The 125209-nt window shown below is 39.4% G+C and overlaps 4 protein-coding genes across 7 annotated transcripts in view; 3 read left to right on the top strand and 1 right to left on the bottom strand.

Moving 5' to 3' along the window:
* The window catches only part of LOC306773276 (tyrosine-protein phosphatase non-receptor type 12-like), a 45379-nt gene extending 14781 nt beyond the window's left edge, over nucleotides 1-30598 (top strand). Inside the window, exons 2-18 of the mRNA XM_079263047.1 lie at nucleotides 2740-2848; nucleotides 7303-7379; nucleotides 7499-7594; nucleotides 9084-9122; nucleotides 9568-9639; nucleotides 9795-9854; nucleotides 10811-10953; nucleotides 11591-11657; nucleotides 11767-11844; nucleotides 14215-14313; nucleotides 15887-15972; nucleotides 19802-19991; nucleotides 21125-22091; nucleotides 25325-25396; nucleotides 26193-26246; nucleotides 26931-27015; nucleotides 27754-30598. Coding sequence (XP_079119173.1) covers nucleotides 2740-2848; nucleotides 7303-7379; nucleotides 7499-7594; nucleotides 9084-9122; nucleotides 9568-9639; nucleotides 9795-9854; nucleotides 10811-10953; nucleotides 11591-11657; nucleotides 11767-11844; nucleotides 14215-14313; nucleotides 15887-15972; nucleotides 19802-19991; nucleotides 21125-22091; nucleotides 25325-25396; nucleotides 26193-26246; nucleotides 26931-27015; nucleotides 27754-27763 — 2304 coding nt within the window. The 3' untranslated portion in view covers nucleotides 27764-30598. The remainder of the gene's footprint in view (nucleotides 1-2739; nucleotides 2849-7302; nucleotides 7380-7498; nucleotides 7595-9083; nucleotides 9123-9567; nucleotides 9640-9794; nucleotides 9855-10810; nucleotides 10954-11590; nucleotides 11658-11766; nucleotides 11845-14214; nucleotides 14314-15886; nucleotides 15973-19801; nucleotides 19992-21124; nucleotides 22092-25324; nucleotides 25397-26192; nucleotides 26247-26930; nucleotides 27016-27753) is intronic.
* Nucleotides 30599-33138: 2540 nt separating this feature from the next.
* On the top strand, nucleotides 33139-70479 carry LOC306773274 (uncharacterized protein). Its single transcript, XM_079263045.1, has 9 exons — nucleotides 33139-33785; nucleotides 38741-38878; nucleotides 44759-45303; nucleotides 45411-45569; nucleotides 55981-56118; nucleotides 59955-60097; nucleotides 64296-64466; nucleotides 64659-64767; nucleotides 66299-70479. Exons 1-9 carry the CDS (start codon nucleotides 33170-33172, stop codon nucleotides 68207-68209), a joined length of 3930 nt encoding a protein of 1309 aa, XP_079119171.1. The 5' UTR covers nucleotides 33139-33169; the 3' UTR covers nucleotides 68210-70479.
* A 2723-nt stretch (nucleotides 70480-73202) lies between these two features.
* On the bottom strand, nucleotides 73203-74310 carry LOC306773588 (transmembrane protein 60-like). Of its 2 annotated transcripts, none has more exons than XM_079263447.1 (3): nucleotides 74194-74310; nucleotides 73793-73883; nucleotides 73203-73569 (listed from the first exon to the last, which is right to left on the bottom strand). In XM_079263447.1, exons 2-3 carry the CDS (start codon nucleotides 73874-73876, stop codon nucleotides 73252-73254), a joined length of 402 nt encoding a protein of 133 aa, XP_079119573.1. In that variant the 5' UTR covers nucleotides 73877-73883; nucleotides 74194-74310; the 3' UTR covers nucleotides 73203-73251. The 2 variants fall into 2 exon arrangements, with proteins under 2 accessions (XP_079119573.1, XP_079119572.1); XM_079263446.1 differs by having other exon boundaries at nucleotides 73793-73915; nucleotides 74194-74269.
* Nucleotides 74311-75871: 1561 nt separating this feature from the next.
* On the top strand, nucleotides 75872-121418 carry LOC306773127 (protein PHTF2). 3 transcript variants are annotated; one of them, XM_079262861.1, is made up of 21 exons: nucleotides 75872-76017; nucleotides 94253-94331; nucleotides 105377-105433; nucleotides 105715-105726; nucleotides 108752-108821; nucleotides 109145-109303; nucleotides 111144-111309; nucleotides 113427-113588; nucleotides 114563-114791; nucleotides 114913-115059; nucleotides 115152-115308; nucleotides 115389-115459; nucleotides 115556-115684; nucleotides 115760-115845; nucleotides 115926-116118; nucleotides 116230-116361; nucleotides 116463-116549; nucleotides 118561-118716; nucleotides 118796-118891; nucleotides 118974-119099; nucleotides 119307-121418. In XM_079262861.1, the coding sequence occupies exons 2-21, from the start codon at nucleotides 94287-94289 to the stop codon at nucleotides 119325-119327; spliced, it is 2301 nt and encodes a 766-aa protein (XP_079118987.1). In that variant the 5' UTR covers nucleotides 75872-76017; nucleotides 94253-94286; the 3' UTR covers nucleotides 119328-121418. The 3 variants fall into 3 exon arrangements, with proteins under 3 accessions (XP_079118987.1, XP_079118988.1, XP_079118989.1); XM_079262862.1 differs by lacking the exon at nucleotides 105715-105726; XM_079262863.1 differs by lacking the exon at nucleotides 113427-113588.
* Nucleotides 121419-125209: the final 3791 nt, after the last annotated feature.

Below are 125209 nucleotides of genomic sequence, written 5' to 3'. Positions count from 1 at the left end.
CAGCTGGGTCTCCGCCCACGGTCTCTGTGTGTACCACTCTTTCTAACTCTTTTCTCTCTCTTGCTTCCTCTCCCTCAGTTACTGAAAGTCTCTTGTTGTGGTTTATGAAGATTATCTTTTTAGAACACCTCTGTGCTACTTGTGTAAACTGTGTGTGTGTGTGTGTGTGTGTGTGTGTGTGTGTGTGTGTGTGTGTGTGTGTGTGTGTGTAGGAGTGTATTGTGAGCACCACTCTGACACAACATCTGACACCTCAAATATTATCAAACTTTCAAGCAGAAATAAAGTTGAATGTTGGGGATTTTAAAAGGTTTTCTTCAGCTGTGCACGAGATTTATTTCTCAACAATAATAATGATTCATAAAAGGCACAGATGAAGAATTTTTGCACACTTATCTTTTGTTAAATCTGGAGTAGTTTTTACGAAGCATGATTTAGGATCAGTTGAGGATCCATTTACTGAAATAGAAAAATCAGATGGTATCTCAAGCATGCGAGCCTGTGTGCATCTACAATGGCTCGGACATAAGCTAAAGAGGGAAACATGAACATAAAAAAAAGAGTCTTTGGCAAGTCAGGATATCAGAATGTGCAGTGCATGTCCGTGTTACATGAACAGGAGGGAAACTCGTAGTCAGGGCCAAAGAGAAGAGGTGGGGCCATTTTTCACACGAGGCTCCAGAAGCCCGAACGCCCACGCTGACTTTCTCAGACTGAGAGTAAAAGAGGGGAGGAGTGACAGAGGCAGAAAGAGTGCAATGATGCCTTCTGCCCTCACCGTCTCAGAAAGACAAATTACTGACAATCAGAAAAAGACCTGCCATGTGAATGCTGTCAGAGTTTAGAAGCAGGAATTTTTATTGTCTTTGCAGTCACAGGTTTGTAGAGGTTTTACCACAGTGAAGTTGGGATAGAAAAGTCAGCGAGTGAAGTTCTGTTGCACGGTCACAACACGCTTGCTGGAGAAATGGTGGCGATTTAGCATCACATGAGCAGAGAGGTGTGCAAGAAGCAGGTTTCAAAAACTGTTTGGGTTAGCTAACAAGACAAAACTTTAATAATAATAAAAAGGTCAGTTCTGGTAGATGAGTGAGGAGTAAAGAGCTTAAACTTTAACAGTAAACTCAGAAGTCGAATAATGACGCAGCTTTCTTAATTTGTTTAATATTTGTTTTTGTGTTTGATGTTTTTATTCTGTTAAATTTTAATTTTGTTTTTAAATCTTCTATTTTTCCTGTGTGTTAGCTTCCACTGATAAAGTTGATGGGGGTTGGGACGGCACATCATTTTCTGTATACACGTGTTGCTGTGTGATGATGTGTAACCACGAGTTGTATGTTGTGTGTATATACGGATTTGATGGGCTATATTGGGTTTTTTTTTGTTTTTTTAAAAATCTTTTTTGCTTTTTATGTAAAGCAGTTTGTACTACATCCTTATTGTATGAATGGTGTTTAATAAATAAAGATTGATTAAAGGATTAAATAGGCCCTCATGGTTGCCTACCAAATGAGACCAAATGTCTCTTTTTTTTTTTTTTACCAGAGTGGTTCCAGTTCTACTTCAGGAGGGGGTTCGCAAGACTTCTAAAGCTTAATTATTTTTACTATCCTGCATATGTTTTGAATTTCTGCTGGTCAAGAAGACAACTTCTACTTCACAAAACAACAAAATGTTACAGTGTTTGCTTCATTTTCCTTCCAAAAGATGTCTTTACGTTACCCGTGTAGTTTATTTACAATTTTAAACAGCAGTTGGTCGTTTTGTAAATGCTCTGCAACACCAACCTGTTTGTCTGAACAATAAAATGTATTCATGAATGGCAGATGTAGTTAAATCATCCTGCAATGTTAAAAATGTAGCTGCTGACTGAAGCATTGTGAGGCCTGAACATAAAACTACCACTTTGGGTTTAAACATGCTTTTTTAGCAAGTTGGGTTAACCTCTGGCACTGGTTGAAACCAATTAAGCTAGCATCCTAGTGTTAAGGATTATGCTTTCATAGGTCACCTGCTTTTTGGTGCAAAAATTCTGAAGTTATTTGTATAAGAACAGCTGAAAATGCTGTTTATGGGCAGCTGCATTACTTAAAAATATATTTATGTTTGGTTAAACGTGTGTGGCATACACAAGGAGAAGTTTAATTCTTGTTGTACCTGAGAGTCCTCTGTGCTCAAGGACAGCTAGCTAAGCTCTGGTCTGCTGTCAGATGAGAGGCTGTGTAATTGTAAATTCCCATTTACTGGATGTGTCTTCATCAGTGTCAGCCACTATTAGCTTTGGCTGCTCTAAACTGCATACAGTGTCACACAAAGGAGAAACATGAGTGTGTGTGTGTGTGTGTGTGTGTGTGTGAGAGAAACAGCAGTGCTGTGGTATTAATAGTGATGTCAGCATTGCAGCAGGGAGTCTAAAATTTGTTAGTAGATTTTTACCACACTAATATGACACATTAATCTCAATGTATTTAAATGGAAAAGAACATCTGTAATCCATTCATACCTCTGAAATTCTCGTGAGTTCATTGCTTTACTCTGTTAGTCATACTGATCATGTCATCTCAGTCAGACTCGTTTACCTTGTTCTTACCTGTCTTATTCTCAGAGTACACCAATGATCCATGATTTTGATCATGCGTTTCCTGTTTGTTGACTCAAGTCGCACTTGATATTAAACCAAATATAATCTCTATAAAAATATTAACTGGTATTTCTTTCTTCTTCTTTTTTTCCCCACAGCGGTTACGGCGATTATCAACTAAATACAGGACGGAGAAGATCTACCCCACCAATGTTGGAGAGAGGGAGGAGAATGTCAAGAAGAACAGATATAAAGATATACTGCCATGTAAGTTAAGGTTCATCCACAAACAGAAACACGCATTACAGAGATAAATGAACCTTTTTACAACATTAGCTTTGCATTTATAAAGATTAGTCTACTTGTGTGGGACACTTGCAAATGGTGATAGATGTATGCCTGTTACGCTTCTGTAACAAGGAAAGTAAGGAGAATGGCATGTAGATGATTAGGGATGCACCGATACCAGTATTGGTATCGGCTCAATACCAAGCGTGTGTACCCATACTTGGTATCAATAAAAGTATTCCGATACCATAACTGATACCCGATACGACACTAGTCAAACTAGCACAGATGTGTTTGATGACATGCTTCAGACGTGTTTTAGAAATTGATGCCTTGAATGTTAAAATGTGACATTTTTTGTAACACTAAAAGCTTGGTCTTTATTTCAAAACCACACATTTATAGTTGTATTTAGGTAAAATATGCCAAATCAAAATAAAACTTGTTGAAATAGATCTGTAATGTTATTATATTTGTATTGGTGCTGTACAGCCTAATGAAATCTTACACAGTTATAACTGCAGTAATAACCATAGTTACAATAATGTTCTCATAAACAGATTTGATATCGGCAAATATCTGTATCAGCAGATATTCAAACTTGCAAAACCACTCGCAAAAAGTGGATCTGGGCATCCCTATAGATAATAAGTCCAGCCCATTTTGGCGGCTTTTTTTTTTTTTTAAAGTTATGGCTGCAGATATATCGTTATAATGATGTGATAAAGAAACTACAGATACAGATATGATACACATTCATGTGAAAAATAAACTATCTTTCAGGTTTTATAAGGAGAAAAAAAATACAATTCCTGTCTCATTGTGTCCTTAAAGACAGAGCTGAAATGCAAATTCATTATAATCCGACACTCACATTGTTATAGAATAAATATTGCCCTCTTTTCTTCACAGTAGTGCTTATGCTTGACTTCAGCAGTTATTTGTTTATGCACATCCTTATAAGGTCCCACTGGAGCATTTTAACTGGGTTAAGGTCTAGGTTTTAACTGGATTATCACACTTTCTTATCATTTCCAGCCATTCTGTTGGATAATATATGATATGTTTAGAGCTGTCATATTCTTACACGACCCAGTGTTGGCCAAGCTTTAGCTGTCAGACAGTTCAATCTAAAATACTGCTATACGAAGGAAGTCTTTTCTACCACATGACTACAAAGCGCTCAGGTTCTGTAGCTGCATAACAAACCTGAAGCACCCTCCACCACTCTGCTTGAGGTGTTTGTACAAATGTTTGGTTTTCTCTAACTTTAAGTCTTGTCCATAAGACTTTAATCAGATGCAGTCTTTCAAACCAAAGCCTGTTGTGTCCTCTGAAGAAAGAATAGGCGTCTCTCTAAAACTTATCTAAATAAGTCCTGCTTATTCTTTTTTCTTATTGTGCTGTCTTAAACCTTAACATTTAAAATGCTAAATGAAGCCTGTTGGAGTTAAAATGCTAAACCCTTCGTGTGACCTTTGTGGGACACCCACTCATTAGAAGACTGGCAACTGTCTTGAATGTTTCCCACTTGTGAATATTCTTACTGTACTACCACTGAATCCTTGTTAAGAAAAAGCAGTTGTGATGCTACTCAAAGCACCTGCTAACGTGTACTGCTAACATCTGACTGAGTATAATGTGAAAGAATTAAAGGGCCATTCAGTCCCAACCAAGTATTACACTTACAGTGTGTTCAGACCAACGCTCGACGCTGGTCACTAAACTGCCACTTTTGTGTCCGACGCCCAAAACGCTCCTGATGCTTCCGACGCGTTTGCCGCTTATCTGGTGCGAGTGGCAAACGTGGCGGAAAAGAGAGGAGGGAAAGGCGGAGCTTTTCTTCAGGTCAGTCTGAATGATGGTGGATTCAGTAGAGAGATGGGATGGTTTTATGTAATAAATAAAGCTAGAGGACGTTGTCGTCGGGCAGTGATAGTCACTGTTAATGCAACAAGAGCCGCACTCAGCAGAGAGACCCCCCCCCCCGCGTTCCGCGGAAGTCACTTTGTCTATACAGACGCTGACAGATGAAACTCGCAGGCAGAAATGAGACACTGAATTTTTTTTTTTTTTTTTTTGCTTCAACACTCTGCAAGTCACTTTCAGCCGTATGGGGTTGACATCCACTGCTCTATTAAAAGTAGGCTAAGCATCGTAGATAGTAATGCTAATCATAAACTTTGGTCCACCACACCCTGCAGGATACGGAGCAATGTCATAGTTACACGCCCGTTGACAAAAGTAATTACTGGAATGGTCTTTTTTTAGCACATAGGCACAGATGACAAACCTGCTACTGGTGGCAATGGAAAGCAATTTAGTTTCTTTGTTTAAGTGGGGGTTGCTGTGTCTTATTATCATTATTTTATTATTATTATTATTATTATTATTATTATTATCATCGTTGTTGTTATTGTTAATATTGTTTTGATTATCTCCTCCAAAGTAGAGGTCATGTATTCAGCTGTGCCTGTCTCTCTGTTACCAATACCTCAAAAAATTGTGGGTGGATTTCAATGAAATTTTCAGAAAATCTCAGAATAGGAATAAGGAAGAATTGATTAGATTTCCTGTATTCAGGGATTTTTAAAAGGATTTTTGTACTAAGAGAAGACTGGAATAATTTTGCTATTAGACCTTATTAGGCCCACAATCATTAGTCAAATTAATAATAAAAGTGCAAAGGCTCTCTGTGCTCTCTGAGTGCTTCAAGTAATTTTATTTTATTTTCATTTAATTTCATTTTATGCTGAAGAAATAATGGCATGATGTAATATGACATGTTTGTCGTCTGAGTTCGTATGTATCTCATTTGAACCTCTAGTGCCGAGAGGGTTTCTTTATGCCCTTACTTAATCCTTTTACCAGCGGGGCTTCACTCCGGCCGTGTTTATGTATGTTTTTTTTAAAAATTTTTTATATAAAAATCTTCTACAATTTGTTAGATGTTTTCATATTTCAATACTACTGCTGATGATCCATTAGTAGTATTAAAATATGATATTAATGATATGCTATGGTATTAATAAAGGTATCGCTCCTTTTCTGATAATATAACAACATTATAATAACTGTATCTGTTTATGATCCACCAGGGCAGTGAGCGACCTTTCTTCTGGGACTTTAAAAGAAACAAACAAAAAACAAAAAAAGAAAAACATTTTTGCAAAAGACTGTGTCATCATTTGTGAAACGGACAGCCCCGATGCTAAAGAGGTTAAAATGTTATGATTAAAAGAAACTGCACCACTATTTCCATGTCGCTGTCCACTTGTCAATACATACTTTATATCCATAGTTGACCAGTTTGAATATTAAATAGCTTACCTTTGTGATGTTTTTAACTGAAAATTAGGTTTAAAAGGATTTGAATATCAATATAATCTGCTTTTATTTACATTTTACACAACATCCCAACTTCATTTGAATTTAAATTTTACATTAAAAAGAAATGTTTTCAGCTTTAGCGGCTGATATCTGCTACTTAATCTTTTTTATATGTGTGTTAAATGCATTTTCTGTCAATTTAATTAACATCTTTTCAAACTTATACTCAAATCCTTGACAAATTGTTCATGTATAGATTGAGAGCAGATGCCGCCAAGCAGTTTTTTACTGCTTCAATCTGCAGCAGTCACCTCACAGTGCTGCCATTATCAGTAGATGATTTGTGTGCAGTTTTGATCCAAAGCATTGCCTCGCAGCGTTAATCTCTGCAACCTTGGTTCCTGCATCATCTTGCAGCTTTAATTTTTTTATGCATTCATCTGCTCAGCTTTAAACGTCACTGCCGGGTCAGACAAATCCACGTTTAATCTAAGGTGATATCAGCACCGTCAAATGTTGTTTTACTGACACTGAAAGGAGGTCGACAATAAATGCAGAGGAGAGAGTAAAGGGAAGAAAGTATAAGCTAAAAAGGATCCAGAAAGGATTTATTAGAAAAATACACTTTGAAGTGCCTGATATGTTTTCAGAAGTATTTATATTTTAATTGAATTGGAATTGTATGTAACAGCTCATGTAATGGTGTCTCAAACACACGCTGAGTTGTCCCTCTACTTATCGACCTTAGTGAGAGCTTATATGAGCCAACATCTGTCCTACTTTTTTATTATATACTTTTATCCTCTTTTACTCCTCTTTCCTTCCATTCATTAAAGCTTTTAGTGAATGAGCTGATAACAAGGCAAAGGAAGAACTGGTTCATCCGTAACAGATGCATACAGAAACACACATACGGTACTCAGAAAGGACGATAAAACACACATATTTTGGGTTTTCATCCGCATTCAGTTTGCTTGTTAACTCTTTGTAAACTTGTCATCATGATTTTGTTTTTGTGTTCTTTGCTTTCTGGCTTTGTCTTGCTAAACAAAAGTATTTTTATTTAGTTAAATAGGATTTTTTCCTCTATTTTTCCTCACCAGTTGACCACACTAGAGTGAAAGTGACATTGAAAACAGCCAATCAGGACACAGATTACATCAATGCAAACTTCATCAAGGTAAACATTGTTTTTAAAGCATGCGTCGGATTTTTGCATTACAAACTCTCACAAAATGAAATTAAGTATGATTACTTTGGTATTTGCTCATTTTTCTTGGTGTTTACCGTTCTTTTCAGGGTATGGATGGCCCAAAGGCCTACATTGCAACTCAGGGTCCACTGCCAAACACTGTTGTTGATTTCTGGAGGATGAACTGGGAGTACAACATAGCTGTGAGTATGATTGGCAGGATAGCAGGAGTTTTCCAAATATGAAGCAACTATCTGTTGAGATTCAGGGTCATTCTGACATTAACTGCAATCTTATTACAAATTTAATGGACATCCTTTTTTCTGTGTTCTTCAGGGAAAATTTTATACTGTTTGTCATTGGTGGACCATTAGTGGCCACTCAGAAAAATTAGCAGCAAGGCTAAAGAGCTGATGAAAAACATAAGCCAAGCAGAGTTATAACCTAAACATAGATTAAAATAGTTATTTATTTTTGTAAGTTGCCATAGTGAGGTTGCATAGGAGTTAGCACTATGACCTTACAAGCCAGAAGATCGCTGGTTTGAGCCTGAGCTGTGGGCAGGTTTGAACAGTGGCCTTTTCTGTGCAGAGTTTGCATGTTCTCCCCGTGTATGCTTGGGCTCTCTACAGGTACTCCAGCTTCCTCCCACATAACCAAACCCAAAGACATGCATGTTAGCTTAATTGATCTAAATTCTCCCTATAAATGATTGAGTTTGAATGGTTGTGTGTCCTTCTTGGATTGAATGGTGACCTGTACGGAGTGCACCTTGCAACCCTGACTTGGACTCAGCAATATGGAAACTGAATGAATGGATTTGTGAGTTTTAATGAGGTGCTAGCTGATTCTGTAGACCACAGGTGTCAAACTCCAGTCCTCGAGGGCCGGTATCCTGCAGGTTTTTGTTGTCTCCAACCTTCAACACACCTGATCAAAATTCACCAATAAGTTGACAAGAAGCTGCTGGATCCATTTGATTTGAATCAGCTGTGTTGGTGGAGAGAAACAATAAAAACCTGCAGGATACCGGCCCTCGAAGGACTGGAGTTTGACACCCCTGCTGTAGACCATCTGTAGTGACTTTATCTTTCAGGGTTTTTTTTGTTTTTTTTTAAACTATCCACAAAAGTTGGTGTTTTTGAGACTTGCCTTTCTGGAAGCCATTGAATATATGTTTTTACGTGCATGCTAGTGAAATGACTGAATAAAAAAACTATTTATCCCAGAGCATAACTGCATTTGCCCAATAGAGATTTTGTAATTTCACATCCTGCTAAAACTCCAAAGAGATTTGAAAACTAACATGCGGAGAAAGTCAGCTGCAACAAAATATTGTAAAAATCAGAACAAAGTAATCAAATTCCTCATTTGTCAATCACTCAGTGATACATGAAGAAACGAATTAACCTCATCTGCATTATAATTAAATGACTATTTAAATAATTTACAGGTGATAAAAATGTCTGTGTGGGGTTTTTAAAAAAATTAGAGCAAAAAAGTAGTATTCACGCGAGACCCAGATGAGATCAACCAGGAGGCTGTAATCAGGTTGATTTTTTCACAGAGTTACATTTTACATTTTAACTACGTAAAAACAAAGACAAGGATTTTATACACTTGAGGAAATTCAGGGTTCAGCTTTTGGCGTGCAGCTTTAATTACAATTCTTCCTGTTTTGTGTCTCTGCAGGTTATTGTAATGGCTTGTCGAGAATTCGAGATGGGAAGGGTAAGAACCTTGTTTGTGTCGGTCCATGCAGGGTGTATTTATTATCTCAACCAAGGCTTCGATACACTTTATGTTCCACCTATTAGACTTTCTAAAATGAACATTTTCAAGGATTCTCTGTTGAGGACAATTTATCCTTGATGAAGACATTTGTGGGGTTTTGTCCCTTTCAATGTGTCTTTCTGGCGACTCCAGCAGCTGCTACGAAAGCCTTGACTGTTTCCATTGATTCACACTTGAATACATACAAACTGCGAACAATGGTTTGCACAGCTTGTGTCTACACATACAAATGTGTTTTCTCCAAGTGTGTATTTTGTCAGTCTTCAGTCATCACTAATCAATTGTTTACTTCAAGCCAGAAAGTATGTGTGTTCAGGAAGCTGTGGCATCTGTTTGGTGTTGTGTTTTCAGCCAAAACTAACTTTTCTTCCTCCCTATGTAGAAAAAGTGCGAGCGGTATTTCCCACCACTCGGGGAGGAACCTCTGACTTTTGGCCCCTTCAGAATCTCCTGTGTAAGTCATTAAATGCGGAACGTTACAGCTGTGGGTAAGGGGCATCTGGCAAATAGAGGGGCTGGTTTTTCAAACTCTTGGATTTCTCAAATTCTTTTCTGATGACCGTTTCAGTCATGTATTGTGTAAATATGCCCTTTGTCTTTGTTTTCCAGGAATCAGAGCAGCGCAGAACAGACTACTTTATCAGGACGTTGGTGGTCCAGCATGAAAATGTAAGTTCTAACTCGGTTCTACCCTCTGAAACAATATAAATCTTTTGTCTGCTTGTTTACTCCAACGATTTCTGTTTAACATACATTGTGAGGAGCAATGGTAAGTGTATTCAGTATCCAAATGATTACACAACTGTCCAAAACCATGAACACCATTGGCTTTTTCTATTTATTTGCATTTTTTTCTCATAGAAAAAAATCTTTGATTTAAAACAAACTTATTCGGCTTTTTGGGGGGTTTGAGAGGAAAAAAATCCAATAAGGTCATAAGATGCAGCTGACTTGTAATGAATAACATCACAAAATATTAAAGTGTTGCACATGAAGTAAACTATATTCAAACAGCAAAAAAAATATCTGCCTGGCAGGTCAGCTCTGCTCAATGGTTTTCATGGCATTTGTCATGTTTGTGACCACACACTACCAGTCAAAGGTTTGGACACACTTTCCCATTGAGTTTAATGGGAAAGTGTGTCCCAACTTTTGACTAGTGCTGTATCTGAACACACAATGTAATATTACTCTTTGTCAAGCCTCCATTAAGTACAGAGAAACACTAAAAAACAAGCAACATTTGATTTTAACTATTAATTTTCATTACAGTAAACACATATCTTGGTTCTGGGTATGCTATTATTATGTTATGAACAATACCCGCTATTAACCAGCATGATGATAACCTCTCGAATGCTGATGGAGAAATTGTGACAACAGTTTTGTTACTTTAGCATCAGCTAACGTGCTAACATGCTAATGGACTAGGTGTAATGTAAAGCGCTTACTTTAAGGATTGTCGACGTAGCATGAAACTGAGAGAATGAAGGCCTTGTCCGTTTTTATCACCATCATATGGTTTGGTTTTTAGATTATCTGACAAAAATAATTTATTAAATGTCAGCTTTAGCGCTTGGTCAGGTGATTTGTTTGTAATCTTTAGCATTGACGTTGTCCTACAGGAAACTCGGAGGATAACTCAGTTCCATTATATGAACTGGCCGGATCATGACGTGCCCTCATCATTCGACTCCATACTGGATATGATCGGGCTAATGAGAGAATACCAAGAGAACGATGACGTCCCTATATGTGTGCATTGCAGGTAGATATAAATTAAACTATATGTACTTTGAAACACCAGCAGTAAAATAAATTTACACACTTTATTTCTCAAACTTGAAGTGAAATGACTGATTCTTATATTTTAATCGGATAAAGGCAGGAGATTGTCGTAAACAGTTAAATTATCCCCAAAAACAAAGAAACACACCAGTTTTGAACGTTATAGACTGGATTTCTCTGCTTCAGACGCTCGCCGCGCACGCTCCCATCTCCATGTGTGTATAATAAGCTGTAATGAGCAGCCCGGGGACATTTCCGGGTTCCTCTGTTACACAGCAGGACTCAAAGCCGCGTCTCTGCGTCTGTGAGGATGCTTTGTGTGGGTTGATGGAAAGAAACTGCGCTTTTTCGAGTCGCAGAGAACTCTGTGGCAGCGTGAGATCAGGTTTATGATTTTATCCATCAGGCTCGATCAGCGTCTGCAGCTCTTGTCTGCTTCCTGTCTGGAGGAGGAGGTTTTGCATTGTGTTTCTTGAGGTCTATTTTTGGGGCCTCGCAAAAATGAGAAATCCAGAGTTGTTAATTGTGGATTTGCGTTTATGAAGATATTGTATAAGTTCAAGTGTATGTGTCACATGTGCTGACTTTAATCAATTTGTATGACTTTATTTGTGCAGTGCGGGCTGTGGGAGGACGGGTGCCATCTGTGCTATTGACTACACGTGGAACCTCCTCAAAGCTGGGGTACAGACCACTCGCAAACCTGCACAAGCACACGCTTTTCAGCTGTTTGTTTACCATGAAGTAGGCCAGTGATTGTTGATCTTTATATTGTGGTTTGCCCCTTTTTAAGAAAATTCCAGAAGATTTTAATGTTTTCCGGTTGATCCAGGAGATGAGGACGCAGCGACACTCTGCCGTGCAAACAAAGGTTTGTTCTTATAGTTTACATTCATCTTTGCTTTGTTTTTACATCAAAATCTATAAAACGGTTATATAAAAAATAATTATTGTGAAGCAAAAATTTAAAAAAAAATAAAAATAAATCAACATTTAGTTGAATTTTAAGAACAGTTAAAGCAGCTAGTGGACGGTTACGTCTCTGTTTTATAATGTAAAAGAACAAGAGAGCTTGTTTGATTTGGTTTAACAAGCGAAAACATTTTTTACAGTAGTAAAGATTTAAAATATTGTGCGTTTATGTTGCGAGACTGCTTTATCTGACTTATTTATTTGTTTTCCTAACCGCTTGGTCCAGTTATGGGTTGCGGGGAGCTGGAGCCAATCCCAGCAGTCACTGGGCGAGAGGCAGGGTTTATATGATTTAATACAAATGAAATAAATCTTTCTTATAAATGATCTAAAATAATGCAAAATAAAAGTCCCATTTAAGAATTAATATGTCTTTCATCCACACTCAGAAAATAAAGCGCCAAATTGAACCTTTAGGGGCAGAAAGGATTGTCCCTCTGGGTGCTCTGATCTTTATGACGTACAAACTGATCTATTGTGAGAACAACGGCGGTACTGATGGAGCCACCTCAGAAACAGTCCTTTATGTTCTTTATTTTCTGAGGGCCAACCATGTAGGATTTCAGTGGATCTCATTTCATTAACTTCTGTTATTTACCAGCAAACAACAGCTTCACAACAAAGCAGCTGCTCTGTTTTTTTCTTTTCCTGCCAGGAAAATAGCTGCTCTTCATTTTTTCTAAAACTGCTCTTGCAAATGATTTTTAAAAAAAAAAGAAACAATGCTGCAAGCTTTATTTGCATCAAATGTGTTAAAAATGATTCCAAAGTCTATGAAGTAGAAGCTAATCGTTACCAGAGAATAAATAATCCAGAAGGGAATTGAAGTAAATGTACTTCAGCAACAGGATCAGGCGGCTCTCCATGCAGGCTGGGATCTTATGAGTTATGCAGACGCCCAACATGTTGCGAATCAGGCTTTCATCTTGTTTATATTCTTGCCCACACAAATACAAACATAAAAAAAAAAAATCTAATTTTATTCAAAAACAGGCAGGAAATTAATCTGTAATTAATCAATATTTTTATAAGTTTTAGTAATTTGCTGTTGTTTAAGATTTTAACATTATTGTCAGTGATTCTGATGTCGGTCCCAGCAGCATTTTCTCCCCTGTGCGGCATGTCAGATGCAGCTTGTGTTACTTGTTTGACAGCTGTTCCATTTTTATTTTTATTCTTTTAAACAGGTTGAGGCTGTTTTGCCACAATTTTGACGTGTGTGTGCTTACTGCGGAGTTTTCCAGTTTTGCTTTTTTTATTTTTAACCTTTTTCCTTGTAGCTACACCTGCAGAGCGTTAACATACAGACTTAACACACTAAGAACAGACTGAGGACACATTCCCAGTGCAACCATTCGGGTTTTACAAATGAGCAATAATTTGTCTTTTTTTTTTTTTTTTTTTTTTCCGTAGTGGCACAGATGTGCCTAAAATTTCATGCTAGGTGTAGGACTTTTATCTCCCTGAATGTTTGTAACTATATCCTCTCTTCACTCTATCTTTACCCAAAGTCTCTGAAGAATGACTTAGCGATAAAACAAAATGGTTAAAAGCGGAGTTTCCGCATGAGTTTAAGAGTTTTTGAAGGTGCCTGAAGCAAATGAACAGGAAAAAAAAACAGATGTGAGGTTTGACCGCTTAAGCCTCCCTCCTCCACTGACAGGGCTTGTGTCTCCTCCTAGATGTTCAACAGAGGATACGATACAACCAGAAACACCAAAGATTTTCTTCAAAACAAATATAAATAAATTAATAAATTCTGCATTACACTTCTCTAATAAAAATGAAAAAGCTGCCTCCGTATCTGGGGAAGCATCAGGCTGAGGATATACTGGAGGAGGGTTGCCGGGAAACCAGAGCCTCCATCAAACTCCCGCCGTGTGTTTGAGCTGCACCTGGAGGATGTCCTGAAGAAGATCATGGGAAAAAAACCAAACAAGGCTCCATTTTAAAGCTTAGTCTTGGACCTGTCCTGACACTTTTTCTGAAAATGCAGTGCTACCTTCAAGCTCTCCAAAATAACAGAATTTATCCCAAAACAAAGCAGTTTCCATCAATAAGCTCCTTTATCATTGTGACACATGTATGTCTGACAGTGAAGGCATTTTCTTCGGTATTGATCTGCTGAAACTCATCTTTTCTTCTTCCCCACGTCAGTCATCTCCGCTCCTTTTCTCTTGCAATCCTCCTGTCTGACTTTGTGCAACACTTTTTCCTCAACCTCTCCTGCCTAATGACATCTGCACCTTCATTTTTTTTCCCTCTGTAGGAGCAGTACGAGTTAGTTCATAAAGCCATCGCTCAGCTCTTTGAGAAACAGCTGCTGCTGCTGGAGAGTCCCGCCAACACGCAGATACATGATGGCATGGTATGACACACTCGCATTATGCATTCTGTCTGCTGTTGAGGAAGGTCGGATGTTGCTGAGTAACACACATGATGAGGGAGGGGAAAAAAACACAAAAAGTTAGTCACAGGGGGATAGAGGGTAGGAGAAAAAGAGGTGTTGACTCAGAGGGCAAGCTGCAGTCATTACACCTAAAGGAAAGAGCAATAAGAAAGCCTTTACTCTGCTACTGGACTTATTCAAATCTGCTTCCACTGTCCTCCTTTACCCTCCAAACACACATACAAACACATGAAATACATAGAAACTGATCCTCCTGGCCTTGCATTGGAAGTCCAACTTGTTTGCTCCTCTACAAACATTGAAATAATGCCATAAAATACTATATAATATACCTGAAAAATCACCATCTTACTTTGTTAACATGTAAATACGTGTAATACAGAGTTGCAGTACAGAAATGAGAGAGAGAGAGAGAAGACGATCAGATGTGGGATACAGTAAAGATGAGAGAGTTCACTGGCAGCATTCCAGCTGACTTCCTGCTTCGGAAGCTCGGATGACCTCACCCCACTCCCATGATGCACTTTAACTCTGAGAATAGACACACATCCGAATGGGAAAGGAAGACACAGAAGACTTTTTTTTTTTTTTTTTTTTGGCTTTTTTCTCTTCAGTCGAGGCGTTTCCACGCCGTGGGGAGGAAGTGGGACAGAAACTGGCAAAGCTGCACAAAAGTTTGTGTCATTAAAGATTTGTTCATTATTTGCTGCTGATTATGACCCTGTTATCTTACAAAGTTGCAAGTCCAGAAAAAACAGGACACTCGGCTAATTATTACCTCTGAACTGTACTAAGTTCACACACACACACACACACACACTGACTTATGTCCAAGCAGCCATTGCAAGTCAGTACAACACCCACACAGGTGCTCTCAGTGGCAGTATGAACAATAAGCTTACACATACATACACCCCATGCTGGGTTTTGTGTCGCCTGTAGCGCCAACCCTCCCCACCATTCCTGCACACATTCCTACCAACCAGATTCCCACAACATACAGTACATGGACCTGCAAGCGCAGCCCCAGAAACCTGCTTTAACTTTAGTTTTTTTTTAATATAATGTACCCTGGATGTTCTAAACTAAGTGTCTTTGCAGGCTGAACTGTAGCTTTGGCCAGATTTGTCTTTCTGTGATGAGTTTGTGGCGACTGAAGTTGTCTTGTCGTCTTCTCATTATCAGGGGAGATAAAGTCAAATAAATGAGTCACAGGGGAAGAGAGGAGCAGAAGGAGCAGTACTTGGAAGGAGGAGGGCGTCTTTCAGAGACGATTTTGGTCTTGTTGTGAAGCAATCTTGTAGCAACCTTGGGAAACCGATGCTCCAGAAACATGTCTTGCTGAGGAAGAGGAGTTAGATGAACAGAGCTTGAAGTATGAATCTAAAATGTATCCAGTTGAGGACAACACTAAAGTATCTTGTTGTTGAGAAAAGTTTTCGCTGCTGCCTGACAGAAAGTTACACAATGTTTTTGGTCAGTTGCAGAAAAATATGAGGAGAAAATGAATTTTTTTTATCCGTCTTCATAGGACGAAAGCAGTCCTGACAAAGCGAGCCACCAGTCAGACGAAGAGAGATGGGGCGCACCGCCTCCAAAGCCTCCCCGCGTACGCAGGTAAGACACAACATGTCTGGACAATCTTGTTTTTTGTTTTGTTTTGTTTAATTTGCAGCTTATCCGCTGATATTGTTCAAGCCAGTTCTTGTCCACTCTTTGAAACACTCAACTGCAAAAGAGATTGAGCCGAAGAACAAAACGAGGTGCGCTTGATCCTCCATGAAGATGAGTTAACAGGTTCACACGGGGGTAAAGGGTGGCTGTGAGGTGGCCTGTCGCTGAAGACAGCGGGTGTTGAATTTTGTTGGAGAAACACCAAAAAAGATAAAGGAAAAAAAAAAAAAAAGCTCACAACAGTTGGCATTGAGCACACTATGAAAACATCCAAAGCAAATCAAACAAAAGCAGCAGGAGCTCTTTGCGCCGGAGCTTCTGGCTCTTTAACAGCCAGACGTTTACTTCTGTTTGGATCCGAACAGCTGCCTGAGTAGGAGCTTTTATTTATAGATAATTTGCAATGCTTTGCAATACTCTGCAACACTACACAGTGTTGCACACACACCATAACCCAAGGCTACTCAAAGTAGAACTGTTTTCATCTTTTCCTCTTTGAGGACAAATAATCTTTCATGCACATACAGGCATATTATTTTATACACACTGTGTGTGTGTGTGTGTGTGTGTGTGTGTGTGTGTGTGTTTGTGTAAATAAGTGCAGATGTCCTCTGTTTTTAAACAAATGTTCTTTTCTATTGTATTCTTTCTTCTCTCTGCTGTTTTCCCTGTTTTAACTTTAGCTGTGCAGGATGTGCCCAACGGGCAGCAGTGTTGTTCTCCACATACAGAAAGAAAATCCTCCCCTTTCCAATGCAGTTGAGTTGACGGATGCCTCACAGTTGCTTCAATGCTGATGCTTTATGTCACAGGGGTAATCTTGTTGCCAGGAGACACTGTTTCAGTCTGTTGCTGGCAGCGTTTTTAAGAAATATTTTGTTATAATCATCTGTAATATAATGAAAACCTCATTCAAACATTAAAGAAAAGGTTGTAAGATCAAACAACTTTATTAATTACTGCATGAGTTTATTATATATGTATGGCTTTTAGAAGAAGGTGCAACCATTAACACTCTTGTATCTGTACATTAACAAGCTGTTTCAGCTTACAGACACGGATGCAGTTTTTAAGCTTAAATTAATATATTTATAAATTAAATAAACAGATAATGTCAATGTTTTATGTAAATTTTATAATCTGCTTGAGATTCCTGCATTTAAGATGGACACAAGGTCCCTCCTGGTTTCCTTAGTTACACCAGCTGGTTTGATGGGAAACTTTTAAACGGAGTCCTAATTTTAGGATGTTGCTTCAATTGATCTGTTTACCGAAAAGCCTCTTTTCCTGTTCTTAGTAAAAAATACTGATTTAAACTCTGATATGCTGCCAAGACGGCAAACTCCCCTTGGAAGTAGAACCTGGACTGTGTGTGTCTCTCAAACGCCTTTTTCCTCCTCTGAAGTGTCTCTGTTCGTGTCTTCCCTCTGTGTCTACAAGAAATAATGTGAAGGCCCAGTTTCAGCCTGAAAGTATTCTGTTGATGGTGAGAGCTATTTTTTAGCATTCAGCTGACCACACTCTCATTGGGTCACTTTAGAGGACCAAGAGAGAGAGAGAGAGAGAGAGTGAGAGTGTGTGTGTGTGTGTGTGTGTGTGTGTGTGTGTGTGTGTGTGTGTGTGTGTGTGTGTGTGTGTGTGTGTGTGTGTGTGTGTGTGTGTGTGTGTGTGTGTGTGTTTGCAGAGAGAGATGGAGGGAGATATGAGAGGAAGTCCAGAGAGACTGGATACTGAGTCATGGCTTCATCACACCCACAGACACATACTCCATCACCAAACTAAAGTACTTTCAGAAAATGTATTTTTAGTCTGTTTATAAGAATTTTCTTGTGTTGTTTTGTGCTCGGTGCTCCGTACGGGCGGCTGCCTGTGTCATCTACCGAGCTCCTAAAGACTGAATCACATGGCCACTCAAGCAGTGAGGCGACTCTGTGTGGTTTCCACTGTTTTCTCAGCTGTCTGTGTGTCTGTCCTGAGCTCTACCTGTAACCAGAAAGTGTGGATTAAATCTTCCCTGATGGTGGATCTCCGCTTTTCAGAAAACATGCAGGTCCAGCTATCAGCGATGGTTAAAAATGCAGCATCTACACATGCTGAGTTCATGTGTGGGTGGGTCAATGTTCAAACTTTCTAAAAGTGGGCAGAATGTTTTAGTTTAACCAGTTAAAGTGTTGCACATGTCGGTGCTTGTGGTTTCTTGGGCCGTGACTTATTAGTGTTTGCTCAGCCTCCCTTTAGGAATCATTAAAATAACATTTTTCCTCATCTAACCGGGCATGATGAATCTCTGTGGCACCTCAATATCCGAATCCCCGTGGAAGCACATTTATATTAATTGCTACCAAATATATCTTTTGCTTGCTCAGGGAAGAATGAAGATTTAAACTGGGAAACGCTTGTTGGTGATTAATGTCTTCATTAAAGAAAACAAAGGGATGTTTAGCCTGGAGGTTTGAAGTTGCCAATAAGGGACTTCTGGGAGGCAGCAGGACGCTCTGCAGCTGCATCCAAGCCTAATATACACAAGTGGTTTTTTTTGTTGTTGTTGTTGTTTTTTTAAACTGTGATCTTTGACCTCCACCTTTACTGAGAGAAGTTATTAACCAAGTGTTGCTGTATTCAACACTTTGAGGAAACTCCTTACACTGTTCAGTACTTTTATTTTCAGCATTCTTGGCTTTGCCACATTTAATTGAAATGGTTTAACAAACAGTAAGTTACACTGTCTTGTCATGGGAAGGAGGGTCCGGTGAGCTCTGCAACAGAAATGGGGCTTAACGACGAAGTCTTTCAGTTTGACTGCAACTCCAGAGCGGAAGAAAATGAAAAAAATCCCCTGTGCTTGTAGCTTGCAGGCTCACCGAGTCAGACTTTGTCTGCTTTTGATCCATACAGCATCATGTGCAGTCACTCCTGTGTTCACTCTCTTCAGTCATGTGCTTTTGAATTAGCACACCACCACATCCTTTCACTGTTTGCTGCGTCTCTGCATGCATGCAGCATGTATGTATGGTGTATGGGAGCGGGCTGTTTCTCTAAAATACTGTCAGGAAAACACACTTTTTTGTACTATATTAACATATTTTAATCCAGTTAGCTTAATCTTTTATGCTGATTTGTGTCAGTAACTTGCTGCATTAAAAGAAAAACAACTTGTATTTGGTAATAATAATGTTTTAGACTCTGCTTAGATCAAAAAGAATCAGTTAAAGAAACTAAAACCCTGTTTTACTGATTCTGGGACTTTTCTCAGTTATGTCAACCTTATGCCAACAAAATATGGGCTCGAGCTGTCTGACAGCAGAAAGCCAAAATCTGGGAACATGTAATTTGTCTCCGCAGGGCGACTGGGAGAGCTGCTGGTTGGAGCGTTTTAAAATTCTGCCATCTAGTGGTGAAGAAACTATTCATGAACTTGCTTCTGGTTTTATTTATGTATGAAATAGAATTTAAAAAAGGTTCGTTTCATCATCTTTGTTTCATAATTCCCCCGTTAAAAGAGAATAGTTTAAACACAGAAGTCTTCATTTCTTTAGGGTGACTGACCCACATGATGAAATTCTGCTCTTTTCATCCACCTTTAAAAATTTGATCACATTTTTCGAGCTAATTTATCTGTAAAACATGAATATGTTTCCATCTGAAGCACGTGATTTCTGTTCACACTAAACCTTACAGCAAAGGAAGGGTTGTACAGTCATTTATCTGCAAAATCTCAGTTTTATTTTTTCTTTTTATCTGAGTCTGCTTTTCTGTCTCTTTTCCCATCTAGTTCCCAGGTAGAAGGTGATGTTAAAGAGGAGATTCTCCAGCCCCCTGAGGCTCATCCAGTTCCCCCCATTCTCACCCCATCTCCTCCTTCAGCCTTCCCTACGGTCACCAACGTACGGCAGGAGAATGACCGCTACCATCCTAAACCTGTCATACATGTCCTGTCAACAACACAGCAAAACGTCACACAAGTGAGTTTTATTCATTTTATTTAAGTTTATAATACTGAAAAGATGTTTAGTCAATGAACAATACTCATAAAAGGCTGGACTCTCTCATTCAGAAGTTAACGTGATCATGAGTTATGTACCTGATTTTATTGTGTAACTCTATACTTAGAGGTAGATCAATACAGAAAACTATCAGTTAAACTTGACTTTTTCATTACTTTTTATCAAAACAGAATGTAGCAAAATAAATAAATAAATGAATGATTAAATCCTTCCATGATTAAAGAAAACAGATAAATAAATACATTTTTTTTTAAAAACTATATCCTTTAACCTCATCCGCTCAGCCACACATGCACAAAGGAATAAAACAACTTTGTTCTGAGACTCAATAAAAAGCAGGAAATGGGGAAATGCTATCACAAATAGATCTCATAAATCTCATAAATGTGCAATAAGGAAACACCAGAGGCAGGAAAACAAAATAGCAGAAATGAGGTAATAATAAAAGGCGCCACATGTGAAGCGCTGCTGATCTCTCTAATAAGCACGCTTTTTTTTTTTTTTTTACCATTTCAGGGCAGTTAACGGTCTTCGGTTCTCCTGGATGGCTGCGCTTTGTTTTCACAGTTGTCTCATTTAGAAATGTTTTGGTATTTAATCTAATCCTGGCTGTAGCTAATGGTGATGTTGAAAATAAACAGAAATAGGGAAACCCATATCTCAGGATCTGCAGATATGTATTTATTTGGAAAATATAAAACCCTCATTTGAATTGGAAAGTAGTAGCTAGAAAAGGTTTTGCATTTTTTCCTCAAAAAAGGCCAAAATGTGACGAACATTTAAATAACTGCTTGCCATCCATCTGGCACCAGTCACAGTTGATTCTAACAATTTATTTGAGCTCCAGCAAATAGATTGTTGGATGCATCTTTCTAAAAATATGACACATTTTAGTTTAAAAATAAGTTTGATTTTCAGTAGAATTGCTGCACATAAGGTTTGTGTGTGTAATCATGATCTGGGAGTGTGTTTTCATTCGGGTGAATACCTCAAAACTGACAACATCACAGATTTCAGTCTGTGAATGTTGTCCTTCTGTGAAAGGCTCCAGATAATGACTTGTCTTATTTTTTTTGCTGTATTCATTTCAGAACAAAGATGTGGACCAGCAGCAGAACCAGTCAGAACCCAGTGCAATCAAAGAGACAAGCCCCTCGGAGCTAAAAGATCAAGATCAGCCAAGCCGCAATCAGCAGACTCAAGTCTCAAACTTGGATCTGAATGACAACTACAACAACAAATTGTCCTCCACGTCGTCAAAGTCAGAATCAGGCCAGAGCCAGACCCCCTCGTCGCCCCTTTCCCCGGCTGTCGATTGTCCTGGTGCCCCTCGGATCGAGAGGAAGCTCAGCATTGAGATTAAAAAGGTGCCGCTGCAGGAAGGACCCCGTAGCTTTGACACCTCCTCCTCTGTGGGAGTAGCCGGCGGACAAGGCGCCAGTTTGAGTAACAGCAGTTGCACGTTGCAGAGAGGCCACGCCTTCAAAGCACGTCCCGGTCAATCCCTGCTGACGTCTAGCTCCTCGCTGTCGGAGGACTCGGGCACAGAGGGAGGAGCAGGCGGATGTGGGGAGAGTCACGCCGATGGGGGTGTCCTCACCAGACCAAACCACCTTCCTGTGAAGAGCGGAGAGAAGGGAGAGACGCAGGACGACGACAGAGCCGACACGAAGGCTGGCCACGCAGCGTGGACGCAGTCCTGCGGCAGCCCCGAAAAACTATTCCCCAAGACTTCCTCCTCCTCTTCCTCCTCAGACAGAGTAGCCCCATCTTCATCCTCCTCTTCCCACCTGTCCTCTTCCTCCTCTTCGTCCTCCTCCTCCTCAACTCCTGTTAGGACTGCCCTGAGTTTCACAAACCCCCTCCATTCCGATAACTCGGACGAGGAGGGAAATGGAGAGATGCCTGGAGGAAAGGAGCGTTATTGTATAAATGTATCCACGGCAACAGCCATGGTAACCACGTCCTCGCATCATGAAGCCCAGCAGCCAGTCAGAAAGGTGCTGCCCATGTCTATTGCAGGCCAGACCACTCCGTCACCCTCTCCAATCACAGCAAGTATGTCAATCATCTGCTTATAGTTGATTTCATTCCTTTTATCAACTAATTGTTTTTTTTTATAGAATCAACTGTGAAAAAACTCAAGTAACCATAAAAGTTCAGCAGAGCTTGTTAGTCATTTACACGCTAACTGAGTCTGGCAATCTGTCTTTATTATCAATACACACAGATGCTCAAAGCAACCATATGATAGGATCTTCTTTTTTTTTTTACTCAAGTAAAGCTTCAGACAGACCAAATGCCGATGACAAATTGTGTTATTGTGATTATATTATTATTTTATTTTTATGTCCAGGATGTCTGATTAAATTTAAGTAAACTAAAGATAAACTCACAGCATACAATAATTAAGCAGACTCAGAGTTTGGGAAAAACAAGAGAAAAGGAACAGTGACAGGAAAGCAGTGAGATAATTACAAGAGTATCTCATAAAGCACAACTGACTAATTGGTTTCGCAAGGAATGCTGCAAATGTTAGCATGTGTGTGTGTGTGTGTGTGTGTGTGTGTGTGTGTGTGTGTGTGTGTGTGTGTGTGTGTGTGGATTTATGAATGAAAGGATCCTGTATTTGTTTCTGCACAGCAGTGTGTGAGCTGCATGTGCATGTTGGATGGTGAAGGATCGGCACTGCATGATACTGATAAGTGCTTGTGCATATTGGGTTGAACAAAGGAGTGTCTTCCTGCTTCTGGCTTGGTTTGGCCTTCTTGTCATGAACTACAAGGTGTGATTTTAGTCCTCTGGGGTGTGATGATAAAGGTTTTTTTTTAACTTCCTTTCTTAATTTCAAATCACAAGATTGAGAAAAACCCAACCCAACTTTGGCAATAGCCAATGTGAAGACGTTTTAGCTGGACTTTGCTTTAAAATCTGCAGGAATGCATGATCTGAGTGGTTTTTTGTAACATGCTTACTTCAATGGTGTGAATTAGTTGGAGTTACGCTGCGATAATCTGTTGGAAGCATATAAACCGACAGTGCATACGCGCTGCTTCTCATTTAAAACAACAATCCCAAGCTGCTGCAATCTTTTAACAAATGTTAAAAATGTAGCATTTTGGTCGGCTTTGCTTTTCAGCGCACTCACTTCTTTTGGCTGCAGCAGCTTCGTTTATGAAAGGCTAACAGCTGCTGTTTGATTGGTCGCAACAATCTGGCGCCTGCTTGTCGATGATTTGCACTGAACAAATTGCCACTTGTGGTTGGCTGTGAGAAAACTGGTGGTGGCTGCTTGTTTTGCTGGTTGCGTTACCAATGAACCACTGAAAATTGATTTAATTACTTGTGTTTCAGAAGTCAGGTGAGGAAAGCAGATGACGCTCAATAGTTATGACCAGAATCACTGAAGAAAGTTGTAATGTTGTAGTTAGAATCGAATAAACATATATTAACATATAAAACCCAACAAGGAATAAAGATAACACATCATTTTAAAGTATTAATAGCAACTTAATATTGTGCACTAATTATTTCAATACAGAAAAATTTGTTACTACACTTTAAACAGACGTAGGATATTTTTGTTGCTTTTCATTGATATTTGCCATAATGTAAAGAAACAATCACCATCTGTTTAACCCACTGTTTTCCTTAAAAAGTCTCATTATTGGCCAGCTAACTGAAGCCAGCACTGAAACTCATGCTCTATTATCCTAAACTGATCATGCTGCTTTACCTGGGCTTTTTCCAATGCAGCCAGAAAATCAAATCACTTCAAACGACAGATAAATAATCTGTAAATCTTAAGTAGATGTAGTGTTAAAAATGAGAGTTTAAAGAGGAGGTAATCATTCAGGTGAAAGGAGGAGCTAAATAACTATCTGATAGGCAACAACAAAAACAGGACATTATGCAAGATAAACTGATTGTTACAATTGGATCCATCTCATCTTGTGAATTTAAGAGGTTCTTTAAAATATTAAAGTCATTAATATAATATTTTGCCTCAGGCGTTGCATTCAAAACAGGAACATGGAGTTTTAGTTGGACAACAGATTCAGTGTTGATTCATAATAAAACCCAGTAATTAGGAGGGGATGCACCGAATGCAATAATTGTAATCATTTTAAATATTCAATTCAGCTATTCAGGCCGATGAGAGCCCACACTACAGCTCTAATAGAAATGTGGTGAGCCCACTTTTGCAGTGAAATAAAAACCTGGGAGCTAATCAAAATGTATCCTGATCTCTAAATCTGTAGCAATTAAAGATCTCGAGTTTATTGGTTGCACTTTACACTGACTGTGGTTACATGAACACTCAAGTTAAGCTATAGTTTTATCTCCAGTTGGACATTTAACTGAGCCACTGTTCTTCCAGTGTACATGTACATTAGAGTAATGGTTATTCACCAGTACATGAAGCCATAACGCTGTGGACTGCGTAAGGAAAACGTTTTAGACATTTTTTCGCATCTAACTTTTTCTCTGGGAGATGATCAAACTTGTAGATATAACTAAATTCACTACAAAGACCTTTTTAAGTTACTATACCAATGATCCCCTGGATTTTTAAAAAATAAGAACTTGAATAATGTTTATGTCTGATAATACTGTTGGTTATAAAGTCATGTCCTGTTGCTTCATGCGTCACGTTTAGACAAAAGAATAAGGTATAAAATATGCAAATGAGAACATTTTACAGGATTTCATTGAAATGTTCATATATGTTTACGCTGAACTATCTTTGAGAGAAAACAAAAAAAAAAGCAGGAATATGATTTTTTGGAATTTGCGTCCCACGCCATGGTGTGAATCATGCTAATAAGATCATACAAACAAACATCTTCGAGGTTTTGGTTAAAACGTTAGGGAACCACTGATTTCCAGAACATTATCACACAGCAGCGCAGATGCTCATAATGATATCACGATGCAGCAGATGTTATTGTTCTCGGTGTGGACAGCCCTATAGTGTACATTTCTTAAGTCTGTGAGATGGAAGACAGAAAAATGATTTACATATTTATTTTTTCCCAATACTTTTGTTCTAAAAAAAAAACATTGTTTATATATGTACATATTATTTATCTAAAATTTTTTGAGAAAGTAATAAAGACTCTTTAGTCTGTAGAAAAATTGCAGAAAAATCTCATTGGCTACATCCTGACTTCAAGGCATCTTAGATAAAAGCTAGTTTTTAAGTCATGAAACATACTTTCACCTCTTTTCTTTCTTCATGGCTAGTCGTTAACCCTGCTTCTTATTTGACCTCTGACCTCTTAACCCAGACTGCTGGGACAGCGATGACTCCCCTCCCCCCCTCCCTGAGAGAACCCCTGAGTCCTTCATACTGGCCACAGGTGCGTTTGCATTGGTCAACATGCTTTAGGTGTGGTCTCGATGGTCTCCCTGTGGGTCCATGTTATGGCTCATCCTCTACAGATGTGGAGGGGTCTGTGATTGTGACCTTAAAGGAAAAGATTTGTTTGGGAAATAGAGATTGAGATGATGTATGTTTATGTACAGTTGATTGGCTTTGACATAAGAGCAATATTTGATAACTTTATAGCATATTTGAAACTAATCAGATGTGGTTTATTCATATCGGTGGTCTCTGTTTCTATTTTATCTCCTTCAGTCTCTTTAAAACAGGTGGACAGGCAAACGCCTGAGGTTGTAGGTCGCAGGATGAACTCTTCGTAAACTCCACCATCCTGCTGTGTTTCCATTGTTCATTTGTTTTGTACATGTCACTCTCTAAACCAGCCGAGAGCACTTGAAGTGAGATGAATAAATAGGAGAAGCTGCTTTTGTCAGAGGCTTTGTCAGTTGTACAACACTAGAGGTCAGTATTGTCTGTTTCAGCCGTCTTGTGCAGCTTCTGTGCAGATCACCTGTGAAATCAGGTGCATTTGGTTGTAGTTTATTCGGCTTTTGGGGTAGTTAAGAAATGGCTTTATGTATTTTAGCAAAAAGCTACTGTTTCTTCCTTTGTGTTTGGTTGGTTTAAGGCCTTTAGGTTTAAGGAATAATGGAGTGTGATTTGGAAGGAAACATGAAAAGTGAATAAGTGTGAATTTGTGATTATTGTGCGTGCATCTCAGCATTTTATCTTTTACTGCTCTTTGTGTTAATTCAGTTCTTGCTCTCTCTCAGATCCTCTGGAAGTGAGAATGTCAGCCTCAGCTGAATGGAGCAGTTTACAGAAAGGTATAAACACACACTTTAATTTATGTTTAATGAGTTGTTTTCAGTGTGCTTGCCTTGATTTAGACAGAAGCACACATCTCAGTTTATCTTTTGTCAGTGGGGCAGTAAAAAGACCCTCAGTTCTTTGTGAATTAGTAGGCAGACAATAAAGACGGATGGCTTTAGTCAGAAAGGCAGCTGTAAGACTGAGACAGTAACTGAGACAAAGAAAAGGGAGAAAGGGAAAAGATAAAACATGTCCACAGAGGCGTGTGATAAAAAGGAGTGCTGTGTAGTGAGGATTTAGTAATGATTTTTACTGCCAATTTATTGCTCCAGTAGTTTTGTTGTGGGTATGACAGCTTAATCAAAAGGGAATAAATGTTTGAGTTTTATTCTGTCGTATTTCTTACTCACCATGAATATAATTCTTATAACTCCACGGAGGATTTGAAAAGCAAAGAGGCTTCGTTGAAATTCCCACTGAAAGCCAGACATTATATGTCAGGATCTGTGAACATCTGAGTGGAAGCCACTGTGGAAAATATTATTTTGTTGGTTAAATATTTATAATGTTCGTACATAGCAGAATGATTGATGTGAGGAAAGAGAACAATTATAATCTGAGTAAAACTAATGTAGTTTAAAGTGTTTTGTACTGTAGCCATTCACTTGTTTTCCATTAATCTGTGTTTATGTGTTCAGATGAGTCAGACTGTGTAAAAACATCTCCAGCTGACCCTTCATCTGCTAGCAGCACAGCAACAGACAACCAAGCAGACTTGGGTGGGTAAGTCTACCACCTTCCTACTTCCAGGCACCCTGACATCTGATGGAGCACCATGTTTACTGCAATGTTTTTGTTTATTTTGGTTCAGACTTTTTTTGGCTGGATTTCCAGTCATGAGACTTAAAGGAGCAAGATCATTTGCACAAGTCTTTTTTTTTTTTTTTTTTCTCTCTCTGCAGAAAACATTGCTGACAAACATTGCTTGTATTGAAGTCATCACTTTTTGATGCATGAGACTGTTTTTGCTGATTGGAAAGCAAGCTTTGGGCTGAAAGCGCAGGACATAATTTTTAGCTTAACCCCCCAACAAAATTGAGAAGACATATTCTCGTATTATTTTGGTAAAGTAATAATTAAATTAAATTAAATTAAATTAAATTAAATTAAATTAAATTAAATTAAATTAAATTAAATTAAATTAAATTATGTTCTTATATTTTTTCTCTTCCATTATTATTTTTATTATTATTGTTGTTGTTGTTTTTATTGCTATTATTAATATTATTATAATTATTATTATTATTAATAATAATAATAATAATAATAATAATATTCATATTATTTCCTACTTGCATTTCAGGGACCACCGTTGTTTAGTTATGTCTGCACAGCATTTGAATGACAATTTAATTTAATTTAATTTAATTTAATTTAATTTAAAATTATGTGAATATTTATAATGCAGTTTAGTGCTTTTTAATGTACAACAAATCCAGCTAAGAGCTTCTCTTCTTTCAGGGTTCGGTAACCGTTGCAGTCAGCCCCATGGCCCTCGACACCCCCCCTCAGACTGGACATGATGGATCTTTCTTTCTGCCCGTCCACAAACCTCCTCCTTTCCCAGGAGATGGACTCCACAAATCTCACCTGGCTGGTCCCAAAAAAAAAACCCAAGTTGCTCGACGCCACGCCACGTTTTTACATAGAAGCTGCTTCTATGTTGCTGTGTGCCGACATCCTCTTCCTCGGTTGTTCCGTTAAAATGCAACTGTTCATAGGGGTGAGGGACTTGTCCATTACACAAAGCTTTTTGCTGATTTTAAACAGTTTGACTTTTGTAGACCTGACCTGGGGCTGACCTGGGATCAGGCTTTTCCCGTCGATGCTTAAAAGATACATCTTTTTTTTTTTTTCGCTTGATAGTAGACTCCGAAAGGACCCTGTTTTTCTCTTTGACACTTTGTGAAAAATAGTCCCTTTTTACACTAAATAAAGAGGGATCTATGAATGACTTTTACACTTTGTTTCAAGCCAAATGAGAAGAAGGAAGTAATTACAGTGGGAGGCGGATTCCTGAGGACTGACAAAACTCCCAGAGGTTGTTTACTGTCTCCCACTGAATGAACAACAATCTTCAAAGCAACTTCAGATAATCTGTTACCCATGATGCAACCTCATCAGATCATTCAGATGGATATGTTGAGGTTGCCAGGGTGCTCTCTGTGTTTCTTTATATTTCTGTCTCTCTTAGCCCCTCTAACTGTGTGTTGGTGCTACATTACAAAAGATCAGCACTGAAACAGAAGCACTAGAGCTGACTGTTACCAACATTCACCTGTTCTCACCTCTGCTGTGGCCCCCCTGTGGGATTATTACTCATTATGTTGGCTAGCTGTAGTATTTTGTTTCTCTGCTATTTCTCAGAGTAATATGCTGACATAGTTTGGTCATTGCAGTGTTCAGAAAATATTGACTTGTTTGCTGTTATGTGGCGTAGCAAGAAGCTAGTTAGTTGAAGCTAAGCTAATTAGCTGCTAGTAGCTTTGAAATCACCATGCAGACATGAATGGATGGAAGCAGTATTTTCTCTTGGTATACAGCGTTTATCTGATCATTCTGTCATGGACAGTCGTGGCATGGTGTTTAAATGTGTAGCTGAATGGTAACATAGAAGGCTGGTGAACCAAAGTGTGATGTTCCCTCTCAAAGCTTAGTTTTCAGAATGTCTGAAAATGTAAAACAAAGCAGCATTAAAATCAGAAAAGACGACATTTGGATTTTACAAATGGGTCCAGTCATGCTCCATATTTCTACTACCTGTTTAGCACATTAGTAATGGCCAAACTGATCAGCTGTATGACTCTGGCTCACACTACTGGGACCATGAGCAGCCCTCAGTCCACCTCTCACAGAACATAACCACTGATTCTTTCTTTGGTCCGCTTCTTCATGTGTCATGTGTCTAACTTCTTGCTTATGTTTGCTGTTTATTTCGATCCCCTCCTACCACCACGATTCTTCTCTCAACAAAACCTCTAGTGTTTCGGAGTATGAATGTTACACCTGAAACACTTGAAATCTGCAACTTGACCAATAGAGATAGAAACTCCAGCGCCTGCTTGATAAATCATTTTGGTTTTTCGTTGAATAGCTTGTTGTTGTTTACCTGCTTCTGTGTGCGTGAGGCAATAATCCAATAAGACAACAGCAGCGAGGGACCCAGGACTACTGTTTTCCCTTTATTTTTAATATTTCCTTCATTACTTATCATAACGACATGGTATATGCTTTTTTTTTTTTTAAAAAGAAAAAGACGTGTACAGGGCAGTTTAGGTATATAATATTACAAACTTCTTTTTTTGTATCTTAAATATTCCTATTAACAGAAGATGTAAGAAAGTCGGTGCATGATGATCATGATTCCTCCCTTATATGCTATGTTTTCCTTCAAAGTGTAAATTATTCTGCTACCATTTTGTTTTTGCTTCTGGCAAATATTTCAGGGTTGTTTTTATTGTGTTTGAACTATATGCTTAACAGATTGATAAAATATTGTTTTAATTGGCTGGCAGAAGACAAGCCTCGACTACCAGCTGGCCACTCTCTGATGACTACAGTGGGCTCTGAATAAGATTGTAATAATAATATTAATGAGGATAATAATAATGGTCTTTTTTTCCTTTTTCTTTTTTTTTTTTTTTTTTGTAAATTGTATTTTAAAAGTTATTTTTGTACACGGTTGTTTGTTGCATCACCGATCCACAGCCCTTCCTCCCCCGCCCAGACCTTGACATATCTTCCCACACGCTCTCTTAACCTTTTCATTGTTTGAGATCTCTCATTTTTCACTTTTTTCATGTCGCTTTGCTCTTTCAACGAAAAACATGCAGCAGAAATGGTCTTTACGAGGAGAAACTTTTATTTTTCACCTCCCCCTGCTTTACATGGTCCATCTTCCTCAACTCACACTATTCTTCCTTTTAATTTCTTTGAAAAGGTGCCGTTTTTAGCGCACCTTTGTGCTAACCGATGACTAACTTGTTGGCACTTTTTTTTAACTTCATTCTTTCTCATTTCTTTTGTTTTACCCTCCGTTCACACACACAAACACACACAATCACTCCAGGCAAGCCTCAATCTCAGAGGAGCCCACTTGTGCCTTTAACAGAGCCCTGCCCTCCTCTCCTCACCTTTCCACTGTCCCTCAGTCATCATTAGCATCATGAGCGACGTGATCTGCTGCTGCTCTTCACCTCCTGTGGGTCTCTAACTCGGCTGTGCCCTCTTCCCCATCTGAACGTTACACACAAACACACAAAATGTTTGTATGTTGCAGAAATCAATCAGTAAAGATGAACATAAAGTGAAAATGAGGCTGTTTTATTTGCATTTATTTGTGTGTGTGTGTGTGTGTGTGTGTGTGTGTGTGTGTGTGCGCGCGCATTAATAAGAACAAGACATTAAATGATTACACAGCACTCATAAATGAACTTTTGAACTTTTAGTCAGCTTGAGTTTCATAAATTTGTCTGTGTGTGTGCGTGCGCAGAGGGGTGCCACAACAGGAAGCGTTCTCCTTTGTGTGAACAATCTGCCATTTGTGACCACACACTAATGCAACAATCACAGCAGGTGGCATAAACAGACACACACTAGTCCACTCTCTTGTACACAAACCTTGTGAGTCACACACACACGGAGAAGCCCAGCAGGAGGACGATTGTACTGTTAATTAATTACTGCTGCTCACATGTAGTCATCGCTCAATTCAGATTAATTACACCAGCTTGAAGACAACTCCAGTTGTCACATAACTTTTTATACCGAGCCTCTCTCAAAATTTAGAATAATAATAATAATGCATTTTATTTAAAAGTGCCTTTCCAGTCACTCAAGGACACTGTACAATAAAAACAGCCATTAAAACAATAAAATAACAAAAACAACTGTGGAACTGTGGTGTGTTTTGAGGATGGATTTGAACAGCTGTAAACGGTCAGTGTTACGGATGTCTTCAGTGTTACTGAAGTCTAGAAGACTTCTGTGACTAGGAGACCTGCTTTGTATGAGCTCTGATTAAATCATAAAAGCTGGATAAAATGTGTAATCATAAAAAATACTTGCAGTAAACTTGAAATACTAAACACTACTTGGACTTGTTTAAAGGGCATATCTAGGGTATGCATTTAGAGCTTAATGCATCAACTGCCTGACTTAACCATTTATCTACATGCATGACACAAAAATAGCCTGGAAAGCTTGCAGTGTTCAGTTATTGCACATCTCTACAAATCTAGATTAAACTGTGTACTGTAATAAAGCAGGAGCGACAGTAAAAAATAAAAATAAAAATAAAAAACCCTCACTGCTCCATCTGTTACTTCATTTATTTTACCCGCTCATAGTAAGTCTTTTAGTAGCAGTCTATCCCTTTCTCTATCTTTTGAGTATTGTAATAGAAAGCTAGGTTGCTGTCTAAACTGGGTCACTCAGTTTTCCCAATGAGCACTTAACATGTTATGTAATGGCTTATAAATATAGCTAGTTAGCACTGTGCGTGCATTAGCAGACTGCACTGCCATCAGAAGACCGTTAACTGTGTCAGCTCTGTTTCAAAGATTGTTGGATCAGATGTAAAACATAGTAGATGCTGGATGTGCTCATGCACACACTTATCTATTTTCCACTTCTGTTTTGCATTGTGCAATAATCTAGTCAGTGTTTATGAACAGTTGTAGATTTACAGTCTGCACCTCTGGCTGCTTGTAATCATGTTTACTATTCATGGTTTCTTGTCACACACTGACAGAACTCATGCTAAGAGCTTTGCCAGGCTGAAAAAAATGTTTTCATCCCAGTAAATCAAAGTGTACACAAAGCCGGAAGACGCGTGGCACTGTGTAATAATGAATGAGAGTGATGAGCTCATCCTGTTGTAAAGATTAGATTAAAGATGACAATTTTATCGCTTCAGTCTCAAAGCAGCCCGCCATTAGAGACACATATGTCTCCCTGCATATCAGTCAGTCACTTGTGGCCAGTGCACCATCTCTGCTAAAAGGTTTAGTTGCTTCTGTTGACCAAAGATCCTGGATAAAAGCTGTAAACAAAAAGAAAAAAAAATAGCTGCCTGTAAAATAAGCTGAAATTGACTAAAATAGTAATAAATAAAAAATTTATGAAAATCAATACATTATTTTCTAATTCTGGTTCAACAGAAATATTTTTTTAAAGCAAACAAATAAGATTTATTATTACATATTACAACACTCATAAACTAATATTTTGTTGAGCAATCCTTTAATGTTTCTGCTACAGTCAGATATTTTCTGTTCCTCTCAGTCAGACTTCTGCACCTGTTGACAGGTATTTTGTCCCACTGTTCAACAGAAAAGTGCTCTAATTTGTCCAGGACCAATTTGTTTGTTTGTATTTTTTTTTCTTTCTTCAACTCAATTAAATGAAAAAAACAGTGTCTTATATTACTAAATTATAATTTTGCTAATTTTTACTTATTGTTCCTTTTTTAAGTCTTCAGTTTTTTGAGTGACTGTTGTAAATTCAGCCTTTTCTTTCATGAAAGGGTATGAATACATATGAGCACGGCTGTATAATATAGTATTATGAGTCACTATTAATTGCTATTATGCCCTTTATTTAAATTATTACCAATTTCTAGTCTAGTTTTAAAACTAACTAGAATAAAATACCAGAATAAAATAAAATAAATAAATAAAATGACTTTCTTTTTATCCCGTGGTCCCACCTCTCGTCGGCCTGTCAGTCAGGACTTGACCACGCCTCTGACTGCCTACTTGTCAATCAAAACGCGGTCCCGCCCCTACACTGTCTGTTTGCGCGTCGCTGAAGAAAAAAAAATTACAGCAGCAGCGGTGGCCGCTGGGGAAGAGAGTAAATAGAGAGAAGCCTCAAGATGGCTGACTCGCAGGGCTCTGTTCACCTCTCTGGAGCTGCTGCTGCTACTGTTACTGCCATAGCCTCCGTTAAAAGCAAGCCAACCGAGGCGAAAGGAGCCCCTGACAACCGCCTCCAGCCTTCCAGAGATTTCAACCCGCCGCCGCCCAAGAAGGTCCGTGTTGACGAGAAGAGCGTAAAACCCAAGAAACTCAGCAGGGACGGAGGTGTGAGCAGCAGCAATGGTAGCGGGAAAGAGAAACTCCAACAGCCCACGAAGCAGCAGAGTTACGGCAGCAGCACGGGTGTGTGGAGCCTCAGTCCAGTCAAGACTAGCAGCAACCTTCCTGTGCCTGCTACCGGTGCATCACAGCCACCGATAAGCACACATAAAGTCTTCAAACAGAGCGATTTCTTCCTCCACAAGGAGCCTTCTTCTTCGAAACCCAAGTGCAAAAATAAACAGATGGAAAAGGAAAGAGAGAAGGGGAAAGGAGGCGTGGAAGAGAAAAAGAAACAAAAACTGTCGATGACCTCGGGACCCGGGAGTAACATTAGTAACAACGATGTCAGTAGGTTAAACAACATTTCTGCATTAAGGAGAGAAAATGGACAGGTCACGTTGCCACCCAAAGGTAGGTCATCATTGTGTTTCGCTAGTTTAATTCTCAAACTTTTGCTTGCGTTTAGTAAGCAGGGTAGAGTTTCTGACCTTTTATAGTGACTTGGCTCATGGTGGATTCAGTCGCTCGGAATACGAACATGTGACCCGCGGAGGATCTGCTTTCTAATTTGGGCAGTCCCGTTTAAAAATCCTCTCCTTAACGTAGCTGTAATATCAAGTAAAATACACAGACGTCATTGTAATCTATATCGGTTCGCCCGGGGAAATGTTTACATCGTGTTTAGTGATTGTAAAACAGGGTATAATCGATGAGTCTGTGCGCTATGGCTGCCTGTTCACCCGCTTACCCTCGAGCTCCACCAGAGCAGCGTTCCAGTCGCGCGACCTGGCAGTTGTATTGTAAGCAGCTGCTCTCGTGCTGCGGCGGAATCGTTACGTAATTACGACGTATTGAACGGCTATAACCCGTTTATTCAAACACTGACGTGTAAAGCAATATAGTCGAGATAAAATAATTAACTATAAGCAGACACTGACTTTAATTGCTTTTTTTTTTTTTTTTTTTTTTTAAATAACCGATGGGATATTTTGTCAATCATGTTATGACATCGATTAGAATTATTTAATTTCAGCTCTGACGGTATTAACGCTGTTGTCATAACAACATGACAGGCGCCCGCCATTATATGTTAGCGTTGTTTTGGTGGAGCACCACGCCCCCCTCTGTTACCCCGGGCTAAAGGAGATACCAACACACACCATCGTTGCTTGTTTACACAGTTATACGTGTAGAAGATGTACATTTCATTCTTCCACTACACTATTAAGTCCTGAAATACCACCGTGCCTCGTATTTTAGTTAATACGCTGTGGCTCTATTGAGATTCATGTATTAAAATGTGATCAAATGGAAAAATACGAGTTCCTTCTATGTTATTTTAATTAATTTAATCACCTTCTTACCAGACCAGTCTCCCAAAATGCTAAAAAGGCTTGCCTTATCTGTTTGGCAGCATATGTAGCTTACATGGTGTTTAATGTGACAGCGTTTAGAGGCTTGCAGGAGGACTGGCTGGGCACAAGCCAGTGTGTGAGCACATGATGTCACCCTTTTCCAGTTAGGTAGTTTAAAAGGTCATGGCCTGCTCTGAACATCCACTGCAGTCAAGTGGGCAACCAGGATGGGATTTCGTTGGCAAGTTGCCATGATACAGGCTTGTAAACAGACTGTATTGAAAGTCACTTTAATTTAGTTTTGGTATAGAGGTGGCAGGATTACAGGGATTTCAGAGCAGATGGGTGTTGATAGTTACAAACCAGTACAGTTTGCTTTAAAAGTAATTCATATGCTAAATGAAATATAGCTTTTTCAGCATTTACAAAAAGTGGATTTATGGATATGCATATTTTATAACTATTATTGCTGTACTCCACTACATGCAAACCTTTGAACCTGTCATAACATTCTTTGTGTAAAGAACAAAAATTATAATTGCTTTAGTAAGACAATCAATGGGCAGCAGTTGTTCTATAGAGTTTAAGACCCTGTTTAAAAGGCGAGGAAGTGTCAGCACTTCTCTGAAGGCAAACCGTACTCTCTGACCTTCTTGAAAGGAAAGAATTTTCCTACATGCATCCAAAGAGTATCAGATAATCACAGTCATATTATTAATGGCAGTGTTGCTGGCTGCATTGAGGCAGGAGGTAAGTGCCAGGGAGGGAGCAATGACTGCTGGTTACATTTTCATATTGAAATCGGAGACATTTGTCAAATAAGTTTCGAAGAATAAGTTAAATATTAAAAAGATCAAACCAAAATATTAAAAAAATGATAAAAAAAAGAAGTTATTAATTCACCTTTGCTGCCCGTTGTATACATGCTATGGAACACAGGTTTCCATTTAAGTTTTATCTACACAACCCTTGTCAATAAGTTTTAAGAAAAAGTCTAGTAGCAAAATGTATCCCAAGATTCCTCATGTTCACACTTGGCAAAGCTTTGAATAAGTTGTGAATTCATTTTAATTTAATTTAAAATAGCAGCAATACTCATAAGCATCTAAACAGCTTTTTTGTTTCCAAGCTTTGTGCAATATCAAACATTAAAGTTGTTGCACCCAACATTTTTCTTTAAAAGGTCAAAACAGCAGCGGTTTTGTTGTTGTCTTCGTTCTTCTTCTCTTACACCCAGTGTTAACGGTGCTTTCATTGGCCATGTAATTAGTGTATTTGTGTAAATGTAAATGAGTCAAGCTTACAGAACCTCGGGTTACGTCAGGATCTTCAGTGTAAATTAAGCTTTACTGCCTTGGGTGTATATAAATATCATATTACAAGACAAGATGCCTCTCTCTGCACATGCAGTATCAGTTCAGTAGCATCACAAAGGCCGTATGAAACGTTTTGGTTGGTGAAGCATGGTTTTTCCACGCCTGCAGGGGTGCACTGACCATCTGGGGTAACAGGATTTCCTTGCGAGCCGAGTGTACTGGTGGGCCCAGAATGAGTCCAGCATTGAAAAGGAACTGAACATATTTGCTGCCTTTTGGTCAACCCTGCGTTGGATGCCTCAGCTTCACACTTGGTTTTGTCTTTCCTTTACTTTTAGCTTAAGTTTTTAAACACGATCCATGTGCTGAAATGCTGCTGGCAATTCTTTAGTCCTGTTACAGTATGTTTCACATTTAACTGTTTTCACCCGGTTTAACTTAAAACATGCTCATGGCCCAGGATGAATTCTACTTTAACTATTTCCGCCCAGCTTTCTTCTGCATATGTGTTTACTGCAGATATTATATGCTTGTTATTGTCCAGCATATTCCCATATGAAGCTGCCACTCATAATGTTGCCTTCATATTTCCGGCCTGTGAAGCCTTGAGATTCTTGTACAAGAAGCTGAGTTTGCACAATTATTTTAATGAATGCATAGAAGAAAGACATAAAAAAAAACATGTCAGGATTAAAATGATTTTATTACAACAGTTTACTATGGTTCTTTCAGAAATTATTCTCTGTCAAGGTTATTCTGCTGAGTATCACAGCATGTTAGTGCACATACCAGTATGCTTTCTGGCAAGAAGCAAGGAACACCCTCTAAAGGCTGCCAGGGTCATATTGCTGACACACTTTTAAACCTGACTGCCAAATTAACAAGTAAAACTGACCATATAAAGGAAATTTCAATACCAGAAAGTGATCAGAAGGGGCTGCTTATCATCGGGAAAATACAGTAAAAAAACAAATACTGAATTGATTTTCTTTATTTTAGATTCTGCTCCCTGAGCCTGAAAAGGGAGATGAGCGGTGGTGTAATTGAAGTTAAAACCAGCCTGCCTCTGGTTTCTCTCCTGTCAGTTTCCAAAATGATGAAAACCCCCTGCTGTGTTCCCCTGGCAAGCTGCAAAAGGGAATAAATCTGATTCCCATTCCGTTCTGATCTTTTATACCCCCTTTATTTTTTCCTGCACTCTGAGATGTTAACTTAATATTGTTACTCACTAATTGGAACTTTTAACCCTTTTACCTCATTGCACAACCCAGTTTTAGTTCTTAAGAAGCTCAGTAATCATCTATATTTTAAGTGAAAGACCACTTTCTCAAGCTCTACTGAAATTATATATATTTTCCAGTGCATTTAAGGCCAGGTCAGCCACCTGTTTTAATGTCGCCCATTGGCTACAAATTTAAGGTTTATGAACGATCCCGTTCTGGCATGCTCTAATATGTTATTATAAATCTGGCAGGACATCTGAGCCTGTCTTTGTAGCAGCGTGCTGTGGAGCTAATGTGATGTTTTGTAACGCGCTGTTATTCCACTCGGCAGCTTACACTATCTGGTCATTTTACAGCATTTTTTTTTTAGCATAGGTCTTATAATATTTTAACATTCAAAGCATTCCTCATATTAACCACGTGACGCAAGAGTCATTGCTAGCTGCATGTTAAGTAGAAAAGGGAAACTATTTGCTAAAGTTCAAAATTTCAAATTATTTATTTAAATATAATCATTGCAAGTTTATTGGAGCACTTCTAATTCTCTTGCTGCTCCTTTAAGGCTTTTCTACTTTCAAAGGCATTTCTCCTTTGATCCTGCAAACAGCGAGTCCAACCACGCTGTGTTAGCTCTCTCCACACCCTGCATCCACAGGAGAGTGAACAGTCTGAAAACACAGCTTCCTTTTGCAGACGGTTGTGACAGAGTTCAAAGAAAAAAAAAGTTCTTTTAGAAAAGAGAAGGAAAGAAGGAATCAGCAAAAAAAAAAAAAGTCCTGTTGAAGAAATAAAGATTTTTTTTCCTCTATTGGAGGGGAGAAAAAAATAGACTCAAAGGATACAAGTAATAAAAGATTTGATTAAAAGGGAAGTTTTTTTCTGAAAGGGGTGTTCAGTAGGAGGCTTGGCGTCTTTCTCAGTGCACAAACTGCGTCCTTTACAAAGCTCTCCCAACAACTGGAGAGACGTGTGATGGTTTGAGTTATTTATAGTTTAAACTGATTCATGGTGATTTGCCTTGAGTGTTGCATAAGAGTGCACTCTAGTTTCTGAACCTGTAAAACTTAAAGACTCGAATGAGTTTGTCTGATGGAAATGAAAGAGGAAATGATACAAGTTGAAAAGCAAAGGAGGAATTTGGACTTCTAAGCGGAGACCTTGTTTAAGATGGCGAAGGCAGAGCATGGAAGAGGGGAAAATTAGGTGGAAAAAGCAGGAGTGTATTTCCTTGTGGGATGTTGGGAGTGAAACTGTGAAGTGGCTGTTGCTGGATTTTGAAGCTTTGCAGAGACCCCCCACCCTGCAGCAACAGGAAAATGAAAATCCAAACATTTAACACATGAATGAACAAGATTAAAATGAAGTGCGTTCGTTCATTTACATGTCTGTTTTTTATGTGTTAGAGGAATAAAACTGCAGCTCTCATATATGTTTAATATCAAGGTCTGACTCCTACATTCCAACTTCTGCAGAGCACTCCATCAACGACAAGGCAAAGGAGAGAGAGAAGAAAAAGGTTAAAGAAAGAGAGACGGAAAAGGAGAAGAAGAAGCACAAAGTGATGAATGAGATCAAGAGGGAGAACGGAGAAGTCAAGCAGCCGATTAAAGGTTGGTGGAAACACTCATGCATGCCAGGTGACTTGTGGGGGATGAAACAAATTATGTCTGGTATTGGTTAAATGTATGTCCAGTTTAGAGGTTCAGCATGAGGTGGGCACATCTCAGAATATTGATCATGTATTTATTTATCTATTTATTTCTTAAAGTGACTGACATTTTCATTATAATTTGATTGGAATATTGGATGCTTTAGCTTTTACTATAATTCATATCTCAACCATTTTCTGTAGAACTTATCAGTAAAGGTAGAAGAACAATTGCATATGGATACACATGATGATTTTTCTAGAAATAAGCTCATTGTGTTGGACTTCATAATGTGTTGTCAGTAGAGACACTATTCAGGTCTATTGTTAAGGTAATTAAACATTTCCAAAGCCTGCAGCAGTTTATCATGATAATGTAATGTTTTTAGCATTCACAAAACTGCTAATTCTGGACAATAAAAGGCCACATATTGAACACTAACTATCCCAAAAGGGGGAAATGTTAGCTTGATCTTTGATGCTTGATTGCATTTTCATAACATGGAGATGTGTTGTTTTTCTGTCTTCATAGTTTTGCATCTTAACTTTTTGTGTGTCCAGTTCAGATATTGACTCTCATGATGGTAGTTATAACAGAGATTAGGGCTGTGACGATATGCTTTTGTCCCGATTTGATTCCAATTTTTTAGGTGCCGATTCGATGTAAATTGCGAATCTCACAATTCTTCGATAAAAAAAATGTATAAAACTTTTTTTGCTTGCCATTTTTTGTTGATTTCAGTTAGAAAAAACAACGTTGTAGACAGACCATCATTCTGTTGCAATAATGCCCAAGAAGACAAGTAAAAAGATCAATAAAAACAACAAAAATACAAAAATTTTATATTGGATTATTTTTATTTATTTGAAAAATATTTATCTTTTTATTTGTTGTTTTGTTTTGTTTTTTTTAACTTTTTTAAAATTGTGAAGCAAAAAAATCCCGATATCAGATTTTTTGATTAGATTTCCCTGCCCCTAACAGAGAGACAAACCTTTGTAACCTCCTCTCAAAAGTTGTCAGTGTTTTCCCATCCCGATCCTTTTTCACGCTCCGTCTTATTATTTTTCTTTCTCTGCAATCTTCTCTCACTTATTTCTCCTTTTGTATCTTTGCCTATTATGTATTTTTCATTTTGCCAGTTGTTTAAATTAAGCACATGAAGAGTTATCATTATTTAATTCATATAAAAGTATTAGGAAACTTTTAATTTACCTCATTTGCAAAATGCCTGTTCAGAATGGATTAATCTCAGGGCACTTTACGTATAAAGGAAGCAAGTTTGTCCTAAATAAAAGCCACTTCAGTCTAATTGGAATCTAATTCACATGTTGTTGTTTTTTAATGGTAACAAAGTGGCAAAAAGCCAATAAATTTATCATGTAAAACACAACAAACTGGCCTCACAGATTAAAGCAACAGATTGTTGTTTTGTTTTTGTTTTTTTAATATCCCAGAATTGTTTCACTTCATACTGTGAAGGACTGATTGAGAAATGTTAATGGCATGTACAAACAGAAATGAAAAACAACTAAATTGCAGTTCTGTTGTTTGTTTTTTTTTTTTTTTGATATGTTACTTCCTATAATTATTTATGTGCATGTTCCTGTTTTCCTGCAGCGCTGGGTCTTGGAACCTGGGTAGTAGTAATATTCTTTACTATGAAACATTTTCACTTGACTGTGCTTTTTGGGGGGCTGCACGGTGGCGCAGTGGTTAGCACTGTGGCCTCACAGCAAGAAGGTCACTGGTTCGATCCTTGGCTGGTTTGGTCAGTGGCCTTTCTGTGTGGAGTTTGCATGTTCTCCCCGTGTATGCGTGGGTTCTCTCTGGGTACTCCAGCTTCCTCCCACCATCCAAAGACATGCATGTTAGGTTAATTGGTCACTCTGAATTGCCCCTAGGAGTGAGTGTGAGCTCCAGCTTCCCCACAACCCTGAATTGGAATAAGCGGTTCAGAAAATGAATGAATGAATGTGCTTGACAAATTGTGCAGAGTGTAATTATATAGATGAATAAAAAGTTAGGTCATCCCTGGAGCAATTAGTCAAGCTGTTTTGTGGTAACAAATACATTTGCAGCTCTCATTGCTATTGATTGACAATAATGAATGATTCCAGTACACATAAAGCCCACCTCCATCTGTGTGAGCAATGTCAGTTTTTTTTTAAATTTTATTTTTTAAAGCCATTTTTAGACATGTGCACACGCACCACTTGTATATTTAGATGGATGCCAATTTTATTCCCGTTGATTTGATTTGTGCCAAAGCTCTTGTCAGACTGGCAGTCGTCCATGCTGGAATGTCATGACCACATCGTGACACTTCAAGGACTTAGTGGTACTTTAGCCACATACCATGACCAGTAGCTGCAGATGAAAATTACAGAGAGATTATCTGTGATATGTCACTCTCCCTGCTCTCTGTTGGAAAGGACGTTCACCCTCATAATGTTGATTCATCCTCTCATAAGATTTGAAGAGTTAGGAGAACTGCGGTCTTACGAGAGACTGCGAGGAAGAGTGAGTGTGTGTAAATCCTGCAGTTGTCCTGCGATAGTCTGGTGTTTAATCATGTGTGTTTATGATAATAGAGACACTGAAATTTACTGTGAGATTTTCAGTCAGCTGAGAAGGAAACAAGATGCGTTTTTTCTGTAATGGTGAGTTAGGCATTTAATCAGAGACTATTAAATCTGTAAATGTTAGGAGTGACAGTGAGAAATGTGGAGGGAAAGTTGGGAATTTAATCAGTGGAGGAGTGTTGCGTTTACAGATGAAAATGACTACAGAAGGAGAGAGAGGTGGAAGCACACAGTGGCGATATGTATTGGAAATCAATAAGCAGCAAACGGCCGTTCCAACTATAAGGCTGCTTTACTACCTCTAAGATTGTCCGTGTGTTGATTTGACTGGGAAGTGATCTGACCTTAAACTGATCGTGATCGCTCAGGCAAGTGCCGTTCGCATTACACAGGTTCACCATCTGGGATGCTTCTGCAGGTTGAATTAACTGATGAATCCAAAGTGGCTGTTGCTAAATCTCATTTAATCAAACTCAAATTAGATTCAGATTGAGCCACGTGTGAGTATTTGTTGTGGATTATGGCAGAAGAATGTTTGTTGACAGTGATAAAATATGAAAACAGTAATATGATCCACAGAGCCTGACTGGTGCAGATTTTACTGGCTTATTCCAATAACTCTGTTTGAGGAAATCTAATACCAGCGTATTGGATATTTGTTTAATTCAAAATGTAAATATATTTGTGCTGAGTTGCATGTTTTACAGCAGGAAAATAAACAGTTTAGTGGTTTGTGATGGAAAAACTCTTTCAATGGGTCAATTATACAATAAAAGACTAGCTGAGATCCAGAAATTTTATAGGAATATCCCCCCCTTTTTTGTACATTTAATGAACGATTTTATCCTGCTTCTAACTACGGCTTTAACAACATCAAATTTTAGCTAGTTATTTGTCAAACACATCATTTTGATTAATAATTTCATTCCTGTTCTGTGTCCATTTTGTGCCATTATTGTATAGACCTGCTAATAGTGTAATTATAGATAATAGAACGATGTATTTCTGTTTTTACACTTTCTAATCAAAGTAACTCGTGCCACATATAACTCGTCTTGAGCAGAAGATGAGGGAGAAACGGCTGCCATGTTGTTAAAATACACTAACCACCAGTCATTCAGACCATAATGGAAATGAATGACGTGCAGAGCCTTGGTTGCTGCTATGACTCTATGTCCGTTCTCCATGCAGATCTTCTGAAGCCTAATTATACTCTTCCTGCTGGAGGTTCTGTCAAAAAAGTGGCTTTTGTTTGTGTTCTTATTTTTGCAACTTTTTGCTGGAGGATTTCCACTCAATCCTGTTTGTTGTTGGAATACCCATAATCCTGCACCCTGCTGCTGGTCAGTGCAACACTGACAGATACATACACGCTACATAAGTCCTTTACACCGACCACCTGGCATGAAATGGAGGGTTGCACTGCACGTTTCCTACTGTTAGAAATCATTGAGTGTAGTTTCTTTTATTTGAGAGGGGATTTTCTCTCTAGGAATACGTGATATCAGCACATTATATCAATCGTCCAGAATTACACTGAGAGGCAGATAAGGCCATATTTGCACTTATTATACTGTTTTTATTTGGTTTTTTTTTAAGATTGTATAGAGGATTTTTCAAGATAAAGTAAAATAAAGTTTACAGATTTCTATGAAACTCTTATTATAATTATGTACATGTGGTACATGTACATAATTATACAGGTAGCGTTTGGGGAGCTGTGAATGCGCAAAGCGAATTCTGATTCGGATCAAAGAAATGGACCCGGTCCTCCTACAAAGGCAGGTCTCGGCCTGTTTCAAGCGGACCACAGACAGAAGCCAACTACAAAAAAAAGTCACCTCCTGCATTTGGTGCAGCATTGCATTATGGGTAAATACAACGCGCTTGTATTAGGGGTCCTCTGCTGTTGTTCGAACTGTATCCTTAGTTGCACTGTATTTCTGCAGTATCATTGCATAAGACAAAATAAAAAGCCGAGACAGTGACGGTTTCAGTTTCAGTTAAGCTCGCAAGTGGGGGAAACAGTTTTCCTCTTCACGCAGGTCTTGTCCTCTCTTTTGCTAAATACTAGTGCAGCACCACATTTGTGAGAATGGGGATATATTAATCTAATGGTTTGGCACGTTTGACCAAAGTGCAGCGTGAACGTGATCTCGGTCCGCATGGATACACCCACCTACAACTGAGCTGGGTCCCCAATCGGACCGAATCTAGCGGACTATCATGATGTGAATGCACCCTAAATGTTTGTGTTTAGAGCGAGCTGGGGGAGGGGTGACTTGTGGGTTAAAGAGCTTTTGGATTAGTAGCTTTGGTATTGTACTGCAAATAACACCCCCTCCTCCCCCAATCCCCCCCCTCTCTGTTGCTCTCTTTAATACTCTGTCTCTCTGCTGTTTTTCATTATATCTCCCATTCCTCTGTCATCTGGGGATGAACGTGTGGCGGATACAAGCTACACTGAAAATGTGTCTCTGTGTGATCAAAGTGATAGCTGCTGTTTGAATTATGCTGACAGAGCAGCACCTCTATCAGCATGACTCCTATATGTGTGTAGGTGTTATTTGTACACAAACATATACAGTAAAGGTATCTGTGTCTGCTTTTACTTGTAGATTATGACACAGCCCACAACGTGGTGGCTAATTGTTCTGCTCAGACACACAAACAGGCAGATACGTGTAGTAGCACTTAGCATAAATTTCCATGTTCCATTTGTCTTGCCTTTGACATTTCAGACAAGGACTGTTGTGTACAGCATCATCTATCCTCAGATATAGGAAGCTTTTTTTCTTCATGGCTTAGTCATATCTGCATTTCTTCAGGGATTCATTTTCGAGCTTGTCCATTTGTTTTTGTGGATGTACCTCAGGAAATACACACAACCTGGGAAAAGAATGACTCATCTGTTGACACTCGCTTAAAAATGAGTGCATGTTGTTTACTTTGTAGGACTTATAGAAAGCAGATACTGTAGGTAAATGTATTGTGTTTACCAAGCTTAATTCACATCCTATATGCATTTTTATTATGGGTTTTTAAGCACATGATGTTATGTACTGTAATAAATTCTCACTTTTGATAAAAGTGAATGTTTTTTTTATGTTAGTCGATTATCCATCACAAAAGTGTAGAAACAATAAATCCTTCAAAAGCTGCGGCAAGCCTTTTCAAAATATTTGTGTTATACGCTATTTCCATTTTGCAAGACCTTCATACTCTTTCCTTTTTCTCTTTCTGTCACTCTGAACAGAAGAAAAAGACAAAGCGAAGATCAACTCTGAGCAGGAGCTGCAAATCAAAAAAGTCAAGAAGAAAAAGAAGAAGAAACACAAAGAAGGAGACAGGCACAAGCGAGTGAAGATGTACCACCGATCCTGCCAAACCATTTGCGCTGGCCTGCTTCTCCTTCCACCTTCTTCATTGTCCACAAACTCGTCGTCTTCCTCCCTGTCTCCATTTAAGTCCCCTCTACCTAAAAGCAAAACATCCCACATTGCGCCCTCCTCTCCTCCTCTTGTGTCAAAATCTCTCTTCAGCTCCTCTCTCCTCAACTCCCTGGACTCCTCATCATCATCCGCTAAGATCTCCTTCCCCACGAAACCCCACCTGCGGTGCACCTATCCCGGTCTTGCTGGTCTGGAGTTTGCCCAATACATTCACGTAGAGAATCAGCCTAACGGAGGAGCCCTTGTAGCTCATGCTTATACATCCCAGCTCGCTTCTCTCTCCATGGACCAGAGGCATAGATTTGCTGAGGAGTTTGTCACGCTGGCGTTCAGTGAGGACAAATCTCAGGTAAAGTATGTTTGATGGATCACATGTCTAGCTGCAGCATGACTTTAATATTTGAAGCCTCATTTATATTCTGCAAATTGCTTCGCTGATGTCTTTTCTTGTTGCAGGCAGCCCATTATGTCATGGGAATTGTTCATGGAGAAGCCAGCTACCTGCCAGACTTCTTGGATTACTTCTCGAGCAAGTTTCCATCAGCTCCTGTCAAAATTGAAATACTAGGAAAGAAGGACATAGAAACCACTACTATGGCTAATTTCTATTCTCAGGTCAGTCCGATTCAATCACAGACAAAGGTTTGATAGCACACATACAATGTGTTGTGTGGGTGGGACATAAGTGGAGCATAAAACACAGTTCTGCTAATTCGGTTCTTATGTTGTACAGCCAGAGAGCTTAGAACAGATGGTGAGCCATCAGACATGAGGAAAAAAATGGTCTGAAGTCCAAAATAGCAACAGCCATTTGATTTCAAGCTAGTTTCTGTCCCTGGGTTAGTGCTGAGCATTAGAAGTGTCACATAGGGATTGCAAAGGTTTAAACTTTTCAGCAGTTTTCAGAAAATGGTTTGTTTTATGAGGTTATCTGGGGTAGCAGGTGTCATTTGAGGACAGGAGATTAGGGGTATTTGCAGCAACAGAAGATGAAGGGGTGATGTAAAAAGCTATGTCTACACTATATTTCTTGTTTTCAAAGTTTCCCACCCAGACATGGGAAGAAGTGTAGACTGACAAATTAAAGCCAGTCATTTTCTGTTGTACAAGCATGGGCCGGTCTACGAAAACACACATTTAGTTCTGTTTGAAATATGCCAGGTTTGTGTGCTCTAGTGCAGCACAAGGAAAGCTGTGGTTGTTAGTGAATAGAGTTTGGTTGGACGCACCGCAGGGGTGTGCCTGCTGTCTGCTTAAAGGTAGCTTTTGTAGGTTTGGCCTTCAAATATCACCTCTACAAGGGGGTAGAGTTTTACCTGGAGAGGTGCGTGTTTCTATTTCTGTTCAAGATTCCAGATTAATTTATCTGTTTATGGTTGTTTTTTTATTCACTCTTACTGCTGTTATGGCAACTAACAGCTCAGTAAACAAGCTTTCAGAAGTACAGCAGAGTCATGCAGTGGAACGGAAGTTGTATTACAGTAAAATCAGGTGCAGTCCTCAAATGTTGTGTAGCTCAGCTGGATGCAACTTAAGTTATTTTTTCATGTAACGTCATAACAATATATTTTTCCAGTTCTTGTGTAGTTGTGTTTAAACATTTTTTTCTTTAAAAAAACCACAAATGTGTACTGCATGTTTTCACAAACATGTTTGGAAAACGCATCATATATCTTGTATCATGTAACTTGTGAATATAAGGATTGTAATGGATTCATCACTGGTCAGGATTTTGCACTCGTGAGCAAAACATCAGGAAACTTTAGGCAGTGGCAGTAAAGAAATTTTACCACAAATAGAGTTGACATTTCCTTGTGTGTTTTTCCTTGGTGAAGTTCTCAGAGCTTCATGGTGGATCAGTCTGTTTGGTCTGTCCCACACTGCCGTCATGATGTTGCTCGGACTGTCGAGGTGCAGCGCTGTTTGTTCCACGAGTCCAGGTTGTTGATGACTCTGGCTGCATATGTTGGCTCTTATTTTCACATGAAGCTAAATGGCTGTGACACCAATCAGATACTCTAGGAATACTGTATGAATATTTAAGAAAACGAATGGAAATCATATGAGTAGTGCAACTACACTCACACACACAATTTTAATACTATAAAGACTGAATAGTAGTTCCTAGCATCCTGTCTTTCTGAGCTGCCACTACATCAGCCTGAGTGAGATAATCTTGACCTCCCTGAATGAAAGCAAATCCTAGTTAAGTTGGATCAGGTTATTTTAAATTCTGTGTATTCTGTGTCGATGGCTGCCTTAGATGGGCTTTATGTTGTCGAACTGGTCCCAGTTTTCTGAGTTGAACACAAAATAGCTCCTTTACACCAGTGAGGGTGACCCTGTTACTGCAACATCATCTTTGTTAATACTATTTTTCATGTTTTACTTATGCACTACCTATTTAATTTATAGTGTGTTTGCTTGAATTTAGGCAATTTATCATTTGATCATCATTGCATGTGATGATCTGCATTGCATGTTCATGTGTACAGTGGTGACATTGCAGGTACTGCAATGTAGGAGGCTTAATGTGTTTATTTGTGCATCTGTCCATTTACAACCAGCAGACGTGGTTGGAGAGCCCGTGTAGACAGTAGGCAGTCATAAACAAAACATGATACAAAGAAATATTTACTCAGGAATCAATAAAAGCAAACTTTAAAAGATAAGATAACTCAAATACAGGAAAAAACACACGTGCAACATTCACAAAAAGAGGTGAGTGGAGGTTCATTGTCAGCAAGGTGGTAGGATTATATATATATATATATATGTATATATATATATATATATATAAGTGCTATTTAAGTCATATATTAAAAATTGCTGCATTTTTGTATCACAATATATATAACAGGGTTAGAAAAAATGCTTTACCATTTTTTCCCCCAATACTGTGCAGCACTATGCATGATGTTTAATATCTGGAGGGGCACCAAAGATGGGTGTAGAACTGTAAAAAAAAACAAAAAAACATTGTTCTTGATAGTGTTGACTTGTTTTGGTTTTAGCCATCTGGTTAAAGTGTATGTCTCCAGATGCTCAGGATGTAACAGCTTTTGGTTTTTATACTGATGTCTGATTTCTGTCTGAGACTAAATGATGACATTATCAGCAAATCTAAAAGTACTGAGCACATTTAGGCATTGCTCTCATTTCAGGTAATGTTGCAAAAGCAAAAGCCAGGAAGTCAAAAGTCATAATGACTGACAACAACAACAAAAAAAGATGACACCAAATGTATATAAAAAAGTGAAAATATGAGGAAAAAGACTGATAGAAGAAAGTTCAAGTGCCAGAAAGGAAGCAGGGAGTGGAGTTAACAGACTGTGAAATATAAAAGCTGTCAGGCAGATAGCTGGCTCACTGTAAGTTTGAGAGTGGAAACCAGATAAAATGGTGTTTTGTTTTTTTTTTGTCTTCCCTTTTTAAAGGCAGGACTGTTGCAGCAGATGTAGTCTGAAACCTCTCAACCATCCCTGAACATTCCTGCACAACCTCTTAAAAACCAGAACGCTGTCTTGTGTTTCCTGGTTGTGGCTGTTGTGGATTGTCTTCTCTGCAGTGACACAGCTAAACCTCCTCACTTAGAGCTGTCCCATGTCTATAGTTCACTTCTAAAAAGCCTTTTGTTGCCTCAAACCTCCTGAGTGGCTTTGTGTTAAGATACCGCCTGCTCTTTTTCAGTGTGACTGTGTGCGTGCATGAGCAATACAGGGGGTAGATCAGTTTATGCAACTCCCTCTGGCTTTTTTTTTTCCTGCACAAATCTTAATAACGTTCAGGGCTTTTCTTTCCCCCACATAACACCTTAGACTTTAGCATCTTTCTGAATAGATTAACGAAATATCTCAATTGTCTGTTGTCTGCATTTGATCTAATCTCCCTGCAAACCTGTGTTTTGCGCAGTCGCTTGTAAGAGTAATGTTCCTTGCAGGGCTAACGTCATTGTCCACTGGCCTTGTTAATTTTTTTTCCCTCCCTCGTAGCTCTCAGCAGTGACCTTGGGAAGTAGATATATAGTCTACACATACACACAGATGTGAGCATGCATACTGATAACGTTTACACAGAAAAAGGTATTCACACAGAGATTAATAGCTTATCATCCACATTCTCTCTGTTTTTCTTTCTCTTTTGCTTTCCGTGGCTTTTTTTTCGTGTGTGTGTGTGTCCCTTATTTTGTTAGTATTTCACTCTCTTTTATCCCTCTGCCCTGTGGTTCTGCTCTGATGTGTAGTAGCTCTGTGTTCCAGCCATGAATGACTGCACTGCTGCCTTTTGTATGTGAGAGCAGAGAGAAAAGTGCAGCAGCTTGTCTTTTATTTATTTAGTTTAGTTTTGTTTTGTTTGTGTCTCATACTCCTGGAGTCCACAGTATATCTGTGATGTTCAGAATGTGACTCCAGGCACTTAAGTAGCCATGTTTTGAATTTAGGACTTTATTGAAGCCATTTTCAGTGCTGGTAAGGATTATAGAAGATTACAGCCCTCTATTCTCTTAGGTCAAACAAAGAAGTCGATACATAATGTGCTTGGACTGTGGAATAATTTGGTTTCTCTTGTTTTGTAAATCCAGAAATGTGGTTAAAATATCAGGGGATCAGGAGTAGGAGAAGCATCTGCTTGCATTGTATGCATGTTATTCATAGATATAAACAAGCTAACAGTAAATTACAAACATTATGTAGCTCATTGTTGTGATGAATTTGTAGCTTATTGTTATTTTAACTGTAAAAGTTTTTACACCCAGTGCTGCGACCCAATCAGTTCCTTTTGTCAACTAATTTTTATATGATCCCTCATGATCTCTTGCAGCTTTGTCTGATTTAAATGTTTTAAAATGAGCAGAATATGGTTTTAAAACAAGAGAGATTGTTGTAACTTGTGACACCACATTGAACAGCGAAATCTGTTCCTGCTGTTTTCAGGATCTCCTCCTGTTACCCCTGCTAATAAATGTCTCGCATCTGAGAAGTTACAAATACCTCACGTAGGGAGATTAGACACTGCCGTTTGTTTTTATCACCTAACTGCACCCTCTACAATCAAGATCATTTCTGAATTAAACAACACAAAGTCGTGTTTCCTCTCAGGATGATTCTGTGATGTTTGAGCACGTATAAATGCTTTAAGATGTTTTAGCTGTTTTGAAATATTGTCGGACTTTTATTCCGAAAGATAAAAGAAACATTTAATGAAACAACTCAAATTTTCTTTGTGCTTTTAGAGTGGTGATCTTTTTTTAAATGAGTGTAAAAGTGTTTTAAGATACACAATGAATTTATTGTTTTTCGTAAGACAGTTGTGAGGAAATTAATAACTGGAGATTATAGAAAAACATGTACAAGTGTAGAAAGAGCATCTTTCAACAATAGCTGGATCAGTTTTAGCTTTTTATTTTATTTTTTTTAATATATTCTGATATTTTCTACCATTGAAGAAATCTGTCATGATGAGCAAATGAATTTAAACAGGGAAGTCCCAATCAGTCTAATATAATCTTTATCGGGTGTATTCAGCACACCTCAGCTCCTGGTGTCTGTTGTTTTACATTAGCTGAACTGTAAAATGCCTTTCAAGTTGTGGCGGGACCTTTTCAACATGTCTGCTGTGTTTAAATATTTTAAAGCTGAGGGGGAAACAGAGCAGCAAGCACTCATGAGCAGTCGGAGTGTGTTTAGTTTGGTAAAGCCTGAGAAGGACCAAATGGCAAAAAAAGCTAATAAATGCTCAAAACTGAGATGGCAAAGGAGGGAATTTTTGCCCTCTGACACAAGTCAAACTTGTACTAGAAGCAGTCTAAGTATGTCGTGGACTTTTACAGCTGTTTGTTTTGGACTCTGGCATTTTCTTCAATATATTCTCTAGGGGTGGCTCATGATTCACATAAAAATTGGGATTTTATTGTTTTACGACTTTTCATTCATTCATTCTCCTAAGTGCTTAGTCCAATGAAGGGTCGCGAGGAAGCTGGATCTTATCCCAGCAGTCTTTTGGGCGAAAGGCAGGGTACACCCTGGCTGAGGATTGAACCAGCAACCTTCTTACAGTGCTAACCACTATTCCACCATGCAACCTGTTTTACAATTTTAAGATAATTTTTTTTTTTTTTTAATGTTTAGATGCCAGATGGCATTTCGCTCTCTGCTTTTCTCCAGCAGAGGGCGAAATGTTTCTCTTCGACTGCCTAGTATCACAACGTTATAAAACAGAGGATGGATAATGGCAATTAACCTGGAGATGAAACCTCCACCGTCACAGTTTAAGTGAAAAGTATGGACACATTTTTGATTTTTTTGCTTTGAAGGGGAAAGCAGAGCTGGATACGTTGAAAGCTGTTTGTAAACTCTTTAATGCACATGTCGCGTACTGCAGTAATACAACTAATGTTCCTGCCCACCTAGCAGAATATCATCCTGAAGTAAATGCAGAGCTAATAGCCAAATGTACGGCAGCAGCAAGCCAACAGATACTCAAACCAGCACTTTTATATGCAGTTCAAGCTTTTGAAACAAGAGTAGAAACAAACATCTGGTTCATATATATTCCTACTGAATAAATCTTAAAAACTGACACAATGTTGATTTTTTTTTTTTTATTTGGGAACTCTGGCTTGTGATACAGTCTGTAAACTTGGTCCTCATGCAACTTTTTCAACCGACCTGGTGTTTAAAAAGTAAAAATCGGCAAGACTTAAGAATAGCAATTTAAATAGAATTGAATCGAGCACCCCAAAAAAAAGTTAAAAATCAAATTGAGAGAAAAGCATAATATCCCAGCTCTATTATTTTCCCAACCAAAGTGGTCCTGGTCAGGGTAGTGTGGGTACTGGTCAGGTGCAAAATGGACATTCATCAGGGCAAACCAAGAGGGCATGAAGAAGACGCATGCATGTTAGCTGAGGAAGATAATTTGTGTGCTGATCACAGTTTGCACGGTTGTGATTCGATGATAAAACAATTTATGCATCTTTCTCTGTGTGATGACTTGACTATCACTACCATTCAGCTGGAAGCATAATTTTATTTCTCATATTTGTCACAACAAACAGTGAAGCAGAAAACTTGCTCATTTCTTATTGCAGGAAAATGTCAGTTTCCACGTCATCACAGCAAAACATGGAGCTGCGTCAACTCCCAGCTGTCTTGGTTGACCATATTTCTGACAGAACTTTTACTCGGTTCTCATTCCTCATCTGAGCTCAACCCATTTCTCCCGTATAGAGCCGCCTGACATCCTCTATGCCAATATGTTTTGGTCGTGTTTACCCACAATGCCTTTCCCATTGTAGTCTACTTCCTGTATTTGCTGAACATGAAACGGACTAAGAGCCACGTTTTATAGGCGGATCTGGTTTTGCATTCATATCTACCCAAACGATCTGGACTTTCTTAGCAAACGAGACCACCGATAGAAGCTGAAGCACTTCCATACACACCCTGCAGAGTAAGCGATCGCATTACACTTAACCATCTTGTCTGTTATCTGCACGCCACAGACTGGACTCACACAATTTCATTTTGTTAATAAGCGGTTAAAAAAGTTATTTTTTTAAGAATATGTTAATCTATTACGAATTATGAATGACTTATTAGAATGCATCTTTTAAAAAAAAAAAAAAAAAAAAAAAGCAACTCCCCGCTGGCTGTACTAATCAATATGAAATGTAGCCAAAACAAATAATTGAACATTCATTTTTTATTTAAAGCAGTTTCCAAATCAAATATAAATTATGTTCTCAAACAGGGTTGTGTACCACACTGCTGTTTTCCTGCCGATTTGTGAGATAAAATGTTGAACATTTCTTCATATATTTAGATCACACTGCCTCGTATGCTCAAATGGATTTTTCTGTGTTGTAGATCTGAAGACTGATGTAATGCTGAATCTGATTTTATAGGCCAGCTTGGAAGTCTCATTAAAAGATGCATAGAGGAGATCAGAAACGGTGTCATCACATTGTCACACGCTGTGCATCCTCCTTTGGGTCAGCTTTTTGTATGGTCTTTTTTTGTTTGTTTGTTTTTAGCCCCTGCTTGAAACAGGAACCTCTTTTAGTCAATGAGATCATCAGTGACTTAACATTTTAATTAAAATGCATCTGTGCACTTTCTTCCTTATTACTGTAGCTCAGCCAACAGAGAGCTTATCAAACAGAAGTGTGTCCAGCTGTGTCTGAGGCACCAGTCAGCAGCCAGAAGCTTTGTTGTGATGCAGGCTCAGTAATAAACTAATAGACTTAGTCCCTAGAGTCTGACGGGACCAAAAGGTCACATAGAGTAGTAAGATAACTGCATGACATGAACTTTGCGGGGTGAATTGATGAAACACAGGGCCGGTTGTTACAGAGTTAACAAGTTGGTGAGCCGGAGACGGAAAGAAGGGCAGGAAAGAGGGACTGATCTAATAGACTAACCACCCGGGACCTGAGGATGATGAGGGAAATGGGCAGAGGAAGAGATTGAGAGGCTGACAGAGACAATAAAAATAGACGATGTGAACAGAACAAGTGGTGTGTTTACATGCACATAATCTGCGGCAAGGAAAGACCGAAGCATTTTGAAAGAGAGCAACTCTGAGGAAGTCTGTGACATTTCCTATTTCCTTCTGTTTGCCTTCACTTAATATAGACAAGCTGTGAGTGGGGATTTATCTGTGTGAGGACCCACTGATGGTAAAAATCTATTTGTTTGTGACCCGAGTGGTGTTTCTTAATACTCTTCCTGTGAGTTGTTTAGCTGTTAAATTGTACACATTTAAACACACACACACACACACACACACACACACACACACACAAAAAAAAACACCCCATCAAAAGCACAGCTAATTAAAGTCATGTAGAAAAATAAGTGTACTTACCCACAAATAAACAAACGCACTATAGCTATGACACAATAAAGGCTATAAGTTACTTGTAAGCTTAAAGTGTTATTTGTCTGTGCACATACACACTTTGTATGTAGGTCACCGACTTGGTAAACTATTTAAAGTGGGACTTTTATACATGTGGACTGAATATTTCTAGATTTTGTTTTTTGTCAGTGGTGTCAGAACACAACTGGTGCAAAGTGAAGTCAAATAAATTACTTAATAAAAAATGAATAAATATTTAAGTGACTCATTGTCCTTGCACAAATAGTTAAATTAAATAGTTCATCTGTAAAAAAAAAAAAAAAAAAAAAGCTTCTCATTAATCAGTATTTTCAGGCTGGTTTGGGAGTCATGATGCATGGTGCTGTAGTGTGTAAATAGACTTTTCTGGCAGTACATCTGCAGTGTTGACCTGTGTGGACAGGAATGGCTTCCAAGTAACCATGCAGGGATTCGGCCTTGTGCATAGATGAAGCTGGAAACTGCCGAGCACTCTCCCCCAATTTTCCAACCATTTTCCACTTCAGTTTGTCAGTATTTACCCGTCACACATCTTCCTCATCCTCCGCTCATTTTTCATCTTCCCACCTCATCATTATCCTTCCATCTACCTCCTGTACTCTCGTCTTTCTGCCATTTACTTATTTTTCACCCTGTCCAATTTTACTGTCATCTTTCTGACCTTTTTTAACATTAAAAAACACAGCAACATTATTTTTCCTCTCAGTTGTTCATCACAGAAGTTCTGCACTTTCCCCTTCAAGGTATTACTGTCATCCCTCCTTTTTTTTTTCCTTTTTTTTTTTTTTTTTTTTTTAAGAAATCTGTTCTGTTTTCCTTGTTTGCTCTTCTTCTCTGTCCTTTGTCTCAGCAGCTATGTCCATCTGTTTGGCTTCCCCATGGTCTTTCTCTCCTGTGTATCCTGACTCTTCTCCCTCTCCTCCATCTCTTTTCCCTTCTCTCTCCCGTCATCCCCGCCTCGTTGTCAAGTGGTGACTCACTCGAGGCGTGCAGCCAAGGAGTCCGCCAGCACACACACACACACACACGTATACCCATATACTGATCAGCCAAGACTACAGCATGCAGACCACATGCTGCACGCACTGTGCACACATGCACATACAGAGACCCCGTTGAGGACCAAGGCTATGAGACACGAGTAGACACACAGTCACACACGCACGAGGCTCTTTTACACACAGTAATGATTAAAAGCTTCTATATGTATTTTTTTCCCTTCAATTTCTTATTTTTGAGCAGCTTTTGGGTCAAGTGTATATAAGTGTATTAACAGTCTAAAGCTTGAAGGCCTCATCTGTTCAGATGTCATGTTAAATTTACAGATGAATTAAACTTGAAATAATTTAACCCTTTCGTGCATTAATAATTAAAAACAATGCAACATTTTTTTTTTTTTAGAAATACAGTATTTTCCCTCTACAGACATATGCAATGATACTTTTTTTGTTTGTTCGTGATATTTAGAATTTATCATGATTTGTGATTTATTTTAATGCATTCTATGAAATATTTATAAAATATAATCATAATTATATCATGTAAATCTTGTATAAAATATAGCTGTATCATTTTCTTTTCCTATTTGTCACAAAGGCAAACCTGTATAATTACATTATGTTCAATTATATCATATATTTATTTATTCTCCACTGGGTGGAAATGTATTGGATCAGTCGCTAACATCCACTGAAGTGGTTTATTTACAAAACTACCATTGTCATTCATAAATATGCAAGATAAAAGCTTGTAAATAGGTGTCCACTGTAGGGCCACTATGCATGAAAGGGTTAAAAAAAAAAAGAGGATATAAAAAGCATTTGTGTCTTTTCTTTCTTTTCTTCAGGGAAGATGATAAACAATCTGACTGATAAAATCTCACTTTATCTAAGACTAGAAAACACTGAAAATGTTTTTCTTCTTCAGCATGTAAAATAGGGATGGTTACTGTGAAAACTGATTTGCAATGCTGTATATAATAACTAACATCTCTGTTTGTTTCCTGCTCAGCAGGGAATATTTACAGCTTGTCTGGGAAACGCGTACATCTTATCCACCTAATGCAAAAACAAAACAGCCAAGAACTAAAGTGATAAAGTGACGCTGTGCAATCTTTGTCCATCAGGTGCAGAGAACTTACAGTCATGGCACATACAGAGCTGGAGCAATGAGACAGATCAGCCTGGTGGGAGCCGTGGATGAGGAGGTGGGGGATTATTTCCCAGAGTTCCTCAGCATGCTTGAGGAGTGCCCCTTCCTGAAGGTGAGTCTGGACTGGATGAATGGCAGTAATCCCAGCAACCCAGTGGATAAAGTGATGATGAAAAAGGAAAGCGAGAGTGGGATTCAGATAAGCACAGGAGCTTTAGAAAGTCTTTAACTAGTCATACATGGAAGAGGATCTGCAAAATATGTTTGTCTTGCACATAAATGGAAGAAGGCTTTCTTAGATCAGTGGTTCTCATTTTCTTTACATCACGTAGCACCTCAGAATATATCAGGCTCTCCCAGTTCCACTGAAATAACGTAGAAAAGACTTCAGACAGACACAGGTTGTTCATCTAAAAGGGCTTTATGACCAGCACTGACATTTAATTCAATTCAGTTCAGCTTTATTTGTATAGCGCCACTTCACAATAATGTCGTCTCAGGGCACTTTACAGACACATCAATTCAAGCCAATTCATAAAAAGCTGAGAATAAAAACCAACTGATTGCATCAAATCTTGACTTCGATCCAATCCCCCATCCTGAGCATGCATGAGGCGACAATGGGTAGGAAAACCCCCTTTTACAAGGAGGACAAAACCTCCAGCAGAACCCGGCTCAGGGAAGGCAGCTGTCTGCCTCGACTGGCTGGGGTGGAGAGGACAGGAAAGACAGATCAACATGAACAGCAGCTTTTATTCAGGAACACCTGCAGAAAAAGGAGAAAAGTGTTAATGATGGCGTTACTGTCATTAGATCTGGGCGATATGACCAAAATGTCATATCCCCATGTAGTTCATTTCAGTCTCCATAGCGATAAACGTAACTATAGCCGACTGTAGCTCTGGAGGAAGAGCAGTTGTCTTTCAACTGGAAAGTTGGGCGATCGATTCCAGACTTCCTCTGACTATGTGCCGAAGTGTCCTTGGGCAAGACACTGAACCCCAAATTACCCCCCTGATGTGCCTATTGGGGTAGGAGTGTGTGTTTTTCTTACTGATATGTAAGTCCATTTGGATAAAAGCATCTGCTAAATGACTGTTGAATAGAGCAATAAAAAATTGTATTTTTGTGTCAGTCATCATTAGTTATTTGTCAGATTTGCTTGGCAACGGCAGTATTTATCTCCTTTCATCTGCGAGAACATATAGCTGCATGGCGTTCCACGGAGAAAAGCCTGTTGCAGCGTCTGGAGTTTGCTATGAGCTCTTTTCGCCACCACTCGCGCTGCTTCTGCTGCGTCTGCTGCTTTTGCTGCTTTTGCTCGTTGACTCTGTATTCTTTGTCATGATTCTTGCCTAGGTGATAAAATAAGTTAGTTGTGTCGGAGTCCGTTGTTGGGACTGTGAACCGGCATACTTTGCAAACATCTGTTGTTGGTTCCACGTTGGTCTTTTTATATCCATACCACGTCCATGCGACAGAAATTTTCTCTCTTTTATGAGCAAGCTCATCGGTTCGGGTTGGCTGGTCATCTTTTAGTGAATTACCCTGCTCTGAAACACGCCTCCATGTTTGCTAATGTATTGCAGCGTGCATGTCAGAAAGCGCATCTAAATTCCTGCAGTAAAGCACCTAACTGTGGCGTTAATGATAGAGCCTCATATGTAACGATCGACATTTTCTATCATCCAGAATATATATATCCTCATATCGCCCTGCCCTAGCTGTCAATTATTTCTACATGAAGGAAAAGGAGCAGGGTACTACTCAGTGTATTAGGTGACGTCCCCATGGCTGCATAACTAATGGTTGGCTACACTACCCCTAACTATCAGAGCATAAACAAGACAGTTGAACTTGTCTAACTCCTCAGCAAAATCCTTTTAATCCCCAGTGGTCTGAGATTATTCGGTTGTTTGAATACCTCTGATTTAGCCGAATACTTATGTCAGCACAACCTCTCCATGATCCGATTATTTTCCTTTAGCCTGTCTGGTTCACGTTTTGGGCCCAAAATATAAAAAATACTCAACTATGTTGATAGTAAAAACCCACAAACACTACTTTATGTTTCTGGATGAACATTTTTGTTTTCTCAAATTCAAACTATCCTACTGCACCTCAGGTTCTCGATGGTCTGTCAACTTCCAACACAAACTTTAACTTTCTGAACTTCCTATTGAAGCTGACAGGAACACTCCCAATGACCTTTACAGTGATGGCGCTCAGAAAATGAGCCGATCACACTGATTACAGACCCCTGAAGGATTATATCTGTCCTCTTTTATATACATGTGAGACTAGGGGTGGGAAAACCGAATCAAAAATTAAAATATTGGGATTTTTTTGCTTCACAATTTTAAAATCGATTTTTTTTTTTTTGTTAAAAAATTTATTTTTTTCAAATAAATAAAAAGAATTAATTATAAAATTTTATTTTTATTTATTTATTTTTTAAAAAAAATCTTTTTACTTGTTTTCTTGGGCATTACAGCAGCAGAATGATGGTCTGGCTACTGTGTTGTTTTTTCTGAATTTAAATTAAGAAAAATGTCGAGCAAAAAAAAATTTTGTACATTTTTTTTTGTTTTTAATCTACCAAAATCTGCAAAAAAAAAAAAATTTGTGAGAATCGTAATTTAAATCGAATCGGCACCCAAAAAATCGGAATCTAATCTGATAGTGAACATAAGCATGTTATCACAGCCAAATGTAAGACCGTCATGAATCCAAACTAATTTATGTTAAAACTATCTGGTTGCCCCGCCCAAAGACTGCTGGGAGAGCCCCCAGCTTCCCCGCAACCCTTAATCGCACTAAGCGGTTTGAATAATGAATGAATGATTGAATGAATGACTATCTGGTTGATTAAAAATCACGTAGAAGTAAACCAGCAAGCCGACAGTTGATCTTGTTGATCAACATGTTGATTAAAATTAATCATGCCAAAATGATTGGATCACATGACATTTTCACAGATCCATTAGTAAACTGAGATCTTTTGTCAGATTCAGGCCAGAAACATGAAAAAGTAGAGACACAATAACTTGGATTTGATTAAATATTTATCTGTAATTCACTGTGCAATGGACTCTTATGTCAGTTTATTTTCTTTAGATCCAACACTGCATTAAATGCTTCGTTTCTGCTGATATCTTCATTTGCTTTTACCTCTTACAAAAAAATTCCTGCATTTATCTAATGTACTACTGTAAAGCCTCTCCTGTAAAAATGAATCTAGAGGTTATGCAACACAGTCCAGCCAGCTGTCTGAGATGCTTCTTTTATAACTCCAGCTAATGTTTTTTATCGTTTATGTTTCATAAACACTATGTGTCTTGTAAATAATTGAGAATGCATCCATTTGCCAGAAATAGCCTAAATATTTAGATGCATTTTCCTCACTGATAAAGAGCACTGCTAGTTACAAACCTCCTCTGCTTGGCTAATATTCTCAGTGGTGGCTGGGAAACAAGAGGCGCTAAGTGGTGTGTGAATTGGATTTAACGCACCGGCTGGTTTTTAGTCGAAAATGTCTCTGCAACAAGATACCTCCAAAGCACTCTGTTGTTGCTGCTGTTGGGGGGTGAGAAAGCATGTCTTCTGCTTGCTGCCCTGTGTTGACACTTTAAATATCCTGCACACAACTTGGAGGAGACTCACATGCTGACAAAGAAAGTCGCACATCCTCCGGCACTTCCTGGTACTAGTGGTTTTGGCAGTGATGAGTTTTGCAAGGACAGCGATTTCTTCACATCAGATGTCTTTCTTTCTTCCTTTTCTTTTTTTTTTTTTTTTTTTTTTTTCCTATCTTTACAGAAATGAATGAAATTAGGAGCGGAAAATACCAGTGAGACACCAGCAAGTTGCTCTGAGTTCCCACTATGGTGACATTTTAATCTCACTTTCCCCTCCTCTTCATCCTTTCCTTGTCTTGTGCGATTGCAGCGGACTCTCCCTTGGGGGACGCTCTCCAGTCTGAGACACATGAGTCCCTCGGAAAGCGACGACGGTCCTATAATGTGGGTCAGACCAGGAGAGCAGATGATACCTGTAGCTGATATACCAAAGTCTCCTTTTAAAAGAAAACGGTGAGTCTAGCAGTAAACGGAGCTTTACACTTTACTCATATGAGTTCACTGAATGATACTTTGGTCTCTGCTTGCTGTTTGTAGTCTCAGTGTGTGTGCGAATGTTTATACCTTATAGATCCAGCTTTCTTGTGTACTCTCCAGGCTGCCCCCATAAGGAATGATTATGATAGAAAAGTAACACACTTGCCAATTTGAAGCCGCATCAGTGGTAACAGCATGAAGCTTTGTTGTAGTCGAGCAGCACCGGATGAGGCAATTACCCCTCTCTGTGTGCCTTTGTCACTGTGTCACTGTTGCTCACATGAAGGCAATCTGAGATACACAAGCACACGTTTTCTGTGAGTGCGACCACGACTGAGACCGCGCATATGTTTGTGTGTGATGTTAGTGGTTATGCGGCTCACCGCTCAGATGAGCTCATGGTTACATCAGACGCTACTTCACATGGCTGCCAGCCAGACACGGGACAATGCGCACCCCACACACTCCTGTTGTGCTTCATTTATTTCTCTTTTGTCTGTTCTCTAGGAGTCGCATCAGCTATGATTTTTTTCTTTTTCTTTAATCACAATTTTTAGCCGATGATTTTTCAAGGTTGGACAAACATTTTGTAATTCCTGCTTCCAAACAGGGTTGATTTTTTTCTTTCTGTTTGCTACTGTTCTGTCTTCAAGCCCTGCTGTTGTAAGAGATGCACTGAGATGCTAAAATATGCAGGTCTCATCTGAATGGGAGCATGCGTTGCTCTAAAACCTGTTTATACCTTTAGAGCATTTATGATGCATGTCCAGGTGGGCAAGTTGCCACTTCCATAGGCGCAAATAGACCATGACAGCAGAGATGCAAGCTTTTGAACTCAGCGTTGCTTACAGTCTCTTTCTGCTTCAGTCCAGAGGAAACTGCTTCTGTGATTTCTAAAAGGAATTTTTGTCCCATTGTGATTATTTTGACTGCAGAATACTTTCCCACTCAGCTTCAGTCTATTTTAAATTATCTTTGATCTAGACGACATCAGCTTTTCTGGACCATATTGCAGCACGGCTTCATTTTTCTGTGATCGAGCTTAATTCTACTTTTATTGAAGGCACAGACTATGATTCCTGGAAGAGTTCCTGAGCCCATGCAGAGCAGATTTCCTTGACAGAATCATGTCGGCTGCTGATGTGCCAATAATGATGGGCATCAAATGATCATCTTTTTTTCGCTGTGGTCACAGAGTTTTGTTCAGATTTTCAGTCTTTTAATTATTTTATGAATAGTAGATAACATAATATTCAAAGGCTTGTAGATGCAGATTTTGCATATTGGTGCACCTCTGAGAGACTCTTCCTCTCTGTGGTGCTCCATCTGTACCTGCTAACAGTTTCAAGTTAACTAAACTAGCTGCAGCATTTTGTGTTTTTAATGTTTTACTTCTTAGTGTGTGTGAATTAGGGCTGAACATATGTATTATTTGTTTTTGTGTGGTTTATCAGGCTGGTTTTTGATGATGTGTAAAAGTGTGTGTGTGTGTGTGTGTGTGTGTGTGTGTGTGTGTGTGTGTGTGTGTGTGTGTGTGTGTGTGTGTGTGTGTGAGTAATTAAACTATTTTTTTTTTATAGAGACAAATTGATGCTGGGAATTTTAAATCACTTCTTTTTTCTGCATTATGTTTTTTGCCATCAGTTCAGTTTTATTTACTATTGAATCCATTAATTTTACCTTTGTGTGCTATTCTAATAATTTTATAGATTTTTTTTTTTATCTACCCCAAAATGCATTTTTCCACTTTCCTTCTCTCCACCACTCCTGTTTTTTTTCCCTCTGTCCTTGTCATCATGCTGTATCCAAGCATTTCTCTCAATTTCTCTTCCTATCTGTCTTCTCCTTCATCCTCCTGACCCCGTTTACCTCCTTTAAGTTGATTTATTGTGGAGTTATTATGCACTTGTGCTCAGGAAATATGAAGAAAAAAAAAAAAAAGAAAAGCTTCTATATTAAAAATGTCACAACTGTGCTGGTGTTGAAGTTTATGTCTGTCAGTGTGTACAAGGAGACAAAAAAAAACATGAAATACGGTGAATGGCAGAGAAAGAGATAAGGACATGATCTTGTTTGCAGTGAATCACTGGCTGCAGTATTTTTACCAGGGAATAAAAGGAAGGTGTGTTGTGTTTTCGCAGCATCTCTTCATAGTGTTGTTTGTTTTTGATAGTGGTGCATCACTGAAAAGGTCACGGCTTTGTGTATTTCTGACAGCACTGAGACTCTCAGTCTAAGAATTCAGCTTGATTACAGTGGCCGTGCACCGAAAATAAAACCCCACATATTCTAGCTTTTCGTTTAAGACGCTGATGAAGGACACGATGTACTGGTGCAGATAAAAGCAAGCCGACTGAGAGGCTGGCGGTGGTTACATGGTACTACTAACAATTTTGACATAGATAAATAATCATGACATCTGAAAATAAAGCGACAACAACCAACTTTATTATTTAGATGAACAAAAAATGTCTTTGTGAGGTTTTTTTTTTAATCTATTTGCAACAGATTGTGAGAGTAGAGCAGCTCATAATCCTATTAAGCAGCTGATGAAGGTATTTGAAATAAAAACATGATGTTTACTCTGTAATGTACTCTGTAAAGTCTAGTTGCGTAACTTAGTTAATTCAGATGATAATTAAATTTTGACGACTGAACCTGGTAGGAATTATTTCAACGTAGCTTTGAATATCTCTGTGTGTTATTTGTTTTTAGAGAATGTGATTGTTCCTCTTTATTCCCCTTTGTCTTTTGTTTTACTGCCTTATCTCAGAGCACCCCACCTCCTCTCTCCATCTTTATCCCCCTTTTCCCCTTCATCATCTCCACGCTCCTGCCACGTATATATTCATTACGCTCACCGCTTCTCCTACTCCCCACTTTATCTGGCCAATAATACATTCGGGTCTGTCCTGGTGGTGTGTGTGCAGTAAACGCTGAAAAACAGGGCCTCACATAAAGCGGATATTTAAAGATCTATTGTAGATCATTGGAGATGTACATGTTCACCACTCATCCCTGTTTTCACTTTTTTCACTCACCAGCTTTCCTGGTTTTACATTTATTACTGCCAGCCAGCAGTCAGCGCAGACTCGCTGAGCTGTGTGTGTGTGTGTGTGTGTGTGTGTGTGTGTGTGTGTGTGTGTGTGTGTGTGTGTGGTTTCATCCCCCTCCAATCTCTGAACTGTTTTCCTCCATTTCTTATTTCCCTCCTCCACCAGCTCATGTCTCTGTCTTCTTATCTATGAATGAATGAGCTCACGGTTCAGTGTTCAGCACGGGTAGCCTCTCTGCTTTTTTTTGTCCACGTTTATGCATGTGTCTGTGCTACACTCTCGAAGGAATCTGTTTCCGTGCATGTGTGTTTATACTCTGGTTTGAATCTGACTGCAGCTCCAGTGTGAGTCACTGATCCAGCAGTGAGCTGACTGCAGTACTTCTATTGTTTGGCAGCACGGCTCATTTTTATGCTTTTTCTCCTCGGCTTGTCACTCCGTCTGCAGGAAGCCAAGTGTAAACCAAGACTTCTGGCATTGCTGTTTGTTTACGGAAAACTTGATTATCAAAATCCTGCATAATTTTGAACACAAAGCTCTCAAGAGAGTCGTATTAGTTCACCATTTTTCATTCAAAATGTTCAAATCTGACACTGACTTGTGTGAAATCACGATCTAATTTGTACCAGAAGAAAGAAGCAAGGAAAGCTCATTTCTTATTTGCAGATGATGAACATTGTTACACAGTAAAACATATTACACCACAAGAATATTTCGTGTATTTGTGTGTTTTTATGCCATGAAAGCCGCAGTTAACCTATTCCAAGTTTTTTTTTTTTATTATAATGAATATCGTGGGATGATTTTTTTTTTTTTTTTAAGTCAATACAAGGAAATTAAACATAGAAAAGCGGCCCGTTACTAATTTTAGGATCCAATTTTACTGTCACTCAAGACATAAACCAATAACATTTTTTAACTCAAACCCATCACAACCCTATGAACATCTTTTCAATGCCAACTTCATTTTATACAAGAAAAATCAACACAGATCACACCAGAAGCAGCCGCTTGAGCTTCTAAACGGCAGAGAACAAACAGACTGGAAGACGGAGCATCCCACTCATCTTTAGTCATTTTTATCGTTATTCAAACACTAACATGTGTTTTTGTTTTAGCTCCACCAACGAAGTGAAGAACCTGCTACAGTCGATGCCCAGAACAAGCGAGCCCAGAGAGATGCTGTTCGAGGACCGGACCCGGGCCCACGCGGATCACATCGGGCAGGGCTTTGACCGTCAGACCACAGCAGCTGTTGGGGTGCTGAAGGCTGTCTGCTCTGCAGAAAGGTAGGTTGAAAGGCAACTCAGTCCTAATCCTCACAAACACACCCATCCAGACACATACACACTTATAATGTCACTTTGGTTCATGGCTGTTTGTCTAAAGGTGACACACATCCTGTATTTACACAACTCAGTCAGTGATGGGTAGCATATATTCCTCTGTTTCCTCCTCCCCCTGCCCTGCCTTGTTTCCAGTTCTGAGCCTCCTCGCGTAACCAAAGATGTCGTGTGTTTCCACGCCGCTGATTTCCCGTATGTCGTCCAGAGGCTGCAGTTGGACTTACATGAGCCGCCGCTGTCTCAGGTGTTACATTACACACAAACGCATGCACACACAAGACGTGGCAGTAAAAGCTGCTCTTCCCTGAGATTAAAGAGAATTACCCTGACAGTGTTTCAGTAGTTAACAGCACTGTGGAACTGACGTGAGATGCTGCCACCTGCTGGTGAAAAAGTCATTTCAGAAATGTGGAGTAGTTAACACCTTCGCCTGGATAATTCATGTAGTATAAACTGTTGTTTTACTGGTTAAAAATAGGAAATGCACATCAGTATACCTGTAAAACTTTTGCTTTTTCTTTTTTCTTGTTAAGATCAATTTGGTTTATTTTAATTGAGATACTGCACATCCACAACAACTAATCCTGTTAAAAAAAACAAAGTAAAATGTCTTTCTAAATCAATCAGTAGATAAATTTCAGGTCATGTGACATTATGTCTGAGATTCATATGCGAATCATGAGATTCTAAAATAAAAAAAAAGGAACAAAACTCATCTAAATCCAACCAAAAAAAAAAAAAACACTAGAAATCTGAAAAGAAAAATTATGTATCTAAAAACACAGTGCTATTTTAGAAAGAAATTACAGTTCCAAAATAAAACTAAATATATTTTTTATGAAAAATGTGTCTGTTTTCTTTTTCATCGCTGTGCAGTTTGATTTTTTTTTTTAGATAACGCTGATAGTGACATTATGTAACAGTACAACGTTAGATGTATGTATTTCATTCATTTACTTATTGATTCAATCTTCATTGCCATGGAAAGCAGGCATAATAGTCAATAATTAGTTGTTTAAAGTATTTCACACCTTTATTTTATTGTCTGTGAACAACCCCAAATTAATTCACACAAATGTATCAAAAATGTAAAATTGTAACATTTTATTTTAACAGTTACTTTTTGTAAAAAATAAAAAAAAGAAAAAAAGAAAAGAAAAGAAAAAGAAAAACAACAAAAACTTTAAATAAACTTTTTAATTTTTTAAATTGTAACTGATTTAGTAACTTGTCAGTCGTGAGTTTTGGAGTGAAGTCACAACCAGGACAAACCAGATAAAGAACATCTATTACCATCAGTAGGTGTTTAAACTGAATTGCCAACAGGCCAACCATAAAATGGAAAAATAAAACTTCATTACTTCCACAGGGAACTAATACATTTTCATATAAACTTCAACAAGCGGATGCTAAGCTTCCTGTGTGTCCACATACGGGCCACCATTTTTACTAGTGTGTCTCTTAAGTCGACAAACTGTGTGTGAAATGAGTCATCTTTGCTTTAAAACTACAGTTCAAGCTTCGATAAGTGTGAGAGCATTAGATGTGTTTACAAGCCGCATGGAAGGAGGAACACATGTACACACTTCTGAATTCTGGATCCATTCTCCGATAAAAACTTTATAAGGGGAAGAATTTTGGCCACTGAGGGCCACCATCCATGCCCAACAGCGCTTCGAGTCATTTTCTTCGCCCATCTTCATCACTTTTATTTTTTATTTACACACACTGCGTCAGAATGGGGATGATCTGAATGTCTCGCTTTGTGTTTGCAGTGTGTGCAGTGGGTGGACGATGCCAAACTAAACCAGCTGCGACGAGAGGGCATCCGTTACGCGCGCATCCGCCTGTGCCACGACGACATCTACTTCATCCCTCGCAATGTGGTCCACCAGTTCAAGACCGTGTCTGCAGTCTGCAGCCTGGCGTGGCACGTCCGCCTGCAGCGGTACCATCAAGGAGAGGGGGAGCAGGAGGAGGATGAGGAGTTAAAAGAAGAAGAAGACGATGAGACGGATTTGAAAGAGAAGGAAATGGAAACGGTGGTTCTGGAGAAGAAAATCAATGAGGAGAGTGAAGAAGAGAGAAGCGAGCAAAGAGTAGAGGAGAGGATAAAGCAGGAGAAGGAGGAGGTGGATGTGTCGGAGAAAAGGACGTTGTTTACTGGGAAAAAGAAGGAACCTGATGATCAGCCTCAGCATCCGCCCCTGTTGTCTCCGCCTGTTGTCTCTGTCAACTCTAATATTAGCATTCCTGGAGGCAAAGAGGAGGAGGAGGAGGAGGAGGAGGAGGAGGAGGAGGAGGAGGAGGAGAGGCAAGATGAAGATAGAAAAGCCAAACAGCATGATTCTCCTCCTGCAAAGAAGACGGCGGGACCTCCGACTTCTCCTCACACTAATAATTCATCATCACCTCTGCCCTCTGTTACTCCTCTTCCTCTTAAGAAGGATACAAAACCGAAAGCTTCATCTCAACTTCATCGCCACCACCATCATCATCATCATCACCATCATCACCATCACTCAGACAGCAGGACATTGTCTTCCAGTAAAGGTTCCTCCTCTTCTGCTTCCAGATCGTCCCTCTCTCCGTCTTTCCCCAAGTCTTCCACCTCTGCGGCGCTTTTGCCTTCAGCAGGATCTGCTGTCACTTCTTTGCACTCTTCTTCATCACGCTCTACCTCTTCTCCTTCCACATCTTCCTCTTCGTTAGCCTCCTCTTCACCCCTGACAAGTACCAAGCCCCCAAGGGACTCTAGTGTCAGTACACCTCCTCCTGCCGTTTCTTCCTCCTGTCAGCCGCCTCCCTCCTCTCAGTTGGAATATCCCAGAAACTCCCTCCAGCTGATGCCGGACGTCCTTTCAGACACACGGACCGCTGTGGACGTCCAGACACACACCTCCGAAACCGACGCACGGACACACTTATTGGCCGACACACGGATGCAAACGCTCCCGGAGACCCACAGTTTGGACTCGGACTGCCGGACGTCTGCAGACCTGCAGATGCATCCACAAGCGGATGCGAGCAGGAGAGGGATTTACATGCCGCACATCCCCCCGCCTCACCTCCCTCAGATGCTTCCTCCCTCTTATTCCCCTCTAATGTCCCACTCCCATCTTCCTCACAGAACGCCGGTCCTCCCCCCGAGTCCTCTCCCCCTTCAGCCACAGACTCTGAACTCTTTCCTCAGCCCAAGCGGACCTCCTCATTCTGTCCACATGAGTCCCCTGCATCACCCGCACCAACCAAACATCACCAGCCAGTCTCCGACCTATTTCCAGCCTCCCCTCATGTCTCCGTTGTCTCAGCCAAACGCTTCGCTTGTCAGCCCCCAGTCCCTCCCCCCTCATCTTTCTTATCAGCACCAGTTTGCCAAAACCTTCCTCCCTCCTCCTCAGCACCCCAGCTTCCCCTCTCACCCCTTCCTCCCCCCTCAATCGTTCCTCTCGCAGCCACCCAGTCCTTACCCACTACAACCGCAATACCAAAGCTCAGCCTCGATGCAGGTTCAGCTCCCCCTGTCACAGCCTTTTCCTCACCCCCCTCCTCCTCCTCCTCCTCCTCCTTCTGCCTCTCCACCTCTCCCTCCTCCCCCTCTTCCCCCTCCGCCTCTCCCCCAGTCGTCCCCTTCTGTCTTTTCCCCTCCCCCAAGGCACGAAGAGGAGGAGAAGCAGATTTTATAGTAGTTTTTGTACATAAAGATGCTGATTGGAAATGACTTTATATGTAAATGATTTTATTTGGGTTGTGATGTGAAACAATGTAAAAAGGAAACGGGGAGGAAGGAAGTGGAAACAGCAACATGAGTTTATGTACCGGACGGCTGGATTAAACTGGCTCAGGCTGTACTCAGTGCTGGAACTGTGCACAAGTACGAAACTATCACGAACCAGTTTCATAAACGGGTTTTTCAGCCTGTGATTGTTAAGTTTCACCAGTTTTAATCCCAGTTTGAGGCTCATTGTTTAAGAGAGGTCCCTGGTCTGCTAAACTGCTGTCTGGTTCGGTTTTGTTTTCCCAAAATTTCAGATTATCTGTGAGCCGTCAGACGTAGGAAGAAACAGGAACATCACTGCACATATTTGTCATAAATTCATTTATTTATTATTTTTTTAAAAAAGGTGATAATGTTGACCATTTTGTGAAAAATTGCAGCTAACACTCCATTTTTGTGGCTTTTTAAAACAAAAAAAAAAAAACAAGTTCTCTGCCCATGACTGTTTATGTAGTAAATCTGGGCCCAGACAGTTTCCCCCCCACTGTATTTTATCTACACATTTTAATCAATACAAAACATGGCAGGAGTTTTCCCTCATGTAGTATTTAGAGCAATAATGCTCGGCAATAATCTGCTTGATGTGAAAGCGCATTATATCAGTGTCTTTATTAACATTTTAAAGCTGTCAGTGGAAAACAGGAGGAGTGCAATTAACCAACGTTCCTGGTCGCATCCAGTGTTATATTAACAAACCAGACTGTCGTTACTGAGTTTTACTAAACAAAAGGAAAGCCCACATCAGTTACAGGTCACTAAATAAGCTCCAGTCAACAAGGCTGCGGTCATTCAGGAAATTAGATGGGTTGCACGTATATTTATTGATAATGCCTTGTACTTGTTGCCCTCTGTTGGCTGCACTTGAGTATTTTTTTTTTTTTCAAATTGTGGAAACCAACCATATAAGGAATTCAACCCAGGCCAGGCTGAAGCAGACGGACCTCCAGAGTCTCAGGAAAACACATTCAGGACGGATTATTGAACATCTACTTAAAGTATACTTTAAAATAAAAAACCACAACCTCTGACTGTTGCTTTTACTGACCAGTTCAGAGCTTCGGGTCGTCGTTGCAGAGAATTATCAACTCATCTGCAACATATTTTAGCAAATATGCAGCTATGTTAAAGAGTTTAGCTAAAAGATCTCACATCATCTGGATAGAAGTAACAGAGTTCAAAGAGCAATACAGAGATGTGGTCGGTCAGCACTTCTTAAATGTGACACCCTGCAGCACTTTTTAATGACGAGCCTCAACTGTGCAGATACAGATGATATTATTGAAGAAAATCTTGGATTGTGGATCATGTCAGATTATCAACGGGGCAACTTCAGGGTCTTCCAAGACTATAAATTCAGTCAGACCTCGAGTTCTGTGCTACGTTTTTATCTCTCTGTCTCGCTCTAAAACACAGACGGTACTGTTGAGAGCTCCTTCCCAAAGCACTATTTATTTACCTGAAGTCCACTTTCTATACAGAGTTCAGCATCATTTCTATATTTATTCAACAACCAGGGACTGAAGTGACCTCTTGTCTTTAAAAGTATAATAAATTATTAAAGGTTCATTGTAACTATGATGAGTGTATGATTGTTGAAGTATCTGGTGTTCAGATCAGCCTCTTCTGTCTCATTGCATGTCCCACAGCTGTGGAAACTCTTTGTCATCACTATGATGACTTTTAACGTCAATATTAAAGTACAGTCGACTTGCTAATGTAGCCCGCAGCATTTCCCCAGTGCCTGTCCTTAACTGTGAACTACTCAATGGTCCAGAGGCACGCAGTGGACGAGTTCCGTCCCTTCAGGAGTCGCAGTTTTCAGTTCTCATCGGAAAATGAGAGCAAAGCCTTAAATTGGTCTCTGAATCCGCTGAAAAGCATCCAAATATCTGTGGTTTGAGTTGAGATGGCTCAGAGGAATGATATCCGCAAAGCAAGGTTACATTTTTCTTGACTCGTCTCACCGCGAGCCTGCAAAATCCTGGAAAATGAAGGAGAACGCCTTAGCTTTTTCTGCCTCAAATGACTCCACTTTTAGAGACGGAACTCTTTTCTGTGTGGTTCTGGAAAGACGGAGGTGATAACTGAGCACTTGATACCAGTCGTACGGCGCTCTGCAACCCTTCTTGTGCTTTTGGGTTTAAATGTTACAGAAACATGACAGGAACACACACACACACACACACATATATATATATATATATATATATATATATATATATATATATATATATATATAATATGTAATTTTTTTGTACAAATGTGACAAAAGTAATGGTAGAAAACAAAGATGTCCTCAGGGGCTAGCATTGTTTTCACAGAGTTTATTTATCTCAAGTTTTGTTTTTCATTGTAGCTGTTATTTTTCACTGTCTGCACTGTAGTGTACATAAGAAGTTTTGTAAAGAGGAAAAAAAACTTGTAGTGTGGTTTCTACTATAAATATGAACCTAACTAATAAAAGGTTCAGTGTATGAATATGTTGGGCTCAGAGTTGATTCTTATTGGCGCGCTGCTTTAAAATGTCCTTGTTTAAATGTCTTTTTAAGGAGTCTGGTGAGTTACAATGGACCACAAGAGCGTGAGAAGCGTGGAGTATCATAGACATCCTGCCATCTTTTCCACATTAATCCTCTGATCAGGTGTAGGTGGTGGTAATTTTTACAAAGATTCATTCTGCATGTTTGTTTCCGTCCCTTTGCTGTGGGAATTTTGAACACAGGACTGTCGGATGTCATGATTTTAAAGTGATGCGTTTGCTGTTGTATCAGAACCGGGAAATCAAAACGTTGAAGTGAAAACTGAAAGTAAATCTCACCAACATCAGCTTTAAAAGACCAGATCGTATCGCAGAACGTACACGCTACAATGCATGTCAAACGTCTGGTGCACGTCAGGTCAGACACACCCCAAAGCAGCCTTTTCTTCTTCATCCTTCCATCCATTCATCCCAGTAAAAACCAAGCTGACCTTTCCAGCACTGAAGTGTTTTTTCTGAAAGAAACGTGCATCACCTGTTCGAGATCGGCTTCAGTGGTTTGATTTAGAAACTAGTCATTAATTCAGATCAACAGGTGGCGGAAGATGTGCTCAGATTTGCAATGGAAATACGAACAAATCTGTTAATACCTGCAGATATTTTTTGGTGATTACTCACAAATTTAAGAACATTTACTGTCTGTGAAGTTGTCTGAGAGGAACACAGGCATGTACAACATAATACCATCGCAAAAGCTGACTTTTAGACACCGACTGATGAGTCTGGTGTCCGTTTTTCTTTCCTTCAGGAACATTTTCTTCTTACCTTTGTGTTGACAAACTTGACAAATCGTCTGTCCATTTGTACTAAATGCTAATTAATTACTGCAATCACCTGTAAGATTTTAATTCAAGTTCAAGCTGCATTTAGACTGAAAAAGTCAAAAGTAAATGTAAAAAGTCTTTATTTTTAAATGACACAAACCAGTTTGACTGATTTCACTTTAGCAAGATGTTTGTCTCCCTCTCACCCACCCGGATGCACTGTGCTTTAGCATTATTTCCACCTACTTTCTCTTCTTGCAGTGCATCATTTCTGCTGCTGCTGCTGGTTGTGTCAGCGTGAAAACCATTAAGCATCTGAACATTAAGTTAATATGAAGCAAGAAATTAGGTAAGTGTTGTCAAAATAGTCTAATGAACTTGTTGGTCGAGTTGCATGTCCTTAAAAGGGGACTCACAAACGCTGCTGCTGGCTGTTTTTGTGTTGCACAGTACATTACACACACACACAGTAATGCAATCTCCAAGCGTAGCAATATGAATTAATTCTTTTACTACTTATCAAATCAACTTTAACTAATTGGGAAGACCCTGCGATGGACTGGCGAGCTATCCTGGGTGTACCCTGCCTTTCGCCCAAAGACTGCTGGGATAGGCTCCAGCTTCCCTACGACCCTGAATTGGATTAAGCGGTTAGGAAAATGAATGAATAATTGGGAAGACTTGTGAGAAATTCCACACAGGTGAACTCACATCAGTCTTTATTATTACAACACATGCGTGCAATTAAAAAATCTGTCATGTTTCCTTTTAATAAAGTGCTAAATAATAAAAAAAAAAATCAGTGGCACAAAATTAAGTGATAAAGTTTGAAGATAACATCAAATACTGATGTAGGAAGTGTTCCTGTGAGCTCTGCATGCAAAGCAATACTTTTTTTTTTTTTTTTTTTAATCATAATGTTAATACCGGACGATGCTTTAGTTTCATTGATGTGTTTTTTGTATGCAGATACTAAATAAAAGCTTGCAATGAACACATGATGATTTCCACAATACAAAAGGGCCCTTGTACAAGGCAGAGGGCGTAGCTTCTGGAAAAGACTGTATCAGATGCTTCTAAAGTCATCTGAGTTATTCATTTCTTTGTGTGCTTGCAGCTAAACTTTCTGAAGTTAAGCTAAACTTTCTGAAGTTATTTAATGTTGATTTAAAACTGGCGAAATGGTAATGGGCAAACATCTCTCATCTGCTCAGGAATGAAAGGAAAAAGGATGCGTGACTGCAAGTACACGATCTCTACACTCAGCACTGGAACCTAAGTTTGCATGTGATACTGAAAATACTGCCATGTTTTTAATTTATGACTAGAAACAATATATACAATGTGTTTTCTTCCAGTGTTGACTTACAGTAGTCTCACAGGTTGGTACTGTTACTTTCGAGGTATTGCAATTCTTTCTACTAAATGAGTTGACACTCTAGCAGCTTTCTCCTGACACACTTAGCTGAATCCCAGCTCCAGACTGTTATATTTCTCCTTTTTACAGTTTTCTGAAACAATGCTGGGATTCTCTTTAGGCTTCTGGCAACGAAAAACTTAAAATCCCAAAGTTGCAGACAAACAAAAATTTACCCCAGAAACATGTTCCCATTCTTTTCTTCTTTTTTTTTTGTATAAGCTGAGACTTTAAGCCTCTCTCCTTTCTGGAAAGATGTTCAGCCCCAGTTCCACCAGTGCCCCCAGCAACATAGTCCACAGAGGGATGCACACAAATGTCAGCTTAACGTCAGCCAGTTTTTCCAGCTTGGCGCACAGTGTCAGGCAGAAGCCCAGCTTGAGCAGCATGGCTGTGAGGTACCATGTCCGCAGACGCAGGTCAGGTGAACCGTTTCGTGGATCGTACCCGGGCTTGCAGCGGCCTGCCATCTTAATGGCGAGCATGAGGATGAGGATGCCATCAAAAACCCAAACTGGGAGGAAAATGAGAAACCAGTTCCACTGCACCTGCAGAGATACGGTGGGAAAGATGATCATAAGGTCAAGGCTTTTTATTGTCAAAGGCTGATCTTTTGTTAATCATTTCAAACGTTAAGAATCGTGAAAGAAACAGATAAGTGAAGGAGAAAAAAAAAGTTTTCATGGAGATAAAAGAAGGACAAAATACTGATAACAGAGAGAACAGTTCCTTGACCTGAATATACTTTATAAGAATGAAGTGCTACTACACCTTCTCATCTAGTTTGAGCACCAACATGATGAGGAAAACCAGGGTGAAGACCCAGGTCAGCAAAACCCTCTGAGCCAGAGACATCTTAGAGCTAGAAAACACACATCAGAGGATCAGCAGAACCTGGACAGAATGAATGAATGAATGAATGAATGAAACAAAAAGAGTCAAATCTGTGATAAACACTTACAGCAAGGTATTTTATTAGGAAAAAGCTGCATGCAAAACCAGTCATTAGCGTCAGAAAAGCTACTATCAGACTATAATTACGTTTCAGCTATGCTTAAATGATCACAAACATCGTGCAACACTTTATTGAAATGCCATTTTTCATTTGTTGTTAGCAAACGCTACACTGTAAGCTAGCTATTGTAGCATTCTGGCTAATGGGTCTGACTTACTTCAGTCTATTTCCAACTGGTTAACCAGCATTTTCTTCTCCCTGTGTGCCATACAGCGATATTTACATAATGTGTCTGACAACAAATAACGATATTAACATGACACTAATGCCGTTCAAGCAGCGTAACAACAGACGTAACCCGTCAGAAAACAGCTAGAGGATTTTGATCCGTTATCTTTGGTGACCCCGCCCCTTCCATGCGCTGATTGGTTTTCGTTCTGCAACGTTACATCGTTTTACAAGTCAATCATTCTTTGGTCCTACCGTAAAGTGTGTTTAAACGCGCAAAGTTCCCCCCCCCCCCCCCTCCTCCTCCCCCCCCCCCCCCCCCCCCCCCCCTTTTTTTTTTTTTTTTTTTTTTTTTTTTTATTGAAACAAGGAAAAAGACTGGCTTAGTACATACCTAGTTTATACGGAAGAGTATTGGGGCCACTGAATAAAAAATAATAATTCTGTGAGTTCAGAATTCAGAATTCTGACTTTAATCTCAGAAGTTTAACTACAAGTGAAGACTACACGTTTAACGCCTGGGTTTTCAGTAGCTGTGTTCCCATTTCATTCATTCGCAAAATGAAAGCAACCGTCAGTTTTGACAAAAAACAATTGTGATTTGCAAGTGTTTCCATTGAGCTGTGTATAGTGTGTAAGCCTTAGTTCAGAGTTGTTAAAATTGCTGTTTATGCAAGGTAGCCATGCAGCGTTATTTCGCATTGCGTGGCTGCTCAGAATTCTGACTTTAATCTCAGAATTCTGAGATTAAAGTGTGTAGAAAGCATGATGGAGGTCACATTGCTGTCTCCGTGTCAAAATGAGGAGCGCATGACCTGCGTAGCATCCAGTTTTGAATTAAAAATACATTTTGATATATTTATTTTTTTTAAAAAAAAGAAAAAAAGTGCAAAGTAGTCCTCTAAATCCTCCGTAGTGAGTTTCATCATCCACTAGAGGTAAGTCAAATTCTTTCCATATCTTCTTGGGATTGAGAGTATATGCATTTTAACACAATTTGACAATAAATACGCTCTTTTTATCTTTAACAATTAATTTATCCCACCTAAGTTACAGCTTGACCGATTTTGCAAGTATGCAAGTATGCACTCGCAAGGCCGGATTATCCAGTGGGCATTATGGGCACGGGCCCAGGGGCCCACGCCCATTTGGGGCCCTTTTAGGCCCATGTAGGGCATACACCAGCAGTTTGGACATGAAACAAAATGTACATAAAAGCCAGATAGTTACACCACAGTGTATTACTATTGGTACCACTAGCTTAGAGATGTTAGAAATGTCATTTCACACTGTATCATTCACAATTTTCACAATGTTGCGCTGGGGGAAGGGGGCCCCTAGAACATTCTGAGCCCAGGGGCTCGTGCACTTTTAATTCGGCCCTGGGTAAGTCAAATTCTGTCCATATCTTATCTGAACTGAGAGTATTTGTATTTTAACGCTACTAAACAGACAATAAACACGCTGTTTTTTTTTTGTTGTTTTTTTTTTATCTATGACTATTCATTTATTCTGCCTAAGTTGCAGCTTGAGCGATTTTACAAGTATGTTCTTGTTTATCCCCTTCCGCAGGGAGGAAAATCTGCTGGCTTGAAACTTAATGGCGTGCTTTTACGACGCTTTACGGTAACGGGCTGAAGTAGTATTTTTACATTCAGCGACAGAAAGGGAAAAAGCTTAAGCTTCAAACACCACCGAGCAGATACTCAGCATCTCCCCTAGACAATGGGCAAAGCAGACCTGCTGACTGCAGAATAATTTTAGTCCCGACAGCGCAGTTTTGTCCCGCGTGGAGTAGCCGTGGCAGGCGGAGGTAAGACTGAGCGGCAGCATGTTTTATCTAGAATTAGAGACAGCTGTGTGGGCTCTTTGTGGCTACCGCCGGTGGCTTAGCTAAGTATGTAGCATGACTTGAGCTAGCAGCTGAAGAAGCAGCGCAGTGTGTGTGTGCGTGTGAACATACTAAAACAGGTCTGCACCTAAGTATTTGTCAGCTAGCTTTAAAATGAACTGAGTGACAGTAATTCAGAGCGCTACGCAGGTCATGCGCTCCTCATTTTGACACGGAGACAGCAATGTGACCTCCATCATGCTTTCTACACACATTTAAGTCCTTTACTGCTGTATTAGCAGCAGTTTGGTTATTAATGTTTTCATTCAGATGTTGTTTAGCAATAATATAAGTTTGCAATGCAAGCTGGTGAAGTCTGATAAAGATTTCGTCCAGTTTTAAAGGATCATGTCATTCCTCTAGTCAACAAAAGATGTGCCATCTTTAAAGGTGGAGTATGTAAGATTTTCAATATTTTCAAAATAAATTAACTAATCAAATAACTTAAATCACTTTTTTTTTTAAAAACAAAAAAACATGTAGGTTCCAGTCTGTCCATATTTGATGCGTTATTAAATTACAAGTTTAATTAATGACAGAAGGCACTTTTTTTTTTTACTGGTAGGCAAACATTTAAGAAGGGTCTTTGTCATTAATTAAACTTGTAATTTAATAACACATCAAATATGGACAGACTGGAACCCACATGTTTAAAAAAAAAAACTATCTAATTATGATTGTAGTTATTTTATTTAATTTATTTTGAAAATATTGAAAATCTTACATACTCCACCTTTAATTGTATTACTGTATTTTACATAATCATGATGGTTTGGAAATAATTTCTGGGTGACGACTTGGTAGTTTTGGCTTTTTAAACTACATTATTGCTTAGTTTGAGTACGTTTTCTTTTACCTAAATTGTCCCTATGAGTCAACTCTTTATCTTTGATAAAGATCAGCATAACTACAAATATTTTGGTGAATATTTAAGTATATTTAAGGAGCAGTGCAATGTTGATGTGAAATATTTTGTATCAAAGTAAGTTAGATAATCAAATTCTAAAATAGTTACATAATTATCTATTAATCAACTAATCCCATGTGGTTCAGTTTCTTTAATCTGTGAGCTAATCATCTGATCTAATCTGTTCTATATTTATCATATCAGGGTTGGTATCCTTCACCTATCTTGACTCAGTGTGATTTTCCAACATGTTTACCATCTAGTCACTGTGTATAACACCAGATTTTCCTAGATTAACCCTTTTCCCCTTGGAGACAGAGCTGGTTTTAACCCACATGTGTTTTTAAGATCTCTTTTTGTCTGCTTTTCAAGTGATAGCTCTTGCAGAACATCTGGATTTTAAATACCCTGATATATCATGAAACAGATCAGGTCATGTTTTAGATGCCAAGCCAGATATTAAAGCAATATTGGCAGCAAAAGTGATCAGCTGCAGATTTATTTTTTTTTTTTTTTTTTTTTTTTACGATGGCAGCTGCTGTATTTGAACCCTGGCCAAGAATTTTCCTTGTTGTTTTTGTCTATGTTCAAGCATGTATGTCTTGATTTTAGATTTCTGCAGCAGCGCTGTGTTGTGAGGAAATGTATGTGCGTAACTGTTTTCAGACATAAAACTTGGGGAGTATCACTGACTTGTTGCAATAATGATGGGGCCTCTACATTTTTATTTCTTTTTTTTTATTCCCCAGTCCATTGTGTTATTTTGGTATTAGTTATTTGTGGTATTTTTTTAAATAACCTCACAGATGAAGCATCTTCAACAATGGAAATAAGCTGTGCATCAACCCCACACTATGAGTTGTGGTACTTTGCAGAGGCAGTCGTGTGTTTATCACATGTTGACTGATGAGAGATAAATATCACCTTGGTGGTGTCACAAATACAAGGTTACACTCAGCTGCTGTCTACAGATGTGATTTTTCTGGCACTGTCCTTGCCCGCTCTTTTTACACACACACACACACACCCAGTGATGGGACTTCACACAGTGACTGCCTTTCAGGCTGATCACCTGCTAAGTCAGTAGCACTTGTCAGTCGGGGAGGCTTTGCAGCACCACTGCTGTGTTCAGGGACTACATGTCAGACTGAGAATTGTGAACTCTTGTGAACTCTTTTTTTTTTTTTTTTTGCATGCTTGAGGTTGACTTGAGTGACCATGTCGGTATGCAGATGTGACATTTAAGCCTCCATTCTGTTATCCCTCATCTCTTTCCTCTGCACCTGTCTCTTTTTCTTTCCATCTCTACTCAGGAGCTCTTAAATGCACGATGAATGATGATGCATTGTAGGGTGTGTTGTTGTTGTCCAGCTTGCATCAGCATGCAGGGCGGCTTACATCACCAGCTGAGGTTTAGTTACATCACACAATAGTCTGTCATATCATTTTATGTTACAGCTGCAGCACAGTGGCCTGTAGGGTACTGGTATAATAAACACAATTATACAACCAGCCAAAAGACATGTTCTGTGTTATCAACCCGACTGCACTGCAGTAATACTGAGGCGTTCTGGTGTATTGTGTTCAATGCATAGCCTGGGAACCAGACAAAGCATAGAACTCATGTTTTATTTACTCTGGCACAGCACATCTTGGCCCACTCCACTTCAAACAAATCTTCACCAGACTCATGCCCCTGCCAGCTCAGTTATAACCATTAGTCTTCTAAATGTGGCAATTTTGGTGACATCAGACATCATGAGCTTAATTACTCTGATTCAGGTTGAGGTGGGTCTGGAAGCGTTGTCGTCTGCACCCGTTCATAAATCCTGGTTAAATGAACGAGCTTCAGGCTGATTTTCTTTGGTACATTTGTGTGGTGAAGTGAGCAATTTTTAAAACCTTGATTATGATAAATTGCTTTTATTAATGTTGATAGAAGCAGGCAGAAGAAAGAGATGCTTATAAACAACAGTAAGGTCTGCTTGGATCTGGAACTGAAAACTTTCCAAGCTGTAGTTTGTTTTTTTGTTTTCCATGTTGATCATGTTAATGTTGCACTAGTATGTAACCACGCTAAGCATTGGTTTAAACCCTGCATGCACAGTGCTGGACGACTTGAAGTGGAAACGCTCAACTGGACCAGTCTAAAGCATCTGAACCAAAGCGCTCTGTGGAAACGGGCTTAAGATATTTAATGCATTTAAGCAGAAGTGTTTATAAGCTACAGCTCCCAGAAGGAAATCACATTATTAGGTTTTTTTTTACTGCATATGAACTGGTTTCCCAGATTGATTGATTGTTTAACTTGATCACATCAAATCAATGGATTCAAATCATGAATATTCAACACCTAAACCAGACGACTCAAACTGTTTTAGTGTTTCCCTGGTACAACCCACTGGACTCAAACAGAAAGGTTCTTCAACAACTTGTCGTCTTTTGCACCTGCCTGATAAAATATATAAAATATAAAGCAACATATTAGCAGCTACCTTTCCTCTCTCCAGACTCCATATATTTATAAGTTTGTTCAATGCTCCTGAAGCCCACCTTGCTTGTGGGCTTAACTAATGAAGTTAAATCAGGCCCCATCTCTCTTCCTGTCACTGCTCTCTGCATGTTGTGTTCACTTGCAGAGTGGATGCCAGAGTAGCCTTCTGCTGCTGCGCTTCTGGAGGCGGCAATGCAGGTTCAATAATAAATTGATGTCCATGTGAAATAATTTATTTGTCTGCATTTTGAAGGCGTGGCATTAACAATATAATCGCAGCGGCCTGCCATGGCTGAGGGAGTGTGGGGGAAGTGCTGTGTTTGGTCTCACTGATGAGACGTCTCATCATGAAAATGATCACAAATCATCTTTGCAAAGCAGATATACTTTGTGTATTTGAGACCTTCAAACACTCAGCTATTTTTTTTTTGGCAGTTTTCAGTCTGTTGCTTAAATTCATTGTATTCATCATCAAACTTCCTGTATTTGTGTCTGAGATGTAGTGAACCGTCTTTTTAAGTTGTCACTTTAAAATGACTCATTATAATAATGGGCTTCACACTACATGTAACCAGTTTTATTTTCTGGGGAGCACCGCCTCTAAAATCTTCAAACACAGCCTGAAGAGCTTTGTGTTACAGTTTACCTGCAGTGTTGAATTTCATTAGCAAGGTGCTGCTATGAGTTTTAACATGATCATAAAGATGACACGCTGGAGACATTTAAGATGATGAAAGAGGGAGATTATGATGATGATGATGATGATGATGATGATATGGTTGTTGGTCTCCTGAGTCGCTGAACAATCAACATTCATGGGCTGAACACTCAGGTCCTCTGGTCTCTCTCGGTAATCTGTACTGTTTAGAGCCATTTGGTTGCATCCTCAGCTGAAGACTGACGCAAGCTGGGTTAAATTTAAAGTCATGTTACGTCTAAACAAATTTAAGAACCTGTTTTTGGCTTGTCAGGTTTCCCCAGCGTGACACACACACACACACACACACACACACACACACACACACACACACACACACACACACACACACACACACACACACACTGCATCACTAGTTTGAATCTCAAATGTGATCGGCCGAGTCCAAACAACATCTGAGCTTCCTTTGTTTCCCAAATGTCCAGCTTCTGCCATAATCTAGAGTAAGGACGAAACTCTCCTCAGCTGCACGGCCAGGCCAGAGGTGAGCCGTGTGTGTGTGTGTGTGTGTGTGTGTGTGTGTGTGTGTGTGTGTGTGTGTGTGTGTGTGTGTGTGTGTGTGTGTGTGTGTGTGTGTGTGTGTGTGTGTATACATATGTGTAAACATTATCAGCTGACGCCCCTGCTGCAGCAACAGAAAGGGAGGTGTTGAAGCATGCAGCAGACAAACAAAAACAGCGTTGGAGTTTGAGTTGGTGGGCTGCAAACGGCTAAACACAATGCACTTAGGCACACACACACACACACATGCACACGGACATGCTAGTTTCTGCTCTGGCAGCAGTTCATGTGAAAACTTCTGCCTGAAAGAAACAGACAGATGGAAAAAATTGAGACTGTGAATAGAAGCTATACTTCCTCTTAGAGGAACTCATCAGACGCAGACAAGGCTTTTTTTTTTTTTTTTTTTTTTATAAGTGTGGATGGGTGTGTGCATGCATGCATGCAGACTAGACTGCAGCTGCTCTACAGTCAGCAGCAGCAGTTTGCTTTTTGTAGGTTTCAGTTCATCTGCGGTTACTGGTTTCCTGTCCAATTAAATGTCTTGAAGTGTTTCTATCACTCTACTTTGACTTTATGCCAAAACCAAATTCTTTGCAATTTCTTTTTTATGATTTTTTAAATTTGATGAAAATATTGAACAAAGGCGCACTAGTCAAATGTAACATGTTGCCTTAACTTGTGCAAACAGACTAGTGAAACTAAAGACGGTCTGTTTAGATTATTTGATAAATATGAATTATTTACTTTAGTGTTGATAAAGTCTTTGCAAAATGTGTGTTGTTTTGATCATAGTTGCCTGCAAAGTAGTTAAACCCAGACAAAACTCAATAATGTAATAGTAGCAGTAGCATCTGCCTTCATTTCTGTCTAGTTAGTGTCACCATTCATGGAAATGACATAATTAGATGCCCAAACCTGTCATCGGACAGGTTGATCAGGTGCATTTGGTAAATTGGGTAAGGCTATGACTGCCTCTTCTTCCTCATTCACTGAATGAGGATCTATGAAAATGCCAACCTTAGCCGCGACATCCACCTGCCTGCTTACACCAGCCTTCTCTCTCTCTGCCAAGCAATAACTACTTCTAATATTAGTGTGATTCAGCAATACATTAATATGTAGTCCTCAAAATGAGTGACCCACAGCAGAAACAAGGCTGAATGAGGGACTGCAGAATGCTGTGTAAGCTGGTGTAAAATCTCACTTTTCATGACCATGATGATAAAAGGCGGGATGTCTCTTCCTTCCTGAGAAGATCCTGAACACATTTCCCGCTTTGGTCCTCGGTGATTTTATACACACACACACACACACATACACACTATATATATATATATATATATATATATATATATATATATATATATAATATACACTACTCACAAAAAGTTAGGGATATTTGGCTTTCAGGTGAAATTTATGGAAAATGTTCATGTTCATGCTACAATGATATAGTATCATAAAAGTAAGACATTTAAGTAGAAGGATGCACTACTGATTTCCTCATCTCAAAAAATTCATTCAACACAAAAGGTAACAACAATGGTAGTTACACCACCACAAAAAGTTTGAACGTCTCAGTATCTCGTCATGTGCCCTTGAGCATCAATTACAGCTTGACAACGACGTCTCATGCTGTTCACAAGGCAACTTATTGTCTGCTGAGGCATGGCATCCCACTCTTCTTGAAGGGCAGCCCTCAGGTCATTGAGGTTCTGGGGTGCAGGGTTTCGAGCCTCTACACGACGGCTCAGCTGATCCCACAGGTTTTCAATGGGATTCAGGTCTGGAGAGAGTGCAGGCCATTCCATTTGAGGTACACCAGTCTCCAACAGCCGTTCCCTGATGATGCGGCCTCGATGAGCCGGAGCATTGTTGTCCATGAAGATGAAATTAGGCCTGTGCTGTTCATGTAGGGGCACAATCACTGGATTAATGATGTTATTCAGGTAGTATGGGCTTGTCACTGTACCATTCACAAAGTGTAGGGCAGTTCTGTACCAAGTGGACACCCCTGCCCACACTGTAACACCGCCACCACCAAAAGCTGGCCTGGTGACAACAGTGGCTGATGCATAGCGCTCTCCCTGACGTCTCCAACATCGTTGCCGGCCATCATTTCTGCTCAGTGTGAATCGACTTTCATCAGAGAACAGCACTGAGGCCCACTGGTTCCTCGTCCAGCGTAAATGCTCCCTGGCCCATGCAAGACGATGATGCCTGTCCCTGGTGGTGTGGTCAGGTACCCGTGCAGGTCGTCTAGCACGCAGACCACGCTGATGTAAACGGTTTCGAATGGTCTGACGTGACACTTGGGTGCCTCTCACATCTCTTAAACGTGCCTGGAGTTGAGTGACATTCATCATCCGGTTTCTCAGGGCAGTGTTCACAATGTAGCGGTCATCAGCACGGGATGTGGCCAAAGGACGTCCACTTCTAGGCCTTTCTGTGACTCTTCCAGTCTCTCCATATCTCTGTTGCAACCTGCTGATGACACTCTGTGACACTCCAAGCTCAGTGGCCACTTCTGTCTGAGAACATCCTGTTTGAAGCATCGCAATGGCAAGGGACTGTTGTTCCATTGTTAGGTGTCGTCTTGGTCTCATGATGTCAAAATGTGAACAGCATGATGAGGACAACTGTTTAAACACCAGCTCTAATTGAACCAGGACATTTATTGGTCAATTCAAGGATCACACACCTGCTGTGATTTTTGCCGTTAAGCTCCTTGTTAGAGAACAGCAACTTGTGCAAAATTTATTGAAACATTTAACAGATGGACATGTGCATTTAAAAGCTTAGAGAAAATCACATTAAGTTCACCTGTACAGGTTTGAATGCATTTTAGGCTTGTTGTGAAATTTCACCCAAAAGCTGAATATCCCTAACTTTTTGTGAATAGTGTGTGTGTGTATATATATATATATATATATATATATATATATATATATATATATATATATATATATATATATATATATATATATATATATATATATATATATATATATATATATATATATATATATATATATATGAGGAGTTCTCCTATTAGGTTTTTTCCCCACTTGAAATTTAGAGAAAGCAGAGCACAATGAACCCTGTCATGCTCCAGAATACAGCCTGAGGTGATCTGATGTTTGGGATTGCTAACACTAGCATGAGAAGATGGCAGACTCTGGCTCTGAAGTACTAAAATGATGCAAAGACTGCAACAAGGTGTGCCAAAAACATTAATGAAAGCCAGAATTGTTGAAACAAGTATGGATGATTCATGCCATCGTGCTATTTACACCGAATAGTGTACCAGTCATCTAAAAGTTGCAATAAAGATAAATGTTTAGATTAATCAAAGTCTTTCTTTTACGTTTTCTGGTTGCAGTGAGGTGAGCGTAGACTCTTATCAGTTAACGGGAGTCCAGCGTGGTCTTTAGCTCCTTTCATTGAGGCCGTTTACATGACCAGTAAAACAATAATGTTTTCTTGCACTTCTTAATCGTGATAATCAAAGAACCCTTGTCCACATTTTGTCATTCATTATCAGGCTTATTTTTGCAGAGCGTAGTGATGTAAAAACACCTGTACTCTTAGCATTAGCTGCTAATGTGGGAGCCTGCAAAATAGCATCTAGGTGAATGGACTGATTAATTTATACTCAGATTTCATGCTGCTGCACACCATCAAGTTTTTCTTTTGTGCTCCACTCATGTTGTGATTGCATTACTTCTGGTTTTTTTTTTTGCAGATGCTAAATATTAAGAGGCCTGTCGCCCACAGCCGGCTGGGATAGGCTCCAGCTTCCCCGCGACCCTGAATTGGAATAAGCGGTTCGGAAAATGAATGAATGAATAAATATTAAGAGATGAAATGAATCAGTGATATGGGCTACATGTATGAAGACACTGGGGTACTTGGAGAAATCAGGCATCAGTCATTTTCTTAACCGCTTAGTCCAGTGTTTCTCAATAAATAAATAGTAAATAAAATAAATAGTAGAGGTGGGAAATTGAATCGCAAAAAATCGGAATTATTTGCTTCACAATTTTAAAATCTTTTCTTTTTTTTTCTTCAAATAAGAATAATCCAATATAAATTTTTTGTCATTTTCATTGCTATTATTGATCTTTTTACTTGTCTTCTTGGGCATTATAGCAGCATAATGATGGTCTGGCTACTGTGTTGTTATTTCCGAACTAAAATTAAGAAAAATGACGAGCAAAAAAAGTTTTGTACATTTTTTTGCTTGTTTTTAGTCTACAAACATCAGCAATATTGAAGAATCGTGAGAATCATAATTTAAAACGAATCACCATCCAAAAAGTCGTATCAAATTGAATCGAGACAAAAGCATATCGTCACAGTCCGATAAATAGGTTTATGATCAGAATCAGGGTGTGAATGTGAACAGGCTCAGTGTGTGGTGTGAAGTTATGCTGTTCTGCATACTTTTGTAGTGACGAGTACTAATTAAACTGGGTGTTTTTCCTTAATTATTGCTTCCATGCCAAGCCTTTGTCTGACATCGGTTTCTTCAAGGTTTGTTGGCCAAGTGAGCTACTTACCGTATTAAAGGTGACTTAAATCACATTTTCAGCAGATTCTTTGTTCGAGCTTCGATAGATTTTCATCTTTGAGATGTATCAAGTATTCTGCCTCATAATTTAGATATTTAGCTTACTAGGTAGTTATACTTTTTTAATTCTGAATGGAAATACTTGAAATGCTTCGTCTCACTGAATCCTTTGCTTTGTTCTTTCCTTTGTTCAGGATGAGGTCCTCCTGTTTGACTTGTTGTGTTGGTTCTTACCACTGTGCAACATCACCTTTCCATGTTTCTGCTCTGTCCCTGCTTGGGATGTCTGGCCAGTTTTAGAGCGAAATGTTGCAGGTTGTGCAGGAGGGCTGATTAAATATGGAATGTGGGTTCCCTCCATTCCTGGAGTCCTGCTTCATCTGTAGCAGCACAAAAGGCAACAACACAATTTCTTTTTAATTCATGGTGGCTGCTTGCTGAAATGTGAGTGTAGAAGTTAAATGTGGGTTGTTTAGAGTTACTTGAGATGGTCAGGGGATCACCCCACATGATGAAAAAACACGATCACAAACACCTTGTTTCTCAAGCTCTCTCCAAATCCCTGTCCTTTGACCTTTCATCGTCTATTGAGCGGCCTCATGTTTCCTGTAGGCGTGCTGCTAACACACTCAAACAGTTACTATGAGGCACATGTGCCCCCTCACCCAGCGCCGAGGGTGACCTGCTCTCTTCATGAAATATGGAGCAGATAGGAGAGCAGCTAGTGTTACAGATCACGAGTTACCAGGCTCACGAACGAGGTCTCCCGCTGGGCTCAAGTTATCACGAGACATTCCAAAGACACATGAGATGGTTGTCAATTTTATTTCCAGCAAAGTGAGTGGAAAACCAGGCTTCTTACTGGGATAAGTCCTACAGTCTAGCTTTCTTTTTTTTATTTGAAAGAATTCAATTCAACTTTATTTATATAGCGTCAAATCACGGCAATGCCATCTCAAGACGCCTTACAGACAGAGGGGAAAACATAATGAAGGCCAATTCATAACAGCCTATATAAGGAAACCAACAGATTGAGTTGAGTCCAACTCTATCTCCCATCCTGAGCAAGCACACTGGCAACAGTGGGAAGGAAAAAAACTCCCTTTTAACAGGAAGAAAACCTCTGGCAGAACCCGGCTCAGGACAGGCAGCCATCTGCCTCTGCTGTGTGGGGGGAAGAGGACAGAAAGACAACAGACAACAGGAACTGCTACTCCCGGCCAGGGAGACCTGCTGAGACAGGAGACATACATGTTAATGATGCAACACTGTTATGGGGGGGGGGGGGGGGGTAAAAGAAAGAGATAAAGAGAAAAAGAAAGAAGCTCAGTGTATCAGGAAATGTCCCTCAGCAGTCTAAACCAATAGCAGCATAATTAAGGGATGCTAACCATCCCTAGCTATAGGACTTATCAAAAAGATAAGTCTTCAGCCTAGTCTTAAAGGTGGGGAGGGTGTCTGCTTCCCTAACACTAACTGGGAGCTTATTCCATAAGAGAGGGGCCTGATAACCAAAGGCTCTGCCTCCTGCTCGGCTCTTTGAGACTCTAGGAACCACAAGTAAGCCTGCAGTCTGCGAACGAAGTACTCTACTTGGTATATAAGGAACAATGAGGTCTTTGATATATAGTGGTGCCTGGTTGTGGAGGGCTTTATATGTAAGGAGAAGGATTTTAAATTCTATTCTAGATTCAACAGGCAGCCAATGAAGAGAGGCTAAAACTGGAGAAATATGATCTCTCATGCTGGTTCTGGTCAGGACTCTGGCTGCAGAATTCTGGATCAGCTGAAGAGTTTTCAGGGCATATTTAGGACAGCCCAGTAATAGAGAGTTACAGTAATCTAGTCTCGAAGTAACAAAAGCGTGAACCAGTTTTTCTGCATCACTCCGAGACAGAATGTCCCTAATTTTGGCTATATTACGTAAATGAAAGAAGGCTGTTTTAGTAACCTGCTTAATATGTGGGCCAAAGGACAGGTCAAGAACGCAACACTTTGTGACATATTAACTTTGGACACTTTGTCCAAAGTTAAAACATCTTTTTTTACGTTTAAATTGCAAATTATGATCAGATTTTGAAATAACTGGGGTCAGTTTACTTTATGTTAACTTTCCATCATTTTCTACTCGTGAAGATTAAACATTTCCTTTAATCTTTCATTATTAAACTGAACTTGAGTAACCGAAGCTTAAAATTAACCTTCATGTAATGAACTTGGATGTTGTTGCATTTGGACGGGTGGATGAGACGCCGTGCACGGTTACACGTCACAAGGTTGAGGAAACCTACACTGCATCAGATTACCTGAAACTGTTTTTCCTATGCTATGCTAATCTCAGGATGCGGTCAGAGAAACTGGGTCAGCTTTTAAGGTTTGATGAATAATAAATAGTTTAGGTAGCATCAAACTCTCAAGTCAAACACTTTATGCTGGAGATATATTCATCTGAAGAGAAGTGAGACCCAAATCTATAGAGCTTAGTTCATAACAAAACTGGAGTCAGTGATTAACAGAGGTGGCAAATCAGGCAAACGGTGATTAAATCCGTCGCTCTGCTGTGTGGTTATTGTTTTATGGCTTATTTGGGATGATGGTTATATTTCACTAAGTTTTGCAGTGATTTCTTTTGGATGTTTGTAGAAAACACTTTAATTCAGAAGAGGCGGGGTGCATCTATAATAAAACAATCTAAAGGAAACCTCCATAATAGTAAAAAAAAATGTTAGAGTAAAATAAACATTACACCTTTTTAAAAAATGAGTAGGAGGAGGATAATGTCTGAGCATCACCAGTGGGAGCTTTAACAATCTGGAACTGTGGAGAATCACTGATGATAATATGAGATGAAAAATGAGGAAAAAACAAAACTTTTCATCCACAGAAAGAAGTGATGAGATTTAAAAGTCAGCTGGTGGCTGATTGTGTAACAATTATGTAACATTTTAAAGTGATATTAAATCATTATGTAATGAAACGGTTCTCTTCATCACACGCAACTTGCAGAAATAAAAATCCACATATTTCTAAACGCCACACTCCTGGTTGCTTATCTGTGCTGGTTTGTTGGTCGCTGGACTGAATTGATTTGATTTGTTTGTATGAGTGTGTTTATAAGACACGTTAAATTTAGTCCTGGACTGCGTGATGGTTACTTGTGGTATCCACCACAGGGAAAACAATGCAATCCTCTGAGAGGAAAAGATCAACTTGTTTTAGTTGTGTTGTCACTCAGGATGCAACGGTACTCCGTTCAGTTCGTCATCCTCTCTGTCCCGCGGTTTTTCAGTATTTGATTTTGCTACTTCACAGGACGCTGTGTGTGTGCATCTTTCCCCGTAGGCGAAATGATCTCTTTATATATAAAATACGTACAGGAACTGAGGTACAGACCGTACTGGGGGCTGTCTTTACCGTTGCTGACAAAATTTCGACATTTGAAGTATTTACTCATTTACATTTAACATCCTGACTTGCAGCAGCTACCGTCAACTTCTGATGGCTGATCTGAATATAAGGGTGTAAGAAAATATTGATATATCAAAATATTGCAATATTTTGTGACATATCGATATTTAAAAGTACTGTATCGATTTTTAGCAAACAACCGAATGAGGCCTATTTTAATTTCTTTATTCATCTTGTAGATAAAGATCAGTTTTATTTATTCTACAGTGTAGATCCTGTTATTCTGTAAGTTGATGTCAAGCATGCAACAGTATTCAGTGTTTACTTCTAGCAATAAATTGTCTTGCTAATAGTATCCTGATATATCGCAATATATCGTATTGGTGGCCTGTATTGTGATACATGTCATGTCGGCAGATTCTTGCCAATACACAGGCCTAAGAGCTACATGTTGACGTAGTCTGGCGACTCTCCCGTTAACATTGACAGCAAGTAGCTGCTTTGTTCCTTATAAACATGTATTGTAATATATAAAATGCCTCATACTCCTAACATTTAAAACAAATTAATGTGTCCGAGGTTTTGACAAGTTTATATTGATGCAAGTTAAAATTAGACCCAGTATACGTGATTATATCCACATTGACCCTTCCTATTATTGTCTGTTATCCCATATGTGCACGTTGTAAAGCTGAGCAAAAATCCAATGCCAAGCTTGAGTAACGTAACTATTAAATGCTGCAGAACCCTCACAGTGGCTATCAAAACGTAATATTTAACATAAAAAATCCAAATAAATGAAGATTTCCAACCTTTATATATGGGGTGGTAAACTGAAAGTACTTCATGTGGAGATGCCTGAAAGATGGATGATAATAATAACTAGTTACTAATATTCTTAAATTGCAACTTTATTCTTAGCAACCTTTCATAGTGTGGTCTTTACTTTCTTTTCGTTAAGCTTGCATGTGTGTGAAGTCATGCCAGTAGCACCAGTGTCCTCGTACAAACCGTGGCCTACATAAGGCACGCTGTCCAACCTGACTGCTCTGTGTAAATGGGTCAGATCAGACCTCTGGTCAGACAGATTTGGTAAGCCTCCAGGGTGCTGACTGTGTGAGCCTGTCTGCATGTGTGTGATATCTAAAGCGTTCATTTCTTAAGGAGCATTGTAGCGGTGTGTGTTTGTCGGTTTAATTAGCTTCTTAACAGGCGTTTGCTGCTAGATTTATTGTTTAAAGCTCAGTGAACAGTAGAGACGAAGTTAAAATGTAGGGAAAAGTTGTTTTCTTGAATTCTGCTTCTTGTGACCATGTAAGTATAACAGCTCTGAGTGTGTTTGCTGTCTGGATTCTGTTGCCAAAATGGAAACCACCATGTTTGTATTTACACCTGTGTGAATTGGTGTTTGCATCGTGGTGAGTCATGATGACGGGTTTTCAAGGCTTTGAACAAGGAAGATTTCCTTGTTTTTTCTTATTACAGAAACTGCAACGGCACAAGGAGGATTTGTGGTCTGAAAGGGTTAAAAAGAAAAGACACTTTTGTTTATGAAAGACCGAAGTAATTATGGGGTGTTTTCTCTCTCAATGGACTGTCTGGATTTATGTGTTTGTTTTGTATTTGCAGAGTTTGACAGATTATTTTTATCGCTGACTTCAGGGATGCCGTCGCACAAATGATTATTATATCGTTACACAGCAAAAACTCGGTGTGTCGATGGTGTAAGTTTTTCTGGACACTTTCTTTTTATCTGAAGTTTTAATTTTGGGGAAAAACTGGAGAAGAAAAATGAGATTGTCTCCAGTCTGTTTCTGGTAGTGAATAATGGGATCGTTTGTTGGTTCAAGTCCAGTATGAACAAATGGGACAACAAAAGGCTCTTGTCAGTTTTTTTTTCCTCTGGTTGTTACTCTTGTTTTCATTAAAGTCTTGTTGAAGGATTATTTTTCTTTTCTTTTACAGATTTAATGGTTTAGCGTCTTGAGAATTCAGCGTAGTATCTCCTTCATGTTGTTTTTTTCTGTCATAAAAACAAAGATTATCTTAATTTGTGGTTTATTTTTTAAATAACTATAATTACATTGGCTCAAAGTATTTTTTAGGAGATCCAGCACAACGCCTGCAAATACATTGCAAATATTTCTGAAGTCAAATGATGACTGTTGTTGGTCTGTAGGAAAATATTCCTTATTACCCAACTTTAATCTACACAAGTTGTCTTGCAACTTACAGACACGAGTTTCACAATTACAAAGTCCCGTCACTTTGGAGGCTGTAGGTCAGGAGGAACAGTGGTCGCCTGCCATTGAGCGGTTGGTGGTTCGATACCCAGCTTCCCCACACCACATGTCAAAAGTGTCCTTCGGAAAAACACTGAGCTCTGCTTCACCACTGCTGGGATAAGAGAGCATAAAACATATAAAACATGATACGTATGAACAAGGAAGAGCTGTATAAATGTGTGTGAATGAATGAATATGTCTACTGTGAGTATTTAAAGAAGATTACATTTATATTTAAACATCGTAAAATATAAATAAATTCATTAAGCTTTTCTTCCCATCATAGAAAAATATGATGATTAAAAGACCAGGAGAACTTGAATGATTAGTTTAAAAAATGATCTGGTCCTGATTTATTCAAAAATGTCAAATTATAGCAGTCTAATAGTAAAGGATAAAACAAGACTATTCTGACTTTTAAACACCTTAATATGAGCATTTACACATTTTGAGGTTTCATCTGTGTTGTAGTAGGTGATGTAAATGATGTAAAATGTATATTTCATTCTACATGCGCCCACCTGCTTTTTATTTTTATTTTTTTAATTTATTCATTTCTTTCTCTAACATCACATCAACAGCATCTTTTCACTTCAGTTTTAATTGTGAAGCCATTAAATGTCTTTCAGTTTGCAAAGCATAAAATCAAACCTTATTCATAAAGCGATTTTCCTGCTAAAGGCAACACAAAGTGCTTTACATGATAAAAACAATTTATGCATATTAAAATAATATGTCACACAGTAAAATAAACACACTCTTATCTCTCACATGCAGTCACACATACATAGCTATAAGACCTGTACATACCATCTGTAATTATGTTAATAGCTTTTGCCAACACTGGATGTATATTTAAAGCCCATACCCATCTGTATTTAATGCTCACAGTACTCAGAATACTGTGACACCACCTCACCTCACATCACCTAATGCCACAGCTGTAAAATACTTGTACATACTGCAGATAATATATACTTTGCACTTGTTGCTTATTGCACTCTGGTTAGATGCCAACTGCTTTTTGTTGCATTGTAGTTTTACATGTGTCATGACAATAAAGTTGAATCTAATCTAATCTAATCTAATACATGCACATACAGAGCAGCCAGCCCCCTCCCCTTCTGCTTAAACATGAACGCTCACTAATTTCTAGTTTCTGTCTCTTAGCATAAAAATAATAAGGGTGATAAACATCTGGCTTTGACACTTCTGTCTCAACAATCAGACACATTTTGCTTGCTTTGTCTTTCTTCTCCCTCATTAAAATTTAACTTACAAGCATGTTATTGCACAAGTATTAAAGAGACAAAAAATAGTTGTTTTTTTTTAGAAAGGCGAGAATGAAAGTGAAGTTTTGCTTGAAACACACAGAGGCACAGAAACACAAATCTGCATGCACACTTACACAATAATACACTCATACGTGCTCTTCAGTTATACTTGCAGCTTGCATTCAGCCTTTAGATGCACAGGAACTGCTTCTTTTGTGCATGAGTCAGCTGGCGTGGTGTGTGTGTGTGTGTGTGCAGCAGCTCCGTTTGACATAAAATCCTTCAGACGGGTAGAGTTGAACATTTTCTCTCTTTCCTCATTTATGAGCTTGACAGTATCACATATTTGATGCAGTGAACTTGGACTCATCCCATCTCAGCTTTGAACATAAAAACGTTGATGCACACACACACACACACACACACACACACGTATTCCGTTTGAAGAGTTGACTTCTTCATCGATGGAAAACTGCCTGTTGTGGTTTGGGTATTTCACTAATAAGCCACGAAGCCGTTGATGATAAACAGTCAGGTGTTCCTTTGAGAGCAGATGCTCATTGAGCTGCTTCTGAAGCCTGGAAATGAAAGTGCTGATGGTCCTGTTCACCAACGCCGGTAGCAGAGACAAGCTTTCACATGCAAAGCAGGATGTCTTCACTCCACTTGTAAATAAAGTTGAGACATGTCAGGAGAACAGAGGAGGGGAATAGCTAAGATCATCAGAATTCTGATAAGACGATAAACGGTTTCACCACCATTTGCTGGATTAAGTCATTTTTTCCCCTGAAATAAACCCAGATCTCTTCCCAGCCTGGCCTGGATCCGATGCCCTCAGCGCCTCCTGCTCACTCAGTAGGACTCCTTCACACTTACATAACAGAGAAATAGAAAACAAATTACAAAGACTTAAAGGCTGATGAGGAAGGTTTTAGACTGAGGGGAAAAAAAGGAAGGAGAGCGGCTAACCACTTTTACAGGCTCTTATTAACCACATCTCCTCCTTCCACCTCCACTCACTTAAAGAGGCATCCCCAAAATGAGTTGCTTTGCAAGCCGAGCCGGAAATGTCAAGCTGATTAAAAAGAGAATAATCTTTGAGGGAAGTGGTCATTTTTTATCAGCAGTATGAGACTCTCATGCAGTTAGTTAACCGCAAGCGGAGTGAAGGGGACCGGCAGCAGCTCTTTAACATGCAACACTCATCAGCCCCACGATCCCATCACTTCATGCAGCCATTGGCATTAGCATTTTGGGAAAATAATTCTTTTCTTTTAGCCTCTTTATTGTAATTTTGCTCTGAGTAAACACAGGAAATATGGCGTGCACTTTGCATGTACCACTTGTTTGTTCGCTTTGTTGGAACTAAGTGCCGCTAGGCAACATGGTTTCCATTGTTTCCAGTCTGTATGGACAGATCTGCAGTGACTAACCTGTGTCGAAGTGTTTCACACAATAAGAATCTAATAATGAGGAATTCACACATTAACTTCAACACATTATAACGTTATTACAGTGTGCTTGTGGGCGGTAACGCCCAGTGAAACCCACCCTCTCAGGTGTTTCTGTTAAGTGTTGTGGTTGTTAGAATATGAATCAGCAGAAACAAAGGGGTTAAAATTATCCTGAAAGGTTTACAGAGACTTTGTTTACAATGGTAAGCTGGTTACCATGGAGACAACGTGTAAAAGTAAATAAACTTATTGACTGAAAGTCATGTGGAGCTTTTGTGTTTTTGACATTTCTGCATCATGAGAACACATTGGAGGAGAAATTTACACCTTCAGACTTGGTTTTAGGCGTAGAAGTAGAAATCTGTCAGAGCTGCTGGAACAGAAATCAAATACGTGAATGAGGAGTGTGTGTGTGTGTGTTCACTCTCCTTCCTCTGTCGATGTGAAGACACACCTCTCCAGCCAGGTGTAGTCTTCAGTCCTCCTTTCTGGTTCTCCGTCACTCCGCCACTCACGCTGCTCCTCTTCACTTTGTTCCAGACTAAGATGCCCTAGGCGGGAGAAGGAAATGTAAATGGCTTCCAAAGTAAAAGATGCTGTGGTGTGGTACCAGAAAAAGGTAAGATCAAGTCTTGTTTTCACTGAAACAGAAAATTGCAATGACACTGCTTTTGTTTTGTGTGTTTTTCTAGCAAATGCATAATCTGAAAGGACAAAATAGACTTTATTGTGCTGTGATGTTCATTTATTCAGAAGTGTTTAAATTCACTGCATGTCGTCTCTGGCTTTTAATGAATGAATGAAAATAGGAAAAAAAAGTATTAATCCCTAAAGGGAAATTAAAAACAAATATATTATTATTATCTGGTTTTTGTAAATAATAATTTGTGGTGAACCATCAGATTGTACTCGGCTGGAGGGAAATGAGGGTTATATTTAGCTAAAGCTAACATCATCTCCCCTTCATACTTGCATTACAACTTGTTTGATTATTATTCAGTTTTTTTAATTAATTTTGTTTCTGTTGCTCTTTGTGGCTTTTTCAAAACTTATTTTAAAGGTGCTGCTGAAATAAGCATTGTCTGCTGGTAATCATATAATTATGCTGAAAAAGCAGAAAAATAGCAATACTGTAATCATAGCTGATGAAGTCAAAACAGTTTTTTGTCCTGTATTTTTTCAGATTGTTTACTCATCTTTTTTTATTATTTAGTTAAAGAAAATGATGAAAAGCTTCAAATATATGTTGCTGTATTAGCTTGTGATCAGTGGTCTGATGGCAATTCTTTTTACAGGCTCAGATACTGAAGATGGATGAAAAAATAGCTTTAACCAGCATCATTTATGTGGAAAATCTGCCGTCGTGCCAGCCCCGTACTGTTGTTTATTATGAAAAGTCTGGTTTCAAATGTCTTCACCAAAAAAACAGAAAAAATCTGGCAGGTTCTGTTACTAAATTTTAGATATAAAGAATTAAATCTGATTGCAAATGAAAGTTATTTTTGCTTGATATATTTTAGTTGGTTAGAAAATGAGAAGCTGAAGATGTTTCTGGTGTGGTGGGAGGCTGCTGGTACAGCAGCGGTTTGGCGTTGACCTTCCTCTGCTTGTCAGCGGCCGCGACGGGTTCAGACCGTTGCTGGGTTTGGATAGCCGGCACCAGCCTGGTGTTGTGTGTCCGTTTGTTCCATCGTATCAGATATCAGATCCTCCACTGGTCTCCAGCACTGCTCTTCCTGCAGCGCTCAGGTTACACTCTCTTCTGCCCTGACAAACCTTTTCTGCATGTCTGTTGTTACAGTCTCATCGGTCTCGGCTCTGCCGTTACTGCTCCCGCTACAACACATCTCTCTCTGTCTGGGCCTTTTATCTGTCCGTCTCTGAAATCATGTTCCCACCTGGCAGATGTCAGGTGGGAACATGATTTCTGATTACACCGAACATGACATGTATCAGGAAGAAAAATGTCACAATTTTCCCTCTTATTTAGTTTAATTTACTTCTTTAGTATAAATGTAATTAAAGTTGATTTCCACTTTTAAAACTACTTAATCTCCCAGGTTGGATTAAAACAGAAAACATGGAGATTAGGCTTGATATCTTAAAATGTGTTTATGTCAGACTAAACTAGTCTGGGCGGGAGGCATCACCTCTGACCTCTGAGTCATCTGTGAATAAACCTTTTTCACACCTGTCCTCTGGCCAAGTTGATTCCTCCCCATCTTTACCACGCTCATGTGAACATCTTCACATGAGGGTAGATGAAGCGGAATAATGAGCATGTTTCCACTTTTCTGCTGGATATGAGTTTTCATTGTCTTGCTATTAAATATTTGCCCCCATTTCTTCACACCGCTACATTTGTATGTCCACTAACGTCTCTTCTAAGTCTAAAAATATCTCTTCATATTCAGTAAACCTTGAATCTGTGGCTCTTTGCAAACCTCATATGGTGAAGAAACAAGTTTATAGTCACCTAGGCTTATATAAGTGACGGCATATTTATGATAAAGGCGCTGCTCAAGTCATTGCAGGCAGGATTAAAAAATTGACCCATCAGTTTTTGGAATTGGCTCTTTATTTAGCTTTACTGATGTGATTAACTGATCACTCTGACAAGTAAACACACCTTTAGTTGACAGCAGCTTGCATCATATGCCGCATATATCAGATGGATTTTCACATTTTGAAATTAAAAATAGGAGCAGATGGGTTCATATGACTCTATCTAGGAACATGGAGCGCCTTGTGTTTTGGATTTTCAGTGATGTAGACAGAAGGTCCCGTAGTCTGAAGCTGTTTTGGACGAATTTTTAAAGTTCTTATAGCTAAATGTCCAATTTCCTTTCTTTTTATGCTCCAGTTTTAACAAGTCTAAGTTACATGAATAAACACAGAAAGCCAAACCTCCCACAGTCGCCGGCAGACAGTGTCTGCAGAGACATGCCATCGTTGAATTATTCAGATGTCTTCCTTTTAATTCTGTGAACCCTATAAACAAACTGCTTCACCCAAGTATCAGGTTGAAATATATTTTCCACTGCTTAATGAAAACTGGTGCAACTGCACCACAAAACCCTTCCTGCCAGTGAGTGCATCACAAGCACAACCAGGAAGTCCTCTCACAGTGTGTGTGGTGTCCAAATCCAAAGTCCTGCAGTAGATTTTAACTTGTAACCCAATAAATATGAGTGACATGTTTCAAGCTGAGTAGATGTCAGTAGCTGCAGATTTACTCTGACAAGCTCTCCAGCCTCCTCCACCCTGCAGGCAATGAGTGACAATGTATTTCTGACTCTTCTGTGTCTGGACTCGGGCTGCAAATAGACCCTGCTGTGTTTGTGTAAAGGCTGTGTTTCTCACCACACTGCGATGCTGAGCCCATATTGCAGCGACATCGCATGAAACCACATCGCCTATATCTGCAGGGCGCCAGACGGATTTGCTTTTTATGCCTGACATGTTTGAAACGACCAAAAACAAAGCAGTAGTCAGCTTCTCGTGGAGATTATTTTGTTTTATTATGAGCATTTTGGCATAAATGCGTTCTCCATGACTGACGGTGACATGCTTAGCTTATGGTTTGTTTGTGTGGAGCTTTAGAGTGTATTTTAAGATGTGACGCAGCTTTTGGTATGTAGCTGAGACCAGAAGGTCAAAGGCTCCCAAGTGAAGGTTCCCAGTGAATGCACTGGGACGGTGGAGGACATTTATATTTAAAGCATGGAAAGCATTTATAGATTTAGTGGATAAGGGCTCGCAAACACAATACACACACCAGTGGTGCTCGTTTATTTTTCTTTCCATCCACACATGACAAATCACGGGAAATGCAAATACAACTACCAGACAAAGAGAGCCCTCTCTCAGGGCTGTCTCACAAACCGGGGTCATAGTCAGAAAACACACAGACGTTGCTCATATGAATCATTTTCACTGCATCAGATTCTGATTGTAGAAGTCAGCTTATTCAACGATGCATTTTCATTTTCATTTGCTGCTAAAACTGCTACAAAGCTAAATTTATTCACTGCGCAAAAGTCCTCCGTGTGTGTCATCTGACACACACACACACACACACACGACACACTTGTCTGAGTTGAGAATAGACCTTACACAAACAGCCTCTCTATGATAGTTGCAAAAACACCAGACGAACATGTTAAACACGGCCCAGGCAAAGTTTCTGTCCACTACTTTCTTTCCATTCCTTTTTCCTAACGTCTTCACATGTTTTCTGATATTTTTAAATTATTTACAAAAAATGAATGACTAAAGGAAGTATATCTAATCAGATGAACATGTTGAAGATTGTGGGAATCATTATTTAAAACTGGTTTTCTACCAGTTGTGTGGAAAGCAGTTATATATTTATCCTTCTGGAAACATTAAATTTTAACTCGGACGTGTCCTATGAAGAGACACACTCAGCAATAGCTGACTGTAGAACAACAGCCTCCTAAACCTGGACTCAGACTTTCATAACTGAACTGAATTATTCAGATCGCATGAATTGATTATCAAATCGGTTACAGAGCTTCAGGAGGTGAATTAAGGAGGTCCTTAATCTGTTTCTATTACCACACCGAGCTGGAGGTAACCTTGTGAGCCTGCTGAGGCGAACCAAAACTTAACACTTGTTTAAATAAGTAGAATAAAAATAGAAAAGAATAAACCTTTATTGTCATTCTACACTTTACGCTTTCGCAAAGAAGCTGTTTTTTATTTATTTATTTTTTTTTTTATTTGTTTCTGTTTTCATTGACCTGTATCTGATCATACCTGTTCTTACAGACAGCTGATAGATTTTTCATCCCAGTCAGGCTCACAGTGACTGGTTTTCAGATGAGAAGGAAGTAGGAAGAGAACGGTAACACTTAGACATCAGACTTTCATTAACTACACATTTAGTATTCATGTGGATATTTCTGGTGCAAACTCAAGGAATTAAGTGTAGAGCCACTCTATTAATACAAAGTGGAGTTACAAGAATTCACACACCTTATTTCGATAAACTGCAGAGCTAAAAATGTTTTTTTATTACACTTTTTCGGTGTGAAATTAAAAAAAAAAAATGCACATCACTAGTTTCTAAATCTCAAAGGCAGCATCATTATTTAACTTTAAGTTTATTCAGGTACATAATAAACAACAAATGTGTTTAAACTAGTATAAACATTATATAGTGACTGAAAGGGCAAAAGCTGAATCATCATGCTAAAAATTAAGCCTGAAATATTTAACTAATTAAGCTACCTGTCAACATTTATATATTTTTACAGAAAGAAAGAAAAACAAACACAAAAGTGTGTCATAAAGTTAAATGGACGAATCATGAAGCAAAATCGTTGAATAAATACAAAATCATTACGCAAACAATTCACAAACTCTTGTAACCCTCAAAAATCACCTCATAAACCATCCTTTAGAAAACCAAAAATGTACCACAAGTTCCTAAATCCCTCTCAGCTTTATTCCGTAGTGACGCCCCAACAACAGATTTACATCTCTAATTACCCATAGCAACACAGCATGGCGTGACACAGTTTCTGAGACATTTGGCGTCACGTTATGGTACAAACTTTGCTCAGAATCCTGTCGAAGATGCTCTGATTTTTGTCTTCTGCCCCTTAATGGACACCAAAAAGCAGATTGCACCATAACAAAAAAAAAATTGACATATCACATGGTAATAAATGGTAAATAATCCTAAAAAAGTAGGTACTTTATTTTTTACTTTGCATTTTGTTAAACTGACCAATAAAGTCCTCATTAATATATTGGGTCTTTGTTTTTTGACCTTTGGAACTGTAAATGTACGCATCTGAGATCACACTTTGTGTCTCGAGACAAAAATAAACGCTTTGTGTGCTGGCTGGAAGGGGCTTTGATTTGGCTTGATACAGTATTTGAATTATCTTATCACATACCAAATCACAGAATTTTAAAACGGGATTAAAACGTGAGCATGTGCATAATAGTCCGCTTTATTGATAATTGTACGGCTCGGTTTTTGTAAAAGAACTATTGCATTTAGAATTGTTTTATTCATCAATCCCCAAACCTCCACCTCCAATATGATATGTTAATAAGTGTGAATAAACGGTAAATAATATGTAAAGTCTTGTAGTTTAATATATCTCTTGATTTCTACAAGATGTCGTCTTTCTGTAGATTTATTTGCCATCTTACTTTCTGATGAAGAAAAATGATAATCATTTTAAATAATCACTTGTTAAGTTCCTTGTTGAAATATTTTAAGATTTGCGATATTGTTTTCAAATAAAATACTTTGTGTGTATAAAGTTACTTGCATGAACACACACATAAAGCTGCATGACGAGCTGGAGGACTGTTTGCTGCAGAGCTCCTTCTCTTTGGTTTGCCAGCACCGCCTCTCTTTTTAGTATCATCAATTCACGACTAGTATAAAATATCAATCAGAGCAGAGGTGCGTTTCAAAAGACGGTGCTTTTATTGTATCTCTGCTTTCGTCTCTATCAGCCTGATGACTCTGGTCTTCATGTTACCATTATAATCGATTGGTTGTGTTAATTTGTAAAGTCTTGGGTTTGTCGACACGCAAACGTCTCCATTTCTCTGTAAACCTGTGTGTGTGTGTGTGTGTGTGTGTGTATGTTGCAGCAGTTATGTAACCCCCTCCTCCTCCTCCTTGATCTTCCCTCCATCCGTCGTCATGGTGACACCAGCATTGCTGCTGCAGCACACTTGGCATTGCCACCTCCTCTGCTGTTCGACCTCCAGCTGCCCATCAAATCAAATCTGTGATTTCTTTTTTTATTGGGTGAAAATGGTGCAAACTCTCACATCAAAACATGTTAATCTGATTCGTGTTAAAGTTTGTGTTTTATATGTGTTTATTTTTAGACTTAAACAGCAGAATGATGAAGGTAAAACTAAAGCGCTATGCCGGCGTCGGCTCAATGATTACGTGTTTGGTTATAAAAAAAAAAAAAAAGCAGCATTTATTTAAGAGGAGCCAACGAGGTAACTAGATAGTGATGTAAGGATAAGTGTGTGTGGAGATAAGAGGACTTGCAGTGCCGTTAATTCCTCTCCACCATATCTCACCTACCCCGTGACTGCATGGTGTAATGGATTTATGTGAGTGTGTGTTTTCTGTGGCGTCTTTCCCTCTTATCCACACTCCTTTAAATTCCAGCTCAGCAGTCTGGTCATGTTTGCCCTCCAGCTGTCCTCTTCTACTCAGAATATATCTGATCTTTCTGTGTTTTATTGTTTCTGTGGAAAAACGGCCCTCAGGCCAAATGCTACATGCTAAATCTATCAGAGATCAAACTAAACTTATTTTAACTAATGAGAAATAATGTTAATTTTGTCATGAGCTATTTAATTATGGTTGGGTTTGAGTGGTTAAGCGTCTTAAAGCTGCTGAAAAAGACAAACACTTGTTTTAGTTACATAAATTTCCTCTAAAGACAAAATAGACGTGATTAAGAACGTTGCAGGCAACTTCACTAAAGCATCCACTAAATAGGTCGATCCAGCACACACGCTGCTCACAGACAGTAAGGCATATTCAGCCTTCTCTGAACTCTGGAAAGCACATGTACAACATTTTGATGTTTATGTTTTTATTGCACAACAGGTTGTTTTCCAACAAGATGATTAACTAGAAAAAAAACCTGTCTGAACCACTAGATGTTGTGGTTTCAGTGACGACTTGTGTTTAGAGTCTTCTTCATCCTGTTCAAACATCATCAGACTGAGACGACACCAAACACATGACGAGTTATTGAGACATATGTTGTAGCATGCCCACCGCTGTTGTTAGGTTTTTGTTTTTTTTTAAAACTTGTTCTGTCCAGCATCCTGACCACAAAGTGATGCTCTGACTGCCGTGTTGTACTGAACAAATTTACCAGTAACAAGAGGAGCCTGTTGGATACGAAGCGCCCCTTCATTCTTACGTTTTATTCTTTATTATTTAAATCATAAACATGTTTTTTGCCATTACTGCGTGAAACTGCAGGACTGGACCAGAAAGAGACAAAGCAGAGGAAAAGGGTGGAAAAAGACAAAGGAATAAAAAAAGAAAGCGGGAACAAAAAGGGAGAAGTGAAAGTATTATAAAAAGCATCTGAAACGAATCCCCAGCAGACAAACTGAACATCGTCTTCATCTTTAAGGAAGCTTGTATTTAAAGCTTGTAAGAAAACACAACACTTAGGTTTTGCTTCAGTAAATTGTTTGCATTGCATGATTCTACTTAAATATTTCACATATAATATCAGTGGAGCTTTTATTTAATTGTAGCTTTAGTCTAATATATAAATAGATACTAGTAAGAAGCTGGTCAGTTCCTGTTTTTTTAAGTTTTCTACTAAGAATTTAACATATAGCATTCGCTTAGGATTAATATAGCAATTCCGATCTAGATTTGAACTCCCATATGTCTATGTATAAGTGGTTTGTGTTGATGAAATAACATCAGCAACACCAGTAGTAACTAGTGTAGAATCAGTGGCAGTGATGTTATTATCATCCACGCTTGAGTGTTGGCATCTCTGATCCCCTATGAGGAGGAGTTCAGCTACCTAAAGAGAAAATATCAGGCAGGTTACGTCACCAAAAACATTGAGAGGAACTCTGGAGGATGAAAAGTGTTGTGTCTCATTGTACTTGGTTTAATTAGGATAAATAAAAGTGACCAAAGCAGTAACAACGTTCAGACCTGGTGTGGAAAGTGTCACAGACGGCCAGTTCTGCCTGTAGCAGACTATTAAAATTCCTGCTGTATCTCTGATGAATCACTTGTGTCGAGTGGCAGAAAACACTTCACGCCACCATTTGCACAAGATTGTATTGTTTACATGAAACACATGTAATTTGGGATCAGTGGAGGTTTTGACTGAAGGAACAAACCTCGGCTTCTCCATTTTCACATCATTTAAGGTGCTGAAACTTGTCCTGGTCCTGCATGTGGGAAACAAAAAATACTCCACTTTAGATGATTGGTGAAATCAATATTTTTACAGCTGCAGTAAAGGTAAACTGTTAGATTGAGCTCAGGTGGTTGCTTAAGGCATATTTTAGCAGGTTGGGTGGTGCAGGTAGGTAAGTTAACCTTATCTGTGACCTGGTAAGGAGTTAGAATAATTTACACACTAATATAACTTAAAGATAAATGTGTTATCTTAATGATCCTGTAAACAAATATTTTTCTAAGAGGAAAATGTTGAACTGCTTCGGGTTGGCGGAGGTTTAGCTGAAAGTCTCAGTTAAAGTTTTAGTGCTTTCGTTTAGTCCGGCTGGATGATTAGAGGACTGTGGGAGCACGAGGAGCCTCGCTGCACTCAGCTGCTCGCTAACAAAACAAATTGAATTGAACAAGTTTGAACATGATGAAATTCTCTGAGAGCTTTGGTTACTTTGGTCGAATGAGATTAATGAGAATTGACGTAGACATCAGTAATTGATGGAACGACCTACGTCAGGACTGCAGTAGAAATCAGTTTGGACATGGAGATGCTCATTTATATCTTATTATATCTTTAAAATAATTCAACCCCCTATTTTATTTATTAAGTTTGAACTGTTTCTTGTTGGTCTATTAGATGAAAGAGAAAAATTTGTTCCAGTTAGAAGTTGGAAAAAAGACACTTTCTCTGTCCCTAAAAAGCCTTCTGTCCATTCTGTCGCTGCCTTGTCATGTTCGTTCTTCCTTGTCTTCGACCTCTCTCCTCTTTCCATCCATCTTTGATGAAGTCTCATTAAAGATGCAGACTTTCCACTGGTGAGCTCGTGGGGCGACCCAGACTCGGTGGCTTGGAAGACGTACTGGTTCACATGAATGCGCTGATCTGCTGAGGTCAGATCATCCGTGTCCAAAACACACACTGTCTGAAAAGCCCCTGCAGCCGGAGTTTTATCTCCCAGCAAAGTGTCTTGCTCCAACAGTAACGGCTCTCTCTATCGGTGTCTTTTTACGTCTGATGTCTTAAGCTCGTGCAGATTTTTGTTGTGCATTGGCCAGATATCCGTATGCACACACTGTCACTCATACTCACACCAAACCTTCTGCATGCAAGATCGATTGGCCTGGATTGATTTGACTGTTGGAGGTGCTGCTGCGTTTCCTGATTAGTGTCACCCTCCCGTTCCCCTCTCTACGTGTGACACACTGATCTATACTGGTTCAAGGCCTGGACCACATTGTCTGAAAGCTTTTTTCTAGACTACGCTTCAACGGAAGCTGACCTTCTGGCCCGTTTTCTTACGCCTGTTCGAGACACAAACAAGATTTGTATTCAGGTATACTATGTAGAAGTGTTACTCTGCACACAAACATGGACTGTATGGTTAAAAACAGGTTTTTACCATTCGCATACACAAAGAGAAAATCTCTAACAAACAGGTTTGTGTAGCATTTAACTGTATTTTCTTTTGTGTTTTGGTGGTTTATTATTTTAATGGTTGCACCGATGTTTACGCCATGGATGTTTATGGTTTTTGTGGGGTTTGTTTGCACTATTTATTTTCATTTATTTGTTCACACACACACACACACACACACACACACGCTCATTAGTTTGGACAAACAACCTAGAAGACTCACCAGATCCAATGTTAGCTGCACACGTGTGAATCAGGTCTCCCATCGAAGCTATTTAAAGCTCATAGAGGGAACCTGGTACATAGAGTTGACGTACCAACAGGAGATAATGACAGATTACAATATAATAACCAAATATTATCAATAATTTAATACAGATGGTTGATTATGTAATTATTCAATCCTCCAAAACCATTAAAGGAGTATGCCATTTTCTAAGAATTATTTGTTCTATATTTGAATATCTATAATTACGACTTGGACAGATTCATTTTCGGCCATTGTTTGAATGTGGAGAAAGACTTGATTCCTTTTATTTATTACTTATTAAGATGCACTTTATTCCATGTACTATGCAGTGTTGTGATGTAGAGATGCTCTAGTGTAATTTCATTGTTATTTATATGACAATGACAATGCTTGCTCACTGAGTAGGGTTATTGACAGGTTGATGATGCGTTTGAGGTCCTGCCCTTCAGCGGTTTGTATTAATAACGGTAAACAGGTAAATCAAGTGTGAGGGAAATATCCGTAAACAGATGAACAAAATAAAGTACTTTAATGTGATTGTGAATCTGTAAAACGCAATACCTGTAAACAGCTGGTGTTTTATTTTATCAAGTGGTAAAGACTCGATGATCTGCATATGAAGGCGTCTCAGAGTTCTTCTGAAACATGAGAAGTTAAAACGCAAACACTCCTGTTTGCACACTTTCAGACTAATATCCACACATAGCTGCTAATAAAATCCAGCTTCTTCATGAGCTCCCACACAAACCAAACACGAACCATTAATGAGCTGTCTGCTGTTATTGTGATGTAATCTGGCTTTAAAGGATGGTGATGATGTAACGGAGAAAATGAAGGGGGTGCTGGGTGTTCAGTGTGATTTCATGGAAAAGAAGCGGTTACTGTTGTAGTAATATTTACACCACCGCGTTGGTCCATTACTGTTTAACTCCCGAGCAGCATGGAAGTTGCTGCACCGTCATTAACCTTGTACCTCATCCGTTTACTCCAGCTCTTCTTTCCACGTGTCATAATCAATACGTTATGTGTCGTTGCAGATTGGCGCCTATGACCAGCAGATATGGGAGAAGTCGGTGGAGCAGAGAGAAATAAAGGTCTGTTGGCTTCACTGTGTTTTCATTATTTCTCTGTTGGTTCTTCCTCCTGTTTGTTTTCTTTTCTGTGGGCTGTCTCTTCATCCTTTCTTGTTTTTACTTTTTTTTTTTTTTTGCAAGTAATTATTTTGTCCTTTCTCTGACGTTTTCATCTTCCTCTTATGGTGGCACTAGCTCTTTTCTTTTAACTCTTTCCTCTCTGCCCTGTCTGGCCTGAGCGTCACCCGCCCTTCTCTCCTCTCTTCACCTTCATCCTCCTTCATTTTCCTCCTCCTCTGCAGTTTATTTCTCTGGTGAGTATGCAGCAAGGACCATGATCCTCTCATATCCCACAGTGCACGTCTGCTCACCCTCGCTGTAGACTGCTAGACTGTGATTGGTTGATGAAGTTCAGCTGCCATGTTGAGTCCTGGTGTTTATTAACCCTGACCTGTGTTCAATGCAATGGTGCATTTACTGGCTGTAGGAAAGTCAAAGTGCTCCACAGTGAGGGAGCTGGTGTGTGTGTGTGTGTGTGTGTGAGAGAACATAGCAAATTAAAGTCATGTGATCAGTTAGGTTGCAACAGTCTTGTCCCATATTTCTAATTGGAGGCTGAGGAGTAAATAATTTATTCTTTAAAATAGATTTTTTCCACCCAGATAACACCACTGTAAGGTGTGAAACGACTCCATCTATTGACTTTAGTTGTTAGAGGTTTCCACAAAACGGTGTTTGGTTGTTTAATCATTGGATGCTGAGAATAAAACAATAAACAACAATAGTCCTGATCATTTATACTTATTTTAATGTTAATTAGGAAGGATTAGAGTTGAGGTTATACAGTGTGTGGTAACATTTAGGGTTAAAACTAGAGGTTAATGTGCCTGTGCTGTTGTGTGTGTGTGTGTGTGTGTGTGTGTGTGTGTGTGTGTGTGTGTGTGTGTGTGTGTGTGTGTGTGTGTGCGTGTGTGTGTGCGTGTAAATTCACCCATTTGCTGTGATCTTTGACCTTTGACGCCCACAGCTCTGATAGTTTAGCAGCTTAACTTAAGTAGCTGGCGAGGCTGAAACAAGCAAGGTTTAGTTGCCAAGAACAACCGAGGCTTTTTCCTACTTTTTAGTTTTTGTTCTGAATGTTTTATATTTCTTTAGATCGTGATGAGTAGTTTCTACATTGCAGCACATCTTTATCTCCAAGTCTTCCTCCTGTCCTTGTATGGATAGTCTAATCCTGTAAACAGAGGGCTGGGAAACGCTCTGAGCTCAACAGACACGGCGCCCTGCGTCGTGACCTTGACATACTGTGATGTAAATGCTTTCCTAGAGTGTCTCTGCAGCAGGTGGGGCAGTTTATCAGTTCTGTATGGAAACAAGATGCGTGTCCTCCTTAACCCTTACATGGAATAATTATAGTGTTTATAGGCCCATAAAAACCAACCCGATCTTCTCATAAATCTAAAAATATCCTTTGATGTGTGACTCCAAAGCGATCTCCTCATGCAGCATGAATAAGCTGCTTTTATTCTGATGTCAAGAGGAAGTGTAAGTTCTCTACATACACATCCATGTTGTTTTAAATCAAAGTAAGAAGATAAAAACCATCAAATCTGCAGGATCAAGAGTCGACTTGAGGACTTTGTGTTAAATTAGACCAGAGGAGGGGAATAGATTACACTCCAACACAGTAATATTTAATTAGTATATCACGTGCACAGAATAGGTTTTCATACACTGCATCTCATGCTTTAGATGTGTGTTTGAGGTTATTCAGAACTTTTCACACAGAAAACTGGCTTTACTGTGGATAATGAAAACCAGTTGCCATCTGCTGGTGAAAACAGAAGTGACATCAACATTTTGGTGTCAAGGTCGTGGTGGCAAAGCAAGAGCTGAAAAACTTTACCTAAATAAACAAATAAAAGTTGTTTTTTCAGGATTTTACACCGATTATTTACACAAACATGAATTAATAAATGCTGCACCAGTCCGTGAGCCGTCATCTCCTTTATGGTAAGAGGCTATGAATAGCAGAGATAACTTCACTGCTGCAGTAGATCTCCTGCCAGGAGGAAGCTATTGATCAGCAACTTTTAGTCCTTCACACACAAACACGCTCCATACACCACTGCAATACTGTCGAACCTTTTTCCCCCTTCTGCACGTACTCTCTCTCATCGGTTGTGCTGTTTGAAGATAAAGCCTACATATCAGACTGTTGAATGATAACCGGACTCGATTGGCTTGTGTAAATATTAGCATGAGCCAGGCAGACTCGAGCGCATTTCAGAACATACACACTCACATTTACACAGCTTGAAAGGATCAGTTCTGGTAGCGACTGATAACAATGTTATTGGTTTACATGTTTTCCAACATTTAGTTGGATGAAAAAGAAATTCCCTTAGTTTGATCCATCTTTTAACAAGTGAGACAAACTGGAAATATTCATTCCTTATTAGATTTTTAAAAATACTTAATATTTGTAAAATTGACAATTGATTTTTTTTTTTTTTTTTTAAATATTAAAAGTGACTTTTTGACAGAAAAAAGTTACATAAAATGTAGTTTTAAGCTTTTTAAAGTTTAGTTTCCCTTCACTGAGCTCATATACCAACAGTTACACAATGTTTACCCAGAAAAACATGCGCGTTTCCAAGGCTTTTCATAGGTGTGCACATGTGGTCACATCTGTCAGCCCGCAGTGACTGATTCAAACAACATAAAACCAACTATTACAGGTGTGCCCATCACTGGTCTGAACCATGTGTGAGTCACTTTTGTCTTGTGCACGCACACACACACTCACACACTCGTTTAGTGTTTATTTATGTTTATAGATTGGTTGTCAGAAATTACAGCCATGCAGAAAGTCTGCATGAATATCATAATTTACAGTAGCATATAAAGTTACATTATAATATTTCACTGCAGCTGACGTCTCTCAAACACACACGCACGCACAATAAGTGCATGCGTCACAACAAGAGGAAGCGACAAGCTGGTACAGGAAGTGTGCCACAGGGGAGGCTTATTCCCAGAGTCATAAAGTGAACAAAGCACCAGGCTCAGCTTCAGGATGAAAAACACACCGTGTGAAATGATGCAGCTGCTTCAAGGACAGAGAGATCTTTAAGACTCATCTGCAAAATGCTGAGTAGCACAAGCACAAAAATAAACCTTCTAGAAGTGAGTTGCTGCCTCTGCTTTTTAACTGAGTAGACCCTGTAGCTGTGTGTTTACATCCTCACACACTGACCGCATGTGTGTTTTATGGAGGTAAAGTTCACTTGTTTCTCTGTTCTCTGTGTGGTGATGACTCTCTGTCTCCCCTTGCAGGGCTTGAGGAACAAGCCAAAGAAGACAGGACATGTCAAACCAGATCTTATAGACGTGGACTTGGTTAGAGGTGAGAATAAAAAGTGTGTGTGTGTGTGTGCATGCAGCCTTCCTCTCTTCAGGATGATGAGATGAGATGCCGGCCAGGTTCACTGCAAAGACCAGATATTCAGCTGTAAGAGACGCCTGCGTTGCTCGGCTACGTTACAACCATGAAGCTTGTTCTGTTTACGTAACGGAGGCAGGCGACGTCAGCTTTTAGCCTCACTGTGAAGAAGAAATGAAAGCAGAGTGGATAAATGGAAGATAAAGGAAAAACGTTGATCTGTGGGGAGAAAAAAAATCTCCCAAAAAGGTGAAAAGAGAGAATAAAAGAAAGTTTTCTCATTCCAGGCTCAGCATTTGCGAAGGCCAAACCGGAGAGTCCGTGGACATCACTGACCAGGAAGGGCATCGTCAGAGTTGTTTTCTTCCCCTTCTTTTATCGCTGGTGGATCCAGGTGACCTCCAGAGCCATTTTCTTCCTCCTGCTGGCTCTCTATCTGCTGCAGGGTAGGTGTTTCCACTAATCTGATTGTGTCTTTGGAGGTAAATCACTTTTTTAAAAATAAAATAACGCGTCTTTCCAGTTGCAAAGTCGTGCTTTGTTTTCTGTTTCCAGTGTAGATCTAAAGTTACTCGGGTTCATAAGCTGCTGCACATCTATTTTCTTTACAATCCACGTCTCATCCAGCATCTCCTGCCAACATAAAACGCTTCTGGACTAGACACACCCACACACACACACAGACTGCACAAACACTGAAGCGTTTATTCCACCACCTACATCATGTTGCCCTTTTCTGAAGAGTTTTTCCATCTCTCTCCACCCTTCCTGATCTCTCATTTCCTCCACATACTGTAGAGCACAAAACACACCTTCTTGGTGATCTAATAGAACTGGAAAAGCAGCTTTATGAAGAGTAGAAGCTCAGATAAACCAACCTGCTTGAGCTTGTCGAGACCAGCGCGACACACACTGAGGTTTCAGCCACTTAAAGGAAATAAGTGGAAGATTTTTAACTTCCAGGTCCTGTTTTGTCTCCATAAACCGATGTAGATGTTTGGCTCATGTTGAGTCTGCTGCTTATATTCCTGCTGGAAGAATATAATTTTAATTGCAACTGGATTAAATAAAAGATGGCTTAGAGTTAGTTTGCATGAATCTGTCTTTATTGTTATGCTGCTAGTTGGGTCAGTCTCAGACATTGGTAGTGCCGTCTCAGCTTTTCATAGTCTCTGTTCTTCAAGTGAAAAGGAAAGTATGATGGAGTGATTCGAAGTGTAAATAATGACAATTATATAATACAGCTTTTCTCTTGTGCTTTTATTTGTTGTTTTTTTTTCTTTTTCTTCTTCGTCTTTGGTATGAAATCAGCTGTTTCCAACCCTCGGAGCTCTGCCAGTCAGTGTTCAGCCAACTGGAAACATTATCCATAAACCCAGAGTGCTGTTAGTGTTTAGGAAGGCGGCACCTTTCTCTGATAAATACATAAATGCATAAATAATAATACATCTGTCTCCATAATGAAGAACAAATATTAAACTAATTTTAATGGCATATGGACTGAAATTAATTCACGAGTTTTACCTGCTGTCCTGCATCGTTTAATCACCAAAGATCTGAGCTGAGCAGAGTCACCTTTAATCTTTAATCTGTTTCATTGTTTTTGCTTTTTATCTTTCTTATTGTCGATAATTTTGCTGTAAGGCACGTAGGTTAGCTACCGGCTGTTAAACGTGCTACATAGATAAAGCTGACACTGACATTAATCACTTAGACCAGGGATCCCCAATCCTGGTCCTCAAGGACCGGTGTCCTGCAGGTTTTCCAAGTGTCCCGCTGCAACACACCTGATTCAAATCAATGTGTATTTAGCAGACATGAGCAGAGCTTGTCTGAGTCTGAGTCAGGTGTGTTCCAGCAGGAACACTTGGAAAACCTGCAGGACACCGGTCCTTGGGGACCAGGGTTGGGGACTCTGACTTAGACGATAAAAGTCGCGTTTCGTCAGTGGTGTTTTAAGGAATAACTGATTTTGCAACAGCACAGGGGGCTTCGAGGACTGAAATGTAGAGAGCACCTGTCTAAGCAAACTAAACCCACCCTCCCTGCAGCTAGCCAAACATGCTGCACAGAGGAGCTGCAGAGTTTCTGGATAAAAACATCTTTCAGTGTAGAAAAGCTGAGAATATTTTCCTTTTGGAAACAAACAGAAGTGAGTTTGATGTCAAACAGTCTGAACAGATGTCAGATTTAATGCTATGTTCCTGTTTAACAGGTTAACTTGTTGCCTAATGGTACTACAGAAATAAAAGAGTGGTTGCTGACATTTGTCCGTCTGTCTCACAGTGGCAGCTGCAATCCTGTATGTGAGCATCCCGCAGCCTCATGGGATACCAGCCACCGAGGTGTTTGGAGCCATCTGGCTCATGTTGCTGCTGGGCACCGTCCACTGTCAGATCGTCTCCACCAGGACCCCGAAACCTGCTTCCAGCAGCGGGGGGAAGAGACGCAGGTAAGGGCAAGTTAATGCCTTGAGTAACAGTAACAGGATGTTGAAGTGTGTTTAGACGTTAAATGAGTGTGAGGAAAGCAGAGATAAAAATTAGTTGAAGGGGAGGAAAATATCTAAGAAGTCCAGAGAGAAGAAATACTGTGAAAACTGGAGAAAATCTGAGAAAACAAAGAGCATTCAGAGGATGTAAAAGCCACAGGACAAAAACCGTGAAGAAAGGAAGTACAGGAAATAAATGAATTCAATTATCAATGAATATGCCTTTTGTTGCCGAGCAGAGCTTGTTTTTCTGCCATGTTCTCAGTTAAAAATAGCTTGTTTGTCCTGGAGTTTTCCACAAGTTTATGTGAAGTAGGAAACTTCCAGACCACGGCATGAACGCAGCTTAAAACTGCTGTCAGTAAAAACGAGTGAACAGAGCAGAAAATGTCCGAACTGTTCTGCTGGTTGCAGACGAGAGGGTTCACTGTGTGAAATAAAGTGTTAATTTGCTGTGTTTTGGAGTGTTTGGGTGCAGTGTGTGGCTGCTCCGTCTGGCTGCTAACAATCAGAAGACCGTTTTCAGACTGGAAGAAAAATGGACCACAATTCAGTTCTGGGAAGTTTTAGGAAGAGAAAAATATTTTAATTCCTTTAAAAAAAAAAAAAATGCAGAAGCATCAATTCTCTTCCATTTGTACACAAGTGGACAGTTCTTCTCCCAGATAGGAAGAAAAAAAAAAAGCTTAAAGCAGATTTATTCACAGAACATAAGTGACTGTCAGCGAACACTAAGAAAGTACTGTTTGGTTACTTGCTTTCTTCACTGTTGCTGCTTGACACAAAAGGAAAGTTGATGTTTCTTTCACAGGTCTGTTTGTTGTTTCTGAGTAATGAACGGATAAATTACAGAGTAGAAATCCCAAAATAAACATCACGTAAAGCAACCATGGTTACAGAACTGAACCGATAATTACAGGTACTTAGTTGCCGCAACAATCAAAACATTGTGTCAGAGCGCGTTTCAAAAGTTGTGACACGACTTGATGTCCTGTGACTGCAGTCGGCTCCCATCTGACGTGTTTGATTAGTTGAAAGCTTGCCAACGCTAAAAGGAAAAGGAGTAAAACGGCTTACTTTCAGCTGATAAATGTTTCATCTACTATAAACGTTTCTACAGTCATTCATTCTTTCCAAATTGCTTTTTGGAAATTATTCCTGCATCTTTTCTCTGCTGTTTGAAGAGAATTAAAATCCTTTCTGAGATGCGTAACAGATGAAGCTTTTACATCAGGTGTTCAGTAAGTCTGTGTATCATTTGTTCATTGATTATTCCTTTAAACATCAGAAAGCAAGAAAAAAATCAGCTTGTTTTATCATAATTCTTTAAGAAATCTGAAATAAATAAAGTAAAATTGGCTGTTTTTGCAGGGGTTTTTTTTAGAGGTTAACTTCCAATCAAAACAGCAAAAATAGCCTGATTTTATTATTGTTCCAGATTTTTTAAAAAGTTAATGAAAAACAAGCTGATTACTTTTTTTCCGCCCCATCTTCAGCTGATAAAAGCAAGTTGAACAGATGATCAACAGACCTGCATGAACTCCTGTTATTTCTGTCAGGGATTGAGAATAACTGAACATCTTATACACCTGAAACCCAATCAAGTTCTGTCCTTTACCTTTCCTGTGTGCCTTTGTTTTATTGATGAACAGTTTTGTTTGTTTTTTTGGAGGAAATTCTGCAAACGTAGACTGTATAAATGTTTACATTATTTTCTGTTTTAAAAAATTCTGTTTCTGCTTTTGCAGTCTGAACTAGTTTGTTAGTTTCTGCTTTTAAAACATAAATATAATCTCATTTTACTTTTAAATAATTAGCTTTCACCAAATGCATGAATGGCGCTACTTTTGCAGAATAAAGGTAGTGTTTGTTTAAACGACTGTATCAGCCTCTGTGTCCAGCGGGAGCCACAGCGATTTCCTTCTGAAAAAACTACTAACCTATGAATCGAGACACGTTGACGAGATGAGGAGTTGCTGTCTGGTTCCCGGTGGACACACTGCTGTGGTTGTAGACTCCTTTAGCCTCCAGGTTCGCTGTAAGTCTCTCTCCACCCCTCCATTCTTTCCAAACTGAAGGAAGTTGAGGAAGGCATCTCAGATGGAGGTGCATAGGGAAGGCGACGGGTCTAGCACTACCGATAACACACAGGAGGGGGCGCCACACTCCCATTCAGCAAGCACCACATACAGCCTGGGCGCTTTCTTCCAAGATTTCTGGCATGATATCTGTAAAGCTGGGTGTGTATTTTCATTTCCCATCTTCCTAAACGGTGAGATCATGTAGAGGTGGGGCTGTGCTTTAAAAACAGAAAAAATGACAACCGTTCATTTATTCACATTAATTTCATTTCACACCATGTCTACATGTGTGAAATGATAAAGTATCTATCTATTCATATATTAATATTTTTAAATTGGAAAACAGAAGTTTTAATAGTGAGAGCCAGCCTTGCCTCGGACCTAACCTGTGCTTCTTCAGCTGCAACATCCTTCCCTCTCCTATTAGACTTTATTATGATAGAGAAAAGTTGATCCCATTGATCAACTAGATGGATTATTTTCCAAATCAAATCTATTTTTAAGCAGCTGAAGGATTTTGCAGCTTGTTTTTATGTAATCCTGCTGACAAAGCTGCATTCACAAGAAGTATGGGGGCTTGGCTTTTGCCTGGAAGCACTTTTAACCACATGACAAAGTCAATCTTTATTAAAATCCTGACAGAAAAACTAACATGTCAAGCTGCTGCTTGCCCCCATGCTTCTCCTCTTGCCAGCTTTCAGCAGACTGCAGCAGTGTGGAACATCTCACACGGTCACCCAGTCCTGCTCCCTGCAACATTTCACTTTATGTTGTTCTGGAGGTCTGTTCATTAAACCAGATTTAATCACATATTTCACTTTTCTCTACTGTCTGTAACAGTACTCATGGTTTGTTTTTACTGTAAGCGTCACTGTAGGCGCATCATTCACTCGTCATTCAGTGTTTTGCTGAAACATTTACTGCAGCAGCTGCTAAGTCCAGTATCTCACATCAGGACCACTTTGTCTTCATCATTGATGCTCATTTTGCATGAATGTTCCACAGTGTTGTGTGCATCCCAGTATGATGAATGTTGCTGCATGTGCTTCTGAGGCTAAAATGAATGACTATCGGTACATTTACTGCCCCCCCCCCCTTCCTTTCTATCAATCACATTTTTAATCCTCCTTCAGATCTAAGAAGTCCAAGCTCTCCATCGATAAATCTACAGAGACAGATAACGGTTATGTTTCGCTGGACGGCCGGGTGACCAATCGCAGCAGCGAGGAGGGGCTCCAGCTCCACGAGCAGCAGTGTGATCTATTAAACCGAGCTGATGAGCTGTGCTGGAATTCTCACGTCCAGCCCACACATGTTCACAGCGCCCGCAGCTCAGTCCTGCTGACAGCCAGCGGCAGTAAGGTAATCCATCAGAAAGTTATTATCAGCGTTTTATCACTAGTTTCAATTAGCTGATTTATAGCTGCAGCTCTAGAAACAAGGAACAGCATCTGTCACATCTGGACATGTCTGTGCTTTTAAGGAGCCAGCATCAGATGAGGCATCCAGCGAGGAGGACCCTGAGGCATCGTACGGCACGCACCGCAGGGGAGTGGAGAGAAAGAACAGTGACTGCACCCTCCGAAACCGCAAGAATGCGCACCACTACAAGAAACACTACGCTGTGGAGGTAAGCAGCACATTTTAATCCTTATCAGATCAGTTTCATTCAGGATCATCTGCATTGCTTTGAGAAAGATCAGTCTGTGCTCTGTCTGTCAGGACATCCCCAAGTCTGGAACCAGCTGTAGCTCCAGGTGTTCCAGTATGAGGACTCGCGACTCGGAGAGCACCAGACACGAGTCAGAAACGGAGGATCTCATGTGGGAAGACTTCCTGCACTGTGCAGAGTGCAGATCATCCTGCACCTCAGAGACGGGTGAGAGGAAAGGATCATGAACACCATGTGGTTCACTCAGCGGTGGAAATAATAAATAAAACCGTCTTTCGTTCCTTTAGAGGGAGAAGGAGGAGGAACGCCAGTATGTCCTCCAGCTAAAAAGGAATACAGAGATGACCCTTTCCACCAGGTCAGCTGATGTACATTTTGCAGTTTTTAATGCCTTGCAGCGACGTCTGCAGGTTTCTCATTAATGTTGCTGTGTGGTTTTACTTTTCTCCTGCAGGGTCACGTTCCCTGGCTGCACAGCTCCAACCCCGGCCTGGAGAGAGTGAGCGCCATCGTATGGGAGGGAAACGAGTGCAAGAAGGCAGACATGTCTGTCCTGGAGATCAGTGGCATGATCATGAACAGAGTGAGTGACACTTTTTGTATGAGGTGATGACGAACGGACAAGAAACTAACACCGACATTTTGTCTGTGCATTCAGGTGAATCTCTACACTCCTGGTATTGGTTACCAGGTCTTTGGGAACCTGGTTTCAGTGACACTTGGACTCACACCGTTCGCTTACAGGTACTGCAGCAGAAAAGGATCTCTGGTTTTTTTTGGCTCTTCTACCTTTTATCGACACATTTTTCTTTTTAAACCTGCAGGCTGGCTCAGTACTGTGACTTGGATCAGCTGACCACACTTTCAGCTAATGAGCTGCTGTCTGTGGCGCTGGGAGGTGGGTCTGGATCAGAAGTCTTGGTAATCACCATGGTAACGCTGAGCTTCCTGGTGCGCGTTTGCCTTATATGGCTCTTCTTCTTCCTGCTCAGTGTAGCAGAGAGAACCTACAAACAGGTGTGATGATGAAAACCTCACTAGTTTCTCTTAATCGTGGAAATGTCTCAAACTGTCAGAACGAACTTCTGCCAGACATATTTTCATCGTAATCATGTTTCTATATTTCAGAGGCTGCTGTTTGCCAAACTGTTTGGTCACCTGACTTCAGCCCGCAGAGCCAGGAAGTCTGAGGTCCCACATTTTAGACTGAAGAAAGTTCAGAATATCAAGATGTGGCTGTTGCTACGCTCCTACCTCAAGGTACATTATTTACTGTTACAAAATGCACTAACCAGGTAAATATATTTTTATGAATTTGAGAGGTGGCGAGAGCTTGAATGAAATTTATGCTGAATTTGCAGAGACGGGGTCCTCAGCGTTCAGTGGATGTCATCGTGTCGTCTGCCTTCCTGCTCACTCTGTCCGTTGTCTTCATCTGCTGTGCCCAGGTAATGTAGGAATCAAATCCAAATGAGGTTTTGAGGGCTCTTTAGTGTGACAAAATCAGAAAGTAGACCGTTAGAATAGAATAGCAACTTTCTGACTGACTTAACTGAGGCTGAGCTTAGTACGCGAGTTCATCCATCTTCTGCTGCTTATCCGGGGTCGGGTCGCGGGGCAGCAGCCTAAGCAGGGAAGCCTAGACTTCCCTCTCCCCAGCCACATTTGCCAACTCTGCGGGGGGGGGGATTTGAGGCGTTCCCAGGCCAGCCGAGAGATATAATCCCTCCAGTGTCCTGGGTCTTCCCCGGGGTCTCCTCCCAGAGGGACGTGCCTGGAACACCTCACCAGGGAGGCGTCCAGAAAGCATCCTGACCAGATGCCAGAGCCACCTTAACTGGTTCCTCTCGATGCGGAGGAGCAGCGGCTCTACTCTGAGCCCCTCCCAGTAGGGCTGGGCGATTAATCAGATTTTAATCTCAATAACTGAGTTTTCAACGATCATAAGAATAAAAGGGTACGATTATTTTTCTCTTTGCAGTTTCCTCTCCTGCTGTCTTCAGCTGCTAATCGAGCATCTCTGGCATTGCAGCGCTGTGCTGTAAACTCCTCCCACAGCCGCTTTGGTTTCATTCAGATACTGTTCTCGCTAAATCTGGCCCCTTTTTTTTTTTTTTGTTAAAAGCGAGTAGCGACAAATCTAGCAACTTTTACTGGAGTTATGAGAGACTTTTCTGGTGTTTTGGCGACTGCCTTGAATGAGCAGCGGGATCTTCTCCCGGTGTGTTCACACCAAACGCGTTTTGAGCGTCAAAAATGCTCAAAACGCTGAACGCTCGATGCTGGTCACTAAACTGCCACTTTTGTGTCCGACACCCAAAACGCTCCTGCCGCTGTGTGTCTGGAGCGAGCGGCAAACGAGGCGGCGCTTTCCTTCCGGTCAGTTTAAATGATGGCGTGTCCTGACGTGTCCTGCTCTGTTGCCAAATCAGTAACATTCAGCTTTTTAGCAAGGAATGGTTTTCCTACATATTGCACGGAGTAATGGCATCTCAGCCCCGTGTCTGGGTTCACCACAGAGATCCTCTAGGAGCTGCGAGCTGATCGCTCTGATTGGTTGACGCCCTGCGTTGAACGGCCAAAGTTCAGCTTTTCCCATCTCTGGCTTTTGACGCGCGTTCCGTGCGGAACACCGATGCTCAAAACGCGAGAAAGCTCGACCCCCCCTTGCCACGCCTTCCCATAGACTTTACATGGAAACCTGCGGCTCTTGACGCTCAAAACGCGTTTGGTCTGAACACACCGTTAAGCACTCCCAGGCGGCCAGTCTCAGTCGGCTCCGGCTGCAGGTCAATGTAGAATAACTGCAGTAAGTTGTGGAAGTTCACCTAAACATAGTTTATACCATTGTCAGCGAGAACTAGCTGCATTATTTTCGTATACATAGTTCGGCGAGGTAAACGCTGTAATATCCCTCTGTTACAGGGCGTTACCATAGCAACGCGTTAATCAGCTGGTTCAGATCAACTGTCTTGTAACAGGTGAATGAGACAAACACACTGCAGCCTGACAGCGGCTGTTTGGCATAAAACGTACATCGAGGCCAACATAAATTAGTTCCTATATACCACGATGCGCAGCGTTGATTAAAAATGCTGGATAATTGTGTTAAATAATCGAGATCTCAATTTCAGTCAAAATAATCGTGGTTATAATTTTTGTCATAATCGAGCAGCCCTACCTCCCGGATGACCGAGCTTCTTATCCCATCACTAAAGTACAGCCCGGCCATCCTGGTGGAAACTCATTTCATCTGAATCAACGCGTTGCTACGGTGACACCAGTGACTGAGTGGTCTAACTTTGCAAACAACGCGAAAATAATGCGATTAGTTGTCATTAGAATTCTTACTGACCATGGTAAAAGCTTAAATACTTCTGATTAAGCCACAGTTCTGCACTACGTTAACACTGTAACTTTCATTTGTTGACATGGCGTATCACCTTTTTTCCCCTTCAGCTGCTCCATGTCCATGAAACGTTCCTCGAGTGTCACTATAACTGGGAGCTGGTGATCTGGTGCTCCAGCCTGTCTCTGTTCCTGCTCCGGTTTGTCACTCTGGGCTCAGAGACCAGCAAGAAATACAGCAACACCTCCATACTGCTCACTGAACAGGTACACACAAAACACACACACACATTAACACAAAGCACATCTTCACACAGTCTCATTAATCCACTTTGTGCTTTTGCAGATCAACCTGTATCTGAAAATGGAGAAGAAGCCAAATAAGAAAGAGGAGCTGACACTGGTCAACAACGTTTTAAAACTGGCTACCAAACTACTCAAGGTACCGAATTTTTGCTGCACCACTCCTCCTGCTCACATATTCATGTAAACACCGACATTTTTGTGCTTTTTCTTCTCTCTAGGAGTTGGATACTCCTTTCAGGTTGTATGGTTTGACCATGAACCCTTTGCTCTACAACATCACCCAGGTGGTCATCTTATCTGCTGTGTCTGGAGTCATATCTGACCTGTTAGGATTTAATCTGAAGGTAAATATATGGAGATGCTGCTGTGTATTGTGGTCTTCAGACACAATACTTTTAATTAAAATGAAACTGAGGGAAGTCAGTTTAAGTCTCTTTACCTCCAGTATCATTAATTCTATTTTTGGCACTTTGTAATCAAACTGTAGAGTAAGAAACGTGGAGGTATTTGCTTCTATTATATGTCCAACGCATCTTTCTTTCTATTTACAGCTGTGGAAGATCAAGTCATGACAGTAACCTGAGAAATGGCGTCAAGAATTCACTTGACATATCAGAGTCCTCTGACCTTCAGCGTTCCCACTTTGTGCAATTCACAAAACTATTTATACCTGTTCAGCGGTTTTAGGGTTTATTGGATTTCCCAGTTTATTTCACTTGTGTGTTGTATGACACAAGACAAAGCTATATTTTATCTGTATACAAGAAGTGTTAGTATCGTAAATTATTACTGTGGTGGTTTAAGTTCTCAGCTGCATTCGAGATTTTTTTTTTTAAGCTCAACGGCAAAATATGGCATGCTGATGGGGCAGCAATTCTTGTATTATTTTGCCTAAACAGTAAGTTATATATGTTGCGTGACGTTCCCCGCTCACAACCTTAAACAGTTTGAAAGATAAAAGTCTGGCTGTTTTGTTTTTTGATGCTTTCCCCATCTAAGGAATCCGTTAGAAGTAAAGTAGATGAAGTCACAATAAAAACAAATATTTTAAGTAAATGCAGTGAAGAAGTAAGAATGGTCGGTGCAGATATAGACCATTTACAACAAATCTCTTTACATCAGCTCCGACTTGTGAAAAACTTTAAGGTTCATACCTGAACATGGATGTTAACAGTATTGGAAACGCAGTTGAAGTCCAAACCTTCTGATGTAGAGAAAATGCTTCCTGGGTTTTCTCTCAGCAGACGACGTCTGACGGCACTGCAATGACAGTGAGGTTAAAGAAGTATGGTGTGCGAACAGTAAACTCACACTGATTTGGAATTTTATGTAGAAATGTGGTCGTGTAAGAATTGTTGAACATATTTTTTTCCTTCGCATAAGATGAAATAGGTTTTTGCATTTCTGTGGTTTTATTTAAAGAGCTACATGAGTGGCTTCAGCAGTATTTCTAGCAATACGTGTAGATAGTAACTTTTCCTCAGAGCTCATGTGGCGCAGAAGGAATATTTCATGTCTTATGATTTGCAGGCAAAATGAATGAAGACAAATTTTTGTTCAGTGCAGTTTTCATTCCTGTTAAATCTCAGTAGCATCTCTTTAATTTAATTTAATGCCCCTTCGAAAATGTGTACCTTGAGTTTGAACATGAAGAGAAAGGTATTATTTGTTTATACCAGCCAAAAGGTTTAAGTTAAGTTTTATGTGTTGATTTTCATCAGAAGATGAGAAGTATCATTTCAGGAAGTTGTTTTTAAATGTTGCTTAGTTCTTTGCCGACTGAAAGAAAACCAATTTCAATTGTAACTTTTGGTTTTTAAAGTTACAACGTGGTCTGTCAATATTAGACTGTTCAATCAACTTAGCCAGGTAAGAGAATTTTATACTAGATGCTACTTACTGTAATACAGTATCATTGTCTCAGCTCGCCTCTTCTGTTACGTTGCTCTACACTGCAGTCTAAAGTCTGTACGTGAATGAAAATATGCACTTTAAAGACAGATATATGGAAGAAAAAGTTACATCTTATTTGAGTGTCACACCGTTTTTGTATCTCACTTGCGTGACAGTTTGTGTGTTTTGCATAAAAATGAAAGCTAGTTCAGTGAATGGTTGCTTTGACAATTAGCATCAGTTTCTGAAGTCAGTCCTACGCGGTACGTGAAGTTATACCCACAGAACGGGACTGAAATGTTGACACAAATCGTTGCCTCAGCAGACGAGTTGGTATTCTGCAAACAAGATTCATTTCAAATAAAAAAAAAATGCTTGCATAATCATCTTCAATGTTTGAGGAGGAAGACCAAAGTGCTTATTTCATTGTTTCTCTCTGCTGGGTAAAGAATGTATTTGTATCATCATGCTTTAAAATGGATTTTTTTTTTCCCCTCTGGAAACTTTTAAGTTGTATTGTTGCTTTTCTTTTTCGTATTGTGCTATTTGTCCTTCTGTCATTTGTAAAAGCTGTTTGTTCCTCACGCTTATTGTAGAGGAGAGGCACATTTTACGGCGTTTTTAAGGAACAAAATGTGTGAACAGTATGAAAGTGGATCTAGATTAAAGACTCTGTTGTGATGCTGTTTTTCAAAGAGTCTGAATATTTAGATTTATTTGTTTTTGTGAACTGTCTACATTTTTCTAAGAAAATAAAAACTGGATGCTAAAGAGCACATCATTGTTGTATTTCATCTGTGATCATCATCCTTAACACCTTCCTCAACATCCTTCTCGCATTAAAAAACATAACGGTAAGAAATCTACAGCTCCAATATAAGGGATGTTCTGATGCTGTGTTTTTCCATCCGATACCAATTCTTAGCTTTTAGGCAGTCGTCCTCAAATGTATTCATCCCCTTTTTATTAAAGAAAATGCTGGATTTACAAGTCATTCAAATGGCTGGAGATTAAAAAAGGAAAAATAACTAAGATTTTGCTAAAGTAGAATTTAGTGACATAAGACACTTTTTTTTCATTTAATTGAGTTAAAGGAAAAAACAAATCAGAGCTTTTTCCTGATGAACAAAGGGACAAAACTTCTGTCAGCAGGTGCAGAAGTCTGAGGTACAGAAAACACCTGACTGTAGTGGAAACAAAGGATTGTTCAATAAAATATTAGTTTATGAGTGACATAACACATTTTATCATATTTGTTTGATTTTTAAAAAAATATTTATTAAACCAGAATTATAAAATAATGTAATGATTTTCACAAAATCTTTATTTATTTTTGTCAATTTCAGATTATTTCCCAGTTTGAGGACAACTGTATCTGCTGATACCGAGTACCAATATAATACTGGTTATTTTATGAAGAGGTTTATTAAATTATAGACTTTGATGTTCGATATTATTGCTGTCACTCAAAGGCCTAGCACAGATTAAACTAAATAACACACATATATGTTTGGGATGGGATTTGGTATAAAAAATTTAAAAAAAGAATTACTGGTTTTGTAATTATTTAATCCTGATTAATCGCACAAAATTAGCCCCAAAAAGCAACTATTGTTTAACTTAGATGCATTTCAGCAGATCACCAAATCAAATGATAGAAACAGATATTAATATTGTAAACTAAGGTTCTAATAATGTCTGGACAATATATTTGATTTTAAAACAGTAAAAAAGAAATAGAAAATATCTCTGGCCAAGTTCACTGGTATTTATAAACTTTAACAGCTCCAGCTGTTCTACAACAGGGATCACCAATCCTGGTCCTTGATTCAAACCAATGTGTATTTAGCAGACATGTCCAGAGCTTGTCTGAGTCTCTAGGAAAACATGCAGGACATCGGCTCTTGAGGACCAGGGTTGAGGATCCTTGGTCTACAACATGTTATACAGTCCGTTTAACTTTTACAATGTTTCTGTTTACACTCTTCATTAATAGACATTAATATCTGGCAGTAAACCAAGGTGGGATCAGCCAACTTCAGTCTAGTCACAGAGCAGAAGTTATCATATCTCTGACTGCCTAAAAGCTAAGGATTGGTATTGGATGGTAAGGACCAGGCCACCAGTGTGACCTTCTGGATGGGGGAGGGGCTTACACACGCTTTCATGTTACTCACCAAATATCACCAGAAAAAGTCACTAGACATGTTGATGGTGGCTTTTTCTTTAAATCAACTCACCAGAAGGCTCAGAAAAACCTAAATATTGTGGCAAAGTTCATAACGGGTGCATCAGTGTTCCAGAAAACTGCACTCACAAACACTGTGCGATTAAAAGCGTTCCTATTTCTGCAATTAATTATTGTAACCAATGTGTTAATGTGTGTGTTTATATTTACTTTTTGTAGCTTTACCTATAAAACATAAATTATATATTCAGTTCATGTTTACTGTAAGCATGTCGACACATCTCAGCCTTCTGAAGGCTAACTAAAGCTTTAAACTGACTTTTCATGGGGATCCTATCTCAGAAGGAAAAACAAAACATATAAATACAATAAATGAAAAGAGACTTGCCTGTAAAACATCCATGAACTGCGTGAGCCTGAAATGCACCAACACTCGGACTGTTGTGCCACGTTGAGCGACTTCAGAAGCAGCAACTACGAGCAAAGAAAAGACAATTAGAACTGAATGGAAATGTAGAGCCTTTATTTTGCTGTAGACCCAGAATGCATCTGTAACATGTTTATAAAATATAAACCAAGCAGAGCTCTTAGACTCAAGTTAACTAGTCCAGACCAGAGTCCAGACTAAACATGGAGAAGCAACATTGAGCTGTTAGCCTGCAAACAGGTGGAACAAACCACCAAGCAGTGGAGATTAAACTCTCACCAAATGTCGACACTACATGTTTTTCCAGACACAATATTGATTAAAATAATTGCGATTATGATTTTGGTCATAATCGTGCAGCCCTGAGTCAAAATTCAGCCCCTTTTGCTCTCCAACTGGGAAATACAAGACCAGCGTTGATCCAGGTTTTGTCCCTTTCTTTATCTGACAACTTGTTTGCCAAAGACTGTTGTTCCTGCAGAGCTGACGTCGGATCCTGGTTGACTTCAGATGAACAATCTGTGGCATCATATTAGAATCAAGATGTCATTATTTCTATAGTTTATTCACAGTGATTTTTTAAAAAAATGTTCTTTAATCCAGAATTTATGGAATTCTGCTTATTGGCCCTTTATATCGAGATTAACAAGAAATATTTTAACTGTTGCTATATAAATAAAATACTCCTCTTAAAGCAGGCTATCAGGTCGATTTAGTGTTTTTATAAACCAAAAACATTAGTATGTTTGATCATATAGTGGTACTTTTAATGTAAAAGTTTTCAATAAACCAGTTCTGAATCATCTTTTAACTTTGCATGTAACAATGTGAAGTTTAAACATTACCTAGCGCTTAATTAAAAATAAACCAGACTTCAAAACCTAAACAATAGAAAAAACTTTAACACCCTTATATGTGTGTTCTAGTTTCCATAAGATTTCATAATAGTTATTTCACTAATTCAGGCTCTGCACCTGATTAATTTTTGGTGAAAGTAATATTTTGTCATGTGTACCAGTGCACTTTAACCATTTGAGACTTTTTTTCCCCCTGTATTCCTATAATATGATGTAACTTTACAGACAAAAACTTTATATACAACTCCATCAGTTACAGCTAGTTGACTTCTTGAGTCCCAGTACGGCTGAACTGGAATGGGCACTTCTTTCCTGTGGTCTGGCCAGCCTTGCTGTATCACCTGTTGGAGAATGCCCAGTTCATCGCTTGTGCGTTGCTGTAACTCAGTGTATTTCTCATCACTTACAGACAGGAAGCTTAGCATAGAAACACACTCTAATGTACCTGCCTCTGGTGTTTTGTCTGACAGTTGTGCTCTCGACAGTGTGTCTGGAAGCTCCATGTCCTTTCCTCTCCTGTACTTAACAGAGATGTCATACCACTGAAGTCGCAGACGCATTCTCTGGATGCGCATTGGAGTAGACAGCAATGGTTTCCTGTAAATATCCTCAAGTGGTTTGTGATCATTAAACACAGTGACATGTTTCCCGAATATGTAGTGGTGAAACTTGGTGCAGGCGTGGACGATGGAGAGCATTTCCTTCTCAATCTGCGCGTAGCGCGTCTCAGCGTCAGTCATAGATCTAGATAAGAAGGCCACAGGCTGGTGGTCCTGTACCAGCACGGCTCCCAGTCCAGTGCTGCTGGCATCACAATAGATTTCCACTGGTTTGGACACATCATAGAACTTCAGTACTGGGTGATGAGTGCAGTGATGCTTAAGCTTGTCAAATGCCTGCTGTTGTGAAGGTTGCCATGCGAACTCTACGTCACCTTTTGTAAGCTGTCTGAGTGGGGCGTCGATGTCACTCAAGTTGGGAATAAACTTGGACAAATACGTAACAAATCCCAGAAAGCGACGTACGCCCTCTTTGTCTGTAGGTGGTGGCATGCACCTTATAGCCTCAGTCTTTGCAGGGTCCGGTTTT

This window comes from Telmatherina bonti (assembly GCF_933228915.1).
Source record: "Telmatherina bonti genome assembly, chromosome: 23".
In the NCBI taxonomy this organism is placed as follows: Eukaryota; Metazoa; Chordata; class Actinopteri; order Atheriniformes; family Telmatherinidae; genus Telmatherina; species Telmatherina bonti.
Note: the sequence above shows the minus strand (reverse complement) of the source record. Positions and strands in the feature narration are given on the sequence as shown.

Bases quoted from the DNA above. Each gene is read 5' to 3' on its own strand.
- LOC306773127 (XM_079262861.1), top strand. From the start codon at position 94,287: ATGGCTTCCAAAGTAAAAGATGCTGTGGTGTGGTACCAGAAAAAG. The intron at 109,304-111,143 runs GTAGGTGTTTCC...TCTGTCTCACAG, and splicing joins GGCTCTCTATCTGCTGCAGG to TGGCAGCTGCAATCCTGTAT. The intron at 115,685-115,759 runs GTGAGTGACACT...CTGTGCATTCAG, and splicing joins GTGGCATGATCATGAACAGA to GTGAATCTCTACACTCCTGG.
- LOC306773588 (XM_079263447.1), bottom strand. From the start codon at position 73,876: ATGTCTCTGGCTCAGAGGGTTTTGCTGACCTGGGTCTTCACCCTGGTT. The intron at 73,570-73,792 runs GTGTAGTAGCAC...GTATCTCTGCAG, and splicing joins TGCTCAAACTAGATGAGAAG to GTGCAGTGGAACTGGTTTCT.
- LOC306773274 (XM_079263045.1), top strand. From the start codon at position 33,170: ATGGCTGACTCGCAGGGCTCTGTTCACCTCTCTGGAGCTGCTGCTGCT. The intron at 60,098-64,295 runs GTGAGTCTAGCA...TTTTTGTTTTAG, and splicing joins TCTCCTTTTAAAAGAAAACG to CTCCACCAACGAAGTGAAGA. The intron at 64,467-64,658 runs GTAGGTTGAAAG...CCTTGTTTCCAG, and splicing joins GCTGTCTGCTCTGCAGAAAG to TTCTGAGCCTCCTCGCGTAA.